This window comes from Dendropsophus ebraccatus, chromosome 8 (genome assembly GCF_027789765.1).
Source record: "Dendropsophus ebraccatus isolate aDenEbr1 chromosome 8, aDenEbr1.pat, whole genome shotgun sequence".
Taxonomy (NCBI): domain Eukaryota; kingdom Metazoa; phylum Chordata; class Amphibia; order Anura; family Hylidae; genus Dendropsophus; species Dendropsophus ebraccatus.
This window is the reverse complement of record NC_091461.1, coordinates 78,813,058-78,957,236: the sequence shown is the minus strand read 5'-3', so window position 1 is coordinate 78,957,236 and position 144,179 is coordinate 78,813,058. Positions and strand designations below refer to the sequence as shown.

Here is a 144,179-nt window from a genome sequence, read left to right as displayed (position 1 = left end):
TATAGCTCCCCTGTGCTCCCCCATAGTATATAGCCCCCTGTCCTCCCCCATAGTATATAGCCCCCTGTGCTCCCCCATAGTATATAGCTCCCCTGTGCTCCCCCATAGTATATAGCCCCCTGTCCTCCCCCATAGTATATAGCCCCCTGTCCTCCCCCATAGTATATAGCTCCCTGTGCTCCCCCATAGTATATAGCCCCCTGTCCTCCCCCATAGTATATAGCCCCCTGTGCTCCCCCATAGTATATAGCTTCCCTGTGCTCCCCATAGTATATAGACCCCTGTGCTCCCCAGTAGTATATAGCCCCCTGTGCTACCCAGTAGTATATAGCTCCCCTGTGCTCCCCAGTAGTATATAGCTCCCTTGTGCTCCCCCATAGTATATAGCTTCCCTGTGCTCCCCCATAGTATATAGCCCCCTTGTGCTCCCCCATAGTATATAGCCCCCTGTGCTCCCCAATAGTATATAGCTCCCCTGTGCTCCCCCATAGTATATAGCTTCCCTGTGCTCCCCAGTAGTATATAGCCCCCTGTGCTCCCCAGTACTATATAGCCCCCTGTGCTCCCCCATAGTATATAGCTTCCCTGTGCTCCCCATAGTATATAGACCCCTGTGCTCCCCAGTAGTATATAGTCCCCTATGCTCCCCCATAGTATATAGCCCCCTGTGCTCCCCAATAGTATATAGCTCCTCCTCCCATATAACATTGAAAAAAACAAACACTGTTACTCACCTGGGTCCACGCGTTCCTCTTCTCTTCCCTCTTGTGGCCACACTTCCTGCGGTCACAAGAGGCTGCACTCCCCTTACCCTCGCGCCGACGCTCCAGTGACGTCGGCCGCTAGAGGGAGAGTGCGGCCTCTTGTGACCGGAGGAAGTGCGGCCACAAGAGTGACTGACAGGGAGGGAGCCAATGGCTCTCTCTCTGTCAGTGTCGCTGCTGCTGCAGCGCTGACGCGCCGCAGCAGCAGCGGGCGGGCGGGGGCAGCGGCGGACGGGGGGGCCCTGCAGGGGGCGCCATGGAGGGGTAAGTAGATTACCCATCCATGGCGCTCCCCCCTGACAGGCTGGTGGCCGGAGCCCTGTGCGACCGCATTGGTCGCACATAGCAACGGCCGGCCTGCTCGGGGGGGGCCCCTTTAACCAGTGGGCCCGGTGCACGTGCACCATGTGCCCTCTGGTTAAAGCGGCCCTGGGCGCACCACAGAGCTGTGATAATCCGGCCCTGGCAGGAGCTATGGGGGAGAGAGCGGCCTCTTGTGGCCGGAGTCAGAATGACGCCTTCGGCCACAAGTGTCTTTGCAGAGCAGGAAGCCGATGTCTCCTGCTCTGCCAGTGTAAGTGAGGTGCGCGGGGCGGCAGGACACATGGGGCTGTACCGGGACGGAGGGACATGACCCCAAAATCGGGACTGTCCCTCCAGATCCGGGACAGTTGGGAGGTATGATCTATCTATCTATCTATCTATCTATCTATCTATCTATCTATCTATCTATCTATCTATCTCCTATTTATCTATCTATCTATCTATCTATCTCCTATCTATCTATCTTCTATCTATCTATCTCCTATCTATCTATCTATCTATCTATCTATCTATCTATCTATCTATCTCCTATCTATCTATCTACCTATCTATCTCCTATCTATCTATCTATCTATCTATCTGATAAGTACTGGAAGACTTAAGATTTTTAAACAGAGGTAATTAACAAATCTATATAAGTTTCTGAAACCAGTTAATTTAAAAAAATAAAAATTGCTGGAGTACCCCTTTAACTTACTTTAGCATAAGGTGTATAGATACCTGCATTTGCAACTACATGATGGTGCAGGTACAGCAAGGGGGTCAAATGTGTTGGGGGCGCTTGTGAAAATGTGGTAAGGGATAAGCAGTAGAGGGAGGGAGAGCGTTCACCATGGTAAGAGCTCTATAAAGGGACACAAGTTAGCATGGCCTCTGAGAGAGAGTGGCTGCTACATGAGGAGGAAGGCTAGGGATCAGAGTGGATGTGGGGGGCCTTTGGCCCCTGGACCTTACTCAGTTCAGCACTGGGGAAGGAAGGGGGCTTTCATCAAGATTGGGGTTACTTGGAAAAAGCAGTGTGTGAATTACGGCATAGAGCGGTGTTCTACCAAATACAAAAACATCATTCAGTCACTCATAGAAGGCGGCTTCTCTGCATGAATTGCGACTTTTTTTTTTTTTTTATATTCAAGGTTGTTCACTTTTCCTTTGGTCTCCATCTGGCCCCGGCCATCATGAAGACTTTTCCGACCATAACTTGTCTCCACAGGATCTGTTAGAGAGACATTTTAGGCTCCTCGCTCCAGCATTATCCTCATCTCTATACAAACTCCCCTGTAGTGTAGCCCCCTCTATGCAGCCTCTGTGTAGTATAGGCCTCTCTGTGGTATTGCCCCCCTCTCTGGGGTGTAGGCTTCTCTATAGTATTGCCCCCCTGTGTGTAGTACACTCCTCTCCTCCTCTGTTTAGTACAGACTAGGGATGGTCCGAACCGACTTCGGACGGGGTTCGTACGAACCCGAACCATCCGCAATGATTACCGCTGTCTGCCCGCTCCGTGCAGCGGGCGGATCCAGCGGGAGGAACGCCTGGAAAACTGGGATGCAGCCATAGCCATAGGCTGTATCCCAGTTTTCCAGGTGGTCCTCCCGCTGTATCCGCCTGCTGCACGGAGCGGGCAGACAGCGGGAATCCGATGCCGAGCGTTCGGGTTCAGCCGAACCCGAACCTCGGCGGGTTCGGACCATCCCTAGTACAGACCCATGTGCAGTCTCCATCATACTGAGTACTATTGCTGGAAAAGCTGGGTGACCTCCATCATACTGACTACAGGATACTGGGAAAGCTGTGTGACTTCCATTGTACAATGATGGGAAAGCTGGGTGACCTCCATTATACTGAATAGAAGATTCTGGAAAGCTGGGTGACCTCCATCATACTGAGAACAAGATGCTGGAAAGCTGGGTGACCTTCATTACACACTGACATACAGGATGCTGGGAAAGCTGGGTGGCCTCCATGACACTGACGACAGGATACTGGGAAAGCTGGGTGACCTCCATTATGCTGACTACAGGACACTGGGAAAGCTGGGTGACCTCCATTACACACTGACTACAGCAAGGTTGTCACACTCAGTCCCTCCAGCTGTTGCAAGTCAGAGCTGTATATATATATATATATATGTATATATATATATATATATATATACACACAGTATATCTCCTCCTGATCATTTGGTCAGTGGTGTGGGTGGGTGGTTGTATCTGTCTGTCTGTGTGTGTGTTGTCACTCCTCTCACAGTCCACACTCAGTACCTGACATCTTCCAGTACTCAGCAGCCTCACTCCCTGTCAGAGCTGCTGCTGGACGTCTTCAGTCTCTCCCTGGCAGCCATAGACGGTGAGGATCCCTCCAGCTGCTGGTCCCTCCCCTCCCCCTCATACCAGCTCTGTAGGACAGTGAGGGGGAGGGGCCAGCAGCAGCGTGTGAGGAAGAAGCAGGAAGATGCAGGGAGAAGATCCAGCCCTGGCCAGGCTCTGCATCCGACAGCTGAGCGGGCCTCTCAGGAGCAGGGGGCCCGCTATTGTCAGGTGCTGTTGGCTTCTTAGGGGCCCCGGTCACTACAGACATGTGTTATGGCTGTCTGCAAAAGCAATAGCTTTTGCAGACAGCATTAACAGTCTGAGACCTCAGTGGGCCCCTGCATGAGTGGACCCGGGAGCGACCGCCCCCTTTGCCCCCACCAAATTTCGCCACTGCTGCACGGACATCACTAATGATATATATATACTCACAGCCCTTGCTGCACGATTATCGAGCCGTTTATGGGCTCTAGCAGATCGGAACTCACTTACATTAGTGATCAGGCCGTGTAATACTGCCGTTGCAGTGCAACTGATTATAGGAGAGGGGCTCCATTATAGTCTATGGAGCCCATTTCCTGTGATCAGTTGGACTGTGCACTGGGCTGGGGAGTGAACCATACTACTGTGCACATTACTATAGGTAACGATTGGAGGGGGTTTAGACCCTGACCAGTCTTAACTTCATACATGTCAAACTGCACACATGTCAAAAGTTAAAGGGGTACTCCAGCTATTATTTATATATAACTATTGCATTGCCCCACAAAAGTTATTTAACATCTAAATATGACTTCTACTGCTTCTGGTGGCATAGTGCTATGTTATCTGTATTCATTATCTGCAATCTTGAACTTGATAAAAAAAAAATTATTTTGTCTCATCTCCCTGTCTAGGATCGGGCGCCATCTTGGGTCCGTGATGTGTTTACTTGGTTGTCATGGTCCTAGCGCTGTGGCTATAAGAGGCTAGGAGATCCCTTTTTCCCCCGCTCCACTTCCCATTTCTTGCAAGACTTGGTAACATCAGATCAGGGCCGTCTTTCCCATTGGGCAGGGTAGGCAGCTGCCCGGGGGCCTATGACTCATGGGGGGCCCCAGTGGCAGTCGCCTACCCTGCAGAAAGGGAAAGACCAGGGGCGGTCTGGGCCGGGGGGCATGTGCCCCCCGGGCCGGTCTTCCTCACCATTGAGTGGTGCAGTAGTTGAGACTAAAAGAATAGCGTGGCCCCCCGCCGCGCTATTCCTTCAGTCTCTTCCGGGCCTCAGTGATCCTCCATGAGGAGCCGCAGACGTGCTGCGTGCAGGAACGCCTGCAGGCACCTACATCAGGTCCCCAGCGGTGACGTCACTTCCCTGACGCGCCGCTGAGGACCTGAGAGTGGAGAGAGCAGCCGCCGTGCTGCAGCAGCAGGGAGAAGCTGCTGCAGACTGAAGATCCGGCCCGAGGAAAGGTGAGTTGTATTTTTTTTTTTTTTTAAAACCTCTTCACATGTGGCCACACGGGGGGGGGGCTATTCTATCTATTCTTTATGGGAGGATGCACGGGGGGGGGGCTATTCTTTATGGGAGGATGCAGAGGGGGGGCTATTCTATATAAGGGGGGATGCACAGGGGGGCTATTCTATATGAGGGGGGGATGCACAGGGGGGGCTATTCTATATGAGGGGGGATGCACAGAGAGGGCTATTCTACATAGGGGGATGCACAGGGGGGCTATTCTATAAGGGGAGATATACAGGGGGCTATTCTACATAGGGGGTGCATGGGGGGGCTATTCTATATAGGGGGATGCACAGGGGGCTATTCTATATGGGGGGATGCACAGGGGGGGCTATTCGATATGGGGGGATGCACAGGGGGGCTATTCTATATGGGGGGATGCACAGGGGGGCTATTCTATATGGGGGGATTCACAGGGGGGCTATTCTATATGGGGGGATGCACAGGGGGGGCTATTCTATATAGGGGGATGCATGGGGCTATTCTATATGGGGTGATGCAGGGGGGGGCTATTCTATATGGGGGGGATGCAGGGGGGGCTATTCTATATGGGGGGATGCAGGGGGGTATTCTATATGGGGGGATTCAGGGGGCTATTCTATATGAGGGTACGCAGGGGGGGGGCTATTCTATATGGGGGATGCAGAGGGGGCTATTCTATATGGGGGATACAGGGGGGCTATTTTATATGGGGGGGATGCAGGGGGGTATTCTATTTCTTTTTCCCCACACGGGGCTGCACAGCACAAGGTTAGGTGGGAGGGGGATGCGGGGACTTGATCTTGTGTGGGGGGGGGCCCAGTCCACAGCTGTGCCCAGGGGCCCATAGTTTTGTTAAGATGCCCCTGCATCAGATACAGAGACAGGGGCCGTCACTATCTGCTCAGTTACAAAGTCTTGCAAAAGACGAGAAGTGGGGCGGGGAAAAGGCGACCTCCTAGCCTATCCCCGATCCTAGCTAGAGAGATGAGACAAAAGCTCAAGTTCAAGACTTCCGGTCGCGGTAAGTGCAAATAATATAGCACTATGCGTCCAGAAGCGGTAGATACATTGGGGGAGATTTGTCAAACATGGTGTAAAGTGACACTGGTTCAGTTGCCCCTAGCAACCAATCAGATTCCACCTTTCATTTTCCAATGAATGAAAGGTGGAATCTGATTGGTTGCTAGGGGCAACTGAACCAGTGTCACTTTACACCATGTTTGATAAATCTCCCCCAGTATATTGAAATGTTATATAACATTTGTGGGGCAATGCAATTGTTAAATATGAATTTTGGCTGGAGTACCCTTCAATTCAAATGACAGTAATTCTTAAAGGGTGCTTGCCACAAAGTTAATGTCTCTGGAGTGGCATGCAGACGTAGCTGCTGCTGGGAGATCGAGCAACATGTTTTTATTTTAATTATTAGGGCTTATGCATGGAAAAAGGACGTATCCAAAGCACCTGTGTCTGCATGCCACTCCAAAGATATCAGTTAAGGATACATCGCATATTTTTGAGATTGGTTCTGCTAATAGAGGGCCCTGATACTTTGGCTGATACTTTCCTGATGGCGGCCCTGGTCGTATGTAGCAGAGCGACTGGGAAGGACGTTGGTATGGTCAGCAAGGTACTCCCTCACCATCTTTCTGAAGGCCTCCCCCCTACTCTGTCTAGACTGGGGACGGTTGACATAGTCTTGCTGGGGTGCCATGAAACTGTCAAACTGCCTTTACACTCTGCAAGCGGTAGTGAACTTAAATATGGCTTGAGTAAGAAATACAGAAATCTGGAAATATACTAGTGGTCCCAATAGTTTTTGGGGGGCTGTGAGATACAATCTAGTGGTGGCTGCACCAATACACTCTGTGACACCCCCTTTACACTGTGCAAGCCAAGCAGTAGTGAACCTAGATATGCCTTGTGTAAGAAATACAGAAATCAGAAAATATAGTAGAGGGCCCACTAGTTTTTAGGGGGCTGTGAAATACAATCTGGTGGTGGCTGCATCAATACACTCTGTAACACCCACTTTACACTCTGCAAGCAGTAGTGAACTTATATATGGCTTGAGTAAGAAAGACAGAAATGTGGAAATATACTAGTGGTACCAATAGTTTTTGGGGGCTGTGAGATACAATCTAGTGGTGGCTGCACCTATACACTCTGTGCCCCCCCCCCCTTACACTCTGCGAGCAGTAGTGAACTTAAATATGGCTTGAGTAAGAAATACAGAAATCTGGAGATATACTAGTGGTCCCAATAGTTTTTGGGGAGCTGTGAGATACAATCTGTTGGTGGCTGCACCTATATACACTCTGTGACACCCCCTTTACACTGTGGAAGCAGTAGTAAACTTAGATATGCCTTGTTTAAGAAATACAGAAATCAGAAAATATAGTAGAGGTCCCAATAAAATAGTACTGAGCACTTCTTAGGGGTATGTGTGCAACAACTAATGTCCCCTTTCTGCCAGCAGCCGATCACCACAGTGTGCTGCTAAAATCGTGGTAGCTGCACTGCAAGTCCCAGCCAGCAGTCTGTAATAATACAATTTTAAAACAATTTAAAGCCCTTACAAGGGCTGTTTGGTTGTTTTGCTAATATTCCGTGCCTACTGGAACGCTAAATCCTACACTGACGCTCTCCCTGACCAGCAGCAGCTCTGTCCCTGATCTCTTCCAGCACACGTCTGAAGTGAGCACTACCGGCCGAGATTTTTATATGGCAGGGTCATCTGATCTGGCCAACCAATCGCTGCTATCAACATGTATGGGTCCCACGTGATTGCAGGATGTAACAAAGATTCTCCTGCATGTTTATTGGCTGAGAAACTGCGCACAAACTTACAGGAAATGGATGATGAGATTTTCTTGAGTATCGCAAGATGCTCGTCTGAGTAACGAGTACCATCGAGTACCCTAATACATACTTGAACGAGTACCAAGCTCGGACGAGCATGTTCGCTCATCACTACTCTTTAACCCTTTTTTGTACTGCAGCATGTAAGTGAAGTTTGTATTACTTCCACACTGCTGTACATAAGGGGTTAAGCAGAAGCTGTCTTCCCAACTTCCAGGCACATTGGCAGTACTTAAAAGAAGAGGAGAAGCGAGGGACTGAGCAGAAGCCAGGTAAGTATGTACAGTATGTATATTTATTTATTCATTTTTTTTTTACAAAGAGGGCACAGCTTACAGGTGTGTGTGTGGGGGGGCTGCTTAAGAGGAGAAATTGCCTACTGGGGTGGATGTTTATTGCTGGGGGGGGGGTCACTACAAAGAGGATTAAGTAAAATTAGAAATCTTACTACAAGGGCATGACCTGCATGAAGAAAACATAGGGGACTACTTGGGGGGCTACCGACCTGGTATAGGGGCTACCTGCATAAATTCATACAGGGGCCTAACGACTATATGGATGCCCAAAAGACCTCTTATACTATACTATACTATACTATACTACTTGAGGATACATAGGGCAGAACTGCTTATACAGGGCACAGGGGAAGGGGGGAGAACACCATGTAAAGCGTTTTGTGCGCACTGGAGGGGGTCTCCATACATTTTTTTGCTATGAATCCTAGCTATACCTCTGCATGTAGCAAAGATATTTTGAAACACATATACATGAAATCACAAATTTATACTTTTTCTAATTATTTTAATAAAAAGGAATAAAAGATATATTTTATGCCACTGGAGTATTTTCTGTGGTTAATTCCTCATATGGTGACTGAATTATTGTGAATACTTCCCAGCAAAGGCCAGGGTCTATTGCTGTAAGAATTACACGTAATGCACAGCACACACTACTTCTCCCTCCTACCATCCCTGCTTTTATATGCTTCTTCCTACATCTTCCTGCTCCCCTGCGCATCCCCCTTCCATTATTGCAAAATTCTGCAATCTTAGCACATTGCACCAAGTAAGCGCAGTCATCATGGCATAGATGATGCTTTTCCAGGCCCAAAAGCTACTGACAACACAAACATCACACATGGAGAAAACATGGATAGCAGCAAGAAGGGGGAAGGAGTTTAAAATCCCTTACAAACACATGGTTGCCGGATCGGGCTTCTCATGGTTTGGTTACATGGTTTGGTTACCCAGAGAAGAGCAGCATAGATTGTAAAACAATAGAAAGACAGGAAAATGCTTATTTGCAAAGAAAACATGAAAGTTTTGCAAGAAGCTGTCAAGCTAATCTGTTTTGTAATCTCTTAAGTAAACTCTTATTTCTGAACAGTCACTTAGAGGAAATATAGATGAGGAAATGACTGACATAATGTTTAGTTATCAGGTCAACAATATGTTCTCAAACAAAATGTAAAGTAATGTTGAGCTATTGAGTGCTGCTTCCCATAAAACATTAAAAGGTCAGGGTGTCAGAGACCTCACCATTCAGGAGTGTCCAGGCATCTGAATGTATTTTCTAAAGTTTGCACGGACAGGGCACCAAAAAAAATTACAAAAACACATATAAGGGGTATATGGATATAGGATCACACTTGAGAATAGCTTTCTGCTTGTTGTATATAATGCAAAACAAGCCCTCTGACATGGCATTGTATACCAGAGTGTACAGCTGCATGATCCACTTCCTTCAGTGTGTCTATGATAGCATTAAAGTGACTGTTAGAGCCAGGGGCGTAGCTAAAGGATGATGGGTCATGGTGCAAAATGTTAGCTTGGGGCCCCCCATCTCACCCGATCAGGCAAAGTCATATCTAGCGTTATATCCAATTACTCTAATGTGCCACCATGTTCTAATGCACTGCCACTGCCTCCACCTCATGTACTGCACTACTGCCCCCTATAATTAATGGACTGTACTGTGTCATTGTCTAATCATTGTATTCCAATCTTTGACCCTCCAGCTGAAAAACTACAACTCTCATCATGAACTTCCAGTTGGAAACGATGGGGGTTGTAGTGCTGCAACCTGAAGAGCCACATGCTGCAAAACTACAACTCCCATAATAAACTGTCAGCAGGGCACAATGAAGTTTGAACTTCTGCAACCTGGAGAAGTCACCTGATATCACCTGCAGTCCTATGTAACACCACATAACACAGTGGTATCTCTGAGTACAGATAATGTAGTAGATTTCACCTGCAGTCCTATGTAACAGCACAGATAACACAGTGGTATCTCTGAGTACAGATCATGTAGTAGATGTCACCCGCAGTCGTATGTAACACCACAGATAACACAGTGATATCCCTCTGAGTACAGATAATGTAGTAGTCACCTGCAGTCCTATGTAACAGCACAGATAACACAGTCATATCTCTGAGTAGAGATAATGTAGATGTCACCTGCAGTCCTATGTAACACCACAGATAACACAGTGATATCCCTCTGAGTACAGATAATGTAGTAGTCACCTGCAGTCCTATGTAACAGCACAGATAACACAGTGATATCTCTGAGTACAGATAATGTAGATGTCACCTGCAGTCCTATGTAACACCACAGATAACACAGTGATATCTCTGAGTACAGATAATGTAGTAGCTGTCACCTCGGGGACCCCTACTAAATGATGTTCTACAAAATAAGAAAAGTGTCATACAGGGACACACAGGTGACGTCTTCTTTGATCTGAGGCGTCACTTTCCCTTTTCCTCTCCATCCGGCCCAGACCTCCATGATGATTTCTTCCAGATATGCTTCATCTTTTCAGAACCTGTGAGACAAACAATTTAGGCTCCGCACATTTCTAGCAACTTCCTTTCCTTTCTCCCTCCTGTAGGCTCCCAAAGTAACTGCGCTGTTTGGTGTTATGTGCAGTAAAGCGAGTAGGAATGTGGGATGCCCCCTGTATGTAGGATTCCCTGCTGTGCCCCCATGAGCTAATAATGCCCCCAGAGGTGCCCCCATGAGCTAATAATGCCCCCAGAGATTCTCCCATGAGCTAATAATGCCCCCAGAGGTGCCCCCATGAGCTAATAATGCCCCCAGAGGTGCCCCCATGAACTAATGGTGCCCCCATGAGTTAATAATGCCCCCAGAGGTGCCCCCATATACTAATAATGCCCCCATATACTAATAATGCCCCCAGAGGTGGCCCTCATGAACTAATAATGCCCCCAGAGGTGCCCCCATATACTAATTAAGCCCCCATAGGTGCCCCCATATACTAATAATGCCCCCAGAGGTGTCCCTCATGAACTAATAATGCCCCCAGAGGTGCCCCCAATGAACTAAAAATGCCCCCAGAGGTGCCCCCATGAACTAATAATGCCCCCAGAGGTGCCCCCATGAGTTAATAATGCCCCTAGAGGTGCCCCCATATACTAATAATGCCCCCAGAGGTGCCTCCATATACTAATAATGCCCCCAGAGGTGGCCCTCATGAACTAATAATGCCCCCAGAGGTGCCCCCATATACTAATTATGCCCCCATAGGTGCCCCCATATACTAATAATGCCCCCAGAGGTGGCCCTCATGAACTAATAATGCCCCCAGAGGTGCCCCCAGTGAACTAAACATGCCCCCAGAGATGCCCCCATGAGCTAATATTGCCCCCAGAGGTGCCCCCATATAATAATAATACCCCCAGAGGTGCCCCCATGAGCTAATAATGCCCCCAGAGGTGCCCCCATATACTAATAATGCCCCCAGAGGTGCCTCCATGAACTAATAATGCCCCCAGAGGTGCCCCCATATACTAATAATGCCCCCAGAGGTGCCCCCATATACTAATAATGCCCCCAGAGGTGCCCCCATATACTAATAATGCCCCCAGAGGTGCCCCCATATACTAATAATGCCCCCAGAGGTGCCCCTAAAAAAACAAACATCCTACTCACCTAATCCACGCTGTGCAGGCAGCAGCTCTTCCTCCTCTTCGGGCTCCATCTTGCGAGCCGCAGGGACAGGACTTCCGGCAGGCGTGATGACGTCACATGATCACGCCTGCCGGAGAGGTCACGTCCCGGCCTCCCATAGGCTGCTGGTATGAAGTGCCGTCAGCCTATGGGAGGGAATACAGGAGGAGGACGCTGACAGGTCCTGCTGCTGTATTCTGATCGCTTTAATGTTCCGCCCGTTCACTGTGCGGGCGGAACATCAAAGCGATTTCTGCATCCCGCGAAGCTGCGCGGCCGCAGCTTCTTGGGATGCTCAGAGACAAGTGGCAAGTGGGCCCGCGCGGGCCCCCCTAGCGTAGGAGCCCGGTCGCCATGGCGACCGCTGCGACCCCTATAGCTACGCCACTGGTTAGAGCTTAGTATTAAGAGAGTAAAAATCTTGAATTACTCATGTTGAGCATTTTTCAATGCTCAAGTTTAATCAAATCCCGGGAAATGATGGAATGGCCGAGCCCTTCCATCATTTCCGTGAAGAAAGTCAGTGATTTGATCAAGTCACTGACCCCTTTCAGGGAAGTGATGTAATGAACCAGTCAGGAGTCGCCCCAGCTCTATACATTTATTTATTACGTAACACGACAATAGTCATTTGAAACGAAAAATGTATTTATTCAAAACTAATTAACAAAGGAAACAGAAAGCTGACACAGGTAGCTAAACTTAAAACAAATGCAATTTATAAATCATCCAGTTCATTCATCTTTTTATTCATTTTAATCATTTTATTAAAACACATTGTTGATTTGTGGCATCTCGAGTTGCAGAGTACCTTCCTTTTTTTTTGTTTAGAGGCACATTTTTTTTGTTTTACATTGCACATTGGACTGTTGCCAGGAACACTTCTGAAATCCTTGCCCTCCAAATAAGGAGAAATTTTCAGCAATTTCACGCAGACATAGGTCGGTCTGTGGAGCTGTTTTGGCCAGGTTTACTTCGGTTGGTCTGGGGAGCTGTTTCAGTCAGGCAGACTTAAGTGGGTCTGGGGAACTGTTTCAGTCAGGCAGACTTAGGTCGGTCTGGGGAGCTGTTTCGGTCAGGCAGACTTAGTTCAGTCTGGGGAGCTGTTTCGGTCAGGCAGACTTAGTTCGGTCTGGGGAGCTGTTTCAGTCAGGCAGACTTAGGTCGGTCTGGGGAGTTGTTTCAGTCAGACAGACTTAGGTCGGTCTGGGGAGTTGTTTCGGTCAGGCAGACTTAGGTCGGTCTAAGGAGCTGTTTCGGTCAGGCAGACTAAGGGCGGTCTGGGGAACTGTTTCGGCACAGTATTTTTTACAAATGTGACATGAATAGGCTCCGGTAGATTCCATTCCACAAACAATGTACAAATATATGAATGGACAGTACAGAGATCTTTGTAGTGGTCTTTTTACTCCTAGGTCTGTAACCATGACAAGGGGGCATCCTCTACCTCTAGAGGAAAGGAGATTCTATCATCAGCATCGATGCGGGTTCTTTACTGTACGAGCGGTAAGGCTGTGGAACTCTCTGCCACATGATGTTGCCATGGCCGATTCATTAAATAAGTTCAAGGGAGGCCTGGATGCTTTTCTTGAACAATATAATATTACAAGTTATGGGCATTAGATTTCCGGTGATAAGTTGATCCAGGGATTATTCTGGTTGCCATTGGAGCCGGGAGTGAGTTTTCTCCCTGTGGTGGGGTGGTTGTCGTCTGCCTCGTGGGGGTTTTTGCCTTCCCTGGATCAACACAGTAGGCTTTCCCTAGGTTGAACCTGATGGACTCTTGTCTTCTTTCAACCTTATTTACTATGTTACTATGTAACGCAACATGCTTTACTGTCGCTGCTTCCCCTTTCCGATTTTTAAAAAATGATCAGCTTAGCTACCTGTGTCGGCTACCGGTTTCCTTTGTTAATTAGTTTTGAATAAATACATTTTTAGTTTCAAATGACTATTTTCGTGTTACTTAATAAATATTGTAGGGATCTTCCCGGGGGATGGTGTGTTTGAACACAGTTCACAGCAGACTTGGCTTTGTAAAATAACAGCTTGGCGTTTATTTGCAGCATAAACAGTCCAGAAAACATAAATACAGCAACACCGTGCTTTTAAGAACAAAACAAAAAGGTCTTGCCCGTCTTGGCGCTTACTAACCAACAGGTCACCTATCTGACACTTCGATCATCAGTATCGCACGGTATGAATAAGCCCCAGCAGCGGCAGTACTCTTTGCTCCCAGCAAACACAGCATGCAGGCTGTTCACTCCTGGCTGAGAGCAAACACTGGATCCTCTGCAGGGCTTTTACCTTGTCAGGCTGATTATGGCCAGAGACACCTGACCCCAAAACCTGACCTGGATCGGGGGAAGGGAATGGCAAGTCCCACTACCAAAACCTACCTGTCATTCCATGTAAGTCCAGGCCCGGCAATAATAAATAATAGCTCAGCAGCATAACACTGCTGAGCACAGATCCCTCCTGGACTTACCATCTCACGCTCCGTATTAACCTGGGTGAGATGTACATCCCCTCGAGCACTTTTCCAGTGACATGTCTACAATATATAGAACTGGGGCGACTCCTGACTGGTTCATTCCATCATTTCCCTGAAAGGGGTCAGTGATTTGATCAAATCACTGACTTTCTTCAAGGAAATGATGGAAGGACTCTAGTGATTTGATCAAATCCCTGATTCTATCATTTCACTGCAACCTGTATATTTCATATCTTGAGGGGATGTTTAGACGAAATATACAAAAATTTGAATAAAAAAAAAACTAAATGCTTTTTGCAAAACAGATTAGTTAACCTCCCCTGAAGGAATTAAATATTTAAAAATTACAACAAAACATGAAATAGGTTTTAACTGTCTGGCTGTCAGTTGCCCAAGCAGCATCTGAGCATGCTCCCTCAACAAAGTGACTGTGACTGCAACAAAATGACTGTGTTTGGACATTTATGTGTACATTAAGAGGGACATTTACAAAGAACAGTGTACTCATATGACGGTGTCAAATCAGTCTTGCTGAAACACTTATCAATGAACTACTGTAACTTATTTATTCATTTAAGAGAGTTTGACTCACGTTTTGTTGCTTCCAATATTTGTTTGTTGCTTCCAATATTTGTTTATTCTGTTCACATGATTCTTTTACATTGGACTGCTCGGGCTAGTGTTGGGTGTGCATACCACGGAGTTGGCATTCCTTTTTGGTGCGACATTTCGGGATCAGCCTTACTCATGAGTTTAACCCTGCAGTGCACTGGGGGAGCCAGCCCAGGGGGCAGAGATGAGCGGTGGCAGTGTTGTTATTATAAAGAGGGCAATCTCACTGTTCGCCTTGAAGCCCTCATTATAATCAGCCCATGGCTGCCGGTAAAAAAAATAAACAGCAAATGCTTACCTGCCCACACTCATTCGTCTCACCTATGCATCAGTCTCCAGGTCCCTGCTTACTGATGGCCCACTAAGCGGAGTGTTAAATATAGCTTTCAATACAATACAATACAGTAGAATAGAATAGAAATCCACTACGAGAATGCAAGGCCACACAATGTAATGTTACAGAGTATTGCAGTGAATTTGCAGTGAAACTCACAACGTGAAGTCCGCTGTGAGCTCCCTATGTGTGAACCCACCCAAAGGGGTTAAAAAAAATCAAATGGTGGGTACAATAACTGAAGGTGTTTGAAGTGGACATGCAGATGCTGCAATTTTTTTTGTTGATTTAAAAAGCTAAATTTCAGTCAAAGTCAGAAGTGGTGTTTTGTCATCTGCATCTAATCATATTTTACTGTCAAAAGACAAAATATATATAAACATTAGGCAGGTGTATATGCAGGCACAAACATGAGGCAGGTGTTATTACAGATGCAAACATTGGGCAGGTGTTAATAAAGGGATAAACATTGGCCAGGTATAAAAAGTTTTGTAATACACCTGCAGTAAACCTTTTAATAGTGATGCTGTTGAGTATGTGTACTAACAGAGATTTATTTTATCCTAACTCCTTTTAAAGGGGTACTATGTAGACTAAATATATTTCTAATACATTGCTTTAATAAAGTTATATTACTTAACCCCTTCCTGCATCATTCAGTACATTTACATCCTGATTCGTTAAGGGGGGTTCAGAGAGGAGTCGTGCGGGCTATGTGTAGCCTGGGACCACAGCTATTAGCGGGTGTGGTCCAGTCAGCTGAATTTAAATGTATTATTTCCCCCTTTCCCTGGTGTCTAGTGGGGGGATCTCCCCGATGCGATCGCGGAGGAGAAATCCTTTCTCTTACCGAGCCGGTACCAAGCGCCTCACTGACACTGATCCCGGCTCGGCAATCGATGTATCTAGTCTGCTGCAGACTAGAGTAATACAGCAATAATCTAATCGATCATTACTGTATAAAGTATACTGCAGTGGTCTCTATGGAAAATCACTGCAGTTATACTGAAAGTCCCCCAGGGGGACTAAAAGTTATTGTATACTATTAAAAAAAAAGTATTTTTATTAATAAAAAATCCCCTCCCCTAATAAAAGTTCCATCCGGATGATCTTTAGTGCCATAGATTTCTGATGCGGGCACATCCATGCGCGTCCACATCACAACTCCTCACTGCACACAATGGAGCGCCACTCGCTCCACTATGTGCACTGAAAGGGTTTTCTGTGGTCGCTATTCAGTGTCAGTTTACTATGGTGCCACTAGAGATCCCGGCCGGACCGTATATTATGTGTATACTCTCCAGCCAGGATTCCATAGATGGCAAGGTAATGTATATTTTCGCATTAATCACGGCCGTTGTTGCAATCGGCAACAACAGCCGTACTTTTACGAAAATATACGTTGTGTGGACATGGCCTGGACATGGCATGGAACCCAGTCAGTCTGCAACCATGCTTGCAGATAAAAGTGGTGCACAGTAGAACCAGTGATCCGAGCAAGTTCCCATGATTTCTGGTGGTAGTGTGGTGTCCTAGCACAGGTTGCTGGTTTTTGGCTCCTGAGTAAGTAATTCCATCAGGTTCACACGAGTAGGAGTTGGTGCCACTGTACTATTGTGTTTTCCCCATTAGTTGTCACTACTGGTATTTACTATTTATATTGTATGTGTAAAGAGCCATCTGAAGGTACAAGGGTTAACTATGTTATGTATGTCTTATGTTTCGACCACTTACAAGTGCGGGTACTTCCTTTATCCTATCCTGTCTTCTCTTTCTCATACACACTCAGCCCCACCATTCACAGGAGGCTTAAGATAGCCCCTGTAGGAGCAGTTAGTTTCTGGTGGGAGGAAGTGAGTTAGTTAGTGGCTGAAGGTCCAAGTGAGTGGATGTGTGAGGATAAGCTCGGCCACAAAGTTCTTCTTGTGAACCCTACAACAACTATGCAGTGCTAAGCTCTACAAATGGGAGAAAAGCTAAACATGGAACACCTTGCCCATGCCAGTAATGTGCAGGGTAGTTACCTGAAGCAATGGGAACTGATCCCAGTGTGACAAAGTTACAGTATGTCAACATATCCCACTGTGCAGTGCAGGACGACTGGGAAATCCTGGAAGTCTGCTTAACCCAGATAACTGACGACTGGGACTCATATTACCCACCTAGGATGGGTAGCCCGCAACTAGGGGGCTTAAGGCGGTCAGAGACAGCAAGTCATCCTTGAGTATGAGTATTCTCTTACATCTCTTTTACTACTTCACCTGTTCTGGCAGAGTACACTTACTACATTGGGCAGGGCCCCTCTGACAACTTCTCTCCTCTCTCTACTCCAAAACAACTACTACTACAAGTACCATTTCTATCTCATCTGTCCGCACCTAAGTTTTCTGTAAAGATTAGTACTAGTCATGAGCGAACATGCTCGTCCGAGCTTGGTACTCGTTCGAGTATTAGGGTACGCGATGGTACTCGTTATTCAGACGAGCATCTTGCGATACTTGAGAAAATCTCATTATCTGTGTTCTGTAAGTTTGGGTGCTATTTCTCAGTCAATAAACATGCAGGAAACTCTTTCGTACATCCTGCGATCACGTGGGACCCGTACATGTCGAAAGCAGCGATTGGTTGGCCAGATCAGATGACCCTGCCATACAAAAACCGCGGCCGCCGTGGCTCGACTCACATGCACGCTGGAAGAGATTAGGGACAGAGCTGCTGCTGGTCAGGAAGAGCGTTAGGGAGGGAATTAGCGTTCCAGTAGGCAGGGAATACTAGCGAAACAACCAAAAAGCCCTTGTAAGGGCTTCAAATAATTTTTAAATTGTATTACTACAGACTGCTGGCTGGGACTTGCAGTGCAGCTACCACAATTTTAGCAGCACACTGTGGTGATCGGCTGCTGGCAGAAAGGGGACATTAGATGTTGCACACACACCCCTAAGAAGTGCTCAGCACTCTTTTATGATTTTGTGGCTGGTGGTACTGCTGTAGTACATTGTATTGCTGTGATTTGTAGTACACTTGCATAGAACTTCACTGCTCATTGTAAGGAAGTGTCACACAGTGTATAAGTGCAGCCACCAACAGATTGTATCCCACAGCCCCCCAAAAACTAGTGGGACCACGATTATATTTCCAGATTTCTGTCTTTCTTACTCAAGCCATATCTAAGTTCACTACTGCTTGCACAGTGTAAAGGGGGTGTCACAGAGTGTATAGGTGCAGCCACCAACAGATTGTTTCCCACAGCCCCCAAAAAACTAGTGGGACCACTGGTATATTTCCAGATTTCTATCTTTCTTACTCAAGCCAAATCTAAGTTCACTACTACTTGCACAGTGTAAAGGGGGTGTCACAGAGTGTAGAGATGCAGCCACCAACAGATTGTATCCCACAGCCCCAAAAAACTAATGGGACCACTAGTATATTTCCAGATTTCTGTCTTTCTTACTCGAGCCATATCTAAGTTCACTATGGCTTGCACAGTGTAAAGGGGGTGTCACAGAGTGTACAGGTGCAGCCACCAACAGATTGCATACCACAGCCGTCCAAAAACTAGTGGAACCTGACCACCAGTAAATTTTCTTATTTCTGTATTGTGGGCATATCCACGCTCACAGCTAATTGCCCTGTGTAAGTGCTGCTATACACCATATAGCAGCACTTACACACAGACTCTATACGACTACCTCCAAAAGTAGTCTGAGTAATACATTTTCTTGGCTTGCTGTGATCTGTAGTGCAGCTATCTCAGTTTTGACTGTGCAATGTCCATAAAATGGTTGAGCCCAAGCGATGGTGGTTCCAAGAGATGCAGTGGGCAGAGGCCGTGATTCTGGGCAGGGTGACACAGCAGCACCCGTTGAGGAGGGAGCAGTGGCACACCGCAGACATTCTCAGGGTACACCACTATTGAAACCGCAGCAGCGTGAATAGGTGCTGACTTGGATAGCAGATAATGTGTCCAGAAACGTATCCACCACCCAGTCTTCCACGCAGTCCACCCACGCTAGCCAAGGCAGTGGAACCCTTGCTCCAGAAGCTTAGCCTCCTTCCCCACAGTCTGATCCCTCCAGGGAAAGGAGGGATTCAGAATTGGAGGAAGGGCTGGTGGATGAGGACAAGGTGACTGACCCTAGCTGGGTGGATAAGCCTAGTGACAGTGCTTCCAAGGGGGAGTCAAGTTCAGCCAAAGGACAGGTTGGAAGAGGAAGATGGGTGGTAAGGGCGGATTAAATTTACAATAGGCCCCGGGCTGTTCACCAAGCCTGGGCCCCCCCACCCCACTGTAACTATGGCGGACTAGCCTGGCGTTCATAGTACAGTATAGATAATGTCATGAAGTCCTGATTTGTGCAAAATTGCCATAAAAAAACTGATTTTTTGAAAATCATGGCGGAAGTGTAGCCAGGAGACAGTACACCACTGAAAGTATAAATCTTTTTGGGTGGTCATGGGCCCCCCAGGAGCTCAGGGCCCCGGGCTGCCTCCCGGAACGCCCCTATTATAATCCACTACTGGGTGGGCAGAGGGAGAAGCAGGGCCAGAGCGAGTAGATCAGCAACTCTTTCACAGAGTTAAACTCCCGTGGGCAGGCCTAGATGTTCGCAAGTCTGGGGGTTCTTTAAAGAAACTGCGGATGACCAACAGACTGTAGTGTGCGACCTGTGCCAGGCCAGGATCAGCAGGGGAGCCACCACTACCAGGCTAACCACTACCAGCATGCGTAGGCATATGAGTGCTAAACACCCCACTCAGTGGAACCAAGGCCGTTCACTTAGTTAGTGCTCCTTCCCCTGTGTCACATGCTGGCTCTGTCAGTCCCCTCGCCCAGGCCCCAGGCACGAGCACCTCCACTATGCTCAAAGTCAGACTCCAGACTGCTGGCTGGGACATGCAGTGCAGCTACCAAGATTGTAGCAGCACACTGTGGTGATCGCCTGCTGGCAGAAAGGGGACAGCATACAGACCCCTAAGAAGTGCTTAGTACTATTATATTATTATTACTATTATATAGTATATACCACCATCTTTTTAACAGTTCAATTAGCAGTGAGTTGTGATGTGACTGCAGTCATAAATGAAGAAATAAGAAAATATACAGGTCACACTAGTTTCTGGAGGTTGCCGTATACAATCTGTGGGTAACTGCAGCTATATAGTATATAGTATATGCAACGACCATCTTTCACAGGGCAATTAGCAGTGAACTTTGATGTGACTCACCATTTCTCCCCAATGCTGATTAGATTTTGAGTTTGAGTTTGACCTGGAGGTGCTGGGCTGCCCTGCCCCTAGCTTGTTGTCAGAACGGGTCGTCAGTGCAGCTGATGGCGTCATCTGTCACTAAAAAGCACACCCGCCTGTCAACTGACAGCACTGACAGGCTGACGTTTATAATTTTTTATTTATTTATTTATGTCTTATTGAAGCCATATCCAAGCTCACCGCTAATTACACAGGGTAATTAGCAGTGAGCTAGGTTGCGTATGACAAGGGGCAGAACCTGGTGGCGGCTCTGCAACTCGGCAGCCTCACACATGTACCATGCCTGGCCCACGTCTTCAACCTAGTGTTGCTGCCGTTCCTTAAAACCTACCCCAATTTGGCTGACTTTCTCACCAAGGTGCACCGCATCTGTGCGCATTTCCGCAAGTCAACCAGGGAAAGTTACCACAACTGCTACAGTAAAATTCAAAGTCAAATTCAAACTCAAAACAGCAGTGGGGGGAGAAGTGGGGAGGCACATGATGCCGGGAATGTTACCCCAACTGCTACAGTCAAATTCATAGTGAAATTCAATTTAGCATCCTTGTCTTGTCCATTTTGTGGATGTCATCTTACGGGTGTCCTCTGCCGTCCTTTCACCAGTACCTTCTACCTTTTTTCGATGTTGTAGCCTTTTTGAAGGCAGGATTGACCAGGCCTTTCAACAGTAGCATCTATCCTTCCTTGGATGTTGTTGTATCTTTTTTAAAGGCAGGATTGACCAGGCCTTTCAACAGTACCTTCTACCTTCCTTGCATGTTTTAGCCGTTTTGAAGGCAGGATTGACCAGGCCTTTCACCAGTAGCTTCTATCCTTGCTTGACTGTTTTAGCGGTTTTGAAGGCAGGATTGACCAGGCCTTTCACTGTAGCTTCTATCCTTCCTTGGATGTTGTTGTAGCCTTTTTGAAGGCAGGATTGACCAAGCCTTTCAACAGTAGCTTCTATCCTTCCTTGATGTTGTATCTGCCTTTTTGAAGGCAGCATTGACCAGGTCTTTTTAACTTGCTCTCTCTTAGATACTCTTTAAAGGATTGAAAGTGTATTCATTTGAGCAAATCAAATTCCGGGGATTCTAAAGAAGACTGTATTGTTATTCTTTGTCCCTACCTCCAAAGATATGCCTCTCAAGCACAACTGCATGAGGTCGTGAGGCTAAATCTAGCCATAATCCGGCTATTTTAGTTTTAGGTGCAGCAGCAGTGCCGTAGGTAAGCGCCAACAGGCGGTGCTCAAACTGCTGAACAGCACCTTCTACCTTCCTTGGATGTTTTAGCAGTTTTGAAGGCAGGATTGACCAGGCCATTCACCAGTAGCTTCTATCCTTCCTTGGATGTTGTTGTAGCCTTTTTGAAGGCAGGATTGACCAGGCCTTTCAACAGTAGCTTCTATCCTTCCTTGGATGTTGTATTAGCCTTTTTGAAGGCAGGATTGACAAGGCCTTTCACCAGTAGCTTCTATCCTTCATTGGATGCTGTTGTAGCCTTTTTGAAGGCAGGATTGACAAGGTCTTTCACTGGGTCTGTGGTATCTGGCTAAGTTTTTAGGTGGTTCTTATGCTTCCTGTGTTTGAATGGTTTCCTGTGTCCTCACGGCCATGCTGTGTCAGGCTAAATTTTGGGGTGGTTCATATTCTACCTCTGTTTTTAATAGTTCTCTGTGTCCTCACCGCCATGCTGTGTCAGGTAAAGTTTTTGGGTGGGTCATCATATGCTACCTCTGTTTTAATGGTTCCCTGTGTTCTCACTGCCATGCTGTGTCAGGCTGAGTTTTTGGGTGGTTCATATGCCTACCTCTGTTTTAACCAGGCTGTTGTCTAGAATTTAGCATAATGGTTCGATTAGGCAGCCTATGAGGCATCCGTACATGCTGCCCCTGCTGTTTCCTGTTCATTTCCGTTGCGTTTCCATCATTTTGTGAGGTTGACAGGTTTTCACACGACCTTCCCTCTACCGAACTTGGGTCCCCTGCAAAAATGCTTGAGTTTCCCATTGACTTCAATGGGGTTCGTTACTCCAAACGAGCACTCAAGTATCAGGAGATATTCGTCTCGAGTAATGAGCACCTGAGCATTTTAGTACTCGCTCATCACTAATTAGTACTGTTCCACTGTACTGCCATCATGTGTACAGTTTGCACCAAGTTACTCTCCAGTAATGTATTCTATTTTTGTCAAACGCACTGGACTCTGGTATACTCTTTGAGCACCTGCACCTACACATCTTTGTATATTTGGGCTATCCTCTCTTTCTGTGCTGTGGCGGTACCAACAGTCTAGGGTGGGTCTAACACCACTCCAGACACCGGCTACCGGCCCACCACACTAGTAATTGCCAACAATTGCCCCATCCCCCTCCAGGACGGTCGTTTACACAATGGTCTATCTAGCATAGATATCATATTCGGGGCATTTTATATACCATATTTCTATTCATTCACTTGATTTTATATTGCATGTATTATATGTATAATGTATGTATTATATTTGTAACAGTTCTCCTTTAAGACATAAAGGCTTGGATATCATTTCAGCCTGTAACTCTCCCTTTGTTATGTCATTATTTTGGGGATTATATTATATAATACTTATGCCAAAGAAAGTATAAAGGTGACATTGTTATCTTCTTTTCTACAGGTTCTTGGCTAATTTAAAAAACTATGACGTCTACGATCTTGGAACCATGGGTTATTGTTTTACTTATTCTGCTCACTGTGTTAGTAATGTATTTCTTGGTATTACTACCTTCAGGAATTCTCATTTTATGGAGGAGGAAACACCTGCCAGTTTTATCATTAAATGGGACTGTGTAGCAAATTCAACTGAAATACAACACTGAGTTGGTACATAAGAAATTACATAATTATGAGGTCAAAGCACAAACAAGCCTATGGAAATTAAAGATGCCCAATGTGTAGTCTGTGATGGCTTGGGAGATACATTATTGAAAGATCATTGGCATATGATGGAAGCTGCTCAATATCAATTTCACCTGGCTATCTGTGCTAAATGTATGTTTTACTGTGTTAACTTATTGTTCTGCCATGTAAAATCTTCAAAGTATGTTTTTTTTAAGTTGGTTGTCCTGTTCATGGGTGGTACATATGCAACTGAATCTGTGCTGTCCACACTATAGGGAGTATTACAGTGCACTAGCACTGTTCCCCTGATGACCAATGGGTAGAAGAAAGGTTTATATATGCATGTAGTCCACAGATAGAGAGATCCTCATTAGAGCCTGGTTCTGGAGTTCATATACATTGAGAAAGGGTTCTCTTCTTTGCCATCAATGTGAAAGATTGCTGTGCAATTGCTAGTAATATAGTAACATAGTTAATAAGGTTGAAAGAAGAAAAGAGTCCATCAGGTTCAACCTAGAGAAACCCTACTGTGTTGATCCAGAGAAAGGCAAAAAACCCTATGAGGTAGATGACAATTGCTCCATCACAGGGAGAAAATTCCTTCCTGATTTCGATGGCAATCAGAATATCCCTGAATCAACTTATCACCAGAGATCTATTGCCCATAACTTGTAATATATTTTTCAAGATAAGCATCCAGGCCTTCCTTGAACTTATTTAATGAATTAGCCATGACAACATCATGTGGCAAAGAGTTCCATAGTCTCACTGCTCTTACAGTAAAGAATCTGCATCTGTGCTGATGGTAAAACCTTCTTTCCATAGAGGATGCCACTTTGTTATGCTTACAGACCTAGGAGTAAAAAGATTACTACAAAGATCTTTCCATTGATATATTTGTACATTGTGATTAGATCACCCCTAAGATGTCTTTTTTTTAGACTAAATAACCCCAAGCTTAATAAGCTGTCTTGGTAATGTAACCCACCCATTCCCTGAATTTGCCCTCCTCTGCACCTACTCAGGTTCAGCTGTGTCCTTCTTATATATCGGTGCCCAAAACTGTACACAGTATTTCTTTTGTGGTCTGGCCAGTGATTTATAAAGAAGCAAAACTATGTTCTCATCCTTAGCATCTATGCCTCTTTTGCTGCACACCATTATTTTATTAGCCTTGGCAGCTGCTGCCTGGCACTGATCACTAAAGTTGAGTTTACTGTCCACCAATAACCCCAGGTCCTTTTCAGAAGCAGTTTTACCAAGTGTTTTATTATTTAGAACATAACTGTACTTATTATTTCAATGGCCCAAATGCATAACCTTACATTTATCCACATTAAACTTATTTGCTGTTTATCTGCCCAAGGCTCCGGCTTCTCAAAATGCCTCTGTAATATGATATTATCCTCCTCTGAGGTGATTACTTTACGCAGTTTAGTATCACCTGCAAAAATGGAGACTGTACTCTGTAGCCCCTCTACAAGGTCATTAATAAACATATTAAAAAGAAGTGGACCCAACACTGACCCCTGCGGTACCCCACTAGTAACTGTTACCCAATCACAGTATGTTCCATCTATGACCACCCTCTGTTTTTTATCACTCAACCAGTTACTTACCCATTTGCAAAGGGGCGTAGCTAATGTATTCTGGGCCCTGGTGCGAGAGGTCAACTTGGGCCCCCCCTTTTCACGACCAAGTGATGCTACTGCTATATATATACTCCAAGACAGATATTTCCAATAACACCAGTATATAGGAAGAGAAAATAATATCACCATACATATTACCATCATACTGTTACTGACCAAATCCTGTATACTGAGACCAATATTACCAATAATACCAGTAAACAAGGGGGAAATAATACTGCCACACCACTACCATCACCACCATATTGTTACTGACCAAGTCCAGTATACTAAGACCAATAAAACACAGTACCAGATAAAAGTAACAAATATTACCACCACATACTGACTAATACCACCACATACTGACTAACACTAACACTGCTACTGAATAACATCCACTGTACACAGATCACTATCACCTCACCCACTCATATAGAGGTGGAAGCAGCTCTACACAGGCTCTGTACCACATTTACATTACAGTGCAGTTATATCCAGTGACTCACAGGGGATGTCTTCTCCGATTGGAGTTCTTCCCTTTTAATTTTCTTCTTCTTCTGCTTTGGGCCATTATGAGAACTTCTCCGTCACAAATCCACAGAATCTGCCAGACAGACTTATTAGGCTCCTCACTCTGGCACCATCCTCATCTCTATACTAACTGCACATCTGTACTGGCCCCTTTAAACCCTCATTTAGTGGGTAGACTGACTCTATGTGACCCCTTTATAGTATTTGCCCCCCCATGTGTAGTCCCCCTATAGTAGATTACACCCTGTGCACATCCCCTATAGTATATAGCCCTCCTCTCTGTGGGCCCTCCTTATAGATGGCCCCACTGTATAGTCCACTATAGTAGATGCCCTTTTCCATGCATGCCCTATTATATACGCCCCCCGTGCAGTCCCCCTTATAGATGGCGCCCCTATGTTGTCCCCCTAACACATGCCCATCTATAGATGGTCCTTTTATGTTGTCCTCCTTATAGATGTCTCCCCCTGTGTTGTTCCCCCTATAGAAGGCCCCCTATGTTGTCCCCCTCGTAGATGGCTCCCCCTGTGTTGTCCCCCTTATAGATGGCCCCCTATGTTGTTCCCCTTATAGAAAGCCCCCCATGTAGTTCCCCTTATAGAAGGCCCCCATGTTGTCACCCTTATAGATGCCCCTCCATGTTATCCTCTTATAGATGCCCCCCCCATGTTGTCCCCTTATAGATGGCCTCCTCTCCCCATATGTTGCCCCCCTTATAGATGGCCCCCTCTTCCCCTATGTTGCCCCTCATTATAGATGACCCCCCCTCCCCTATGTTGCCTCTACTTATAGTTCCCCCCTCTCTTATAAATGGCCCCTTCTCCTCCCTTTATAGATGCCCCTTCTCCCCCGCCACTTATAGATAGCCCCCTCTCCCCCCCTTATAGATGGCCCCCACTGCATGTTGCTCTCCTTATAGATGGTCCCTTCACCCTCCATATAGATTGCCCCCTATCCTTCCCTTATAGATGGCCCCCTCTTCCCCCCCTTATAGATGGCCCCCTCCTCCCCATCTTATAGATGGCCCCCACTGCATGTTGCCCCTCCTTCTTATAGATGGACCCTTCTTCCCTCTTTGCAAAGCAGATTTAAGAAAATTAAACAAAAACACAACTCACTTGACAACCCGCACCCCCGTTGAGCCCCTCTTTTTCTGATCTGTCCCCAGCTAATGCACGGCTGTCAGGGGTTTCCCGTCCTATTCCCGGCAGCGCGCGCATCAGTGAACTCCCTGTGCGCCAGGGCTGGGGCTTCCAGCACAGGGAGCTTCTCTAACGTGTGCTTCCTGTGCCTTAAATGAGGAGCCCAAGCGCACAGGGAGTTCACTGATGCACGTGCTGCCGGGCATAGGACAGGACACCCCCGGAAGCCGAGCCCGCTCTTGTGACTGCAAGCAAAACTAAGCTTGTGGTCATAAGAGTGATTAACAGGGGAAGGGGGCGCAGTGCGGTGGAACTATATGGAACCCAGGCACATACATCCATAGGGACTCATACAGTCACATATACACACGTCAGGCACACATATACACATACAGAGACAGACACACATATGCTGTACACATAAGCACATACAGTCAGTGACATACACACATACTGTAAGGCACATACATACATAGAGACCCATACAGTCACATACACACATACAGACAAGAACATATATACTATATACAAACGCATGCTGTAAATAAAGGTACTTACATACATTCCCATAAGGACATGAAAATGCATAGAGAGACACATATACAATTACATATACACAGGCACATATAGTCAAGCACATATATACCCATACAGAGACACACACATACCTGCTGTACACACAGGCACATACATACATGTACACATACAGTTTTATATATATATATATATATATATATATATATATATATATATACATACAGGGACATGTATATGCCCCCTGTATGCTGTTTCCTCCTCTCCCCACTGATCCTCCTGGGACTGGCAGCCACAGTAAGGCCATGTGCAGCAGATCTCCTCCAGTATGTTCCTCCTCCTCCTCCTCCAGCATGTAATGGGGTCGGGCCAACAGCAATCGCTGCTGCACACAGTCAATACATTATTTTGCCATCTGAGACAGCAGTGGCTTTCAGTCTGGCTGAGGCCCCCAGCATCTTCTTAGGAAGCATGGGGGCATGGAAGGAAGAGTGTCCGCTGCGCTGCCTGAAAAAAGTAGTAGTAGTGGTGGGAGGGAGAAAGGGGTCGGCGGGCCCCCCCCCCCCCAGCTAGGGGCCCAGTCGCCATGGCGACTGCTACGACCCCCCATAGCTACGCCACTGGCCTATAGTTTCCAGGATCGCACTTTGACCCCTTCTTGAATATTGGTACCACAGCCAGTCATGTGGAACAATCCCTGTCATTATAGAATCTTTAAACATTAGGAATAAGGGTCTGTCTAACACAGTACTTAATTCCTGCAAGACTCTGGGATAGATGCCTTCTGGGCCCGGTGACTTATGGATTTAAATGTTTTTAAGGCATCGCCCCACTTCTTGTTGTGTTAGGCAGGGGAGATTTATGGGAGGATTTACATTATCCCTAGTCATGTCATCTGTTATGGGATTCTCCTCTGTGAATACAGTAGAGAAGAAAGTATTTAGTAGATTGGCTTTTTCCTCTCCCCCCTCCACCATTACACACAGATTATTTTTGAGGGGACCAACATTTTCAGTTTTAAGTCTCTTATTATTTATAAAGGTGAAAAACATTTTTGGATTCTTTTTACTTTCTGTGGCAATCCTTCTTTCTGTTGCAATTTTTGCTTTTTTTATTTGTTTATACAATTTATTCTTCTGCCTATAATTGCTCAATGCTTCCCTACCACCTTCTTGTTTTAGAAGTAACACATGTGACAGACTCAGTACTAAATGTTTAATCTTTTGACGCAGATTCACGTGCATGTAATCCCAGGGTTGCTGCACATCTCGTCAGGTAAACTATCAGAGTAGAGTTTCATTTAAATCTGAGTGACATCTGTGGGTGGTGTTGGCAATCGGCCAGGGACCTATCACCATTTGCCTCGGCCAGAGATTGCTGAAAATTGTCCATCATTACAGGTGAACCAATCACAGTGAGACAGGCTTCTGCCAGTTCTTCTGGCACTCATTGTCTCTGTCGATGTGTGTGGGAGGAGTTCAATTCCAGTAGAGAATTGCAGCACTGGCACAGTGCAGTAAGCACAAACACTTAAATTCTCCCCTTCCTACCTTCATTGTTGCCCCTGACCCCTGTTGCTTCACCTAATAGTAGTCCTTTTCCTCTGTTGCTATAACAAATAGTCATCCCTGTCCCCTGCTGCTGTAACTAATAATCATCCCTGTCCCATGTTGCTGTAATTACTAGTCATTCATGTCCTCTGTTGCTGTACCTGCTAGTACCTGCCTGTACCTCATATAGTCATCTGTTACTGTACCTGATAGTCCTCCCTATCTCCTGTTGTTGTACCTAATAGTCACCCCTGTCCCCTGTAAGTAACAGTCTTGCCTATCCCCACTATAGTCACAGCTATTACTGTACCTGATAGTTGTCCCTATCCCCTGTTGCCGTACCTGATTTTCCCTCCTGTTATGTACCTAATTGTCTCCTGTATCTTTACCTGATTGTCGCTGCTGTTAATGGGAAAAAAATTGCTGCTAAACTTCTAAGCTCTATAACATCCTAAAAAGTAAAGGGGCCTTTACTAAATAATTTTAGCTACAGTAGACATATTGTAAATGTGAATTGTTATCTCATTTGTGTCATGTGACTATCTTTGTTATAAACAGATAATTTCAAACCTAGAAAAATATTATGTCTATATGCAATATCATTGCAAGACAATAACTTTATTAGTACTTTAGTGTTGTTTTTCTCTGAATCCAGTAAGTTGAAATAAAAAGAAAAATCTTTCAACAAAATACTAAATCAGCAGCATTCTTGAAAACCTCTTTTCTTCTTCAAGGTCAATTGCACTTATTTCACATGGAGAGCACACAGATTGTGAAATATAAGGCCCTATATTACCAATGACTAAGAATTCTTTAGAAGAACATCATGTGATTTCCACTTGCTGAGTGGAGAAATAACTCTCAGCATTTGCTGTATTGCAGTAATGACTATGTCAACCTTTAAAGCTTTTACAAACAAAACAATTGTGTCAGGACATTCTATTCCCAATAAACTCTTAAAGGTGAATATACCAAGCTACAGGCAGACAAATACCTACATTCTAATTAATATGCACCAAGTTTTTTTCTTTAGAAGGTTCTTCATAACAAGTCAACTTTTTGATCACTTACAATCCTATAATCTAGTAAAACGGTGAGTAGTCATCTCCACTGGCAGCTGTTGAAGCAAGCCGAATTACTTAGAACTGTATGGACTGCTACGGGCTATTCTGTATTATTACAGTAAGTATGCATGTAGAGTGTGCCCCCTCCACAATCACCTCCCTCTTGTATAATACCCCCTGGGGTGGTTGTGTTATAGGGAGCACAATCTGAAAACACATTGGCTGCAAAAAATCTTAAACAATGACCTGCCAGATTATAGGACCCTCAGAATAGACCTCACCAGGCTCGGTCCACCACTACAGCAAAAGCAACAGTGGCTTTTCCACCAAAGCCCCAGTGACAATTGTATGAAAAATAACTTCTTTTAATTAATGCACATCAAAATAATGAGGACTAGAAAGGTAGAATGCGACTCCATCAGGTTGTGTAGTAAAACTAAAGTTCATAGATCTCCCAGCATTTTAACCTGTCAAAGAACCATCAAAACTGCACAGAGATTCACAGTCTTATGGAATTATCCCTACTATCACCAAATAAACCTTATGTCACAAGAACCACATAATCAATTATGGAGCAAGAGCAGCAAACCAATAAATTTACATCATGATCCTGAAAAACATCAGTAAATATGAGAAAAGGTTGTCTGTTTAAAAGTAATATACAGAATGATTCAAAAGGGATTAGAAACCACTGTATGTCATAGGAAAAGTTTGGGCCATCTAGAGACCATGTGAAGTGAGATTGAACAATGTTCAAGCCATTTATAAGCAATGACCTAGAAAGTCAACCAGGCTAACTAATATGGAACTACTGGTGCCACAGTATGACGTATCTTACAAAAAGTTTGCACTGTAAGCCATACAGATTACATGTTCTTCAGGAGCTGAGACCAGATGTCAAATCAAAACTTGCAGGGTCAATTGGAAAAGAATAAATTTGATGGCAGGCTGGTGTTCAGACAGGTAAAAACACAATGTATTGGAGATAATTTATTGCTATTAGATAAGTTTTTTTTTCTTGTTATTAATTTTATGAAATAGTTAACCATTTAATACCAAAGGTGATTGGCATTGTTCACAAGCTGGTGATGAGACTCAAGAAATCAACCCCAAAGTGCATTCACAGAGAACAGGGGGGGGGGTCACATAACAAATACAAATAGGCCAACATCAAATTCAAACAAGTCCACATATAAATAATATTTTTAGCAAATAACAATCTAAACACTAGCAGGACGATTTATCAAAGGGTGTAAAATATAGACTGGTGTAAACTACATACAGCAACCAATCACAGCTCAGCTTTCAGCTCTGGTAACATGAAAGCTGAGCAGTGATTGGCTGCTGTTTATACCAGTGTACAGTATATTTTACACTCTGGGCCTAGGTCTATATGTTAGTATAATTAGTAGCAAAACATTTATTTGATTAAACTTTGCTATATATATATATATATATATATATATATATATATATATATATATAAAATATTTCTTTTTGGTACTTTTCCCTTAATATTATCCACATACAAACATATTCAGGTCTTTCTTGCGATTTTTTGTTATACCATTTTCATACAGCTCTTTTATAAACTCATCTATATATTTATCTTCTTTCCCCAAGCTGAGGACTTCTTGGCACTTTTTATTCTTGAAATAAGCGGAGGAGGTTCCGCTTATGGCGATATCGGATGCTGAAATTGAAGAACAATAGTTGATATACAGTATCATTGAACTAGATAATCAATGCATCACATCTGATGTGTTATAACATTTAAGGGTTCCGAAAGAAAGGGCTGATCCTATGACTGTCAACCTGCCAAAGCCATATACACTGCTCAAAAAATAAGGTTACATTTCAAACAATACAATGTCTACACTGACTGTGAATCAATGTCTTCTGCTTATGTGCAAATGGCACAGACAAAAGGTAGAAATGATGGGCAATAAGACAACTCCTATAAAGGAGTGGTTCTGCACGTGGTGACGACAGGCCATTCCTCTGTTTTCATCCTTTTTGCTTGTGTTGGTCACTTTTGCATTTTGTCATTGCTCTCACCCCTATATTTAGCAAGAGGCAGTGTCTACAACCCACAGAAGGTGCTCAGGTAGTGCAGCTCATCCAGTAAGGTGCATCAATGCGAGCCGTGGCGAGAGATTAGCTGTGTCTGTCAGCGTAGTGTCCAGAGCATGGAGCAGATACCAGGAAACAGGCCAGTACACCAGGAGACATGGGGAAGGAGCAGGACCGCTACATTCTCCTTTGTGCAAGGAGGAACAGGAGGAGCACTGCCAGAGCCCTGCAAAATGACCCCCAGCAGACACCCAATATCCATGTGTCTGCTCAAACTGTCATAAACAAACTCCATGAGGGTGGTATGAGGCTCCAACGTCCACAAGTAAGCATTGGAAAAACAGAAGTTGGTCCATCTAGTCTGCCCTTTTAGTAATTCATCTTATTATCTTTGGGCCTTGGAGTTAAAAAACTACTAACCCCACCATGGGAGTGGTGTGGGGGGGATCTGTAAGGTACGGTACCAGTAAACATGCCTAGGGTCAACAATGCATGGACACCTGCTGTTCTCTAAGATGGAATAGAACCCTATAATTATCTCAGTTAAGTTAAGTAGAAGCATCTGGATGCTATTATATATTTTATTATACATAAAATATATCTATGAAAGGTTGTAATACCCCTGCTACAACATAATAATAATAAAGGGACACAGTATAATTTCTATAGTTACCTATACATTCAGCCAGTCTGTTTCCACCAGGATACTGAGATGTCCAAGTAAACCCTGTTTGATGTCCACATGTTTCATACAACCTACTTTTTCTTAAAAATGAAAAATCATAGCCCTAAGAACAAAGGCAAGAAGTATTTATCAAAATTTGTAGATATAACCATATAGTGCTATATAAAAGGTAGCATATCTATGTGTCTATTTTCCTTGAAATTTAAAAAATCTTTTGTTTGACTAGATTCATACTAGTCTCCAGTATTACATTTGTCCTGCAGCCTAAAAGGTACCTCTCATTTGGATTGCACATCATAATACCCCCTTTAAACCCCCAGCAGGTTTGTAGTCCACTCCTAAAGTGAGCAGTCTGTGCCGTAAGCCCCATAGACTTGCATTGTAATACACTCAGACCAGGTTTACACTATGTAAAAACAATGGACGTATTTTGTTACAATGGCCATAGTTGTGCAAACTACGGCCGTTATTTTTAGGTAGTGTGAACCCGACCTGAGTGTATTACAATGCAAGTCTATGGGCTTTGGCAGTAAGGTACACCGCTCGCTTTAGAAGTAGACTACAGACCTGCTGGGAATTTGAAAGGGAATTATGCAGCACGATCCGCATGACAGGTAATTTTTTGATGTTCGATTAAATGTGGAATGCAAATAGTCATATTAAAAAGCAAAGGCAAAGCTATGGAATACAGACCAATTAGGCACTCTTTTGTTTTTTGGGGGGTTATGGATAGTCTACAGGAGTATTTTTTCCATATGCAATGTTCATCTTAGACAGATCCTAGCCTTAGCTATTGATTGCTGACATTTATATAAGATGTGTAACATTGTGTAACATGTAAAAATAATGCATACCTGATCACACATGGGTTTGCAGTAGTAAACGCTATCAAAATAGGCACAGACCAAACCACCATTTGTGGGCACCAGCGGCATCGTGCAGTTGGTTGACATTACAGTTTTGTAGTGAACTTTAGACCAAGAAAGTAAAAAATACTTTTAGTCATCAACTCCATATACAGAAAAATAGCTTTTTATGCAATGTATATGCAAGTACGTACCTTTCAATTGATATCCCTGAAGACTGTTCAGGGCCTGCTGTGTCCACCATATGAGTGAGCTAATTTGTGACAGAGTCAGGTTGGTGAGATCTTTATCAAGATCAATGAATTGCTGAAAGTATTAAAAAAGTAATCCTTACTATATAAGAATAAGAATAATATATAAGTATAAGAATTTAAAAAGTAGTCCTCACTATATAATTAAAGCTAGATTGTATGTCATCCATCAGAATTCGTTTTTTATTGACTTACATTATTTTAAAAAAGAAAAAAAAGGTTCGAAGCGGATCAGTTTTATTTTTTTTATTGTACACAAAAACAGGGGTTGACCATGTTTTTTTGTACAATAAAATAAAACGTAAAAAAATGTATACACTGAAATGGATGCAAAACTGCAGTGTAAATCTAGCCAAACACAATAGATTCCTATAAAAAGACCAAATGAGGTACTTTGTAGAATCAGTAAGGCATATACTGTATTCAGAAGCAATAGCTTTCTGCCAGAGAGAACTTTAACAGAACCAAAGACATTGGGCAACTCTTATCTAACCTAACACTAATCAGAAGCACATGTAATTAAATAGTTAAATGCAGCATTGTGTTTCAGAGGGTCAGGAGCTATTGGCTCCTGGTACTGTCAATTGCAAGAGGGCACGACCCCCTAGTGATATCACTCATGTGCGTGCACGGCAGGAAGAGAGTGGAAGGAGCCGAAGGGGGGCACCACTGCTACCTGCCGCGGGTGAGTAAGGCTTTTTTGTACATCAGTTTTTAAGTTCAGGAAATAGTCTAATTTGGAAAGCAGTCAGGCTGAAGTCTATGGATCTGACTACCTAGCTGTACCTAGTGGTCAGTGGCATCCAAAGAGTAGATGACTGGAACAAACCTCCAATGCTAAGATAATAAAAAAGGAATTACTAAAAGGCCAGACTAGCTGGACCAGGTGTTTTTTTTTCTGCTGACAGTCTTCTATGTCTCTATGTTTCCAAGTGGTGGCATCTCTAGCAATAAGACATGTATTTTTGAATGGATAAATACCCATTTTGACACAAACCATTGATCAAAATGGATAAATACCCCTTTTGACACAAACCATTGATCAAAACCATCCTCATTTTTAATGAACCGTGTCTACACCAACATCTATGTATATGTAACTTTTTAGAAATCAGAGGATAACAGATTTGGTTTTAAAACATTATTATATAACATAAAACGGTATGCCTCTATGTATACCAGATGCTGAGTTGGATATCCATACAAACTGGAGGCTTTACAGAGGCATAATACAGCCATAATGCACAAGCTATGAAAGTAATCAATCTAAAGAAAAGTAATGTCACTTATACCTTTAATTTCTTTTGCAAAGATTTGTAAGACAAATCTTTGGTATTGTCTTTGGCTACGTCTGAAAAAAAAGAGAAAAGAAGACTTAGGCTGGGTTTACACTGCGTTCATGCTGTCTGTTTAACGGATCAGTTTATTGTAAAAAAAAGGATGAAAAAACTAATGTATTTGCGTGCATCTTTTTTGATTCGTTCTTCCATAATAAAAAAAAAGGTTCAAAACAGATGTACGCAAATACATCCGTTTTTTTTCTAATAAATGGATGTGTTAAACGGACAGCAAAAACACAGCGTGAACCCAGCCTTACATGTATATTATAAACAGATTTACACAGTATAATGTTTTTTTATTCATGTTTTTAGCTAAAGTAAGAATTAGCTGCAAAAAAGGAGGAGACACATACTTTTTAATATATAAATAAATAAGCCCATATATTGTTCCTCATTTTAAGATTAAGCCTGGGTTTGCATCACATTTTAACACTATACGTAGCATTCACATCAAGAAAGTTCCTAAAATTTATGTTAAAAGAGAAGTCAAGGGTCAGACATTTTTTTCAAAAGAGTCGGGGAGGAGGTGGCTGAACATAACAACATGCAACTCCCTCCCCTGCGCCAATGCAGGAGTCTGCTTTCCCCATTCCCCCCAGCCACTGACTGGCTGAGCGGGGCTGACATGTCAAGACCTGCCTCAGATCGCTTTGAAACAAGCTAGGGAAGCATAACTGTATTACGGGCGTATGTTCGCGATTCGTATGCATCCGGCCGCATGTCTATTTTTCCCACGCCCGTAGTTTCAGCCACACATGTACGGCGGCGTAAGAAATGCGGCTGGACTCATACGTGTGTGAACATAGCCTAAATATGTGAATGCCCACCATTAAGGCATGAAAATAAAGATATAACATAATCTGCTGTGGATTTGATGTTGCATATTTATGTATTTCAGCAGCATCAAATCCGCAATAGATTAGATATGTACATGCCCTTAAAGGGAATCTGTGAGTGGCAGGACCTTTAGTCCAGTGTAAACTTTTATAATCCTCCTTTTCATTACCAGCGGAAGTGTCACCTCCTGCCCCGCCCTTTCCTGCTCTGAGTGGCATACATAAGGATAGTTGATCCTTACCTAATGGGAGGTAATAGTACAAGGTTTGGGATATTGTTGCCTAGGCAACGATTACCAATTTTCCCATAGGGATAAAACGTAGCTTTTATTTCAATGCTTTTAATAATAGGACAGTATAGTGCTTGTGATATTTATATACAGTGCTAATTATAAAAATACTCGTGTCTCCCCGTGCCTTTACTAGACCTAACTAGTTTCACCAGTACCACTGGCTTTGATAAAGCCAGTGGTACTGGTGAAACTAGTTAGGTCTAGTAAAGGCACGGTATTTTAACATAGCCAGTGTTTGAGGATCTGACAGACAAATCCAATATGTGATATCAGCTTCGTAGTAGCGATTACCTAATAGAGTGTAGACAAATTAGAGTGACTAAGGCACACACCGTGGCCACGGGATTTATCCCGCAGGTCCCCATACGGTAGTGCACGCCACTCAAAATATCGAGCAGAACAGCACATTCCGGGTCATCAGGCAAGCTCCCTGCTGCCAAACCCCGAAGTGCATGTCTGCCTAATTGAGTAAACGACATTGAGTAAAAGTACATTACAGTAAACGAGCATTCCTCTTTTGTTGCCAGACTGGCCGGCGGTCTGAACAACAATGTATCCACACTGAAGTCTCATGAACTTTTCCAACATTGTTACATTGTCAAACCCATAAGTGCTATTATACATATTTGCAGTAGAGTGTAACCAAGGCAATTGAAAGAGTAGTGAACCTACCCCTAACTGTCTTTCCCACTGTACTATACATGTACTGGGTACACACCGATCTGCATATATATAGCACAATACCTGCACTACACCAAATTTATGCTGTTACTGCGGTATCCCAAACACAACTATTTTTATAATTAGCACTGTATATAAATACCACGAGCACTATACTGTCCTATTATTAAAAGCATTGAAATAAAAGCTACGTTTTATCCCTATGGGAAAATTGGTAATCATTGCCTAGGCAACAATATCCCAAACTGAGTGACATACATGGCGGTGCTGCGACTGTCACTGTGAAACTTCAGCTGGTAATGAAAAGAATAAATGTAAATGGAGTGCTTATGGTGCAATTACAGCCACTTACTCACAGGAGGCGTCTTCTCTTCTTCTCTTCATGAATTGCAACTGACTTTTTTGCATCATAAAGACTTCTCCAGCAATGAATCCTCTCTGCAGGATCTACCGTACAAACATTTTAGACTCCTTGCTCCAACATCATCCACATCTATATACAAACTCCCCAAAAGTATTGCTTCACTCAGTAACGTTGCGCCCACTGTGCCCCCATGCATGTAGTTAGGCCCAGTTTGTGCCTCCACATAGTAGTCCCCCCCCCCTTTTTAACATCATCATAAAGTATAGGCCTCTTTGTAACATCCCTGTACAAAGGGTCCTTCTTTGTAACATCCCTTTATAAAAAAAAAAAGTCCCCCACCCACTTTGTAAGATCTTTATATATAATAGCCCTCCTTTTGTAACATCCCAAAATAGAATAGTCCCCTTCTTTGTAATATGCCCATATAAAATAGTCCCCCTCTTTGTAATATGCCCATATAGACTAGCCCCCCCCCCCCTTCCCCGTTTGTAAGCTTGAGGGATGCCCATATAGAATAGTTCCCCCCATTTGTAAGATGCTCATATAGAATAGTACCCTACACTTTGCAATATGCCCATTTAGAATAGTTTTTTTTCTTTTTAATATTCTCATATATAATATCCCCCCCACACACTTATGCCCATATAGAATAGTCCTCCCCCTTTGTAATATGCCCATATAGAATAGCCCACCTCTTTGTTATTGGTCCATATAGAATAGCCCCCCTCTTTGTTATATGCCCATATAGAATAGTCCCCTCTTTGTTATATGCCCATATAGAATAATCCCCCCTTTGTTATGTCCAAATAGTATAGCCCCCCGTTTTATATGCCCATATAGAATAGCCCCCTTATTGTTATATGCCCATATAGAATAGTCCCCCCATTGTTATATGTCCATATAGAATAGCCCCCTTTGTAATATGCCCATAAAGAATAGTCCCCCCTTTGTTATATGCTCATATAAAATACCCCCCTTATTGTTATATGCCCATATAGAATAGTCCTCCCCATTGTTATATGCCCATATAAAATAGCCCCCTTTGTAATATGCCCATATAGAATAGTCCCCCCTTTGTTATATGCCCATATAGAATAGCCCCCCGTTTTTTATATGCCCATATAGAATAGTCCCCCCATTGTTATATGCCCATATAGAATAGCCCCCTTTGTAATATGCTCATATAGAATAGTCCCCCCTTTGTTATATGCCCATATAGAATAGCCCCCTTTGTAATATGCCCATATAGAATAGTCCCCTTTGTTATATGCCCATATAGAATAGCCCCCCGTTTTTATATGCCCATATAGAATAGCCCTCCCTTTCTTATATGCCCATATAGAATAGCCCCCCCTTTCTTATATGCCCATATAGAATAGCCCCCTTTTGTTATATGCCCATATAGAATAGTCCCCCCTTTGTTATATGCCCATATAGAATAGCCCCCCATTTTTATATGCCTATATAGAATAGCCCCCCCCTTTCTTATATGCTTATATAGCATAGCCCCCCCGTTGTTATATGCCCATATAGAATAGCCCTCCATTGTTATATGCCCATAAAGAATAGCCACCCCCATCCATTGTAACACCCTTGTAATACCCTTTTATACAATGTGCAGCCACAGCTGTGCAGCACCAGTGTGAAAAAAAAGATAACATATTCACCTGTCACATCGATCCCCGCAGCAGCGTCTCCTTTCTTTTCCTACTCGGCGGCGTCTTCTGCTCTGCCATCCTAGATCCTCTGCTGCGCATCCCGGAAGTGATGTCAGAACTGCCCCTTAGTGTTGGCAGAGCAGCCGTGTGAATAGCTGTTCACGACGACTGCAGAGGGCTGCTGGTGCAAGTTTGCAGCGGAACCAGCAGCCCACGGATTGGCAATCTTTGCGGACCAGCAGGCATTAGCCCGGTCCACCAGATTACCAATCCGGGCCTGCCGCTCAAACTAGAAAGCCGCCTGGGGGGCTGGGAACTGGAACAGGAGACCCCTGAACTGGAGCCGGGGAGTTAAGTGCATGTTATGTACAGCCACCTCCTCCCCGACTCTTTTGAAAAAAATGTCCGACCCCGAACTTCTCCTTTAATGTCTCCATATGGTTCCATTTTCATATCTAATCAAAGAGTGTCCTTATGGCCTTCATCTGGCTTGTATGTCACCAAAAACAGTATAAAATAGCATAGTAAGCTGGACTTCAATAGAATACTGTACAAAATATATAAATAAATGAACTACAGAAGAGATGAGATAAAATTGAAACACTGAATTGAAAATACAGTAAAACAAAAAAAAAAAACATTATAGGCAGAGCTATAAGTTATTAATCTTTGTAAGTTTACCTGGAGTTTGTGTGTTAGACACCTCCGGGAGCTCATTTTCTAAAAGAGAAACATAAATAACTTACCAAACCATGCAGAGCACAAAGGGCTTGTCTATAAAAACTTCAATTTTTTACAGCAAGAAAAATCCTGCGTTGACCTGTCACCGACTACCAACACTGTTGTTCTCATGGTGCCTGGTCCTCGCTGCTCAGCACATCCTGGTCTCATCTTGACACAAGGGAGTGTCTGCTTAGCCAATCACTGGCTTCAGTGTTGACCCATCTCAGCCTGTGATTGGCTCAGTGGGCACTTACCAAGAGAAGCAAGTGCTACTGAGCAGGGATGGGGCATCAACTCAACAGCAAAATTGGGAATCAGCTGTAGGTAATGAGAGGTTTATTTACTATTTATGCCAGCCTAACCACTGTAAAAAAAATAAATAGTAATAAAATGTATCAAGCTATTATAGCACATATTGCACACACTCCACTTCCCACCTCCTTTCTCCCACTTCTTCATACTATTACTCCTCTAGGCTGAAAAAACTGTTGTGCTGGTTCTTTTCAGTCACTGCTGTCTGCTGTGTGACATCTGGTGGGGAACATAGCTGTAGGATCAATGACCAGAGAGACCAGTGTACATACTCTCCACTATAGGTTCTGAAGACACCTAGCACACTTGCTGCACAAATTTGTGCAACTAAAAACAAGTTCCATACTTCTACATAGAGATGTTCCTCAGCTTGGGCATAGAAGTATACAGATAAATGGGATAATAGACCTACAGAGGAGACTTTGTAGGTTTGTAGGCTAGTTAAAGGGGTACACCAGAGCTCGGGGAAAAAAGGTAATACATTGCTTTAGTTAAATTACTTTGTAATATAATTTCATTAAAATAAATGTCAGGTTGTCAGGATGGTAAAACAGGGACAGTACGAGACAGTGGTCCCTAAAGCTTGACCCCACCAATGTCCCTGCCTTCTTGCCACGGACGGCCCTAAACGGCTGCGGACAACCACGGAGTCGGTCCCTACACTGAGTAAGTGCTACACAAAACAGAGAGGGACAAACACAATAGATCACAGTCAGCTAGCCAAGTCAAACCAAACGGGAAATGCAGTACCAAAATCAGGAAGAGAGCAGATAGTGAGAGGTCAAGCAGGAGGTCAGGAAACAGGCAGAACAATAGCAAGGGAACAAGAACAGGAAACGCTGGGAAAGGAGAAGGAAAGCTGGCACTAGTTTACACTAATAGCCAGCAATTAGTGCTGGCAACATCTACACTTTATACTAGATCAGGAGCCCGGACCAGCTCACTACTGGTGCGGCCTCCTGAATCCAGCCACACAGCAGCTAAAACACTGCAGGACAATTGGCAGAGCGATCTGCCCCTCAGCCTGAGTGTGATGCAGTTCAGCTGCACAGACTGGGCAGCTGCGAGCAGTGACACAGAGCTGCAGCGTCCCTGGTTTCCGTCGAGTCTCCGTGAGATCACTTGACTCCGGCAGGAGAGGCCCAGCATTGTCCGCCGGAGCAGAGCCCGAGGAGGACGCCGCTGGAGCCATGGCAGGTGAGTTACTGACAATAGTTTTGTTTATCTTATTTATATAGATAATAACGTTAAAAAAAGACTAGAGTCCATCAAGTTTAACCTACAGAAACACTAATGTGCTGAAGGCAAAAACAGAGGCAGATGCCAATTCCCCCATCACAGGGAGAAAAATTCCTTCCTCATTCCAATGGCAGTCAGAATAATCCTTGGCTAAGCGTCCTATCACAGGAAATCTATTTCCCTTGAATGTATTTAATGAATCAGCCATAACAACATCATGTGAGTGTTCCATAGTCTCACTGCTCTTACAGTAAAGAATCCCCATCTGTGCTGGTGGTGAAATTTTAACAATGGGAGTGAATGGTTTGATTGTACAGTAACTACGCAAATACAGACATATACATTATTTAAATTAATATACTGTATAAACCACTACCAGCTTGTCCTAGGCTGAAAAGACAAGCCACTCATATACAATGGACACAATGTCAATCAAAATAATTATGGGTGTGCACACGTCCACACTACAGCTATCAGTACCATCACTTTAATTCATCCCGTTGTGGGTTAGAACTTGGTTTACAGGGCACTGTGCAATCTATGTGACCTATGTAGTGCGACACTGGGGGGATTGATGCAAATGTATGAATTGTTTACAGACTTCTGTGCTATTGATGTAATTACTATTGCTGCGTTATATACCTTACATTATTTATCCTGTGTGTTGGTCACTCCTGTGTGCATGGTCGCAGATTTTAAACTCCTGATTATGTATTTTTTATGTGATTAAATAATAATGATTATGGTTTTGATTGACATTTTGTCCATTGTATAGGAGTTGATTATTCAAATTAAGTTCACATCCATCTAACTAGTAACTGAACTGTCAAATCTTGTAAACAGAAGGAAACTATAAAAGTTGTATAATCAGAACACTCAACTCTTTTGTGATTGTAACACTAAATGTATTCCTTATTTAGATTTCACCATTATTATTTTTTCTGGTAATTTGCACTAACACACTTACCCAATCCATGGATAGCCAGTTTGTAATATGTAATAACAAAAAGTAAAATGATAGACTTCTGCATGGCTTCTCTCTAGGCAAAGTCCAGCCCGATATGTAGTGGGTCATAGAATGTGATGTTTACTGCTTATATTTAAGCTGATTGCCCAATTGCTGATATTGCAGAACAGTGACAGCTTCTGGAAAATGACAAAAAAATACTGATAAAAAGACAGGTAAAAACATCAAGTTACAAGGTCACAATGAGAATTTACAGGGGATACATCTGCTACTGAATTAATAATATTCTGATGAAGTAATTTATTGGGCTTATTACTTGCTTTAAATGCATAGCTGTTTATTTTTCAATTTTAGAAAACTAGATAAATATTAGCAGGGCAGTTTCTAGGTAAGTGATATGTGGAGGGGGGTGCGGGTGTTACTAGGGGGAAGCAGTGTGTGTATCATGGCATAGAGCAGTGTTATTCAACCCTTTTCTACGTGGGGCAAAAAAAAGTCATTCAGTGACTCACAGGTGACGTCTTCTTTGTTCCCTTTTCCTCCCCTTCTGGCCCAGACCACCATGATGATCTTTTGTGAACCTGACGGACAAACATTTTTAGGCTCCGCACTTTTATAATTTCCACTTTTTTGTGTCATGTGCAGTAAAGTGAGTAGGTATGTGGGTTGCCCCCTGTATGTAGCATCCCCTGCTGTGCCCCCATATAGTAATAATGCCACCTGTGCTGTCCCCATAGTAATAAATCGCCGTGCTGCATCCAAATTAGTAATAATCCCCCCCCCGTGCTGTCCCCATAGTAATAATCCCCCAATGCTGTCCTGATATTAATAATCCCCCAATGCTGCCCTGATATTAATAATCTGCCCCAATGCTGTCCTGATATTAATAATCCCCCCCAATGCTGTCCTCATATTAATAATCCCCCCCAATGCTGTCCTCATATTAATAATCCCCCCCAATGCTATCCTTATATTAATAATCCCCCTGTGCTGTCCTCATATTAATAATCCCCCCCAATGCTGTCCTCATATTAATAATCCCCCTGTGCTGTCCTCATATTAATAATCCCCCCAATGCTGTCCTCATATTATTAATCCCCCCAATGCTGTCCTGATATTAATAATCCCCCCAATGCTGTCCTCAAATTAATAATCCCCCCAATGCTGTCCTGATATTAATAATCCCCCAATGCTGTCCTCATATTAATAATCCCCCCCAATGCTGTCCTCATATTAATAATCCCCCTGTGCTGTCCTCATATTAATAATCCCCCCAATGCTGTCCTCATATTAATAATCCCCCTGTGCTGTCCTCATATTAATAATCCCCCCCAATGCTGTCCTCATATTAATAATCCCCCCCAATGCTGTCCTCATATTAATAATCCCCCCCATGCTGTCCTGATATTAATAATCCCCCCCATGCTGTCCTGATATTAATAATCCCCCCAATGCTGTCCTCATATTAATAATCCCCCTGTGCTGTCCTCATATTAATAATCCCCCCCAATGCTGTCCTCATATTAATAATCCCCCCAATGCTGTCCTCATATTAATAATCCCCCCCATGCTGTCCTCATATTAACAATCCCCCCCAATGCTGTCCTCATATTAATAATCCCCCCCATGCTGTCCTGATATTAATAATCCCCCCCAATGCTGTCCTCATATTAATAATCCCCCAATGCTGTCCTGATATTAATAATCCCCCCAATGCTGTCCTCATATTAATAAACCCCCCCAATGCTGTCCTCATATTAATAATCCCCCTGTTCTGTCCTCATATTAATAATCCCCCCCCAATGCTGTCCTGATATTAATAATCCCCCTGTGCTGTCCTCATATTAATAATCCCCCCAATGCTGTCCTCATATTAATAATCCCCCTGTGCTGTCCTCATATTAATCCCCCCCAATGCTGTCCTCATATTAATAATCCCCCCAATGCTGTCCTCATATTAATAATCCCCCCCATGCTGTCCTCATATTAATAATCCCCCCCATGCTGTCCTGATATTAATAATCCCCCCAATGCTGTCCTCATATTAATAATCCCCCTGTGCTGTCCTCATATTAATAATCCCCCCCTATGCTGTCCTCATATTAATAATCCCCCCAATGCTGTCCTCATATTAATAATCCCCCCCATGCTGTCCTCATATTAATAATCCCCCCCATGCTGTCCTGATATTAATAATCCCCCCAATGCTGTCCTCATATTAATAATCCCCCAATGCTGTCCTGATATTAATAATCCCCCCAATGCTGTCCTCATATTAATAATCCCCCCAATGCTGTCCTCATATTAATAATCCCCCTGTGCTGTCCTCATATTAATAATCCCCCCCAATGCTGTCCTGATATTAATAATCCCCCCAATGCTGTCCTCATATTAATAATCCCCCTGTACTGTCCTCATATTAATAATCCCCCAATGCTGTCTTCATATTAATAATCCCCCCCCCCAATGCTGTCCTCATATTAATAATCCCCCCAATGCTGTCCTGATATTAATAATCCCCCAATGCTGTCCTCATATTAATAATCCCCCCCAATGCTGTCCTGATATTAATAATCCCCCTGTGCTGTCCTGATATTAATAATCCCCCCCAATGCTGTCTTCATATTAATAATCTCCCCCAATGCTGTCCTGATATTAATAATCCCCCCCATGCTGTCCTGATATTAATAATCCCCCCAATGCTGTCCTCATATTAATAATCCCCCCATGCTGTCCTGATATTAATAATCCCCCCCATGCTGTCCTCATATTAATAATCCCCCAATGCTGTCCTGATATTAATAATCCCCCCATGCTGTCCTGATATTAATAATCCCCCAATGCTGTCCTCATATTAATAATCCCCCCATGCTGTCCTGATATTAATAATCCCCCCAATGCTGTCCTGATATTAATAATCCCCCCAATGCTGTCCTCATAGTAATAATCCCCCCATGCTGTCCTCATATTAATAATCCCCCTGTGCTGTCCTCATATTAATAATCCCCCCCAATGCTGTCTTCATATTAATAATCCCCCCCAATGCTGTCCTCATATTAATAATCCCCCCAATGCTGTCCTGATATTAATAATCCCCCCCATGCTGTCCTGATATTAATAATCCCCCCAATGCTGTCCTCATATTAATAATCCCCCCATGCTGTCCTGATATTAATAATCCCCCCAATGCTGTCCTGATATTAATAATCCCCCCATGCTGTCCTGATATTAATAATCCCCCCAATGCTGTCCTCATATTAATAATCCCCCCAATGCTGTCCTGATATTAATAATCCCCCTGTGCTGTCCTCATATTAATAATCCCCCCCAATGCTGTCTTCATATTAATAATCTCCCCCAATGCTGTCCTGATATTAATAATCCCCCCCCCCCCAATGCTGTCCTGATATTAATAATCCCCCCAATGCTGTCCTGATATTAATAATCCCCCTGTGCTGTCCTGATATTAATAATCCCCCCCAATGCTGTCTTCATATTAATAATCTCCCCCAATGCTGTCCTGATATTAATAATCCCCCCCATGCTGTCCTGATATTAATAATCCCCCCAATGCTGTCCTCATATTAATAATCCCCCCATGCTGTCCTGATATTAATAATCCCCCCCATGCTGTCCTCATATTAATAATCCCCCAATGCTGTCCTGATATTAATAATCCCCCCATGCTGTCCTGATATTAATAATCCCCCAATGCTGTCCTCATATTAATAATCCCCCCATGCTGTCCTGATATTAATAATCCCCCCAATGCTGTCCTGATATTAATAATCCCCCCAATGCTGTCCTCATATTAATAATCCCCCCATGCTGTCCTCATATTAATAATCCCCCTGTGCTGTCCTCATATTAATAATCCCCCCCCAATGCTGTCCTCATATTAATAATCCCCCCAATGCTGTCCTGATATTAATAATCCCCCCCATGCTGTCCTGATATTAATAATCCCCCCAATGCTGTCCTCATATTAATAATCCCCCCATGCTGTCCTGATATTAATAATCCCCCCAATGCTGTCCTGATATTAATAATCCCCCCATGCTGTCCTGATATTAATAATCCCCCCAATGCTGTCCTCATATTAATAATCCCCCCAATGCTGTCCTGATATTAATAATCCCCCTGTGCTGTCCTCATATTAATAATCCCCCCCAATGCTGTCTTCATATTAATAATCTCCCCCAATGCTGTCCTGATATTAATAATCCCCCCCATGCTGTCCTGATATTAATAATCCCCCCAATGCTGTCCTCATATTAATAATCCCCTCATGCTGTCCTGATATTAATAATCCCCCCATGCTGTCCTCATATTAATAATCCCCCCCATGCTGTCCTGATATTAATAATCCACTCCATGCTGTCCTCATATTAATAATCCCCCCAATGCTGTCCTGATATTAATAATCCCCCCCATGCTGTCCTGATATTAATAATCCCCCCCCCTGTGCTCTGCCCCCCATAGTAAAAAATCCCCCCATGCTGTCCTCATATAAATAACCTCCCCCTGTGCTCTGCACCTCACCCCCCAAAACACACACACACACACACACACAAAAAAAACAACATTATACTCACCTCAGTAGATAGAGCGGGTCCCTTTCTGTTTTTCTCCTCCGGCCTGCGAGGAGCAAGCAGACCGCCGCCGCCCCTGCACACATCTTCTCCCTTCAGCACAGTCAGATGACGTCATATGCTGGAGGGAGACGATGTGTGAGGGGGCGGCAGCAGCCAGCCGGGTAATGAGCGCTCGGCTCGGTCAAGTGCCGTCCGGGGGGCGGAGCTGCGGTCCGGCGGACGGTACAGGGGTCTGAGCAGGTGATGGGGAGGTCAGGCCAGGACCCAGAGGAGGGGGCGGCAGCAGCCAGCTGGGTGATGAGCGTTCGGCTCATCGCTGTTCGGGGGGGGCGGAGCTTTAGTCCAGCGGGCGGTACAGGGGTCGGAGCAGGTGATGGGGCGGGCGGGCTGACGGCCGGGAGTACACGCCTCTAAGTGAGGTCCTGGGGGTGCCACCAGCGCCCCCAACCTCTCGGCGCCCCGTGCGGTCGCCCGGCCCGCCCGCCCCTAGAAACGGCCATGAATATTAGACACACATGCATCTTTTCTGGATTGTCTACAGAGTGCAGCATGGTGTGTGCTTTATGGCAGCTGAAAGGCTAACTGCCTGTGCTAAAAAATCCTTTCATCAACGCCTTTATGCATCACCTTTTTAACCAGTGCTAGCACTGCTGGTGTGTTACTGTGATATGTCACACAGACATGTGAAAAGTTTTGATTGGTTGGGGTATCACTGCTGAGACCCTCACTAATTGTTAGATGTAGCCAGGAGAACCATGTAGCAGTGCGCTTCCTTGCTGCTTAATCCAACTCGTAGACTTAAAGGGGTTATCCAGCGATACAAAAACATGGACACTTTTTCCCCTCTCTTGTCTCCAAATTGGGTGGGTTTTTGAACTCAGTTCTATTAAAGTAAATGGAGCTTAATTGCAAACCACACCTGAACTGGAGACAAGAGAGGGGGAAAAGTGGCCATGTTTTTGTAGCGCTGGATAACACCTTTAAATGGACCTTGTCCCCTGCTACGAGTTGTATTGAGGATCAAGCTGTGGAGTAAAGAACACAGCCACATGCTTCTCCTTACTATATCAAGTGATCTTTAGGGACCTCAGCACTGGTACCCCAACCGATCAAAACTTCAAAACACCTTAAGGGTAGCTTCACACGTACCGTATCGCAGCTGATTTTCTGCTGCGGATCTGCAGCAGATCCACAGCAGATTTGACTAAATGAATGAACACAGCATCAAATCTGCACCATCAAATCTGCTGCTGCTGCTGCTGATCCGCAGCAGATTTTCAAGTGCGTTTTTAATGATGTGTTCATTTATTTAGTCAAATCTGCTGCGGATCCGAAGCAGAAAATCAGCTGCAATACGGTATGTCTGAAGCTACCCTAAAATGAGAAGCAAAGCAGTTATTTGCATAAAAGACAAGGCTTATATTTATTGTAGAGCTGGTGTATTTTTCTGCCTTAAAATACACTGTGTGAACATAACCTTATAGTGATTGTTTTGGCCATATGACCTGTCTATGCTGGGTCATCAACCAATGTGAAGAAAGGGACTAGGGGTTAGTGAACCAGGACTGCGCACAGTACACATGGTGAACCCATGACTATATTGACACATTTAACAGCTACGTGTACAGGGACTAGGATACATTGTACAGAAACGAACAGCTAGTGATGCTGAATACACAGCTGGTGCTGGAAGTAAATAATGCTACAAACCATACTCCATAGGTTAATCGGACTCGTGAGATTTCCACTTTACATACCAAGATATTACATTTATAATTCTCTTTTACACTCAAAACTACTTGAGTTTCTATTTTCCCGCAGCAAGTTTCTGACAACAAGTACAAGCTTATGAAGTCTTAGGATTTTGCAATGATATACTGTATAAGAATACACAAAAAGGGGCTTAATGTACCTCAGTCCAGCTTAGTGGATGTAAATTGCTCCACATAACTCATCCACATAATGATGTAAAGCTTTTGGAACAAAGTGAAATTGTATTTAAATATCTTGTGAATTCTGATTTATGGACGTATTACCCATCTATTTATGTGTATATATGTGTATATATGTATAAATGTATATAGATTTTTGACTCACTATTTGGAACACTAAAGGCCCTATTACACCAACAGATCTGACGACAGATTATCTGCCAAAGATTTGAAGCCAAACCCAGGAGTGGATTTGAAAAGAGGAGAAATCCAGTCTTTCCTTTATGACCTGTTCTCTTTGTATAGTCTGTTCCTGGGTTTGGCTTCAAATCTTTGGCAGATAATCTGTCGTCAGATCTGTTGGTGGAACAGGGCCTTTATTTGTTTGTCTGTTTATTATTTTTTCCTGGGCACTTTATTAAGAGTAGGAACCGTCACCGTGGTTGGGGCCACCCTATTAAGGAGGTGGGTTCCCCAAAAGGTAGGGAAAGATTATATCAACCTTAGAGCAGGGCACACATTCCCTGTGTCTCTACCTTCTTGTATAGCCCTCCCATCTATATTTGGGCCATACTCTCCCTACTCTACTTTTGTATAGCACTGTGTGTTTTTTTGTTAGCATTCACAGGCGTGGATTATTAGTAGCATATACATTTTTAATTAAATTATCTTAATAAAAGTTATGTTTTAGTGACATCTGACCAACAGTGGTCGACTTGCTACGGTGATTATAATTGTTTTTGAAACCACTGGGTCGTACCCACCTAGTACATTTTCTTCCGCTTTCTTTGTAATTACTCAGCACACTCACTGATCAGCTGATCAGCCATCACTACATAGTAAATGGAGACAAGTAGTGCAGACACTGAACATTGGTTTGGTAAAGGTGCCGGATGTCAACATCTGGCAGATCAGTCTAATTTGGCCAGAAAAAAACCCTTCAGGCTGGTTTTGATGGACAGCTGTCATGTCATGGCAAATAACAGCCATGATCTTTACCTAGTGGGAACATAGTTTCAAAGTGCATGGTCTGAAAACAAACAATACACAAGAGATATAATGGATAAATGCCCATTGATGCCCATACCTTTCAGTTCTTTCCTGACAGCCTATAAGGGGAGTAACCCTAGAATTTCCCATCTTAAGTAAAATTGTGTGTGTTCCCTACTCAAGTGTTATCCTGTTCTTATACAACATTGTATTGTGCATGTACAGCTTGGCCAGACCTAGCCAGTGTCATAGTTTGCTGCCCAGCAGGCATACAGGGAGGGCTAATAGACCGATCCCGCTGTGTAGGGCGCTAATGAGACAGCTAGAATACTCTGTCCAGTTGTGAAGACCTCACCTACATAAAGGTATTGGTAAAATAGAATGGGTCCAAAGACGAGTTATATTCTTAGCTGAGACTGGTTACAAGTGGTGTGCTACAAGGGTCTGTTCTGGGTCCTGTTCTTTTTAATATGTTTGTAAGTGACATACGAGAAGGTTTGTCTGTTTGCTGATGACACAAAAGTGTGCAACAGGGTTAATATTCCTGGAGGTGACAGTAATATGGAAAACAGCAGTTCAATGTGTCCAAATGTAAAATAATGTACTTTGGGAGGAGAAATCCTCTGTCTGAGTATCATATTGGCAGTACTGTGTGGGAAAAGACTTCAGAAGAGAAGGATTTAAGGGTATTAATGTTTGACAGCCTTTAAATGAGTCACCAGTGCAACCAGGTGGTAGGGAAAGCAAACCAGTAGGAAGAAGGAGATTGTGATCCTGCTGTATAGAGCTCTGGTGAGACCACATCTGGAATACTGTGTTTAATATCCAAAAAGGATATTGATAAAATAGAAATCGGCCATAGAGGGTTTCAGGAATAAAACACATCAGGAAAGACTTGAGGATTTAAATCTGTATAGACCGGAGGAAAAAAGGGAAAGAAACCTTTAAATATGACATGATTTTTGCTGGATAACCCCTTTAACTCGAAGCACTTTTTAGGAGAGCTTATGCTTAAATGCATGGGGGGGAGGGGCTTGCCAGCAGGGCCGGCCTTTGGGGTGTGCGACCTGTGCGCTTGCACAGGGCGCCTTACTCCTGGCCAGCTTGGGGAGCGCTCCGGGACTGTAAATGAATCCATCTGACACTGTCAGCAGATCTGTCAGTGGCCACTGACAGTGTGAGATGGCTTCAGAGGCGCTCTGTCCCTTTCACAGCCAGCCTCACACACAGCTTCCTTCCCCCGAAGCTCCTTTCTCCAGCCCTGCGGTGTCTGCACTGTCTTCTCTCCTGTTATCATCCACACGCTGCTGCTGACGTCACATGTCAGGGACAGGCAGGAGAAAAGACAGTGCAGGCGCCGCGGGAATGGAGATAGGAGCTTCGGGGGAAGGGAGCTGTCTGTGAGGCTGGCTGGGAGATTCCTGTTTGTGGAAATAGCCACAACTGGGACCAGAGCCTCAGGAGGAGAAAGCTGCTGCTGAGGAGAGAGGTGAGTATCCTCTTGTTGTTTTTTTTGTTTTTTTTTCTGCTACACAGGGGAACTGGGGATGGTATTTGTGTTGGGGGATGGGGTTGGTAGTTGTGTTGGGGATGGGGGTGGTAGTTGTGTAGGGGGCTGTAGTTGTTTTGGGGGCCGGGGGTGGTAGTTGTGTGGGGAGCTGGAATTGGTAGTTGTGTTGGTGATGGTAGTTGTGTGGGGGGCTGTAGTTGTTTTAGGGGCTGGGGTTGGTAGTTGTGTGGGAAGCTGTAGTCGGGTGGGAGCTGTTGTGTGGGGGGATGGGGGTGGTAGTTGTGTGGGGAGCTGGCGTTGGTAGTTGTGTGGGGGGCTGGGGGTGGTAGTTGTGTGAATGGCTTGGGGGGTAGTTGTGTGTATGGTGGGGGGTAGTTGTGTGTATGGCAGGGGGTCGGGTGATGGGTGTTGTCTGGAGGGGTGGGAGGCTGAAGGAGCTTTATGTTACCTTAAGGGGTGGGGGGGCGCCGCAAAAAAAGGTTTTGCACAGGGCGCCATTTACCCTAAGGCCGCCCCTGCCTGCCAGGACACACCCAGGACATTATCTAACTGTGGGTTATTGGCAACTATGGATCACAGTGTCAGGCACACAGTTGCTCACTTCTCCCTTCTTGTTCTAATGATTAAACACCCAAACCTTAACTAATCAAAACCTTTCCCATGAAGATTCTCAAAAGTTCTGTTACATAACAGGGACACGTTAACCTCTTAATGACCGATGTAAAAAGGCGTATCAGTGGTCATAAAGAGGTTAATGTGTCCCTATCATGTAACAGGACTTTTGACATGTCACAGGGACATGTCAAAGGTCTCGATCAGTTAAAGCGGCTCTGTACCCACAACCTGCCCCCCGCAAACAACTTGTACCTTCGGATAGCTGCTTTTAATCCAAGATCTGTCCTGGGGTCCGTTCGGCAGGTGATGCAGTTATTGTCCTAAAAAAACACCTTTTAAACTTGCGGCCCTGTGTCAAACGGCCGTGGCCTACAGTATCTGTGCCCTAACTTTGCACCACCCCTCCATCCCTCCTCCTCATCATTAGGAATGGCACTGGCAGGATATTTCCTATTCCTCTGCAGTGAAAACTACAAAGGTGCCTTATCGATCCAGCCCATGTGCCGTGCTTACACAGGTGATGAATAGGAGACAATCTGCAATCGGGTGTCAGCAGGAATCCCTCAGCATTCCACTCCTCCCAGGTAATAAGGCCTGGGGCCTGTGTCACCCATTAGGAAGGTTCAGCCGAGTCTAGTGGGCATAAAGTGGTGTGAAGACTGAAGTCAAAGGTCAATACACGGGCACAGGTGTTCTTCTTATTCTTCTTTATATTCTTCTTACAAGTATTCTACCTCATCCTACAACATCCCGGCAGAGCACATTATTACCTGGGTTGAGACTCTTACGGCATCCTCCTCTCTTCTACTCTACTTCTTGTCTTACTCAGCACAAGTCAACCAACACGACTACATCCTACACAGCACTTCTACTTCAGATCTGGTCGTTCTCTTATCAAGTGTTTATTGGAACTTTGTCGAGTGTGTTTCAGAGACTTTAACTCAAGGAACTTTATACTGTTGCTTCTGGTTTTCCTGCTGCACATTTACGTAAGTGGTAAAACAACTCAACTTTATTTCAAGAGTCTGTGATTATTCGTCACCACCAACACAGCACACACCGCAACCTTGGGACATTCTGCCCTTTCTGTGGGTGGGGGGTCCTACTATCTGGAGGGTTATACCACTCTGGCTATCCGTGACTACATCATCCCATGGGACCGGGTAGCATCCCGGCAGGACATTGACCACAGGGGAAAAGGGTGCAGGCGACCTGATAAAAAATAAAAGCAGGCGTGCCAGGCACTGGAGTCATGTGACAACATTCCAGAGTCCAGCTGTTTCTTGGTCATCCACCACAGTAGTGGCGTCACACTTCACCATCTAGCAAGTGACCGGCCGCTCCTTCGATGGTTTAATGGTTTTTAACTGCTTAAAACATACAGTACAAATTTCTACACTGAATCACTGATTATTGTCTGCATATTGTCTGAAGGAATTTTCACCACAGGATTGGTAGGTAATAGCTCAAGGCGTCACATATAACACCACCACACTAGACCTGACCAATACCGCCATACTGAGACTAGATAACTCCACCATACCAGACCTTAACAATACCACCATACCCCCCCTCCCCCCACCCTCAAAAAGACATCAGGTTTACTAGCAAGTCTGAAGGGGAGGTGGGAGACTAAAAAAATTAAAACAAACCAAAATAGTTTGCCCTAGGCACTGGACCACTGGTGCCTAGTGGTAAATACGGCTCTGCAGATTATAAGAAGCTAGAAAGGGGGCAAATGCTTATTGTCAGACCATTCATAATACACCCAACACAATGTACCCAACACAATTGTGGGAAATGTCAGCTAACAAAGCTTTTCCAAGTGTGTTGCTATAGCTTGTTTACAGTCCAAAAGTGTTTACTGTCCAAAAGTATTTTCTTACAATCCTGTAAAATTGTTTTATTTATAACAACTTTGCTTACATACATGTGCAATGCCTACTTTGCTTGAAAATGTTCCTGTCATTTATTTTCAGAAATAGATGTAATCCAATGAATTGTGTCTCCCTCCAGTGGACATACTAAGTAATTACTCATAGGATAACACCTTTTTAAATTGATGGTGTATGCTCAGGATAGGCCATTAATATCAGAATGCACTCGCACTGCTTCAATTTCTGCAAGTCTTTTCCGGCAACAATCGTGTTATGGCAGAGATGGCTTGTCCCCACCTCAGTAGCGAAATTTGGTGGGGGGCAAGGGGGGCGGTCGCCCCCGGGCCCACTCAGACAGGGGCCCACTGAGGTCTTAGACAGTTAATGCTGTCTGCAAAAGCTATTGCTTTTGCAGACAGCATTAACACGTCAGTAGTGGCCGGAACTGTATGCGCTCGCACTCCTAATGAGCGCATACAGTTCCGACTGGGCCAGGATGTGATTGACACAGCATCAGGAGCCATTGGCTCCTGGCTGTGTCAATCATTCTTGTGGCCGGAGGTAGCGTTATGCCTCCAGCCACAAGAGGCTGCGCTCCGCATCCGCACACGCCCCCCGAACCGCCGAGCCCACCCCCTCCTTTATGCCTCTCTTGCGACCGCAAGCACGGCCTTGCTTGCGGCCGCAAGAGGCAGTCTTGCCCCTGTCTGATGCGTCGCTCCCTGGGGGATTCCCAGGGAGCGCACGTATCAGGAACCTTAGTGCGCGTCGCTGGGACTTCCTGTACCGGAAGTCCCGGCCTGGGCGCACACTCAGCTTCCGGATGTGTGCGCTGCCCGGGAATCCCCCAGGGAGGGACGCATCAGCTGGGGGCAGAAGAGAGGACAGCAGCGACGGGGGAGCGCTTGTTAGGTGAGTTGTGTGTTTGTTTTTTTTAATCTGCTGTGCAGGGGGCAAACTATAAGGGGGGATACAGGGGGGGGGAGCCATCTACAAGGGGGGAATACAGGGGAGGGAAGCCATCTATAAGGGGGGATACAGGGGGGGAGCCATCTATAAGGGAGGGATACAGGGGAGGGGAGCCATCTATAAGGGGGGGGGATACAGGGGAGGAGCCATGTATAAGGGGGGGGATACAGGGGGGGAGCCATCTATAAGGGGGAATACAGGGGAGGGAAGCCATCTATAAGGGGGGATACAGGGGAGGGGAGCCATCTATAAGGGGGGGGGGGATACAGGGGTAGCCATCTATAAGGGGGTAATACAGGGGGGGCATCTATAAGGGGGCAATACAGGGGGGAGCCATCTATAAGAGTCAGCCTACCCACTAAACAAGGGTGTAAAGGGGACAGTACAGATGTGCAGTGTGTAGAGAGATGAGGATGGTGCCAGAGTGTGGAGCCTAATATGTATGTCTGGCAGATTCTGTGGATTCGTGGCTCGGAGAAGTTCTCATAACGGCCCAGGGCAGATGGAGAAGAAGATGAAAAGGGAAGAACTCTGATCAGAGAAGACGTCACCTGTGAGTCACTAAATATATCTGCACTGTAATGTATATGGTGTGTAGAGCCTGTGTAGAGCTGGGGCTACTGCTAAATGACTTGAAGAGGTGATATTGCTCTGTGTACAGTGGATTATTCAGTTGCAGCAGTGGTGTTAGTCAGTATGTGCTGGTATTAGTCGGTATGTGGTGGTATTAGTCGGTATGTGCTGGTATTAGTCGGTATGTGCTGGTATTAGTCGGTATGTGCTGGTATTTGTCGGTATGTGCTGGTATTAGTCAGTAAGTAGTGGTGTTATTTGTTACTTGTAATCTGGTACTGTGTTTTATTGGATTTAGTATAGAGGATTTAGTCAGTAACAATATGGTGGTGATGGTAGTGGTTGTGGCGATATTTCCCCCTTGTATACTGGTATTATTGGTAATACCATATATATATATACCAGTAGCATGCACTTGGTCGAGGAAGGGGGGCTCCAGGTTGACAGTCTGCAGCCCTCAGGGTATGCTGGGAGTTGTAGTACAGTAGTACAATCCTCCGATACCTGCCGCTGTAGACAGATGTATTGCTGGAACTTCAGGGCTGATGGTTGTCACCCACAGGTTGCAGCCACCAGGAGAATCAAACTGAGGACAAGAGTGGTGCTGTCTGTGGAAGAAGGCAGCTATATTTTTCTAATGTTAAGCCCTTTTACTTTTTTTGTGGTTCTATATTCCAGATGTAGAAGCCTCTTACACGGCTCTGTATCCTTATTCACTATAAGAAATGTAGAAGAATATTCCCTTTATTATTCAAAAAAATCCTTGTCACCTGCTGGGGTTCCCTATGGGTAACGTTGGTTGGGGGCCCACTCAGCCTCACTCGCCCCCCCCTAGGCTGAACCCCTAGCTACGCCCCTGCCCCACCTATTCTGACCTCACATCAGTACAGGTGAAATACTGTGCAGGGATAATGTCAATTCAGATAAGGAACACCGTCTTCAAGAGACAACGCGTTATTTTAAATGATAAATATAGCATCAGAATAAATACATTAAATTTGATTTACATAACTTAACATTTCTATCATTTAAGCCTAAGGCTTTCATTCATGCCATTTAGTTCCAGATCTACTTTTGCTTGTTGCTAAAGTAAGCGTTTGTGCCTGTTGTCACCAGATTGCATGTTAACCCTTTGAAGCCCAAAAAAGAACATTCATTATGCATTCAATGCATTCATTATGTACTGTTCAATTAGATGGGGTGAGCCTATTCCTGTTCTCACTAATCTGATATATTCACAGAATCTCACAAATAAACTCCTTGTCGTTTATGTTCGGGCAATGTTCACAAGTAGTATGACACCGGCCGTTCTATGACCAGGCCATGTCATAGAAGGGCAAGTGTCAGTGAAGATCATCCCAGCCGGTACTGCAGTACTAGCTGGATGATCTTCATTTGTGGTGAATTGGGATGCAGGCGCAGGCGCCTGCAGGCGCCTGCATCCCAATTCACCATTGAAACAATGAGAGTTGCACTCTAAATTGTGTGAAGTGTCAGGCTTATGGGGGACATTTATTAAGTCCGACGTTTTCTACGCATCTCCGGCGCTACGGAGATTTCTGTAGAGGTGGACTGCCTCTAGATAAATCCCGTGCACGTCGGTGCGCACAGCCGAAAACCTACGCCACCTGAAAGGTGGAGTAGGTTTTCGGCCTATCTTTCAGTTTTAAAAATGATGAATCACGCAGACTATGAGTCCGCGCCCCCTGCCCCGCCCCCTTCACACCCCCCGGCGTACGCGGTGCAAAGTGGCAATGTACTGTAAGTTGCGCGTTAATCATGGCCATTGTTGCACATCGGCCGTGATTAATACACAACTTATGTTGTGTGAACATTACCTCACTCAACATCTGAAAAATACAGCAGTATTGATTTTTTAAAAATTTTTTAATTAATATACAGTACTTAGCAAAGTAACAAACATACAAAGCTAAGAAAGGTACCCAAACCAATTCAGATAAATTCTAAACCACTACAACAAAACACTGAGTCCTGTATATATTGTGACATGGTACACAAATATACATGTTAGTCCTGTAGGGGAGAGGGGTAGGTGTGCAGTTCCTATGAAGTCAACTTCAGTCCCAAAGATCGCCTCGAAGTCGACTCAAATCTTCAATTATATGACCCTGAAACCTTGCAATTTCTCCCATTTAAAGTTGAACACCCCTTTTTTAATTTCAATCTCTTCAACCTCTCAACAGCTGTAATGCTCTTTGTTCTCTATGTGTAAGGTTTTGTCTCGCTTTAGGATATAAAATAGCCTTTAAGTAATTTGTAATGAGTAGGAAATACCTCAAAGCTGCTGCCTGCTGGAATAGGGATTAAATACAGGTTTTTTTACCTTCTTTAAATGTATCTACCTCTAATACACTTAAATATTTACATTTTACGACTCTATATTTCTCCAAAAGTTTAAATGACAGATGCAATAATTTTGGAATTAGAACTGAATAAATGTGTGAATTATGCTAGACGTGCTACTTATACAGCCTGGACTATGACTGTTTGACTGAAGAATTGAGTCAATTGGGTAGCAATTAGAGATGAGCGAACCTCGAGCATGCTCAAGTTCATCCGAACCTGAGTGTTCGGCATTTGATTAGCGGTGGCTGCTGAAGTTGTATAAAGCCCTAAGGCTATGTGGAAAAATGAATATAGTCATTGGCTGTATCCATGTTTTCTAGACAACCTTAGAGCTTTATCCAACTTCAGCAGCCCCCGCTAATCAAATGCCGATCAATCGGGTTTGGATGAACTCGAGCATGCTCGAGGTTCGCTCATCTCTAGTAGCAATGCAACGCCCTGGCCCCTGGGGGCCACTTCCGCAATACAGATGTTGGATGGGTGCAGGAATCGGGGCAGCTGTAGGATGTAGTAGTCACGGTTTAGGCACGAGGGTGCTACAGCTGGAAGCCGGGCTCCTGACCATGCGGGAATACTGGGCATGCGATTCTTCGTTGTCCTTAGTCAGGGTACCAATGATCACACCAATGCCAAGGTTCAGAAACAACGGTAGTTGTGTATTTATTGTAACGGTGGTAACTAGTAGTAACAGTCTCTCCGGATGCAACCGGGAATAAGGCAATCTTGAATAAAGCAGAATAATGGGTGATGCGGCAATAGGCTGTGAGATTAGCGTGCTGAATAATGGGAGTAGTAGTGATACTGAAGCAGAGATGCTGGGTGGAATGAGACTTGAATGAAATACTTGCTGTTGATGATTTGAGAAGATGATGATGAGAGGAGCTGAAGAATGACTGAAGAATCGACACCCAGATGAGAATCTTGAGACTTGAGACAGGAACACAGCCAGTGGACTGGAGCAGCAGAGCACAACGCAGGCCTCTCTCTTTGGCAGGGAGAGAGAGGACTAACAGACAACCTATCCCCTTGATGGTAGGGAATAGACTGAGGTAGCACAGGAAGTCACATGGTAACCCCAGCCAAAAGCTCAATGACCATTGGTGTTACCATGGAAGCAGGGCACAGTCACGTGACATCCAGCCATTGCATTATCACACCATTAGGCATAATATACATGAGAAGTACCATCCTTGAACACTAGGAGGCGACATAATACCTTTAGACACTGATACCTGAATACACATGCATTAAATGACTGAAATGGCAGACCTAAATACTGAGAAGGGGGACACAATACACGCAGTTTGCAGTGGACCATAGCTTTCCAGAACAGAACTGTTTATAATGAAAGTGTGAGCATAATAAGGGCTGTTCTGGGACACTGCATACCTCCCTACTAGAAATGAGCCGACCTCGGCGAACCACAAGCTGAGGTAGATGTGGCCGAAAGAACATACAGGACCAGGACAACAAGACAAGAGGAAGGAATGTTAGTGTGAGTGAATATGTTTCCCACGCTCAAGGCACAGGTGACAAGAGAAATATGAAGAGAAAGAAAAACCCTAGTGGCAGGACTTCACCTAGGGGTGCCTAATGTACTCTGGTTACAGGTAGTTAGTGCGTGGACCATCTGACATGGAAGTCAGGACAACTTAACTGCTGGCGGGCGACCCTCCATATTCCAGTCAGTTTGACAGTAGGTTTCCTGTATAAAGTGTTACCCTACTGGAGGAGAACTGTGAAGACCTGTGTATTCCCTTGGCGTGTTTGTGAAATGTCTTGGATACCTGGAAGAGAATAGAACAAAATAATAAAAGCAAGCATACATCTGGGCGCCCATGCATACGGGTCAATCATACAACACAATTACTCAATAGGCCAAACACACGAAAGGGTATCCAAGGTGCAATATGTATGGACAAGTGTAAATGTTAAGTAAGACTATGTGTAGCAACTACTGTGTTGGGACAAGACAGAGGTGAACAAACACTGGAGACAAAAGGAAGGGAAATACAAAAGACAACAAATACTGCGAGGTCGTGAGGAGAACTGGCTCACATAACTCTGAAGGAAACCTGAGAGAAATCTGAATGAAAATCTGAGGAAAATCTGCATACAAACTGGCTCAACTAAATCTTTCCAGCTGTAGATATAATAATAATACACAATAAGATTATGCATGGAGAAAATAGAAGACTCTTCTGAAAAATACACTTCTTAGAAAATACACTTTTCTGAGGCTATAGATATGAATATGTAGACTGACTTCTTTACTCAGAGGAGGAGGAAACTGTCTGACTCTGACATGAGAACATACACTGTGAGAAGAAATACTTTTTCAAAGGACACACTTTACTCTGAGACTATCTAAATGACTTGTCTGCTCACTCAGAGGTAGGAAAATACATACATAAGACTCTGACATGAAAATAGACTTTTGACTACTGAAGTGCAATACTGAAGTGCAATGCTGAAGTGCAATACTGAAATACAATAATAAACCTCTGACAATCACATAATCTGGAAAATGCTTTAGGAAGGAATGAATAAGTGTCTCTGTGTGGTAGAGTCTCTTTAGGCAACATAGAACATCGTCCATGTAAAGGCTCTGGGACAGGCACTGAAGAACAGTTTGAGTCAAGGAGTGTCCATCAGCACATAGCTGGTTAGTACAGGGACTTGGTCAGGAGGACCAGGCACGAACCTTGAACGTTGCAAACTTTTTAATCACACAGGAAACAACAACAAAACAGGAACAGTTAAGGACTTTGGTCTCTGTAGTGGATTATTGTGAAGAGGCGGGAGGAACCTCATTAGGCCCCTTCTCCTTCCTCTGCTTTTTCTTCTCCCACGGATAATAGAAGCGTGGAGGACACGAAGCAGAAGCATCGCTGGATGCAGTGGTGACCACAACGCTAGGGGTCACTGTGGTGATGGGGGAAATGATGGGAGCCACGTGGTATGTCACCGAGGTGGTCGAGCAGGCGGCTTTAGCCACAGCAGCAGGAGCAGTGAAGTGAACAGTGGTGGTCGCTGAACCTGGGGCCTTGGAAGCAGCAGTGATAGAGCCCAGAGGTTTGAAATCCTGCCAATCTTCTTTCCAGTTCTCTGATGGAGTTGGTAGGAAAGGGCGTTGTATTGGATTTTTAGGCCTGGTAACTGCTGCAGCCCATGGACCTTTTGGGGACCCTATCAGGGTGTACTCAATGACCTCTCCAGGAGTAAGGTTGTTAAGGTAGGCTGGCTGGTAATCTCGCATCACTGCCCGTCTGTTGACCAGCACCAGCAGTCCGGTGTATGAGTCCATCACCAGACCATAGCCCCGCTGCTTGTCAAATTTTGTGACAGTCCCCCTTCTCCTCTCCAGAGGAGCTGCACCTGGCCTGGGTCTTTCCAATTTTCGGATGAAGAGCCGCTCGTATGCGGCATTAGACTCCAGGTAGGGGGTATATGGATGACCCCAGAGTGGGGCATAATCAGGATAGGGCACTGATGGTGGTGGTTCCGGCACTAGGCCAGCTTTGGCAGAGAAAGCATCGCTGGCAGTAGTAGCTGCTGCAGACTGACAGGCAATAGTGGAGGCTGCAGGCGCAGTAGTAGCCATAGCGGGTGCAGCTTTAGTGGCGGGTGGAGAGAGAGAGAGAGCCCGCTGTATATCCTCCACTAGCTGCATTACTTTGGGCTCCCGGCCGAATACCCATTGTGGTAGGGGCGGAGAATCACGCCCTGGAGGCCGCCATAGGCCCGGATATATTGGGCCCTTAAGGAAAGTCTTACCCCCGGGATCAGGATCTGGAGGCACCGGTGAAGACTCGTCCAGAATCCGGTCGTCCTCAGAGGAGAGCGATGGTCCAGTAGAGAACGTATAGCGGAATGCTCGGGGCTGGAGGCACCGCTGAGTCCAGAAGAAGTCTCCTCACCTCTGTCAGGGGAGCTTGGAGTGGAAGCCCGGCTTTGATCCCCGTCTTCGGACCGGACGGATCCCCAGCTGCTGTCACTATCCGAGGGCAGCGGAGCCAGCAGGCATGCCGGATCGAACGCTGGCGAAGAGACGGGAGGCTCCGGTAGCATGAGTACAGCAATAGCAAGGGTGCACTCCCTGCAGGACGCCATCTTGCTGCGCACTGGCATGGTCTTGAGGACCTGGGAGGAGGCGGAGCGCAGAGGCTGAAGTTCCGGCCCAGCAGTCTGCCCGGCAACAGTGACGTCATCTGGCGCAGGCAGCCAATCAGGAGCAGTCAATGCAAAGTCTATGGCGCCGGGCGATTCCCGCGCTTGGGCAGCATGGCAATTAACCCCCTCCTCTCCGGGGTATGGCGCAGTTAGAAATTGGAGAAGACAGCGGCCATCTTGTGTACAGTCTAGGGCCCTGAGCGCCTCGATTACCCCCATGGTGATATGGCAAAGTCTCTTTGGGATTTCGGCATAGTCTTGGGGCACACAATGTAAACGTAATCCTGTTCGTGACGCCAAATGCAACGCCCTGGCCCCTGGGGGCCACTTCCGCAATACAGATGTTGGATGGGTGCAGGAATCGGGGCAGCTGTAGGATGTAGTGGTCACGGTTTAGGCACGAGGGTGCTACAGCTGGAAGCCGGGCTCCTGACCATGCGGGAATACTGGGCATGCGATTCTTCGTTGTCCTTAGTCAGGGCACCAATGATCACACCAATGCCAAGGTTCAGAAACAACGGTAGTTGTGTATTTATTGTAACGGTGGTAACTAGTAGTAACAGTCTCTCCGGATGCAACCGGGAATAAGGCAATCTTGAATAAAGCAGAATAATGGGTGATGCGGCAATAGGCTGTGAGATTAGCGTGCTGAATAATGGGAGTAGTAGTGATACTGAAGCAGAGATGCTGGGTGGAATGAGACTTGAATGAAATACTTGCTGTTGATGATTTGAGAAGATGATGATGAGAGGAGCTGAAGAATGACTGAAGAATCGACACCCAGATGAGAATCTTGAGACTTGAGACAGGAACACAGCCAGTGGACTGGAGCAGCAGAGCACAACGCAGGCCTCTCTCTTTGGCAGGGAGAGAGAGGACTAACAGACAACCTATCCCCTTGATGGTAGGGAATAGACTGAGGTAGCACAGGAAGTCACATGGTAACCCCAGCCAAAAGCTCGATGACCATTGGTGTTACCATGGAAGCAGGGCACAGTCACGTGACATCCAGCCATTGCATCATCACACCATTAGGCATAATATACATGAGAAGTACCATCCTTGAACACTAGGAGGCGACATAATACCTTTAGACACTGATACCTGAATACACATGCATTAAATGACTGAAATGGCAGACCTAAATACTGAGAAGGGGGACACAATACACGCAGTTTGCAGTGGACCATAGCTTTCCAGAACAGAACTGTTTATAATGAAAGTGTGAGCATAAGAAGGGCTGTTCTGGGACACTGCAGCAATATATAGCTTAGTTGCTATGGGTTATGGATTTACTTAAAGGTAACTCAGTCCAATTAGACAACTATCCTTATAAGAATCCTCACAGTTTGGCTGGCTGTTAATAAGAGAACAATTGTACTCCTAGAAGAGCTCTGCATATGTGCCATACAAGATGCACTCAGGAGAATAATTACTGATGTGGAAGCCAATCAGCACTATCTCTGACCAGAGGCCTAAGAGTATGTGCACACCAGTAGCGATATTTGATAGGGGGCAGGGTGGGCGGCCGCCCCCGGGCCCACTCTGGCAGGGGCCCACTGTGATCTCCAGAGATTATGCCATGTAATCACTCCTGTGGCCGGAGGCAGAGCAATTCCGCCTCCAGCCACAAGAGGCCGCTACCTTCCCCCTGCACTTGAGTCACACACACAGAGCAGAGACTCAGGGAGTGAGCTGACTCCTGAGGCTGACTGTGACAGTACTGCGTTGCAGGTAATTATGGCGTCCTTTCTTTTTCTGGGGGGAGAGGAGGTGTGGGGTGTGATGTACTGGTCTGGCCAAATGACGGGGACCTAATTTGGAGTTACAGGCTACTGGGGGGATGCAGCTTGGGGTGTGTATACCTGCTGTATTAGTGGAAAAAATGGCGGGCTGGTGGTAAGAAGAGGGTCTGCCATGTGTCCACTTGGTAACTGCAGCTTCTGCCATGAGATAGAATGAGCTTTCTGCCTCAGGCAGCAGACTCTTTGCCTCACTAGGGGACGGCGGCACAGCACAATCCCTTACTTTCACTTTCACTTATGCAGAGAGCCGACACACATTAGAGCTGACTGGAAGGTGTGTGCCCTGTCCCCTCCACTACTAAACCCCCCATATCTACCTATACTACTACACCCCTTATCCACTATACCTCACTACTACACCCCTCATCCACTACACCTCCACTACTACACCCCTCATCCACTACACCTCCACTACTACACCCCTCATCCACTACACCTCCACTACTACACCCCTTATCCACTATACCTCACTACTACACCCCTCATCCACTACACCTCACTACTACACCCCTCATCCACTATACCTCACTACTACACCCCTTATCCACTATACCTCACTACTACACCCCTTATCCACTATACCTTACTACTACACCCCTTATCCACTATACCTCACTACTACACCCCTCATCCACTACACCTCCACTACTACACCCCTCATCCACTACACCTCCACTACTACACCCCTCATCCACTACACCTCCACTACTACACCCCTTATCCACTACTACACCCCTTATCCACTATACCTCACTACTACACCCCTTATCCACTATACCTCACTACTACACCCCTTATCCACTATACCTCCACTACTACACCCCTCATCCACTACTACACCCCTTATCCACTATACCTTCACTACTACACCCCTCATCCACTATACCTCCACTACACCTCCACTACTACACCCCTCATATCTACCTATACTACTACTACTACACCCCTTATCCACTATACCTCACTACTACACCCCTTATCCACTATACCTCCACTACTACACCCCTCATCCACTACTACACCCCTTATCCACTATACCTCACTACTACACCCCTTATCCACTATACCTCACTACTACACCCCTTATCCACTATACCTCCACTACTACACCCCTCATCCACTACTACACCCCTTATCCACTATACCTTCACTACTACACCCCTCATCCACTATACCTCACTACTACACCCCTCATCCACTATACCTCCACTACTACACCCCTCATCCACTACTACACCCCTCATATCTACCTATACTACTACTACACCCCTTATCCACTATACCTCACTACTACACCCCTTATCCACTATACCTCACTACTACACCCCTTATCCACTATACCTCACTACTACACCCCTTATCCACTATACCTCACTACTACACCCCTTATCCACTATACCTCACTACTACACCCCTTATGATGTTGGTCATTTCCAGCATCTTGTACTCAGTATAATGGGGTCACCCAGCTTTCCCAGCATCTAATACTCAGTATGATGGAGGTCACCCTGCTTTCCCAGCATCTAATACTCAGTATGATGTAGGTCACCCAACAAAGCAGCTATGGTTCTTTTATCTTGCATAACCCCTTTAAATTTTACATGGCCATATATGTGAAAAGTAGAAAGCCTTTTACACTGCTCTCAGTCCCTGTTCTCTGAGTAATGTAGTTAAATATTTCCTTTATTATTTGGAAAGCAGTGTCTTCTGCTGAGGTTCCCTATGGGTAACTTAGTCGGTTGGGGGCCCACTCAGACTTGCTCGCCCCCCCTAGACTGAACCCCTAGCTACGCCCCTGGTGCACACTGAGGAATAAGTGAGGAATAGGCGTGGAATTGAAGAGGAATCCCCTCTTAATTTCCACTTGAAATTCCTCCCGTAAAATATGAACAGAGCAATGTCCCATTATGTTCAATGTTGTTCAAATTGCAGAATTTCCAAGCAGAATTTTCTGCCTCAGATCTGCTTCCCGCCCAAAGAAGTATGGGTATGTGCACATTTCGGAAATTTGACGGAAAATCCCTAGCAGAATCCGCTGCTCTTGTCCGCTCGCATCTCCGCCCATGTCATAGACTCCATTCTGTTCCGTCATCCGTCCAAAGAATGAGCGGTGGATTCCATGACAGATTTTCTGTCAAATTTCCGAAGTGTGCTCATACCCTAACGTGTCACTTGTTTGGGCGGATTCTGCTAGAGGAATCCTATAGAAGTCAATGGGGATTGAATTCTGCTTAAATTTTTTCTTGCATTCTGCTTGCATTCCGCTCAAATTCAGCCACTACCCCTAATTCCTTCTCTTCCGAAATCTTTGCTCTGTGTATTAGTTTACATTTGGAAACATTGAACTGCAATTTCCGTTGTTTTGAAAACGTATCTAGTAATGCTAAATCATTTTCCATATTACTGACACCTCCAGGAATATCAACCCTATTGCACACTTTTGTGTCATCAGCAGATAAACCTTCCTTAACAAACCTTACCCTATGTGACATACAAACATATTAAAAAGAAATTGATATGTTCTTATCTTCTGGATTCCTTTTTTTCTGGATCCCTCCTGTAACTTACCTGGATTGTCGACCCAGAACCAGTGAATCTGTCTCAAACCTCTTGCCTGTTTTTGACTCTTCCTCTGCCTGACCTTTTTGACATACAGACACTCCTGTGCTTGATCTGCACTGCTAATAACTCATTCTTGCCTGAACCCTCGTCCCACATGCTACCTGGTATGTAGCGCCAGCTGCTTCCCACATCAGGGCCATGTTTGGCAAGCGACCAGGTACCCTCTAGTAGCAGAAGTCTGAAATCCTGGAGCTTAGACCAACGTCAAACTGGGTTTAGACCAAAGCCAAACTGTTTAGGTAGCACAGCAGGTCCATACCCATCTCCCAAAAAAACAGTTAGTCCCTTATCAGTTACTTTTATTGAGCTAATCTTTTCTTTTAACCTTTTTATTGAGCTCACACAGTGACACGTTAAACATTTTAGTCCAAAGTTTCCAAGTACCATTGGTTTATTTTTTCAGCTACAGTATGTCATTTACCAACTACAGTACAAAGAAAAAACAGAAATGTTAAAAACACTATTTATTGAAGAAAATTACAGATTTTCAAAACATGAATTACAAAATTCCCAGTTGCTTTAAATTGCATTTTAGTAGACTACTAACACTAGCAGCATTTGTCTTGAGTTATATCAAAATTATCCCACAAAGAGGGTATACTAGAGGCATTGGCAGTACCCACTGATAATAATGATGTGACATACGGTATTGTGATATACACTAGTGCAGATATCTCCTGGTTCTCAATTCTCCCTAGAAAAAAATCCATATGCGCATGTCATACAAAAAAAGAAAATTTAGGAATGGCACTCAGTTTACTAAATTATAAGGAGATCACATGGACAAGGACACAAAAACTTGTTTGTACCCTTGCATGATATTCATGTGATCACTTCAATAGATTTATGACTTTACAGATATGGTGAGTGCTAATCCTGTATTTTTTCTCTTTGTATAACATCGATAAAAATACAGTCCAATGATCATTTGTGACTCTTTTAAGGAGATGAATCTAACCTGCTGATATGTCCCTATTGAGCAGGAGACACTAAGGAGGAAAATATGTCTCTTACCTTCTTCCTTAAAGCCATTCAAATGCAGTTCGTCATGATCCCCATGGTCCCGTAAGAATGCTAGGAGCACTGCCCATTGGGCCGATGCACCCCTGACTGGCCCGCACCATTCTAATGATAATGAATGATGCAGGCTGGCCAGATCAGTGCTATGGGGGCGGGTAGTGCTCCTAACAGCCCCTCCAGTGCTCCTAACCGCCTCACTGGACCGTGGAGAACACGACTAACTGCACCGGAACGGCGTTGAGGAGGAAGCGCAGCGAATTCGCAGTGAGAAACCCGCTGAAGATCCATTACATGTGAATGCAATCTTAAGGCTTATGTTGCTATTGATATTTGTAGATGGAGGCTTTTTCCACTTTTAAGCAGTTATCATAAGAACAAATTGTTAACTTTTTGCTGCCACAATCGGAAGACTATGATTTTTAGAAATTATAGCACCTCTCGTTGCTTCTTTTCACAGCTTTTGTTGAGATTTTTAGGGTTTTTCGGAGTTTAACCCTAAAGGCCTGTTATATTATAGAGAGGGTAAAAAAGTCAGTGAGGGTAAAAAAAATTCTTGCCATAGTCCAAAGGGGATGATCACATGCCAGGCACTTCTGGCAGCATTATCTCTCAGGGAATTTTATACATCAACATCCGACCTCCTTATCCTTACTTGTCCCAACAGATGTGAGTACATAGGCGTGCTACCCTCATATACATTTTGCATTTTGTTCACATCGGCAGATTTATTAACCAATAATTCATGTTTATGTCCAGGGTAAGTTCACTAGCAAAGGCAGAACAGGTTTTGCAATGTTCTGGGAGTCTCCAGCTGTCTATTCTGACCTTGGAGCAAATAATTATTAACAAACATTTAGCACTATTGTGTAAAAAAACATTTCCAACGTGACACCATACCTTATCACTAGGGTTCTATCACTAAGTCTTTTTGCTTTTTAACACATTGAGCCTCAAAACAAAGCTTATAATGTCCAACATAAAGCTCCATTGTACCTCCATATACTTTACTTCTAGGTTTATGTGAAGGAATTTTCACTGTTAGGTTCCATATCATTAAAATAGAAAAATTAATGTCATGTTCCATTAGAACCAGTATTACACAGGTATATCCTCCTAGAAGCTTTCAGAATATGTCTGTAGTACAGTATAGGATGTAGCGTCATACGGCCCATGTTAGTTCCCAATTAGATTATAAAATAACTTCCAAAAGTTCCATGAAGTTCTCCCTTGCTTAAACAAGGCTGAAAAAGGTATAAAATAGCAAAAATGTGATGCCCCAATATGGCTCTGTTTGGTTCCTTGCTGCAAGACTCCATGGGTTCCCACAGCACAGTGTTTAGATCCTGGTGCAATGACATGTCATCTCGAATGGTGAATGGACAATCATTTTAAAAGTAAGTATGTTATAAACTTCATTGTTCTACAGTTTGTGGGAGCTGTAGGGGGTCTTTTTATTGTTCCTATTGTGATATTCTATAAGCTTCTTGTTGTGCAAGCGCATGAGGGGTGTCACTCGTGTGCATCATCATTGGGGGTTGAAAGCAGCCTCTTATGACTGGAGGCATAATGCTACTTCTGACCACGAGAGAGATTTGCAGGGTGGGTTGGATGTAAATAGGACAGAATCTGTAATTCCATGACCTATTTTCCGGAACGGACACCCATCAGGAAATATACTGAAGGGTGTTTATGTGTAACAAAAGTCTAAGGGTCCAGAAATGTATCCGGATAAGAAATCTGGATAAGTTTACCGGATAGGTGCATAAGGCCTAAACTTTATAACCACATGCAACTTGTAAGCATTACACAGTGGATGAAACTTGTAGCAATAGTGTGCCTTGATGCCATTGACCATACAATAAAACTGCACACATTTCACATGCAAATGTTGGTGTTGCAGGTAAAAGATTTTTTTTTTTATTTATGTTTCATGTGTTAAAATAATTTAGCAAGAGATACATTGCAAAATTGTAGCAATTCATGTTAAACGTGTGGTTTTTCCATTCAGTAATTAGACATAAAGCACCTTAGCTTTATGTGATCGTGTCACTAATCCCAATCATTCTGACAAATAGATGTAATCAGGTGTCAGAGTGTATTAAGAATAAAGAGCAAGCATACTCACCAGCCCTGATGCCTTGCCATTGACAACTGTGACAACACCCAGTCTGCTGCTCTCCACTGCTTTTTGCTTCCTTTGAAGTATAATCCTGGTAAAAAAATGCCCAGCCAGGATGTCACAGTCAATTTCAGGTTACCACCGTGGCCAGTGATTGGCTCAGTGGGTATTTCCTGTGGGGAAGATGAGCATGCTTGCATTTTCATTATTAAAGGGGTTCTCCAGACAAAACAGACTGATCAATGGGGTGGCTACACCCAGCACCTATGCTGATCTGCTGTTCAGCACCTCACCTATAGGTGACTAATAAGCTATCCTGTGGATAGCTCAATAGTCCATTTTGACTGAAAAAAACCCTTTTAATGCTTGCTTAAAAAGTTTTGAGTGCTGGAATACCCATTTAATGATATGTACAACTGCTGACAGATGCTTACTTACAGTAAAACCCTAAGAAGAAGAAGAATGAGACTGAAATTCAGTTGCAATATTTTCTGCAATTATTTTCCACAGGTAAATATACCCTTAACGGGGTGGTGTCAAGAAGCAAAGAAGGTCAAATCAGATGTGGTGTACTGTGATGCACCTCTCAAAAAGCTCCTTCCTTCAGGTTAAGTGGTGATGAGGAGTACTTTACAGTTTTGCCACTAGATGTCAGTATTTTGTACAGTGGTCCCTCAACATACAATATCAATTGGTTCTAGGACGACCATTGTATGTTGAAACCATTGTATGTTGAGACCAAAACTCGATAGAAAACTAGTAATTGGTTCTAAATCCCCCAAAATGAGAAAAAAAGTAAAGGAAAATAAGCAGCAAACTAATATGGATACAGAAAGTCCTTGCATGCAACAATAAGAAAGAGCTACAAGAGATTCTAAATTTCTTTCTATGTAGAGGACTGCAGCATTTTCAGGTCCTATACAGATGACGCAGGGTTCCAGAAAAATAAAATAAAGCTGCCCTCACCTGGTGCCCAAAGACGCAGCTCATCATGGCACAGGTAAAGAGCAGTACAGGACATGTAGTATCACACTGTACTGTAAAGAGGAGATACCAGACAGCCAACCAGTGCATGCACTTCACTAATACTGGGATTTTACCAGTAAAATGGCCACTTTCATTGGTTCAGCTAGTTTTTTTTTTACTTGTTCCGCAGATGGTCTGTAGCATTGTATGTTGAGTCTGGTCTTAAGTTACAATGGTCCAAAAAGTAAAATTGTATGTTGAAAATATTGTATCTTGAGGCCATTGTAAGTTGAGGGATCACTCTATTCTTATGTATTGCACAGCTTAGGAGGTTCATGGGTTAATGTTTTTTTATATGCCATGTGTTATTCTTGACCAATAGGAGGTGCTTTTTACTTTTGACCTATCTCTATCCTTTTCTCTTGTGCACACACTCATCCCCACCACTCACAGCGAGGCATACAGAAGCCACTGTAGGAAGTTAGTTACTTGGTGGAGGAAGTACAAAGGCAGTCTTATCCAGATCCTCGTGGGAGAAAGACACAGAGACCAAATGTCCCTGCTGTAGCCAAGCCAGGGCCTGGCTTATGCCTTGACAAAGGGCAGTCTAGGCTAAAAGACAAGTGTATTCAGATGCAGCTAGAGACAACTATTTCTTCTACTACTACTTCTACTATATCTATTATGCAGTGCTAAGCACTTTAAGGGAGAAGATTCCAGAAACACCCTAACCACGCTGAGAACTAGTCTAAAAAGTGAAGGGCAGTATCCTGAAACACAAGAGGAACTAGCCTGGATAGGACAAAGCTACCAAGGAAGGTCTACGTATCCTATCTCGCAGTGCAGGTCTCTGGGATACCCCCGGGTTTTAGCTTTGCCCAGATAACCATGACTGGGGCTTCTATCATCCTATGAGGACGGGTCACTCGACACTGTAGGGCTGAAGGTGGTCAGACATAGTCTAAACACAGGCACAAGTAAACATCTCACTAAAAAGTCTTCTCAAAAGTTCCGTCAGAGTACATAGCTACACTGGGTCAGGACACCTTCGATCAACTCTTCTCCTCTACTGTACTCTCCAAGTACTGCTACAACTACCTCTCTTCTATTCTCCTTCTCTAAGCACCTCCTCAAGCACAAGTCTTAGCACAAAAGTCTATGTGAAGATATATTTATTCTGAGAAAGTGTATTGTGCTACTGAAGAGTTCTACAGTTAAGCTGTTGTATATTTTATAATACTGGGACTCTGTCATCTTTCGGACGCACCAGCATCCATACACACCAACCGTACACCTGTGGTTATTTTAACCCTTTATGTGGGTGTTGTTACCGATAGTCTGGGTGAGTCAGTTGCCACTCAGGACTACCGTGTACCGTGTACCGTGCACTGTAATTGAATGCAAATTGTTATGAAAATCTGCACCGAAATCAAAATTTATGTGGTTTTTATTGTGCATATGTGATGCAGATTTTAAGCCCATTCCACTCCGTAAGTTTGACAATATGTGTGTATGGCAGTTGCTACATGAAAAGCTACTGGAGAACAAGGGGCCCATATACTGTTCTTGCATAAACCCCATGTTGTTAGTGTCCACCCTTGATGTGCATAGACCTCATTCTACACCTGTATAACCGACCACATGACCAGAACACTTTCACTACGAAAGTTCTAGTTAAATGAGAGCAAAACAAGATATTGAACTCCACAATTAATTGAAAAAGAATAAAGAAAGTATATTGGAATTTTGTTGATTAAAAACATATTTTTCCCTAGGTTTGTTGCCAAATTAATGATAGGGCCACCTATATGTAAGCTGAGTCATGAAAGAGATGTTGTACGGCCTGGTGAAGTCAACAGCAAAAGAGAGGTCAAGGCTTAATAGTGACTTCAGAATGAATGATGTTGGATTGTGTAAGTTTAGTTCATAAAGTCCAGCAATGTATATCATTTATACCATGATAATTATCCAAATATATAGTATGCTCAAAAAACAAACATACAGCCATGTTTGGATCATAACAGCTGTAAATAATGATCATGCTCTTTATTTACGCCCATAATGATCAAAATACGGCTGTATTTTAACACAAAAAAATGCTGCATGAACATAACCTTAAAGGAGATGTCTGGCAAAAATTTTTATTAAAATATTGTATTGCCCTCCAAAAGTTATATAAATTACCAATATAAACTTATTACAGGAAATGCTTATAAAGTGCTTTTTTCCCTGCACTTACTACTGCATCAAGGCTTCACTTCCTGGATAACATGGTGATGTCACGACCCGACTCCCAGAGCTGTGCGGGCTGTGGCTGCTGGAGAAGACACTAAGGGACACAGGGCACTGGAGGGACACTGAGCATCCCTCTGACATGATCCTCTCCAGCAGCCACAGCCCGCACAGCTCTGGGTCGTGACATCACCATTTTATCCAGGAAGTGAAGCCTTGATGCAGTAGTAAGTGCAGGGAGAAAAGCACTTTATAAGCATTTCCAAGTGTATATTGGTAATTTGTATAATTTTTTGGGGGGGCAATACAATACTTTAATAAAAATTTTTGCCGGACTTCTCCTTTAAGCTTATATGTGTTATATAAGTATGAACAAACATGAAGAATATCTGCTTGACTTTTGCTGGATATTTTAACTTTAGATGATCCATTTTTTGCCATTGCCTCAAGATATTTTCATCAATGCCATCATAAATGTTAAGTAATGGTAAGAAGAATGTTGGCCTATTTCCTACTCAATAGTATCAGTTCTTTTATCTCTGGTTAAAACACCAATTCCTTTGGTTTTTCCCATGGAAATTCATTTCTACCGAAATGCCCATAACATGCAGTCTTCTGGTATATAGGCTTCTTTAAATCAAGGTCCCTGTGGAAAGATAAACAATCGATAAAAATACTGCATACATATTTATGTGCGTGTGTCTGTATACAGTGGCCCCTCAAGTTACAATATTAATTGTTTCCAAGACAACCCGTGTATGTTGAAAATATAGTATTTTGAGGTCAAAACTATATGAAAAACTTATAATTGCTTCTGATGCCCCCCAAATAAGAAAAATAAGCAGATAACTAATATAGATAAAGCAGGGGCAGTTTTGGGTCATTGGGACCCAAAACTGTATGGGACCCCCACCCCTCAAAATACTCACCTAGCCCGTGACTCTTACGCCAGGGAGCTGGGAGGACGGATGAACGCTGCGCCAGGCAAGATTTGTATGTGAGGGGAGCCACCGTCTCCCCTTCGTGTACCGTGCCACCATCTCCCCATCACCCCTTTATATACCATGTCACCATCACCCCTTCGTATACCATGTCACCATCACCGCTTCGTGTACCATGCCACCGTCGTCTCCCCTTCGTGTACCATGCCACCGTCTCCCCTTCGTGTACCATACCACTTACACTACCGTTCAAAAGTTTGGGGTCACATTGAAATGTCCTTATTTTTGAAGGAAAAGCACTGTACTTTTCAATGAAGATAACTTTAAACTAGTCCTAACTTTAAACAAATACACTCTATACATTGCTAATGTGGTAAATGACTATTCTAGCTTCAAATGTCTGGTTTTTGGTGCAATATCTACATAGGTGTATAGAGGCTCATTTCCAGCAACTATCACTCCAGTGTTCTAATGGTACAATGTGTTTGCTCATTGGCTCAGAAGGCTAATTGATGATTAAAAAACCCTTGTGCAATCATGTTCACACATCTGAAAACAGTCTAGCTTGTTACAGAAGCTACAAAACTGACCTTCCTTTGAGCAGATTGTGTTTCTGGAGCATCACATTTGTGGGGTCAATTAAACGCTCAAAATGGCCAGAAAAAGAGAACTTTTATCTGAAACTCGACAGTCTATTCTTTTTCTTAGAAATGAAGGCTATTCCATGCGAGAAATTGCTAAGAAATTGAAGATTTCCTACAACAGTGTGTACTACTCCCTTCAGAGGACAGCACAAACAGGCTCTAACCAGAGTAGAAAAAGAAGTGGGAGGCCGCGTTGCACAACTAAGCAAGAAAATAAGCACATTAAAGTCTTTAGTTTGAGAAACAGACGCCTCACAGGTCCCCAACTGGCATCTTCATTAAATAGTACCCGCAAAACACCAGTGTCAACATCTACAGTGAAGAGGCGGCTTCCGGATTTTGAGCTTCAGGGCAGAGTGGCAAAGAAAAAGCCATATCTAAGACTGGCCAATAAAAGAAAAAGATTAAGATGGGCAAAAGAACACAGACATTGGACAGAGGAAGACTGGAAAAAAGTGTTGTGGACAGATGAATCCAAGTTTGAGGTGTTTGGATCACAAAGAAGAACGTTTGTAAGATGCAGAACAAATGAAAAGATGCTGGAAGAATGCCTGACGCCATCTGTTAAGCATGGTGGAGGTAATGTGGTGGTCTGGGGTTGCTTTGGTTCTAGTAAGGTGGGAGATTTGTACAGGGTAAGGCTGGGGTCACACTACATATATTTGAGGCTGTATTTTTGAGGCTGTATAGCAACTAAAACCAGGAGTGGATTGAAAACACAGAAAGGCTATGTTCACATAATGTTGTAATTGAGTGGATGGCCATCATATAATGGCAAATATTTGCTGTTATTTTAAAACAACGGCTGTTATATTGAAATAATAGCAGTTATTTACCGTTATATGACGGCCATCCACTCAATTTAATAGAATTAGAATTGTGTGAACAGAGCCTTTCTGTGTTTTCAATCCACTCCTGGCTTGGTTGCTATGAGGATCTGACTTGCGGACCAAATACTGCCTGAAATGTACGTAGTGTGAACATAGCCTAAAAAGGATTCTGAATAAGGAAGGCTATCACTCAATTTTGCAACGCCATGCCATACCCAGTGGACAGCACTTGATTGGAGCCAATTTCATCCTACAACAGGACAATGACCCTAAACACACCTCCAAATTGTGCAAGAACTATTTACAGCAGAAGCAGGCAGCTGGTATTCTATCGGTAATGGAGTGGCCAGCACAGTCACCAGATCTGAACCCCATTGAGCTGTTGTGGGAGCAGCTTGACCGTATGGTACGCCAGAAGTGCCCATCCAACCAATCCAACTTGTGGGAGCTGCTTCTAGAAGCGTGGGGTGCAATTTCTCCAGCTTACCTCAACAGATTAATAGCTAGAATGCCAAAGGTGTGCAATGCTGTAATTGCTGCAAACGGTGGATTCTTTGACAAAAGCAAAGTTTGATGTAAAAACAATGTTATTTCAAATACAAATCATTATTTCTAACCTTGTCAATGTCTTGACTCTATTTTCTATTCATTTCACAACGTATGGTGGTGAAGAAGTGTGACTTTTCATGGAAAACACAAAATTGTTTGGGTGACCCCAAACTTTTGAACGGTAGTGTATCTGTTGTATGACTGCATATTATTAGTCCTGCATATTATCCCACACAACATGCTGGGAGATGTATTTCTACAGCTTACCCTATACAGTATACTGGGAGATTTAGTTCTACAGCCTACCCTATACACCATGCTGAGGGATGTAGTCCTGCATATTACCACATCTACTATGCCACAGCTTCCCCATCCTATACTGTCATCCTCTAATCTGTTGCAAAATTAAAACTCCCATTATGAACTCTTAATAGGGCATGATGGGGGTTGTAATTCTACAACCTGAATTTCCACAGGCTACAAAACTACAACTTCCACCATGAACTGTTAGCAGGATATGGTCGGGGTTGCAGTTCTCTGGGGGTAATCTCACCTGCCCTGGTTCCTGCTCTGCCCTCCTCTGGTCCTGTGTGGCTGCTGTGCCTACCTTCCTCTGCTCTTCTCAGATTCTTCTCAGGTTTGGGGGGGGGGGGGGGGGAGTGATGGTTATGAGGGTGATGCAGGCATCACCACTGAGATTTGGGGGTGCAATTAACGCCACTGAGGTAGGAGACAGGGGGACACAGGTCATGAGGAGGGATTCATACAGGCTGCCCAGGTGGCTCTGGGGACACTGTTGGGGGGGGGGGCTCAGCACTAGGACACTGTGGGGATGGGCGGCTCTGCGATACTTTGGGGGACAGGTGGCTCTGGGGCACCGTGCAGGGGGCGGCAGCCCTGGGAACACTCTGCGGGGGCGGGCGGTTCTAGGGACACTGTGGGGGGGGGGGGAGAATAACATTGTACTAGACAACAATCACTGTATGCACTTCAGTAATACTGGGGTTTTACTGGTAAAATGACTACTTTCACTTGTCGTCCATCTTGCTTTTTACATGTGCCGTAGATCCTGACTGTCTGTAGCACTGTTTGTTGAGTCTGGTCTTGACTTATGACGGTTCAGAAAGAACCATTCTATATTAAAAAAACAAGTGGGGGGAAATGTGCAGAAATGTGCGAAAATGTGCAATTATTTCCATCATCTCCATCCAGGCAGTCCTATAGACTTAAAATGGAACAGCAGGAAAGAGATCGGTAAGAACCTGGCAGGTAAATTCACTTCTTACCCCAGTACAGTCTCCTGGTCTTCACGACATATCACAATTTTTATTGACAGTGCCCATTTAATCATTAAGGGGTTGTCAAAATTTTAATTAAGTGGGGCAGCTTTATTCTAGACAGTGCCACTATTGTTTATGGGTTATGCTAGGTATTGCAGCCCAGCTCCTGGACAACATAAGAACAACCGGTATTGCTAGCTCTCCTTAGGCCTTAGGCTATGTTTTATATAGGACCCTAAGAAAAGTGCACAAGGCCGCTTGTGTATCTGCTGATACCCATTATCTAATACTTAACATTATAACAGCCTTTTTCTATCAAATTAAAAAGGAAAAAAACTATGGTGTGCTCTATTGCAAGTTTCAGTATAGAACTACAATTTTATGGTGGTTGGGATTTTCTGGGCACAGGGATTTTTTGGGCAAAGGGTAACCATTGGTGTTCATGCCATGTAATCCAGTGCTATTTCATAACTGGGTCTATTATTTACAGTATTGAGAAGAAAAATATTTCTTAATCTAGACATGCTTTGCTAAACTTACCTGACAATAACTCCTGGTCTCAGATCAAAGTTTTTATTGACAATGTCCAACAACTCCTTCTCATTTCTCTCAGAGGTCCCATAGGTGAATAGGGAAACTGATAATGGGTAGGCCACACCAATTGCATAGGACACCTTATAACCCAATATAAAGAAAATTCCATCATTTTTAAAGATTAGTCAGGAAATGTAATAATAGTACTCCAGGAAAAACAAAGAATAGCATCCATACCTGAACCAAGACGCGATGGCAGAGCTTAGCATGTACCAAAGATTTGGCAACCCAGCGGGCGGCATAGGCAGCAGAACGATCTACTTTTGTGTAGTCTTTTCCTGAAAAAGCTCCTCCACCGTGTGCACCCCATCCTCCATATGTATCTACAATAATCTTACGGCCTGTGACACCAGCATCACCCTATAGTATGAAAAAAAAAACATTTTATTACAAAGAACAGATAACACAGCAAAACTAGAAAGTGGGATAAATGACTATACAGTATTTTCTATATAGAACCTATACTGTAAATATTTAGAAGATTTAATCACCTGAGGACCACCAATAACAAAACGACCACTTGGCTGTAAATGGTATATAGTCTTATCATCCAGGTACTTGGCAGGAACTACAGCCTTTATAACTTTATCCTTTAAGGCATCCTGCATGTCACTCAAAGAGATGGTCTCATCATGCTGCACCGATATAACAATAGTATGAACCCGTACTGGGATAACAGCACCATTCTTCTGAATGTACTTCACGGTAACCTGAAAAACAAAAAACTGTGTTAGTATCGATCTACTTTATCTGCCCATTAATGTTGTACTACAGAGAAAAGAAAGCTGTGGGTTCCATCACTCTAAAGGTCCTTGATCTGGATCCAAAAAATTTCAATGCAGTCAGCTTAAGCACTTCAAAAATGGTGGTGGTTTAGAAAAGTTGTGTGTGTATGTTACAGCTTAAAGTGTCACTGTCGTTATAACTTTCAAAATCTAAATCAATAGTAGATGTGATAAAAAGCAAGTTTGCAATATACACTTATTATTTATTTTTTAGTTATCATGGAAAACTCTGCACTTTCTGTTTTCTGACACTTTTTTTCTCAAAAAACCGGAAACTGTCAGAAAACAGGAAATCCTGTGTATCCCAGGCCATCTGGAGCTCACAGAGAAGGCAGTCATGTGATTGATGGACACATTAAGCCGTGACTCTCTGTACTGGCCGGAATTCCTGTGTTTAGTCTCTTATTTCAACCAGCACAAGTCAGAAAATCTGCCTTCAGGAGACTGGAGCTGGATTTCTGATAAGTTCAGCTTTGTTTTACAGCAGGATAACTACAGCAAAAAATAATCAAGGTATATTGCAAACTTGTTTTATTTCACATCTACTGTTGATTTAGATTTTGAAAGTTATAATGACATAGACACTCGAAACCACAGCTTCTGCTCCTGCCCTTCTTTACATCCTCTATAGGAATGGAACAGTGGGGACAGGGATCCTTCAGTACGGCAGGGGATCAGGACAAGTGAGTATGCCTTCTTTTTTATTTCTAAAGCACCCTGACCTCCATTAAAAACACATTCCCTTTTAACTTACTAGAGCCATGTTTAAACTAGTTGACTGTAATCATCAGTATAATTTCAGAGTAAATAAGCGATGGGCCAAGAAGGCATAACAAATAGGCTGGTGTGCATAGGGCTGTGCTGATATGTAAATACTTGCCAATACATAAGGCTGTGTGTTTGGAGCAGCTGGATGCTTTATGTTTCCTATTCAAGGACTGAAATCTGAAGCAACAGGTGCTTAGTACACACATAGCATAGTTGGGGAAGTATTACACTACAGAATAAGAGGAAAATATAGCTTATTGCAAACAAACTGACATAGACAACTGGTGGTCATAAACTGTATGATGTCAAGATCTCAGCTGAAGCTGGAGAATATAGTTTTCAGGCAAGGGCTGTCTATCACTATTTCTGGTTATAGCTTTAGTCAACTGAGGCTAATACTTTAAGGCTATGTTCACACAACATAAAAAAACACGGCTGTATTTCATAACAACGGCCGTATTTGCACAAACAACGGTTGTGTTTTTTACGTTGTGTGAACCCGACCTAATAGTAAAAAAATGCATAACTGGTTCATTAACTGATGTGTCCACATAATGTAAAGTAAAAGAAAATGGAACATAAGATAATCTACATAATTATGCCCCTGTAGATATCCCTGGGACCAACTTCATCAAGTGTTACTGGTGGTTACGTTGTAGTTTGTGATACACTCACTACCAATATTCTGACACAAATCCATTCTCATACATACAATGAACATGAGAGGAGAATAGAGAGGAGAGTAACAAAAATATTATATTATAAGGACAAAATCAAGCAAATACAAATTCCCAATTTTAACTACCTGAGTTTTGGAATCTGGTCTCAACCATGGAAGATCACCACTGCGTCTTAATTCTGCTAGTTTTGCATTTAGTCTATGTGCAAGTACAATGGTAAGAGGCATGCACTCTTCTGTCTCATCGGTGGCATAGCCAAACATCAATCCCTGTAAAAGAAATAAAAAGCAGAACTAGCATTGCAAATAAAGTATTGGGCTATGTTCACACACCGTATCTTTTCATAAAAGTTTTTACAAGTAGATACGTATCCTGTTTCTTTATGGGATCCCGGCCGGAGCTTATACACATAGTATACCAAGATACCTCGCGGCACCGCAAAGAACTGACATGTCAGTTTTCTGCGTCCGCTATTCAGTGAATAGCGGCCGTAGAAAGCCATGTCAGTGCACACTATAAAGCGAGCGGCCGGTCGATTTTTAGTAAATCTTTTTGCATCGAGACCTATAACCATGACAATGTCTATGGGAAAGGTTGGGGAAAGGGGACCCTAAACATGGAGAGAACTGTGCTTTGTGTTTTTTAATTAAATTATTGGAGTATGGAAAAGTTTCATCATCATAGACAGCAATTCTTGACTGCAAGAACAGTGACACTTTGGAACTCAGCAACTAACATAATGATCTGCTTATCATATTCAATCTGAGAGGAAGTAAGGGGTGTCGTGCGGTAGTCATAATGGCACAGCAGATTAGACACCAGAAGTGTAAAAAAAAAAAGCCATTATGACACTGTGAAGGAGTAAAAACATTTTTTTATTTTTTTTTTGCAGTTTTACCTGCGATTTCCAGCTATTTCCCTTTAAAACCTGTTGCATGAAAGGTGACTTATCCTTTAGGCTATGTTCACACTACGTAAATCTATGGCCGTAGTTCTCGCCGCAGAACTACAGCCGTAGATTTGCGGGGTGGAACATAGCATTACACACATTACACACATCGTATACGCTCCGGCCGGTTCCCATACGGCGCCGCAAACAACTGGCAGGTCCATTATTTGCGGTCGGAATTCAATGAATTCCACCCGCAGAAGGACCTGTCAGTTTACACAGTGAAGCGACCGGCTCCAGCCGCTTGCTTCACTCTGTGCTATGGGAAGCTCTGATGCGGGCGCGCGCTGATGCGCCCGCATCAGAGCTCCACAGAGGAAAGATCATCCGGCCGGTACTTAAGTACCAGCCATGATGATCCGGGCTGAGACCAGCCGTTCTTTGACCCGGCCGGAGTCACGGAACGGCCGGTCTCATACGTAGTGTATACATAGCCTTAGAGTGTATGTTTTGCACTATATAACATCTGTCACTACATGAATGGCTGGAAACTAGGAGGCTGGATAGCCATTAGGGTGTAAACATCAGTGATTCACTGCATGCAGGGTTAACAGTAGAGTGGGACAGACACCTCATCTGGAGAAGTACAGTAGCGAGAAATTGGAATGACTGTCAGACCAGTATTAAGATGCTATTCAGGCAGGAAATACATTTTGGAATTCAAATAATCTTTGCTCTGGAGGCAAACCATCAAACAGAGTGCAGCTGAATTTGTTTGCTATCATCAGTGGAATTAAACACAGACACCAGGGTATCCAGGATGATGATAATTGGCCCGGTCGTACGATTAACGTTGTCGGAGTAGCGATTTTTTTTCAAACGATCAGCGTTTAGCGGCCCCGATCGCCACCCCCCCCGCCACCGCTTCGATCGCCAGACCACCGCCGCTCCAATAGCTATAACCCCCCCCCCCGCTGCTGCTGCTCCAATCGCCCCCACTCCGATCGCCTCCGCCGGCCCGTCCGCGAGCATACATTACCTGCTCCGCGTAGCAGGTCTTCGACATCCCCGGCTACGCTCTTCAGTGCACTGATTGGCTGAAGAGCTGAGTCCGGGAATTTCAAACGGCTCCTCTTCAGCCAATCAGTGCTCCTCTTCAGCACTGATTGGCTGAAGAGGAGCCGTTTGAAATTCCCGGCTCCCTTCTTCAGCCAATCAATGCAAGGCAGCACTGATTGGCTGAAGAGGAGCCGTTTGAAATTCCCGGCTCCACTCTTCAGCCAATCAATGCAAGGCAGCACTGATTGGCTGAAGAGGGGAGGCAGGAAATTCAAACGGCTCCTCTTCAGCCAATCGGTGCTGCCTTGCATTGATTGGCTGAAGAAGGGCGCCGGGAATTTCAAACGGCTCCTCTTCAGCCAATCAGTGCTGCCGTGCATTGATTGGCTGAAGAGGTGAGCCGGGAATTTCAAACGGCTCCTCTTCAGCCAATCAGTGCACTGAAGAGGGAAGCCAGGGATGTCGAAGACCTGCTACGCGGAGCAGGTAACATATGCTCACGGCAGGGGCGATCGGAGCGGGGGGCCACCGAAGCGGCGGCGGGGCGATCGGAGCGGTGGCTGGGGGGTGGGGCGATCGTAGCGGCGGCGAGGGCGCGATCGTAGCGTCGGGGGTGGCGATCAGAGCGGCGGCGGGGGTGGTGATCAAGCCGGCACAGGGGGCTGCGGATGAGCGGGGGCTGGGCTGCGAGCGGGGGGGCGGCGGGCGGGGCTGCGGGCGGCCGTACTATTGCGCGACGACTGTTTACACGGAACGATCGGCAATTTTTTTGCGAACGACGAACGACGATTTGATAACATGTTGAAAGATCAAAATGAACGCTTTCTTGTTCGTCGTTTGATCGTTCGCTGCGTTTACACATACGATTATTGTTCAAATTCGTTCGTTATCGTGCAAATTCGCACGATAATCGTGTAAACGCAGCATAAGTTAAGTTTTTATTTAAAGGGTTCTCCAGCCACATTTTTATATGTGTCCAGGTAGCTGGGAAACATTAAAATAAACTATACCTCACTGTACCTGCTGATTGACTGAGTGAGCAAAGTCTTGTGCCTAACCCAATGTACTGTGTCTCGGAATCCGGGCTCTGTGACTGTGGTGATGGAGGGAAGAGAGTAAGGGCCCTATTACACGGGCCAATTATCGTGCGAAAAATTGTTAAATCGTTCGTATTTAAACGATAATCGCTCTGTGTAATTGCAGGCAACAATCGAAAAATCGTTTGTATGTCGTTGATCGTTAATATAGATCTGAACCTAAAATTATCATTAACCGTTCGCTGTAATTCCATGTTCGTTCGCTCAAGTTCCGCATTTTTTCACTAATCATTCAGTGTAATGCTGCGTTTACACGGAACGATTATCGTGCGAATTCGCACGATATCGATCAAATTTGAACGATAATCGTACGTGTAAACGCTGCGAACGATCAAACGACGAATGAGAAATTGTTCACTTTGATCTTACAACATGTTCTAAAATCGGCGTTGGCAAAAAATTCGCAGATCGTTCCGTGTAAACAGTCGTTCGCCGATTTAACGATCGTATCTAACATCCTTCATTCTGTGTAATATGGTGAACGATTTCTGGTTATCTCGTTTGCGATCGTTTATTGTTAGTCGTTAATCGTTAAAAATCGCTCACTAATAAAGCTGAGGAATTAGAACTCATAATGGTTGAAGAGAAATATGATATAGTGGGGATAAGCGAGACCTGGCTGGATGAGAGTTATGACTGGGCTGTTAATATCCAGGGTTATAGTCTATTCAGAAATTATCGTAAAAATAAGAAAGGGGGAGGGGTCTGTGTATATGTTAAATCATGCCTTAAGCCCATTCTGCGGGAGGATATAAGTGATGATAATGTGGAATCTCTTTGGGTAGAAATAAGGGGAGGGACGAAGAATAATAAAATTCTTATAGGAGTGAGTTATAAACCTCCAAGTATAGTGGAAGAGTCAGAAAATCTTCTTATAAGACAAATAGATGCGGCAGCGAAGCAGGGGGAAGTCATTATTATGGGGGACTTTAACTACCCAAATATAAACTGGAAAGCAGAAACCTGCAGCTCCAGGAAGGGAAGCAGGTTTTTGGAAATAGTAAAAGATAAGTACCTTTCCCAACTAGTACAGGAACCAACAAGAGGGGGGGGGGGGGACTCCTGGACCTAATCTTAACCAATAGGCCAGACAGAATATCAAAAATAGAGGTGGAGGGTCACCTAGGTAATAGTGACCATAACATAGTAAGTTTTCAATTATCCTTCAATAAAATAATTAGTAGAGGGGCTACGAAAACATTACATTTCGGGAAGGCTAATTTCCAAAAACTAAGAGAGGACCTTGGGAACATAGACTGGGACAATGCCTTCAGAAATAAAAGTACACAAGAGAAATGGGACATATTTAAGAGCATCCTGGGTAAATCGTGTGAACGGCACATACAATATGGGAATAAAAGTAGTAGAAATAAGAGAAATCCAATGTGGTTAACCCCTAGACGACCCTGGACGTAGGGTTACGTCATGAAAGTCTGTCCCCAGACGACCCATGACGTAACCTTACGTCCTGGGTGTTTCTCCCGCTATGAAGCGTGCTCCGGAGCGGAGCGCGCTTCATAGCAGGTGGGGGCCGGCTGCAAACAGCAGCCGGGACCTCACCGGTAATGACACGCTGCAGCGATCGCGCTGCCGCGTGTCATTAACCCCTTAAACGCCGCGACCGCGGCGTTTAAGTGTAAGTGACCGGGGGAGTCCCCTGTCACTTACCGATCGGGACCCCCGCAGTGTGACTGCGGGGGTCCCGATCGTTGAAACGGACTGCCGGAGGTCTCTTACCTGCCTCCGCGCGGTCCGATCGGCGATCTGCTGCACTGAGACTGCACAGGCAGGCTCAATGAGCAGATCGCCGATAACACTGATCAATGCTATGCCTATGGCATAGCAATGATCAGTGTATAAATCAAAGTAGTGAATGTAGAAGTCCCCCAAAGGGACTTCAAAAGTGTAAAAAAAAAAAAGTTCAAAACACTATTACACTACCCCAAAGCCCCTCCCCCAATAAAAGTCTAAATCACCCCCCTTTCCCATTATATAAATAAAACATATAAAAATAAATAAATAGATATACATATAATATACCGTAGCGTGCGTAATTGTCCGATCTATTAAAATATAACAAGCGTCATTGTGATCGGTTAGCGGCGTACACGAAAAGAGGGGAAAAAGTGCGCAGATTACCGATTTTATGTTACATTATATATTAAAAAAATCAATAAAAAGTGATCAAAACGTCCGATCTTCACAAATATGGTATTAATAAAAACTAGAGATCATGGTGGAAAAAATGACACCCCATACAGCCCCGTAGGTGAAAAAATAAAACCGTTATAAGCGTCACAATAGGCCCATTTTATTATTTTTAATTGCCAAAAAAAAGGATTTAATTAAAAAATACATATATAACATTAGAGAATCTGTGTAACCTGCATATGGTTGTGTTCGGGCTGACCTATAGAATAATAGTGTCTTGTCGCTGTTACCATATAGTGCATTACGTAGACACAGGAACCCCCCAAACGTTACCATATTGCATTCTTATTTACGATTTCACCTATTTATATCTTCATAAATAATATATTTGGAATTCCATCATACATGTAATGGTAAAATGAATGACGCCATTACACAGTACAACTATTCCTGTAAAAAACAAGCACTTACATGGCTTGTAGATAGGAAACTGAGAGTGCTAGAGCTCTTAGAAGGGGAGGAGGGGAAAACGAAAACACTAAGATCAAAATTTGCGCGGTCCACTGGGTCATTTTGGGCCTGGTCCTCAAAGGGTTAACTTCAGCTGTAAGGGGTGCAATAAATGATAAGAAACAAGCATTCAGAATACTTAAACAAGAAGGTAGTGGGGAAGCATTGAGCAACTATAGACAAAAGAATAGAATGTGTAAAAAGCAAATAAAAGAAGCAAAAATAGCAACAGAAAGGATTGCCACAGAAAGTAAAACGAATCCCAAAATGTTCTTCACCTATATGAACAACAAAAGACTTAAAACCGAAAATGTTGGTCCCCTCAAAAATAATCTGGGTGTAATGGTGGAGGGGGAAGAGGAAAAGGCCAATCTATTAAATACATTTTCTCTACTGTATTCACAGAGGAGAATCCCATAACAGACGACATGTTTAGGGATAATTTAAATCCTCCCATAAATCTCACCTGCCTAACACAACAAGAAGTGGGGAGACGCCTTAAAAACATTAAAATCCATAAGTCACCGGGCCCAGAAGGTATCCATCCTAGAGTTTTGCAAGAATTAAATACTGTGTTAGACAGACTGTTATTCCTAATATTTAAAGATTCTATTACGACAGGGATTGTTCCACAGGACTGGCGCATAGCTAATGTGGTACCAATATTCAAGAAGGGGTCAAAGAGTGATCCTGGAAACTACAGGCCCGTAAGTCTAACATCTATAGTAGGTAAAGTATTTGAGGGGATGCTATACTGGTGTATCTTAATGAAAATAATCTTATGACGCAGCACCAGCATGGATTTATGAGGGATCGGTCCTGTCAGACTAATCTGATCGGCTTCTATGAAGAGGTAAGTTATAGATTGGACCTGGGGGAGGCTGTGGATGTTGTATATCTGGACTTTTCAAAGGCATTTGATACTGTGCTGCATGAAAGGTTGGTCTACAAAATGAGGATGCTTGGACTTGGGGAAAACGTATGCAAATGGGTAAGTAACTGGTTGTGTGATAGAAAACAGAGGGTGGTCATTGATGGAACATATTCAGATTGAGTTTTAGTTACTAGTGGGGTACCACAGGGGTCCGTGTTGGGTCCACTTCTTTTTAATATTTTTATTAATGATCTTGTTGAGGGGCTACAGAGTAGAATCTTCATTTTTGCAGATGATACTAAACTGGGTAAAGTAATCAGTACAGAGGAGGATGATATCATATTACAGAGGGATTTGGAGAAGCTAGAGGCTTGGGCGGTGAAATGGCAAATGAAGTTTAAAGGAGAAGTCCGGCCAAAATTAATTTTTGATATGTTGTTACTTATGAAAAGTTATACAAATTTCTAATGTACATTAATTATGGGAAATGCACATATACTGCTATTTCCCTTAATTTAGTAGATCAGGAAGTGTTAGAATTCTCTCTGAAGAAGTGACGTCACGACCCAGGGTGTAATTCCTATGGAGTGTCCAGCAGGGGGCCCTCTCTATATAGAAGTCTATTGGACTTTATTGTTTCTATGGGTTTCTATGTAATGTAATGTAATGTTATGTACAGTGTGCTTTATTGAATGAATACATCTATGGAATACTTTGGGGAGCAAGTGTCCTTGCTCCCCAAAGTATTGCATAAGGGTGCGTTCACACCTACAGGATCTGCAGCTGATTTTCTGCAGCAGATTTCAGTTAAATAACTGAACACAGCATCAAATCTGATGCTGTGTTCAGTTATTTAACTGAAATCTGCTGCAGAAAATCAGCTGCAGATCCTGTAGGTGTGAACGCACCATAAATGTATTAATTCAATACATTCGGATATCACAGTAAGCCCGCCGATCCGCCGCATTTCCGCCTCATTTCCGCCGATCCGCCTCATTTCCGCCGCACGCCGATCCGCCGCATTCCTGCCGATCCGGACCATATACATTGAACTACAGCTCCCATCATCTGCTTATAGTATGAACAGGTGATGGGAGCTGTAGCTGGGTAATGGATATGACATGCCGCCGGGCGCAGGGGGGAGCCGCTCAGTACACAGCAGCTCTCCCCCCTCCTCCTCCTCCTTCCGGGATAACTTCCGCCTATAGCACTGCTGAGTCCCTGCCTGGCCGCCGCTCTCCGCTCTCATATACCGGCTCCCGGCATCAGCGCGGACACCAGGATGCATCGGGAGCCGGTATGTATGGGGGGAGAGTGGAGAGCGGCGGCCAGGCAGGGACTCAGCATTGGTATAGGCGGAAGTTATCCCGGAAGGAGGAGGAGGAGGGGGGAGAGCTGCTGTGTACTGAGCAGCTCCCCCCTGCGCCCGGCGGCATGTCATATCCATTACCCAGCTACAGCTCCCATCACCTGTTCATACTATAAGCAGATGATGGGAGCTGTAGTTCAATGTATATGGTCCGGATCGGCGGGAATGCAGCGGATCGGCATGCGGCGGATCGGCGGAAATGCGGCGGATCGGCGGGCTTACTGTGATATCCGAATGTATTGAATTAATACATTTATGCAATACTTTGGGGAGCAGGGACACTTGCTCCCCAAAGTATTCCATAGATGTATTCATTCAATAAAGCACACTGTACATAACATTACATTACATTACATAGAAACCCATATAAACAATAAAGTCCCATAGACTTCTATATAGAGAGCGCCCCCTGCTGGACACTCCATAGGAATTACACCCTGGGTCGTGACGTCACTTCTTCAGAGAGAATTCTAACACTTCCTGATCTACTAAATTAAGGGAAATAGCAGTATATGTGCATTTCCCATAATTAATGTACATTAGAAATTTGTATAACTTTTCATAAGTAATAACATATAAAAAAATAATTTTGGCCGGACTTCTCCTTTAACCTCTTAAGGACATAGGACGTACCGGTACGTCCTATGTCCTCACTTGCACTTCAAAGCGGGGCCGCGCGGCGGCCCCGCTTTGAAGTGCCGCGATCCCGGGTGCCGCGTGTAGCCCGGGACCGCCGCTATTAGCGGGCACGGTCTGATCGCCGTGCCCGCTAATTAGCTAATCGGAGGCAGCTGTCAAAGTTGACAGCTGCCTCCGATTACCGGAGGCAACGTTTCCCTGGTGTCTAGTGGGGGAGATCGCTCCTCCGGGACCTTGTCCCGGAGGAGCGATCTCCGTTACTGATGCCGGCCGGGGACGCGTCCAAGATGGCGCCGTCCTCGGCTCGGCACTCGTTTGTTTCCGGCTGCAGCAGCCGAAAGCAAACGAGTGCCGATCTCATGGATCTCTGCAGCATATCTATGCTGCAGAGATCTCAATGAGAGATCCAAGTGTATATACTAGAAGTCCCCCAGGGGGGCTTCTAGTATATGTGTAAAAAAAAAAAAAAAAATGTTGTTTATAGTAAAAAGCCCCCTCCCCTAATAAAAGTCTGAATCACCCCCCTTTTCCCAGGTTTTAAATAAAAGTAAACAAATAAATAAATAAATAAACATGTTTGCTATCGCCGCGTGCGTAATCGCCCGAACTATTAATTAATCACATTCCTGATCTCGTACGGTAAACGGCGTCAGCGCAAAAAAATCCCAAAGTGCAAAATTGCGCATTTTTGGTCGCATCAAATCCAGAAAAAATTTAATAAAAAGCGATCAAAAAGACGTATATGGGCAATCAAGGTACCGATAGAAAGATCACATCATGGCGCAAAAAATGACACCTCGCACAGCCCCATAGACCAAAGGATAAAAACGCTATAAGCCTGGGAATAACGACTTGAGGAACATGCATAACAAGTCAGTTTTACCCCAGGGTGAATGGCGTAAAAACACATTTCCCCCAAATAAAAGAAATGCGTTTTTTTTTTCAATTTCACCACACTTTGAATTTTTTTCTGGTTTCGCAGTGTACTTTATGCAAAAATTCAGACTGTAATTGCAAAGTACAATTAGTGACGCAAAAAATAAGGGGTCATGTGGGTTTCTAGGTGGAAAAATGCAAGTGCTATGACCTTTTAAACACAAGGAGGAAAAACCGAAAACGTAAAAACGAAAATGGGCCATGTCCTTAAAGGGTTAATGTGGATAAATGTAAGGTTATGCACTTGGGCCATAGAAATAACAAGTACAGTTATGTGCTAAATAATAAAACACTGGGTAAAACTACTTCTGAAAAGGACCTGGGGGTATTGGTGGACAGTAAACTCAACTTTAGTGATCAGTGCCAGGCAGCAGCTGCCAAGGCTAATAAAATAATGGGGTGCATCAAAAGAGGTATAGATGCTAAAGATGAGAATATAGTTTTGCCTCTTTATAAATCACTGGTCAGACCACATATGGAATACTGTGTACAGTTTTGGGCACCGGTATATAAGAAGGACACAGCTGAACTGGAGCGGGTGCAGAGGAGGGCAACAAAGGTCATTAAGGGAATGGGTTGGTTACAGTACCAGGACAGGTTATCAAGCTTGGGGTTATTTACGCTAGAAAAAAGACGTCTTAGGGGCAATCTGATCACAATGTACAAATATATGAATGGACAGTACAGAGATCTTTGTAGTGATCTTTTTACTCCTAGGTCTGTAACCATGACTAGGGGGCATCCTCTACGTCTAGAGGAAAGAATATTTTATCATCAGCATCGACGCAGGTTCTTTACTGTACGAGCGGTAAGACTGTGGAACTCTCTGCCACATGATGTTGTCATGGCCGATTCATTAAATAAGTTCAAGGGAGGCCTGAATGCTTTTCTTGAACAATATAATATTACAAGTTATAGGCATTAGATTTCCGGTGATACGTTGATCCAGGGATAATTCTGGTTGCCATTGGAGTCGGGAGTGAGTTTTCTCCCTGTGGTGGGGCAATTGTCGTCTGCCTCATAGGGGTTTTTGCCTTCCCTGGATCAACGCAGTAGGGTTTCCCTAGGTTGAACCTGATGGACTCTTGTCTTCTTTCAACCTTATTTACTATGTTACTATGGTACTATGCAATAGGACCCTACGGTAAGTATAGTTTTTTATGCTTCTCGGCTGCCTGAGCAAATAAAAAAAAAATCTCAACAACCCATTTAATTCTGGATACCATTTTCATTTTAGGAACATGAGCAAAACCATTCCAATATTTTCTTTCTTCTGATTGATCTCTGTTGTTGCTGCCCTAGGGCTACCAAATATGTAAGGCTTTATTAGGGTATTAAAGCGAATGTACCATCAGGTACATCGCTTTAAGCTTTTTACATCCAGCACTGGCATGGGGATGCAGATGCTTCTGTCCTTTTTTTTAAACTGGGACCCGTTTCCCATGCCAGCCCACCCCCAGTGTGACGTGGCTGATGTACCTGATGATACATTCGCTTTAAGGTTATCCTAAATAATTAATAATTTAAAAAATTGTGTATTTTGTATTATCATGTAAATGTGTGTTCGTGGCAGTGCTTATTGACACTAAATTTTATTGGCTGCAAATCATAGTCAGGACATAGGGCCAAATTATGTAAATGCTCTGTAAACGAGTGCCCAACACAAAGACCAGTGTTTGTTAGCCTCCTCCTGTTAGCCCATGTAAAAAGGCCATTAATCATCCTGCAGGTATTTTATTTCCTGTATTTGTACTACAGCCCATCCTTCTGCATATATATGCACAGTAACATTGCCACTGTGGTGATCTTCATGTAATAGTGCAAAAAAAAGCACTTGATTTACTTTCATATCAATGTGCAGAATGGGCTTATTTGAAAAAAATAAAATCTTTCTGTTAGATTTTCTATCTTGTAAAAACTTACCTGATCACCAGCTCCAACATCTTCTTCTTTTCGGTCTAAGTGGACACCTTGTGCAATATCAGGAGATTGCTGTTCTAGAGCTACAAGTACATTGCAGGTTTTAAAGTCAAAACCTACATCAAAAACAAAAAGAGAAAATTGAAAATCCAATTTATAACAAACTACAATGAGTTTTCCAATAATAGTTATAGTATAGCTTGGGTTACTAATTCAATAATATGTTGCATAACATTTAAAAAAAAAGTCAACTAACCTTTTCCAGAATCATCATAACCAATGTACTTAATGGTGTCACGAACCACTTTCTGATAATCCACAACAGCTCTAGATGTTATTTCTCCACAAAGCAGAACCATGCCAGTTTTGCATACAGTTTCTGCGAGAAAAATACTTGAAGACTTTAATTTAATTGTGCATAGTGTACTGTTTTGAAGAAAATATAACTAACACATTTAGGCTAGGTGCACATTTACTTTGGAGAATCAATCATACATTCAATTTAAAGGGGTACTCTGGCCCGGGGGTATTTTTCAGTTATGGCCGGGGATGGGGTGGTTATGGACGGCGGAGGTCACTTACCTACCCCGTTCCAGCACCGGGTCCCGGATCGCGCCGCCCGGTACACCCGTCCCACGGCCGCTTTCTGGTGTGAGCTGCCGCATGAGACGTGACGTCTCAAGGCAGCTGAGCCATTCTGCGGCCGTAGCGAAGTCCAGCCACAACCGCTGAATGGCTGAGCTGCCTTGAGACATCACGTCTCATGCGGCAGCTCACACCAGGAAGCGGCCGTGGGACGGGTGTAACGGGCGACGCAATCCTGGACCCGGCACTGGAACGGGGTAGGTTAGTGACCTCCGCCGTCCATAACCACCCTATCCCCGGCCATAACTGAAAAATACCCCTGTGCCGGAGTACCCATTTAAAGTATTCAGTTTTTATTTATTTATGAAAATCTCTCAAAATAATGGACACAAGTGGGAAATCCTACATGCCTTATTAAAGTTAGTGCAGTCCCCTGATGTTCATTCTCCTAGCTGGGAGAGTGAAGGAACAACAGGTGAGTATGGGGGTGGGGCCTATACAGGATTCTCAGGGCCCAAATCGTTTTTTTGCTATGGGGCCCCATGAATCCTAGCTAAGCCCCTGAGGAGAAATATATCTATTTGTAGTAAAATTGGAGTAAATTATGCACAATAATGTGTTAAATTATTGGTTGCATATGTAATAATATCATATCAGAAAGAGTATAACGCTAGCACTGGAACAGGCGGAACGGCTCCAGACAGCTTATTAACACACATCACAAAGTTATATAACTTTATATAATGTGTGTTAATTAAGGAGGGGGGGCGCCAGAGTTGTCCTTTAATTGATTGTCACGGCCGCCGCGGCGTCCCGTGCCCCGGGCCGCCGCCGCGACCTCTCTCTTCCCCATGCAGCCGCGGGGGTCCATGTGCAGGGACCCGGCACTGCTGCCTGTTCGGCCCCGCTCCTGTCTCCGTCTGTGCCGGCCGGCGCGCGCGTCCCCGCCTCCTAGGGCGCGCGCGCGCCGGCTGTCTCAGGTTTAAAGGGCCAGTCCGCCCCTAATTGGATGCACACAATCACTTCCTATAAATCACAGCATGCCCTGTCCCTCGTGTTGGAGCCTCTACATGCTTCCCATAGCGTTTGGCCCAGCTCCCTGTTGTTCCTGACCTCAGTCCCTGTTCCTAGTCCCTGTCCGCTGCTTACCCATTGTTCCTGAGTACTGTCTGCCACCTGCGGTTAAGCCTACAGACCTCTGCCTGCACCATCTTCTGCCTACTGTTCCTGCCACGCCTCGCCTGTCACTAGCAACCAAACCAGGGGTAGCGACCTGGGTGTCGCCTACCAGAGCAAGTCCATCCCGCCGCGGGCTCTGGTGAAAACCAGCAGCCCCTTAGACTCCGCTCCCTGGTGCGGTTAATACCATCGCTAGTGATGGTCCAGTGGATTCTTGACTCCAGGCGTTACAGTAGGCTCCAACCATGGATCCCGGCGAGGTGCCTGATGTCTGTGACGTAGCCAGGGTGGTCGCCCACCAGGCTCAACAAATCCAGCAACAGTCGCAGCAGATCCAGCAACTAACGGCCGCCTTACAGCAGCATACTACAGCACTGCGCTCATCACCTCCTGCAGCCTCTTCGAGACTTCTACTGGCTCTCCCGAGTAAATACGGAGGCTATCCCAAGTTGTGCAGAGGATTCCTGACTCAATGCACCATGCACATTGAACTTTTAAGTAGTCAGTTTCCCACCAAGCGCTCTAAAAAGGCTTTCATCATTAGCCTATTGGAGGGTAGAGCTCTGGCTTGGGCCACGCCGCTGTGGGACCGAGATGATCCTGTTGCTGCCAATCTCAGAACCTTCCTGGCTGAGTTTCGCTCCGTCTTTGAGGAACCTGCCCGTGCATCTTCGGCTGAGACTGCGCTTCTCAATCTCTCTCAAGGGAGTTCCTCTGTTGGCGACTACGCCATCCAGTTCCGCACCCTGGCTGCAGAATTAGACTGGAATGAGGCCGCTCTGATAGCCACCTTCAAGAAGGGCCTGTCCAGTCGGGTGAAAGACGTGTTCTCTGCCCGAGATCATCCTACCTCCTTGAACGATCTCATTCTACTGGCTACCAGAGTCGACAACCGGTTTTCCGAGAGAGAGGAGGAGGTCCGGCAAGAACGGCGACTAAGTTTGCCCCATCGCCATCACCGGCTGGCACCGGTTTTTCAGAATCCAGTCACGCCAGTACACCAGTTAACTCCTGAAGTTCCGATGCAGGTAGAACGAGCTCGCCTGACCTCTGATGAGAGAGCTCGCCGACTGGAGTTGAATCTCTGTCTCTATTGCGGTGGATCTGATCACTTCCGGCAGAGATGTCCCCAACGTCCTCAGCGTCCGGGAAACGCTCGCACCTAGGTCCGGTGGGAGAGGCCTCCATAGGTGTGAATGCCACCTCTCCAAGGTTGTCTATGCCAGTTTCCATCCAGACGCCTTCGGGACGAACTTACCAGACTACTGCCTTCATTGACTCTGGGTCTGCAGGCAGTTTCATTGCAGCCACATTGGTCCAAAGATGGCGGCTACCTGTGACCCAGCTAGCCCGATTCCTGTCTATCTCCTCGGTCACGGGCGAGACTCTCACCGAAGCTGTACACTACCAGACTGCACCTCTAGTCCTCCAGGTGGGCGCTTTACATCAGGAGAAGATCTCCTTCTACGTCTTGCGCCAGTTCTCTTCCCACATCCTCCTGGGCCTTCCTTGGCTGCAATTACATGCCCCTAAGCTAGACTGGAGAACCGGGGAGATTCTCAGTTGGGGTCTGGACTGTCCAAACCGGTGTTTGAAGCCTCCTCAGCCCAAGTGCTCTATGACATCACCTGACTTCGTCAACCCTCTACCCTGCCTACCGGCAGAATACCATGATTTGGCCGATGTCTTCTCTGCCAAGTAGGCGGACTCTCTACCCCCTCACCGGACGTACGATTGTCCCATAGACCTCCTTCCTGGAACTTCTCCTCCACAAGGTCGGGTGTACCCTCTCTCCGTACCCGAGACTGAGGCCATGTCCTCCTACATCCGGGAAAACTTACAGAAGGGTTTCATCCGTAAATGCACGTCCCCTGCTGGCGCAGGATTCTTCTTTGTGCAGAAGAAGGACGGTTCTCTCCGCCCATGCATAGACTACCAGAGCTTAAATAAGGTGACTGTCAAGAACCGTTATCCTCTTCTGCTTATCCCCGAACTATTCGACTGTCTTCGTGGAGCCAGGATGTTCTCCAAGCTGGATCTCAGGGGAGCGTACAATTTGATCCGTATTCGTGAAGGAGACGAATGGAAGACCGCTTTCAACACCAGAGATGGGCACTACGAATACCTGGTCATGCCATTCGGCCTATGCAATGCCCCAGCAGTCTTCCAGGAATTCCTCAACGACATATTCCGTGACCTCCTCTATGTCTGCGTCATCGTCTATCTAGTTGACATTCTGGTCTTCTCCCCTGACCAGCAGACTCACGTGACCCAAGTACGTCAGGTCCTACGAAGACTACGGGCCAATCATTTGTACGCCAAGCTGGAGAAGTGCGTTTTCCATCAGCGCAGCCTTCCGTTTCTTGGCTTTATTGTCTCCGATCGGGGTCTACAGATGGATCCAGCCAAACTTTCAGCTGTTCTCCAGTGGCCACGTCCTGTGGGACTCAGAGCTATCCAACGCCTCCTAGGATTTGCCAACTACTATCGGCAGTTCATCCCACATTTCTCTACCCTGGTCGCACCCATCGTGGCTCTCACTAAGAAGAAGGCGGATCCCAGGCATTGGCCACCTGAGGCCGAGCAAGCCTTCACTAGCCTAAAGTCTGCCTTTGCCTCTGCTCCTGCTCTAGTCCGCCCGGATGCCACCAAGCTGTTTTCACTTGAAGTCGATGCATCTTCTGTGGGCGCTGGAACCGTCCTCTCGCAAAAGGACACATCAGGCAAGACCAGAACCTGTGGATTCTTCTCTAAGACTTTCTCCCATGCCGAGAGGAACTATACCATTGGTGACCGAGAACTCTTGGCGATTAAGTTGGCACTGGAGGAGTGGCGTTATCTCCTAGAGGGGGCTAGGCATCCGGTCAACAACTACACGGACCACAAGAACCTTCTCTACCTCCAATCGGCCCAATGCCTCAATCCCCGGCAGGCCAGGTGGTCGCTCTTCTTCTCTTGTTTCAATTTCATCATTCATTTCCGTCCAGCTGAGAAGAACGTGAAAGCTGATGCGCTTTCCCGAGCATCTGATGTTATGGGACAAGAGGAATCCCCTCGCCACATTATACCTCCCGATCGCCTAGTGCCAGTCGCCACCTCTACTCTTCAGAGAGTGCCTCCCGGAAAGACCTACGTGCGCCCTGCACTTCGAAGACGTATTTTAAAGTGGGGTCATTCCTCTGTGGTGGCCGGGCATCCGGGAGTTCAAAAGACCGGGCAACTGATCTCCCGCCACTACTGGTGGCCCAGCCTACTCCAAGATGTCAAGGACTTTATGGCTTCCTGTACCATCTGTGCCAGGAACAAGTCCTCCCGTCTAAGACCTGCCGGCCTACTTCAGCCCTTGCCAGTTCCAGACCGTCCCTGCTGCCATATAGGCATGGACTTTGTCACAGACTTGCCTCCATCCGCGGGTAACACTGTCATCTGGGTTGTTACAGACCGCTTCTCCAAAATGTCCCACTTTGTGGCTCTTCCTGGACTACCATCCGCTCCTCGTCTGGCCCAGTTGTTCTTTCAGCATATCTTCCGCCTACATGGTCTTCCTCTTCATATTGTGTCCGACAGAGGATCACAATTCATCTCCAGATTCTGGCGTTCTCTCTGTTCTCAACTCCAAGTGAAGCTGGACTTCTCGTCAGCCTATCATCCCCAGACCAACGGGCAAGTGGAAAGGGTCAATCAAATCCTTGGCAATTATCTACTACACTTCGTCTCTGCTCGCCAAGACAACTGGTCCAGTCTGCTTCCATAGGCAGAGGTCTCCTACAACCATCTGGACTCGAGCTCCACAGGCAAGTCACCCTTCTATGTGGTCTATGGGCGTCACCCTCGTCCTCCTTTGCCTCTCTCTCCATCCTCCGAGGTTCCAGCCGTGGAGAAATTGTTGTCTGACCTGCAGTCGATCTGGGAACAGACTCGACAATCATTGCTCAAGGCATCTGACCGCATGAAGGACCAGGCAGATAAGAGAAGAAGACCTGCCATAAATTTTCTCCCAGGTGACAAAGTCTGGCTCTCGGCCAAATATGTCCGACTCAAGATTCCCAGCTACAAGTTGGGTCCGCGATTCCTCGGTCCTTTCTCGGTGCTAGAACGCATCAACCCAGTCACCTACAAACTCCGTCTACCCCCCACTATGCGGATTCCGAACGCCTTCCATGTTTCCCTCTTAAAGCCAGTGGTCCTCAACCGATTCTCCAATAAGTCTTCGCTCACTGCTCCACAAGCCGTCTGGGACGACGTCTACATTGTTAAAGACATTCTGGCCATGAAAACTGTCAGAGGAAGACTGGACTGGAGAGGATTTGGTCCTGAGGAGAGGTCCTGGGAACCCGAGACTAACATCCTGGACCAAGATCTCATCAAGAGGTTCCTGCAGGCAAGAAAGAGGGGGAGGCCAAAAGGAGGGGGTACTGTCACGGCCGCGACGGCGTCCCGTGCTCCGGGCCGCCGCCGCGACCTCTCTCTTCCCCATGCAGCTGCCGGGGTCCATGTGCAGGGACCCGGCGCTGCTGCCTGTTCGGCCCCGGGGGGCGCCTTACCTCGCCCCGCTCCTGTCTCCGTCTGTGCCGGCCGGCGTGCGCGTCCCCGCCTCCTAGGGCGCGCACGCGCCGGCTGTCTCAGATTTAAAGGGCCAGTCCGCCCCTAATTGGTGGATGCACACAATCACTTCCTATAAATCCCAGCATGCCCTGTCCCTCGTGTTGGAGCCTCTACATGCTTCCCATAGCGTTTGGCCCAGCTCCCTGTTGTTCCTGACCTCAGTCCCTGTTCCTAGTCCCTGTCCCGGTGCCTAGTCCCTGTCCGCTGCTTACCCATCGTTCCTGAGTACTGTCTGCTACCTGCGGTTAAGCCTACAGACCTCTGCCTGCACTATCTTCTGCCTACTGCTCCTGCCACGCCTCGTCTCGCCTGCTGTCACTAGCAACCAAGCCAGGGGTAGCGACCTGGGGGTCGCCTGCCGCAGCAAGTCCATCCCGCCTTGCGGCGGGCCCTGGTGAAAATCAGCGGCCCCTTACACTCCGCTCCCTGGTGAGGTTAATACCATTGCTAGTGATGGTCCAGTGGATCCACGACTCCAGGCGTTACATTGATCACAACACAGGGACATTTTAAAGTGTCACTGTCTTTATAGCTTTAAAATCTAAATTAACAAGAGATGTGATATAACTTAATGTTTTAAAAATATGAAGATATAGGGGGACATTTACGAAATGTCCGACCGAGGCATATGCCAGGGAGAAGGTGCAGATTTGCCCCTTTTCCCTAGCATATGTGGTGTAGATTTAGTACGCCGGCCGGATTCGCTGAGAGGCGTATGGAGGGGGCGGAACGGGGGGCGCGGACTCAGAGTCCGCACGATTTATCATTTTTAACACTAAAAGATACGCCGAAAACCTACTCCACCTTTCAGGTGGCGTAGGTTTTCGGCTGTGCAGTCTGCCTCTATATAAATCTCCGTAGCGCCGGAGATGCGGGGACATTTATAAGTCCGGCGTAAAAAACGCCGGACTTAATAAATGTCCCCCCTTGTATGCACAGTGCAAAAGCAACATTAGGAGGTAGGGTTCAATGCTGGGAGCTGTGCCCTGAATGTCAGCCAGGAAGCGATAAGGATAAGTAGGGGAGTGAAGAGCCCTCAGTACTTTAGGATCTGGGAATGACACTTTTCACTAGAGAATAAAAACATTTTTCATTTTTCTGACAGATTCCCTTTAAGGGTGCCTTCACATGTACCGGATCCGCAGCGGACTTCGCGCTGCAGGTTTGCAGTGAAATCTGCTGCGTATCCTGGTTTAGTGAAGTTCTATGGGGTCACATACCTGCAGCAGAATTTTGCTCTGCTGTGGATATGTGACGCGGCCCCTCTAACCCCCACCGCCCTGGCCCGGAGCATACATTACCTGCTCGGCGCCGCGGCTGTGTGAGGCTCCCGGCTCCCCTCGCTCCTCATTAGCCAATTAGTGCACGGAGCTTCACAGCCGCGGCGCTGAGCAGGTAATGTATGCTCCGGGCCGGAGGCAGCCCTGGAGCATACATCACTTGCTCCAGGTTCCTGCTTACTTTGGAGCCTCCCGGCATCTTCCGGCGGTCAGCCAATCAACGCACTGACCGCCGGTAGATGCTGGGAGGCCCCGAAGCAAGCAGGAGCCCAGAGAAGGTGATGTATGCTCTGGACCGGGCAGGGGCGGTCAGAGACTGAGACTGCAAAGGGCCCCTGTGCAAAAATGTGTTTGGGCCCCCATAACCTACTTGTTTCTCCACCTTTCTGCCTTAAAGGCGCACAGAAATGTACGCCCGGGTATCCGGTACATGTGTCCTGGTTTTTTGGGAGGGCCCTACAGCGCAGCACAGATGCCAGGGCCCACTAAAGGACTGTACTGTAGTCTGTGCAGGCCCCAGTGTGGGACTGGGGTACCTGTGGACCACCAATAGAACTGATCATGGGGGAAACCCAAATAAAGAACCCATCAGAAGCGACATGCTGACCTGGTCCCATCCTGCACTGATGTATCTGTGACCACAACTCCCGGAATAACAGTAACTACAACTCGCAAAATGCCTTACACTTATGAAGCTCTCAAAGAATGCTGGGAGTTGTACTTGTCTGCTCATTTGTACTTCAAATCCCAGCATATCCTAAGGGCTGCAAACTCAGTAAATGCTGGGAGTTGTAGTGTTTGCAGCTGTTGTACTTGGAGGGTCCAGGGTGCATTGTACACTGGATGCTGTGGGGGGGATCACAATATATACAGCTCAGAGTGTGACCCCAGAACTGCACTAATAGGGAATAGAACACATGGGCCCTTAATCACTGTTGGGGCACAGGTGGGATACATGTACTGTATGTGGCTGCACAGGTGGGATACATGTACTGTATGTGGCTGCTTAGGGGGAAGATGAAAGAGAAAAACAACCATGCTGCAGGGGGGAGGGGCACAGTTATTGGAAAAAAAGGCATAAACTTACCATCAAACATCAGCATCAGAGGGTGGGGGGCTCTGTGCTTTCTCTTACACAGTCCACCCTCTATCCTACAACTTCCAGCAGCCTGACAGACACACTGACAATAATCACTCACTGTCAGGGCTGCTGCTGTTGCTCCTCTTCACAGCCCTGTCCCTGGCAGCCATAACCCTGCAGGATCCCTCCAGCCCCTGTCACACGCATGCTCTCTGTACTCTCCTTCTCACACAAGGTATGTAGGACAGTGAAGTACAGGAGGGGCTGTCAGCAGCAGAAGCGTGCAGGAGGAGAGGTGGAGAGAGGAGAACCAGCCCCAGCCGGGCACAGCATCCAGTCACTAAGTAAGCCCCACAGGAGCAGGGGGCCCATACTTCCCGGGTACTGATACCGCCTGGGGGCCCACTACAGACATGTGCCATGCTGAGCTGACACTTTAGAGTCTGAGCCTGGTGGGCCCCTGTGCAGCTGAACAGGCTGCGCAAGTGATAAGTCCGCCTCTGGGGCCGGGGCTGTGGGCAGCGGGGGTTAAAGGGGCCGGGTTACATATCTGCAGAGGAATGAAATTTCCTCTGCGTATATGTAACCCCATAGACCTTCACAGTACCAGGATCCTCAGCAGATTTCACTGCAAACCGATCCGGTACGTATGAAGGCACCCTTAAGGCAGCTTCACAAGTACCATATGGCAGCGGATTTTCTGCTGCGGATCCGCAGCAGATTTAACTAAATAAATGAACACAGGATTAAATCCGCACTGATTAGATGGTCCGCACTGATCCGCAGCAGATTTGATGATGCAGATTTGACGCTGTTTTCATTTATTTAGCCAGATCTGCTGCAGATCCGCTGCAATATGGTACGCGTGAAGCTACCCTTACATAGGATAAATGTGCAGTAAACAAATATGTGGCAATTTTATGATAATATTATGGATCAATGAACAGAGAGATGTTTTACCAAATTGGTAGGATATTTGCTCTGTATAAATGTTATACCAAATTAACAAGTAGCTTTGGAGAGTGGGGTTTCCATCAGGATGAAATGTTCATAACTGACCTGGTATCCTACAGCTAAGTTTTTTTTTATCAGTGCTCCTTACCACATGCGACCTTGGCATCCGGATCTTGTTTTAAATGGGCATCTAGGACAGCATCACTTATCTGATCACAGATCTTGTCTGCCAAAAAAGAAAGGAAAAAATTCTTAAACTGGGTTTTTAAAAATTTGTCAAAGTGGTCATGCCTGCAAACACACTATTATAATTTTATTAAGAACGGCCCTTCTTTTCACTAAAAAGATCGTCTGTTGTTAATTAAATCAATACATTTTCATTGATACTAATGCAACAACGGCCATAGTATACACTATGGCCCTTGTTGAACTGGGGCCGCAGAAAATAATGTGCTCGTCTATTTTATATGGCCGCAGTTCAGCGAACAGAAGCCGCAGAAAATAGTTGTACATACAATGTAAAGTACTGTGGCGGACATACTTTACATTGTATTTAATGTTTTAGTGGATTGCAGGCACATCCAAAGGTACCTGCAATGCAAAAAAAAAATAAAAAAGAATATGTTCCTGTGGCCAATATGGCAATATCGGCCACAGCAACATATAAAACAGTGACTGTTGTTTGACACTGTCAACACCGGCTGTGCCAAATAACGGCCGTTGTTTTACATCATGTGAACATCACCTAAACTTGTAGAAATGAAAATAGATAGACTATGATATAAAAGAATTTTGGGGCCATGGTCACACACAGTATTTGGCTCAGTATTTTTTCAATTAAAACCAGGAGTGGATTGAAAACACAGGAAGGCTATAGTATTTCCACCAGTCTTTTGGTCAGTCTTGTTTTAAAGAAAAAACAGAAGTGGATTGAAAACAGAAACTGCAAATCTTTCCATTATAAGTTTACCCAGTCAGTTTCACTCCTGGTTTTAGTTGAAAAAAAGACTGACCAAAACACTGATGGAAACAGTACATGTGAACATAGCCAAACTGTTAAAATCTTTTCATTATAATTTCCACTTATAGAAAATCCAGGCAAAATACTCTGTGTAAACAAAGCCTAAGGCACTGTTAACACGGAGTAAAACTGGCGTAATTCCACGGCTTAGAATGGCGCCAGTCTCCGTGCCATAATGACAGTCTATGGGAGGCTTGTGCACCCCCTCTATCAGCGCTGAAGAATGGACATGTCCATTCTTTAGCGCAGAGAGACGCAAAGAGAGGAGGCGCTTGAGCCTTCCATAGACTGTAATTATGACACAGGCTGAAGGGATTCTGCGGTGGAGAGATTTGCTCCGTATTAAGGAGCTTTAATGTTTTGCCAAAATTTTAAGGTCTGAATTAGCACGCTATAGAAAGCAATTGTATTTTAATAGGTGGTATAGGACTGAAAAACATGGCTACTATCTTCAAGCCCTATTCCCTTGCAATACCAGACATCGCTAGTGGGATAAAAATAATATTTCACATTATAAAATTGATCATTAAAATAATAATAAATCTAAGGCTGGGTTCACGCTGTGTTTTTGCAGTCTGTATAAACATACAGTTTATGGGGAAAAACAGATGCAAAAATAGAGGTGATAGAGCACAATCTGTTTGGATCCATTTTTCTATTGACCTCCATTATGCTTTTTTTTTCGTGGTTGACCATGTTTTTGTGTACATTAAAAGTAACCATTTAAAAACTGATACATTAAGCGAATTGCAAAAACGCAGTGTGAACCAAGCCTAAGAATGAGAATAAATGCTAAGGCATGCATGCTATAAAAAAAAAGCATTTTGCTTTAGTCCCCGTTCCCACTGAGCAAAAGTAGCGGAATTCCGCGACGGAATTGTCCGCCGCGGAATGCAGTTAGCCTCCCGCTCATAATGGGAGTCTATGGGAGGCGCACGCTCCTGCTCTGGACGCGCTGAAGAATGAACATGTTCATTCTTCAGCGCGTACACAGCAGGAGTGCTCGCCTCCCATAGACTCCCATTATGAGCGGGAGGCTAACGGCATTCCGCGGCGGACAATTCCGTCGCGGAATTCCACTACTTTTGCTCAGTGGGAATGGGGCCTTACTCCTCCTTACCACTAATATATTCTTGTCTCTTGTGATAACATGATAGATTAGTAAAGCAAAAGTTGATTCAGGTGTCCTTTTTCCCTAGAGTACTAGGAACTACTGCCAGAACTTAAAACATGGAATGTTTTTATGAAAGAGATGAAGAACTATATCTATTTATAAACCCATCTCTTTTTACATAACCTCTAGTGCCAATTACTCACATAGGTCACACTACATGCTAACACAGTGACCTAAGGTATTACAGGCTCCAGTGAAACATGATCACAATTTTTATGTATTAAACAGATTTACTTGTTCATTTATGATATGGAATTGTCAGGTAAAGAACCAGGGAGATGGCAATCATTACCTCCACAATCAATGTACTAGAACAAGTTCTTGTCTATAAGCCGCCGTTTTTATAAATCCCGAACGATGTAATGAGCACAGCTCATAGCTAAGGGTCCTTGTACACTAAGGAAATCATGCAGCTAACGCAGATTCTGATGCTTGTTCCGTAGGTCCCATAGGCTCCATTCTATGGTCAGGCGGATTCCGTCGTCCACCAAAAGAATTGACATGTCAATTCTTTGGGCAAATGGCTGAATCTGCCCCAGGGCCGGGACAAAGAGTTTTGGTGCCCTAGGCAGAGAAGGCAAATGGTGCCTCCACACAAATCCCAGCATGAACTGAATGCCTGTGACAACACTACAAATCCCAGCATGTACTGACAGCTAGCCTGTGACAACACTACAACTCCCAGTATGTACTGACAGCCTGTGACAACACTACAAATCCCAGCATGTACTGGCAGCTAGCCTATGACAACCCTACAACTCCCAGCATGTACTGGCAGCTAGCCTGTGACAACACTACAACTCCCAGTATGTACTGACAGCCCGTGACAACACTACAAATCCCAGCATGTACTGACAGCTAGCCTGTGACAACACTACAACTCCCAGTATGTACTGACAGCCTGTGACAACACTACAAATCCCAGCATGTACTGGTAGCTAGCCTATGACAACCCTACAACTCCCAGCATGTACTGGCAGCTAGCCTGTGACAACACTACAACTCCCAGTATGTTCTGACAGCCTGTGACAACACTACAACTCCCAGCATGTACTGACAGCCTGTGACAACACTACAACTCCCAGTATGTACTGACAGCCCGTGACAACACTACAAATCCCAGCATGTTCTGACAGCTAGCCTGTGACAACACTACAACTCCCAGTATGTACTGACAGCCTGTGACAACACTACAAATCCCAGCATGTACTGACAGACAGCCTATGGCATAGCAGTGATCAGTGTGTACAATCACACTATTGTATGTAAAAGTCCCCCAAAGGGACTTCTAATGTGTAAAAAAAAAAAGTTAAAAACACCAATACACTACCCCAAAGCCACTCCCCCAATAAAAGTTGAAATCACCCCCCTTATCCCATTATATAAATAAAACATATAAAAATAAATAAATAAATAAACATATAATATACCGTAGCGTGCGTAATTGTCCAATCTATTAAAATATAACAAGCGTCATGGCGAACGGCGTAGACGAAAAGAGGGAAAAAAGTGCGCGGATTACCGATTTGATGTTACATTATATATAAAAATAAATTAATAAAAAGTGATCAAAACGTCCGATCTTCACAAATATGGTATTAATAAAAACTAGAGATCATGGCGGAAAAAATGACACCCCATACAGCCCCGTAGGTGAAAAAAATAAAACAGTTATAAGCGTCACAATAGGCCCATTTTATTAATAATGAATTGGCAAAAAAAAGGATTTCATAAAAAAAAAAAATGTATAACATTAGAGAATCTGTGTAACCTGCATGTGGTTGTGTTCGGACTGACCTATAGAATAATGGTACCATGTCGATTTTACCATATAGTGCATTACATAGACACAGGAACCCCCCAAAAGTTACCATATTGCATTCTTTTTTACGATTTCACCTATTTATATCTTCATAAATAATAATTTTGGAATTCCATCATACATGTTATGGTAAAATGAAAGATGCCATTACAAAGTACAACTATTCCTGTAAAAAACAAGCACTTACATGGGTTGTAGATAGAAAACTGAAAGTGCTAGAGCTCTTAGAAGGGGAGGAGGGAAAAATGAAAGCGCAAAGATCAAAATTTGCGTGGTCCACTGGGTCATTTTGGGCCGGGTCCTCGAAGGGTTAAGGAAGCTGCATACATCTTTTCAGCACCTGCAGATCCTCTGTCCTCCTCCTTCTCACCATCACCACGCTCTCCCCCTCCTCCTCTGCAGGGACAGCAGACTGAAAGCCATGAGGTGACGGGAGAGGCGGTGAGACCTCCACACAGCACAGGGGAGGGAGCAGGACCCCCAGACTGCAGCCTACTGAGAAGAACAGGTCTGTAAAAGTCTGTTCTTCTCACGAAGCATTGCAGTGTACAGGCAGCAGTACGGGGCCCCTTTCTGTGAGTCACCTGGCCCGGGCCCCTTACAGCACCACTCCCAGCAATACTACCTGCCCTGATGGCGGCCCTGACTACAGTGCAAGGCGGGCGGGTGAGCGGGGGGGCAGGATGGATTGGTAAGTAAATTAATTACTTACCCATCCAGACTGCGCCCCCTGTCGGTTTGCGCCCTAGGCCACCGCCTACCCCTGCCCACTCTTTGTCCCGGCCCTGATCTGCCCGAGCCTAGAATGGAGTCTTTTGGATGGGCGGAGAGTCAAGTGGAAGCGCACACAGAATTTTCGGTATGTTAAACCGTGTGATTTCCGTAGTGTGCAAGGGCCCTTAAAATGAGGAGATTTGCACACAGCATGTGTCACTGTGAAATAGCTGCCTTCAATTTAGACCATCAATTCTGTTTACTCTAATAGTGTGTTTACACAGAGAGATTTATCTGACAGATCTTTGAAGCCAAAGCCAGGAACTGACTTTAAACAGGGGGCAAAGGTAATAAAGGAAAGACTAAGATTTTTCCTCTTTTCAAATCTATTCTTGGCTTTAGCTTCAAAGATCTGTCAGATAAATATCTCTGTGTAAACACACCATTAGAAGTGGATGGTTTTTAATTATGTCCCCCAATGGCTCAAATTTACTTTTGCACCTAACACAATTCTGGTGCATATTATACCATAAAAACAGTTTTATATGACTTTATTTATGTCATATATATGACTTCCACATTGATGGGGCGTTCACACGTACAGGATTCGCAGAAGATCTGCAGGTATCAGAAAAGATTATCCAGGCAGGTACTGCAGTAATGGCCAGATGATCTTTAGCGCCACTGAGTTCTGATGTGGGCGCATTTGTGTGCGCCCGCATCAAAACTCCCTACTGCACCACTGTGTGCACTGACAGGGTTTTCTGCGTCTGCTATTCAATGAATAGTGGCCACAGAAAACCAACAAGTCAGTTTTGTATGGCGCCACTAGAGATCCCAGCCGAGGCGTATACTATGTGTATACGCTCTGGCTGGGATTCCATAGACGGCAAGGTAACGTATATTTTCGTATTAATCATGGCTGTTGTTGCAATCAGCAACAACAGACGCTCTTTTACAAAATACACTTTGTGTGAACATGGAAGTTGCAGATTCAAAATAAATCTGCTGCGAATCTGCAGTATTTGCATATGCATTTAGACACTTTTTAACCCCTTAAGGACAGAGCCTGAAATGGCCTTAATGACAGAGACAAATTTTATGAATATGACCAGTGTCACTTTATTCATTAATAACTTCGGGATGCTTTTACCTATCCGGCTGATTCTGAGAATGTTTTCTCGTGACATATTGTACTTTACATTTCTGGTAGATTGGAGTCGATACTCAGAACGAATCTTTATGAAAAAACCCCAAATAATGTGAAAAAAATTGAAAAAATGCATTTTTCCAACTTTTTTTTCCAAATTTTTTTGCTTATACCGAAAGTGGTTATACCACATAAATTATATATTAAATAGCATTAGCAACATGTCTAATTTATGTTGGCAGCATTTATTAAACGATCTTTCATTTTTTTTAGACAATAGGAAGCTTAAAACATTAGCAGCAAATTTCCAAATTTTCAGTAAAATTTCAAAATCAGATATTTTTAGGGACCTGTTCAGGTTAAAAGTGTATTTGAGGGGCCTGTATGTTAGAAAGCCCCACAAAGCACCCCATTTCAGAAACTGCACCCCCCACACTCTGCAAATGCATATCCAGAAAGTGTTTTAACCCTTTAGGGGAGTCACAGAAATAAAAGCCAAGTGTGTAAGAAATTAGAAAATTTTTATTTTCTGTGCAGAGATTTTATTGTAATCCAATATTTTTCATAATTATAAACCTATTACCAGAGAAATGCACCCCAATAATTATTGCCCCGTTTCTGCAGTTTATAGAAATACCCCATATGTGGCCCTATTGCACTATTTGACGCAACCACAAGCCTCAGATATAAAGGAGCGCCTAGTGAATTTCAATGCCTCCGTTATATTTGGTCATTTTTGACTGTACCACTTCAGGTTGGCAGAGGCTCTGGGGTGCCAAAACCTAAAAAACACCCCTAAAGGGACACCATTTAGAAAACTGCACCCCTCAAGGAATGTAACAAGGGGTGCGGTGAGCATTTGGACCCCACAGGTGCTTCACAGATTTTCCGAACAATATGGCGTGAAAAAAGAAAAAAAAAATTTTTACACTAAAACGTTGTTCTAGCCTTCAATTTTTCATTTTCTTAAAGGGATAAGAGGAAAAAAAAGACACAAAATGTGTAGCGCAGTTTCTCCCGAGTACGGAAACACCCCACATGTGACGATAAAGTGCCAAGGGGGCGCAGGACGAGCCTCCAAAGGGAAGGAGCGCCAATTGGCTTTTGGAAGCTGAATTTCACTCGAAAGGATTTCAAGGGCCATGTCGCATTTACAAAGCGATCGTTCTGCCAAAACACTGGAAACCCCCCACAAGTGACCCCATTCTGGAAACTACACCCCTCAAGGAATCTAACAAGGGGTGCAGTGAGCATATGGACCCCACTGGTGATGGGCACAAATGTGGAACAATGTGACGTGAAAGGGAAAATTTTCATTCTTTCACTTTCATGGCACAAATGTGCCCGTCATCATGGGGTCCATATCCTCACTGCACCCCTTGTTAGATTCCCTGAGGGATGCAGTTTCCAGAATGGGGTCACTTGTGGGGGTTTCCAGTGTTTTGGCAGCACAAGGGCTCTGTAAATGCGACATGGCGTTCATCATCCATTCTAGCCAATTCCAACCTCCAAAATCCAAATGGCGCTCCTTCCCTTCGGAGTGTTTTTTACATGTTTTTTTTTTACAGTAAGTATAAAAAAACCTACGCCAACAAAGGCGTTGCTGATAAATGCCGCACTTATGTGCGGCACTTATCAGCAGACCGTGGCAGTAGGATATAGAAAAAAAACACCCTACGCCAAAAAGGAGGAGTTGATGATTAGCAGCGCACTTTTGTGCGATGCTGATCAACACTCAGCGGCGATGGGGTGCGGAAAATAGAAAAAAAAAATTTGGAAAAAAAAAAAAAAACTTTTTCTACATTCTGAACATCCCTGTAGCTGCTGATAAGTGTATTACACATATCAGGCGCTAGAGGGCAGCAGAGCGCAAAATCCAGAGAAAGACGAGGCTGGAGCCGAAAAAAGCCGATGGGGACCGCCGGAAAGAGCCGAAGACCAAATGAGAAGACGGAGGACGCCGCAAACCCGGAAGACGCCGATCAGGACCCCGGGACAGGTGAGTAATGTACAAATACCTGCTCTGGACCCCTCAGCTACCTAGCTGAGGGGTCCAGAGCAGGTATTTACTATTTTGGGGGACTCTGATCGCCGCGCCACCGGCCCGATCGCCGTGAACGGCCGGCCGGTGGCACCGTGACCACCATTACTTTTTACAGTAATGGGGTCGGTGCCGTCCTCGGACAGCACCGACCGCCATTTTTTTCCGGCTCATCGGGTCACCGATGACCCGGAAAGGTTCCGATCGCCGCTATTGGCTGATCTGAATTGATCAGCCAATAGCGGCGATCGTAAGCACGGGGGGTGTTAACCACCCCCCGTGCCGAGAAGCTAAGATGGCCTGTTATGATTTATAGCAGGCCATCTTCCCCGATCGCTGTGTGCGAACACGCAGCGATCGGGGAAACATCGGGCGTAAATTTACGCCCTGATGCGCTAGTACCAGGGCGCGAGGGCGTAAGTTTACGCCCGATGTCGTTAAGGGGTTAAACACTTGTGTATTCTAGTCTAGTTTATTCAAAATTTTGATAACTTAAAGAGGTGTTCCAAGATTTTTATGTTTTTTTCAAAAATCATCTAACATTATTGCCTAAGTCAAGAAAAACCTCCCCACATCCATTTTTCTTCTCTATCAGCTTCTCCAGAGAGGAAAAAGCTCTTTTTATATCTTGTATTGTTTGTTTACAAGCTGCTGTGTCTATTTACTTACACAGCACACCTAGTGGCCAGAGTTGGAATTGCAGTGTATAACGAGCTAATCAAATACCTCATGTGCTGCAGCCTCAGGCTTTCTAAGGGTACTATTACACGGAACGATAATCGGCCGAATTGGCCCGATTCGGTCGATTATCGCTCCGTGTAATAAATGCAACGATCAGCCGATGACAACGATCATCGGCTGATCGTTGATATAGGTTAGACCCTATTTTCGTCGGGCGCCGACCGCACACCGCTGCGTGTAATAGCGGTGCGTGGCCGGCGACTAACGGTATACATTACCCATCCACGTTCCAGGGCTGCTCCTGCCGTCTGCTTCTCCCGGGGTCCCGCGCGCGCTCTAGCTTTACAGAGGCCTGTCAGCTGATAGGCCGCTCAGCCAATCACAGGCCGCGGCGGTCCCGGCCTGTGATTGGCTAAACAGCCTACCAGCTGACAGGCCGCTGTGAAGCTAGAGTGCGCACGGGACCCCGGGAGAAGCGGACGGCAGGAGCAGCCCTAGAACGTGGATGGGTAATGTATGCCAGTTTAGCAAGGGCTGCAAGGACATCGGTAACGATGTCTTTGCAGCTCTTGTCAAACGATTATCGGGCCGTGTAATAGGCCCAGTAAACGAACAACGATCTAGCAGATCGCTGCTCGTTTACAGTTATTATCGGGCCCTGCTAGGCTAGGTTCACACTATGTATCTGTGCAGCTGTATTGCGGGCTGTAAATCATCGGCCGTATTTTTCTGGTTCATGCGTACGCTGGAAAGTATACGATATACGGCTGCACAGTGCACACTATGTATGAGCCTACAGTCCGATCGTAAACGGACCCGTAAAAAATGAACAAGACCATTGTTTGCGGCTGAAACTGTGCAAATTCACGTCCGTGGATTGACAGGCGGTCCGTACGGAGTACTTCAAAAATAGCCGGCAATAATGTTGAATGCCGATGCCTCTAATAGTTAATATATTAAATTAATAAAACACATTTTCTTTGTAATAAAGTCCCTTTCGTTGTTCAATAATTTAATTCTAACGAATCCATCATTGTGCAATTGTATATACTGTTAAAATAAATAGATATATAAATAAATGTATATTTATATATATATTTATTTTTTGACAGTATATTTAATTGCACAATGATGGATTTGTTAGAATTAAATTATTGAACAGTAATAAAATCACAACAAAAATGTGTTTTATTAATTAAATATTAATTAGTACAGAAAGCTCCATTAAGCCGTTAATTCATATTCCCGGTAAATAGAGCATTCTGTACTAATCAACACTTAACTTTAATTAAAACATCAAATGTTTCTTCTAATTATGTTATCACAATAGCATTATTAGAAGAAACATTTAGAATTATATGTGCGCTCAGCTGATTGGCTCAGCACACATATAATTAGCGGGTCCGCAGCACAGTGACTTTATTGTGCTGCGGACCAGCGAAGAGGACACATTGGGGTGAGTATAAAGTTCTCCCCACCCCCTCCCCAGCACTGCACCCATCCCAGTAAGGAAGGGGGGTCACTTAACCCCTTTCTTGCTGGGATGGGTGCAGTCTGACATCAGTCTGGCCCCCAAGGGGTTAAGTAGGATGCAATACATCCTCCCTTAACCCCTTGGGGGCCAGACTGTAAGCAGCGATCTGTAAAGATGCTGCATACTGTAAGGAGCACAACACCGCTCACAATGATGGGTGTTGTGCTCCTGTTTGTGTGTTTTTTGTGTGTTTCTCCCTTTTTGTTTTTCAAATATCGGTATCCTGTGGATTACGTTGGATTCGGTAGACTACGTCGATGACCAGCGGTTGTTTGGTGTTTTTTTTTAATAAAATGGTCAATGAAGGGTGTGGGGGTGTTTTTATTTGAATAAAAAAAAATTTTCACTTGTGTCTTGTCTTTATTTCTTTACTTTATAGACTTAGTAGTGGAAGCCGTCTAATAGACGGAATCCATTACTAAGTCGGGGCCTAGTGTTAGCCGGTATAAAATGGCTAACACTAACCCCCCATTATTACCCCAGTACCCAATGCCACCAGGGGTACTGGGAAGAGCTGGGTGCCAGTGGTCCCGGAGCGTCAAAATTGGCGCTCCTGGACTGGAGCGGCAGCAGGCTGGATTTAGGCTGGGGAGGGCCTAAACCAATGGCTCTTCCCACCCTGGTGTTACCAGGCTGCTGTCGCTTGGTTTTTAACCCGGCTGGTTATAAAAATAGGGGGGAACCTATGCGTTTTTTTTATTATTTATTTATTTAAAAAAAAAAGGTGTCCCCCCCTATTTTTATAACCAGCCGGGTTAAAAACCAAGCTACAGCAGTCTGGTAACACCAGGGTGGGAAGAGCCATTGGTTTAGGCCCTCCCCAGCCTAAATCTTACCAGCCTGTTGCCGCCATAGTCCAGGAGCGCCAATTTTGATGCTCCGGGACCACTGGCACCCGGCTCTTCCCAGTACCTCTGGTGGCATTGGGTACTGGGGTAATAATGGGGGGTTAGTGTTAGCCATTTTATACCGGCTAACACTAGGCCCCGACTTAGTAATGGATTCCGTCTATTAGACGGCTTCCACTACTAAGTCTATAAAGTAAAGAAATAAAGACAAGACACAAGTGGAAAAAAATTTTTTATTCAAATAAAAACACCCCCACACCCCTCATTGACCATTTTATTTAAAAAAAAACACCAAACAATCACTGGTCATCGACGTAGTCCAGCGAATCCGATGTAATCCACAGGATACCGATATTTGAAAAACAAAAAGGGAGAAACACACAAAAAACACACAAACAGGAGCACAACACCCATCATTGTGAGCGGTGTTGTGCACCTTACAGTATGCAGCATCTTTACAGATCGCTGCTTACAGTCGGGCCCCCAAGGGGTTAAGGGAGGATGTATTGCATCCCCCTTAACCCCTTGGGGGCCAGACTGATGTAAGACTGCACCCATCCCAGCAAGAAAGGGGTTAAGTGACCCCCCTTCCTTACTGGGATGGGTGCAGTGCTGGGGAGGGGGTGGGGAGAACTTTATACTCACCCCGATGTGTCCTCTTCGCTGGTCCGCAGCACAATGAAGTGACTGTACTGCGGACCGGCTCTTTATATGTGCGCTGAGCCGATCAGCCAATCAGCTGAGCGCACATATAATTCTAAATGTTTCTTCCAATAATGCTATTGTGATAACATAATTAGAAGAAACATTTGATGTTTTAATTAAAGTAAAGTGTTGATTAGTACAGAATGCTCTATTTACCAGCAATATGAATTAACAGCTTAATGGAGCTTCCTGTACTAATTAATATTTAATTAATAAAACACATTTTTGTTGTAATAAAATCAGTTTTGTTGTTCAATAATTTAATTTAAACGAATCCATACTTGTGCAATTAAATATACTGTAAAAAAATAAATATATATATAAATATACATTTATTTATATATATATTTATTTTAACAGTATATTTAATAGCAAAATGATGGATTCGTTTAAATTTAATTATTGAACAACGAAAGGGACTTTATTATAACGAAAATATGTTTTATTAATTAAATATATTAACCATGAGAGGCATCGGCATTACTGCAGAGGATGGCAAACCCCGGTAATAGCGATTCCTGTAAACTGTGTTCCCTGCTTTCCCAGATGCATCCAGAGGTGTTTGCATCACTTTCTAAATATTTTATTTGTTATTTTTAGTTGAACCAGATTTCCAAGTAAATGACCGTATGTTTTCAGCCGCATGTCTATTTTTCCCACGGCCATAGTTTCAGCCGCACATTTCCAGCCACATAAAAAATACAGCCGCACAGATACATAGTGTGAACATAGCCTAATGGTGCGTTTACACAGAGAGATTTATCTGACAGATTTTTGAAGCCAAAGCCAGGAACAGACTATAAACAGGGTGCAGGTCATAAAGGAAAGACTGAGATTCCCTGTCTTTTTAAGTCCATTCCTGACTTTGGCTTCCAAAATTAGTCAGATAAATCTGCTTGTGTAAATGCAGCATTATGGTCCTTTTACACGAAACGATTGATCGTTCATTTTTGCACGATAACGATCGAATTCGAACGATAATCATACGTGTAAACACAGCGAACGATCAAACGACGAGTGAGAAATCGTTCATTTTGATCTTTCAACATGTTCTCAAATTATCGTTGGTCGTTCGCAAAAAATTCGCAGATCGTTCCGTGTAAACATTCTTTCAACGATTTCACCTATGCGTGAGATGCTTAAACAATCGCAAAACAATCGCATAACGATTTTTCCTTACGATGTATCGTTCCGTCAAAACGCTGATCGTTATAAAAAAAATATTGTTCATTCAAAATCGTTAATCGTGCAATCGGGCGAATTATCGCTCCGTGTAAAAGTACCATTACTTAACCAAAATAAAATCATATCGAATTCTAACATTATAATGAACTGACTTATGCTGCGTTTACACGGAGCAATAATTCGCCCGATCGTACGATTAACGATATCAAAAGAATGATTTTTTTTAGAACAATCAGCATTTAGATGGAACGATATATCGTACAGAAAAATTGTTTTGCGATCGCTTAAGCCTATCTCGCACATAGGTAAAATTGGTGAACGACTGTTTACACGGAACGATCTCCGAGTTTTTTGGGAACGACGATTTTAGAACATGTTGGATCGTTATCGTGCAAATTCACACGATAATCGTTCCGTTAAAATGCAGCATTAAATATATATATATATATATATATCTTTTCTATTTTTCTATTTTATTTATTTATTAAGAATTAGATCTATTTTGTGGACTATTTTCATTCTGCTTCACCAACCTCTGCCTATGGCACAGTGCAGTGGCGTAGCCACCGCTGTCGCAGCGGTCGCTGCCGCTACTAAGGGGGGGCCCGCGAGGCCCCCCTTTGCCACCGCACTGCCCCCTCCCATTCCCTTTTTGTGACCGCAAGATCACAACAGGGAGGCAGGGACGAGCCCCCGGCTGACGCGCGGCTCCCAGGCTCCCGGATCTGTCCGGTCCCGTCCCCAGCAGCAAACACTAGTGACCTCTGTGTGCGCCAGGGAAGTACTTCTGGCACAGCGAGCGTCTATATCAAGTGCGCACTGTGCTGGAAGTAACATCCCTGGCGCACACTGAGCTCATTGTTGTGTGCTGCCAGGGACAGGACACAGCCGGGAGCCGTACGTCAGCCATTAGCCAGACCGGAGGACAGGAGGAGAGAAACACGGCGGGGGAGCGAGTTGTCAGGTGAGTTTTTTTGTTTTTGTTTTTTTGCACAGACTGGGGGCATCTGCATCTATAAGGGGGGATACATGGGGGCATCTATAAGGGGGATACATGGGGGGCATCTATTAGGGGGATACATGGGGTCATCTATAAGGGGGATACATGGGGGACTATCTATAAGGGGGATACATTGGGGCTATCTATAAGGGGGATACATGGTGGCCATTTATAAGGGGGGATACATGGTGGCCATCTATAAGGGGGGATACATGGGGGTCATCTATAAGGGGCAGATACATGGGGGCTATCTATAAGGGGGATACATGAGGGCCATCTATAAGGGGGAAACATTGGGGATAACATGGGGGCCATCTATAAGGGGGATAACATGGGGGCCATCTATAAGGGAGATAACATGGGGGCCATCTATAGGGGGGATAACATGGGGGCCATCTATAAGGGGGATAAAATGGGGCCATCTATAGGGGGGATAACATGGGGGCCATCTATAAGGGGGATAACATGGGGGCCATCTATAAGGGGGATAACATGGGAGCCATCTATAGGGGGATAACATGGGGGCCATCTATAAGGGGGATAACATAGGGGCCATCTTTTAGGGGGATAACATGGGGGCCATCTATAAGAGGGATAACATGGGGTCCATCTATAAGGGGGATAACATGGGGGCCATCTATAAGGGGGATAACATGGGGGCCATCTATAAGGGGGATAACATGGGGCCATCTATAAGGGGGATAACACGGGGGGCCATCTATAAGGAGGATAACATGCAGGGGGGCATCTATAAAGGGGACTACACGGGGGGTGTATGCAATAGGGCATGTATTATAGTGGACCACACAGAGGGGGGGCATATACTTCAAGGGGATCACATAGTGTCAGTCTACTCACTAAATGAGGGTGTAAAGGGACCAGTACAGATGTGCAGTTAGTAGAGAGATGAGGATGGTGCCAGAGTGAGGAGCCTAATATGTCTGGCAGATTCTGTGGATTTGTGGCTCGGAGAAGTTTTCATAATGGCCCAGGGCAGATGGAGAAGAAAATGAAAAGGGAAGATCCTCGATCAGAGAAGACATCGCCTGTGAGTTACCTGATATAACTGCACTGTAATGTATATAGTGTACAGAGCCTGTGTAGAGCTGGGTAGCTCTATATGACTGTATCAGATGATAGTAATATGTGTACAGTGGGTTATTCAGTAGAAGCGGTGGTGTTAGTCAGTATATGGCGGTATTAGGGTAGCTTCACACGTATGGACTCGAAGCGTTAATAATGCTCCGAGTCGGCTAGGTCCTGGCAAATCACTTTCACTACATACACACAGCGGTCTGAACGCCCGCTGCGTGTATGTAATTCTGCCGTCCGCTTAACCCCTTCAGCTGCCGCCCGGCTCCCGCTCTGTATACATTACCTGTCCTCGCTGCACAGAGTCCCAGCATACTGCTCTCCCGCCCGGCTGCGGGCTGGCAACACACTGATTGGCCGGGCGGGAGAGCAGTACGCCGGGACCCCGTGCGGCGAGGACAAGTAATGTATACAGAGCGGGAGCGGAGCGGGAGCCGGGCGGCTGCTGAAGGGGTTTAGCGGCCGGCAGAATTACATACACGCAGCGGTCATTCAGACCGCTATGTGTATGTAGTGAAAGTGATCTGCCAGGACCTAGCCGACTCACAGCGTTATTAACGCTGCGAGTCGGTACGTGTGAAGCTACCCTTAGTCAGTATGTGGTGACAGTCAGTATGTGGCAGTGTTAGTTAGTATGTGGCGGTGTTAGTCAGTATGTGGCGGTGTTAGTCAGTATGTGGCGGTAATATTTGTTACTTGTAATCTGGTACTGTGTTTTATTGGATTTAGTATACTGGATTCGGTCGGTAACAATATGGTGGTGATGGTAGTGGTTGTGGTGGTAATATTTCCTACTTGTGTACTGGTATTATTGGTCTCAGTATACAGGATCTGGTTAGTGACAGTATGGCAGTAATATGTATGGTGATAATATTTCCTATATACTGGTATTATTGGTAATATATATATATATATTTTTTATTTATTTATTTTTTTTTTTACTGTGGCAAATAGATATGATTTTATTTTGGTTAGGTAAGAAATGTATACAAATATCCATGGCAGTTGTAGGTATAGAGTCAATAGGAATTGTCAAAAGAGCATTATTTTCTTTGAAAATGTATCTGAATCAGGAGGACAATAGTCCAGAAAAGTGTTCTGCCACACATAAATCATCTCCCATAATGAATATCAATGCTGCTTGGCTGGCTAGCACTGTTCTAGCCTAAAAGCATTGAGCTTTTTTATGGGGATGGAGGGACACTGTGGCTGCATGTGTAGAAGCCAGGAGAGTGCCCTTTGATAAAGCAGATGCAGCTAGCATGAGTCGTGTGTGTGTGTGTGTAGGGGGTAAGGGGTGGGTTAGGACGGGGGAGGAGATGATTTCTATGTGAAAAAAACACTGTTGTGACAGAATGAAAAGATGCACAAGCTATCAGAACTAGGGATGGTCCGAACCCGCCGAGGTTCGGGTTCGGCTGAACCTGAACGCTCGGCATCAGATTCCCGCTGTCTGCCCGCTCCGTGCAGCGGGCAAATACAGCGGGAGGACCGCCTGGAAAACTGGGATACAGCCTATGGCTATGGCTGTATCCCAGTTTTCCAGGCGTTCCTCCCGCTGGATCCGCCCGCTGCACAGAGCGGGCAGACAGCGGTAATCATTGCGGAGGGTTCGAGTTCGTACGAACCCCGTCCGAACCAGGTTCGGACCATCCCTAATCAGAACGGCAACACCACAGACACACACAGCATTCCCCCTCTCAGAATGAATCTCAATGCTGATAGTCTAGAAGGGATTCGGCCTGCCAAGCAGCATTGATATTCCCTCTGGGGACAGTGTGGCTGTCTGTGCTGCTGCCAAGAGTATGACACTACTGTGACCTGACTGACTAAAATCAAGCCCCTCCATCTTCACATGTCAACCTCACCCTGGAGCTGCACAGCCTAGTGTGTAGCCAATCAGGCTTAAGTGCTTTGCAGCCAAGGGAGAGGCTGACGCAAGTGCAGGAAAACTCAGTGCAGCTGACATCACAGGACCGGAAGCAGAGAGGATCCGGAACGTCACAGGAAGACAGAAGATGGGGAGCAGTCAAATCAGGTGACCGGCCCAGTGATCTTATCTAATGATAGGTAAGTATATTAGAAAAGGGTTAACCTTGGTTATTTACTAATACAAAAAAAATCACTTTTCCCCGGAAAACCCCTTTAATATACAAAAAGGATTTCAAGCTTTGCAGGGTTATGCATGTGGACGAATAATGCATTTTGGCATGAGGCTGGGTTTACACACTGTATATTTCAGTCAGTATTTGGTCAGTATTTTGCAACCTCAACCCGGAGTGGATTGAAAACACAGAAAGGATCTGTTCACACAATGGTGAAATTGAGTGGATGGCCGCCATATAACAGTAAATAACTGCCATTATTTCAATACATGCCGTTGTTTTCAAATAACAGCAAATATTTGTCATTAAATGCCGGCCATCCACTCAATTTTAACTTTGTGTGAACAGAGCCTTTCTGTGTTTTCAATCCACTTCTGGTTTTGGTTGCAATATGAGGACCACAATACTGACTGAAATATACGTAGTGTGAACCCAGCCTTAGGCTATGTTCACACAACGTATTTTTTCATATTTCTACTGCCGTTGTTGCCAATTGCAACAACGGCCGTGGTTAATACGAAAAAATATGTTGGCTTGCTGTCTATAGGATCCCTGCCGGAGCATATACACATAATATACGCTCCGGCCGGGATCCCTCGCAGCACCCCAAAGAATTGACATGTCAGTTTTCTGTGACGGCTATTCAGTAAATAGCGGCCCCAGAAGACCCTGTCAGTTCAAACAATAGAGCAAACGGCTCCGGCTGTACGCTCTATTGTGTGCTGTGGGGAGTTTTGATGCGCCCAGTACTGCAGTGCCGGCCTGGATGATCGTTTCATAGACCGGCCGGGTCACGGAACGGCCGGTCTAATATGAGGTCTGAACATATACACCAAATAAACTACCAGATCATAGTCAAAATTCATATATTTTATTGAACCAAACATTATTAAAAATACATAAAAAAGGAAACAACACTCCAGTACTTGATCGTATAACTTGCGTGGTGGGTATATGTATATTAAATATATAGCATCAATCAGATTTCATTCAATGAGAGAGCATACTACAGTATTAAATAAATAAATAATGGGGGGGGGGCATGTATTACAATCTATTAGGAAATGCAGATATCACAAAAAGTAACAACAAATAGTATAATACCGATGTCCTTAATGCATACTCCTGCCAGCCCCCAACTCCCAATTATTCGTACATCACATACACTTATGCTCCTATTGCACCTTACCCATCATGTAAACGCAGAGGTCTGAACATAGCCTGATACTGTATACTGTGGCTAATTTGGTTAACTAAAACTGGATTCAATAAATAATAAAACGAAAGCTCTCAGACTACTGGAACAAAATAGTAGGAAAGCATTAATAAGCAGAAGAATAGAGAAAAGCAAAAATTACAACAGAGAGAATGGTTGCCAGTTTGCCACTGCAAGTAAAAATAACCCAGGAATATTCTTTACTTAAAATATGTAAATAATAAGTATGGTTTTGTCCCCTCAAAAACAATCTGGTTGTAATAGTGAAGGGGGATGAGTAAAATGCCAATCTACTAAATATTTACATAGGCAATTCTATAACTGATGACATAAACAGGGATAATGTAAATTCTCTATTAACTCTAACCTGCTTCACCCAGGAAAGAGTGTGGTGCTGCTATAAAAATATTTAAAAACTCAAAGTTAGGGTTCATCATGTAGTTTCACATTAATTAAAGGAGAAGTCCGGCAAAATTTTTTATTAAAGTTTTGTATTGACCCCCAAAAGTTATACAAATCACCAATATACACTTACTACGGGAAATGCTTATAAAGTGTTTTTTTCCCTGCCCTTACTACTGCATCAAGGCTTCACTTCATGGATAAAATGGTAATGTCACGACCCGACTCCCAGAGCTGTCCGGGCTGTGGCTGCTGGAGAGAATGATGGCAGGGGGATACTGAGGGACACAGGGCATTAGGATACTGAGGGACACTGAGTATCCCTCAGCCATCATCCTCTCCAGCAGCTATAGCCTGCACAGCTCTGGGAGTCGGGTCGTGACATCACCATTTTATACAGAAAGTGAAGCCTTGATGCAGTAATAAATGCAGGGAAAAAAGCACTTTATATGCATTTTCCGTAATAAGTGTATATTGGTGATTTTTATAACTTTTGGGGGGGGCAATACAATGCATTAATCAAATTTTTTGCTGGACTTCTCCTTTAAATGTTGAGTGTTCGGATTCAGAAACGTTGCTGAACCAAAGGTTTTTGTGAAGTTAGCTTAACACTACTGAAGATCTGAAAGTGTAATAGGGCCCTTAACCATGCCCTAAAGTATTGTTTGACAAAATGCTGTCTAAGGCTATGTTAAACTACGTAAAACAATGGCCGTTGTTTTCAACGGCCGGAATTTTGCAGTCAAAACAACGGCCGTAGAATTACGAGCATACGGGCTGGTCGTGAAACAACGATCGGTTTAATTTTGCTTCCTAGCATGCTTTTAAGTGGTATGAAACAGGTCATCTACTTTAAATACTGCACCCAGCCCGAGAAACCACTCAGAACATTTTTTACATCAAAATCAAGTTTAATTCGGCAGATATAAGTTTAATTCGGCAGAAATAATTGACATGTTCATTTTTCACGGGGACGTATATACAACAGCCGTTCTCTGATACGTAGTGTGCATTCAACGGCCGTAGTTACATTACATTGCAGTTATAAAAGGGAACCTCAAAACAACGGCCGTAGTTTTACGGCACGGACTACGGCCGTTGTTTTACGTAGTGTGAATATAGCCTGAAAATTAGCAACCTTTCTCAACCTGATAAGAGCAGATATAGGAGCACAGTTTTGATGAATCTACAGATTTTGGACTAGCTTTGGTATTATGTAACCCAGTGTCCTTGCTGAATAGGCAGTGCAGGACAGCAAACAAACACCACAAAACGTGTGTGTCCTTGAGTATATCATTTTAGTGTTCCTCACCAACGTAATTACAAATATACTAAGCATTTCACAACAGGTTACGTTACAAAATCCCTAATAGATAGCAGCAAAGATTTGTCTTTCAATTGCAATCATGCAGTTGTATTTATGAGGCTCCTCTAATGAGGCATCACATAAACATATATATATATATATATACATAAGGAACACTAAAATACTGCATGGTATAGTTCTCAAAGTAAAAGTAAGATGTCATTGGTAGCCCCTACCAAAAATAAATTAAGATCTAAAATGAATCTTTTTAAATGTAGTTGTATTAGTTATCGAAGAACTGAGATGGTCTGGAAATTCACCTCCTGTTTTATCAGTGTCAGATTACCATGTCTCCCTGCTGCCTGTTTACATTAGCTAATTTTTTTAAGTAGAAGATCAACAGGACTGCATAGAGAATTATTATTAGGTTATAAATGACAAACAATTCTATCTCCAATATAATAAAGAAGATGATAAAATATTGAGAATATTGAATCTTGACTACTTGAGAAAGGCCTCCCTTTAATTAGAGGCTGAAACGCGTTGCGCCAGTTATTTTCTTTCTTATGATCATGTTACTCAGTGGGTTGTGACTATGGTGTTCTGTGCTCTGGTATACCGGCTGTCTTTTCGAGCACAACATCCACCTTCTTCCCTACATCTGTGCTGACCCTCCAAGAGGAGTGTGTTTCCCTATAATCCATAGAGGGATATTGTTCCAACAATACTAGGTTGTGGGATGAATATGGTGCTTCATATTATCCCTTTCAACAGCTAGGACAGCAGAGGTTGTATCATGTTGCCTTTAAAAAACTATATTCTGTCAACTGCAATACAAAACAATTGAACAAGGTACAGTGTCCCTCAACACTGCAACATAGCTTTCATTTATTAGTCACCTCAACTCTTTCCCAGTCAACTTATCCATTAATTCTTCCTTTTAATAATATATGTTATATACATGGTTATGCCATATAGTATATTTTTAAGGGGTACCCAATAAAGACACTGTATGTTGTTGGCCTTTGTAAAAGGATACAATATGACTTTGATTTCCCACTCCAAACCTTAGTTCTTACTTTTATCTTCCAGATGACTGTGTGATGAAGCTCATGAATAGCTATGTCTCTGCACTCTTTGAATGTATCAGGGCCATGAGTGAATGGCTCCTAGGAATTCCACATGCCATTCACGGCAGTTTGAAGAAGACATAACTGGGCAGTAAGCCAACGCCTAAAGTGTCATAGTTAATCACGGCTCTGAAAATGCACATGTTACGGATATAATAGGTATTGCTCCATACATGTGTAGTCATCACACACGTGTAGGAACGCAGGTGAAGTTATGTAAACAGATTTTAGACAAGTCAACAATCATAGGAGAGATAGACCATAAGACATTATTTTAGATCACAGCATTATTAGCTAAGCTAGGAAATGATCACTTTACCACTATCTAATCCATACAACACCTCATATCACAGCGTTTGGTGTTTAATTTACATATGTTAAATATTTTGGAATTTTATTTTTTTACCTCTACATCTTGCTGACCTATTACTTATTGCTGTCCCTGTTACTTCTGGACCCCATGTATTGTACTTACCAGGATGTCCTTCTCCCACAGACTCTGAAGTGAACATAAAAGCTCCAACATCTTCCACATGGTGGTCACCTAAACCATCTACTGGTCCATTCATGGTCTGGCTTTAATGTAAGACGCCTGAAGAGGATTAAAAAAAAAATACTCAGTTTGCAGAGGACTTGTGAAGACCTGACAGCTGATGGGCTTTTTTATAACTCAGCAAGGCTGCAAGATCTAGTTACTGCTAGTAGCTCAGTAACTTGACTGTGTGTGTGTTTAAGAATGAACCCGCCTATTCCCGTGTCACAGTTCAGTTTAGCTGTCAGATAGCAAGTTCTCCTATATATGGGAAGTCAAAGTTTTTCAATGACCATGTGAATAAACTGGAAGAAACATTTCACAAGAAATCACAGTGTGTGCCTGCTAGCTTATACATCAGCACAAGATCAGGTGTAGGAGGGATCCAAGAAATATTCCAGCAAATACATTTCTGCACAATATTATACACACTATTATGTACTTATATTTAGTATTATCTATCAATATACTACTCGGTAATTATTACAGCAGGAGAGGTATTTTTTTATTAGCACAATGATAATTAAGTAAAATATAGAACATATTGCAAATATATTGCTAAATATTTTTTTCCTATCTAGAGTTAATGGAAATCTACCACTTGAATCACAATGTATATGTATGGGTATATATTACAAAGTAAACTGGGATTTGCACAGGAAAAGGCCAGCATTTATCGGGAAAAGACAGCCTTCTATTGATGATGATGACTGCAAATCATGATCATGATCATTGTTTGCATCCATCATTATTAATAGATGGCCGCCTTTTCACGGGTAAAATTCCTCACACCTCTTTAATTATTTTGGAAGTTTGCTTTTTATTTTATTTATTTTTAAAGGGAATGAAAGAGGTTAAAAGCATCTTATTGATATGTCCCTATAGAGCACAGATTGCTGAGGGTGAAGGTAATTTTCTTACCTGAATACACATTGCTGGTTTTGGGAACTTTGCGGTTTATTATGCATGCAAATGAGGCGGTTTGGTGCACTGGGGGTGGGAGTACCGGGGCTCATCATTGCAGAGTGCCGGATAAATATTTATTAGGAGGGCGGGTCAGCTGGGGTAGATTGGTGCATTGAGGGTGGTAGTCCTTGCCAAACAGTGCATCAAACCTCAAAACAAACATATCTATAAAGTTCCTAAAAACGGTAATGAGGATCAAGGTAAGAAAATTACCTTCATCCTTAGTGCCTGATGCGCCGCTCTGGTGGGGCAGGAGCAGGCATATACAAGCAGGCATATACAGCATCTTTCGGTGTCTGTGACGGCTGCCAGACACAGGAGGATGTTGTGAGTGCAGCCCCCTTCCCCACCAGAGCGGCACACGTGTTCCTTCTCCTGCAGGCCGCGCGCGATTACATCATTTCATTGCGCGCCGCCTGCAGGAGAAGATGGGAAAAGGCTAGAGGGGAGAGAAGACCTGGGCAGCATGGGAGCGGAGGAAAGGTGAGTGGGATGTTTATTTTTTTATTTGAGAAAGACACTGGGGGTTAACTAGAGCCACCAGGGGCATCACTGGGGGGTTAGCTAGAGCCACCAGGGGCATCACTGGGAGGGGTTAACTAGAGCCACCAGGGGCATGACTGGGGGGTTAACTAGAGCCATCAGGGGCATGACTGGGGGGGTTAACTAGAGCTACCAGGGGCATGACTGGGGGGGTTAACTAGAGCCACCAGGGGCATAACTGGGGGGGGGGGGGGTAACTAGAGCTGCCAGGTGCATGACTGGGGGGGTTAACTAGAGCTACCAGGGGCATGACTGGGGGTTAGCTAGAGCTACCAAGGGCATCAATAAGGGGTTAACTAGAGCTACCAGGAGCGCACAGTATGGGGCCCTTGAATGATTTTATTAATGCCCGACTGGCCCTCGACAGGGAAAAGGTTCCCTACCCCTGTTCTATTTGTTTGGCAATCATTTTGTCCAGCTGTATATTTTCATAAAGAAATCTAAAGAGGAATAGAAAAAAAACTAGACTGGTTCTTTTTGTCTTACTGGCCTGGAAACTTTACTAGTTAGGCAAATAATGGACTGGACTGTATACTATAGGTCTCCATGTGGTGCATATGGCAGCAGACAGCATCAAATTCCCTGTTGAACCCCCCAACTATATCCTACGGAAATTTAGGAATGAAGATGAAACAACATTTCTGGTGCTGTAATTTTCTTGCTGTTTCTCTTGCAATGTACATGTACCAATAGGCTGCATCCATGTTTTCCAGGACTTCCCAGGGCTACATCCAAGTTCAGCAGCCACTGCTAATCAACTGCGGTACGCTTGAGTTCAGATGAACCTGATCGTACAAAAAATTTGCTCACCTCTAGCCACCCACATTCGGCGTCAATATAGTTTGCAGGGCATGGAGAGATGAATGTGTCACTCATATACAGTGGTACCTCGGTTCTCGAACATACTTGGTTCTGGAAGGCTGTTCCAGAACCGAGCAGTTCCAGAACCGAGCTGTAAATTCCCATAAGGAACAATGTTAAACTGATTATATGGTTCTTACACTCCTTTGGTCAGGTGCAGAGCACCCGGCCCACAGAGCATAAAAACGCTCCATGTTCCCCGCAATAGTGAGAGGCAGGAGCGGGCGGCTATTTAAACTTGTCGCCGTGCTCCTGCTCCACTCAGCTGCGGGGGACACCCTGTAAAGAAGTGGAGATTCTCCTCATTATGATGGGATTCCCCACTTCTTTACAGGGTGTCCCCCGTAGCTGAGAGGAGCAGGAGCATGGCGGCAAGTTTAAATAGCCGCCCGCTCCTACCTCTCACTGGGGGGATGCCCTGTAAAGAAGCCAGCCGCACTGCTCCCTGTTTACTGACCTGTCACTGGCCCCTTTAAAATATTTAAACTTACTATGTTGTATACAATTGTTTTTTAGCACAGCCTTTTTAAGACAGGTCTGGGTTGTCTAAACCTCATGAAGAAAAACATTGTTAAAAGAATAAGTAGCTTTCATTTAAATATATTAAAATGAATGAATACAAAAGTGTTATTATTGTCTCAAGAATACAATAAGGAGCTCAGTGTAAACCTGGAACCACAAATGGAACTTCTCCAAATGGGGGCTCTAAAGAACAACACAGAAAGAAGATTTTATACATTTAAACATGTTTAGAATTTTATATCACTAAGTAACCTGACACACATTGTCCATTCTTGCACCTGATTATTGTTTTGAGAAAGCAATAAGCTGTGACGTATCATATTATTTCTAAATTATATTCCAAGTTATCCTGCTAATGATTAGATGGAGGAGTCAGAGAATTCAGATATGTATGGCCAAAGGGAATATGGCGGGTGGGCTCACTCATACTTCTGTATACTCCTCTGTATACTCTATAAGTGAATTCTGGGTCGAGGGAGGCCTAACATGCTAATACAGGGTTTCTATAATAAAGTAGCTATTTCAAGTCAACTGTTTCTTTTTCAATAGAATGTAAAATCAAACTTGTGGTGCCAATAGCTTGCTTAATTTGAGTTTATTATAGTGCAATCTATATGGATATATTACCTTTAGGTCCTTCTTTGGTTATTTGGATTGCTGAATGATCAACATGGTCAAAGGTGATGAAAAGGTATAAGTAAAACCTGCCTAAGAAAACAAATAATCAATGTGTACATTGTTAATGTAAATATCTTGTACTTGCAACAACCAGAGAGATGAATCACAATAGGTCAGGTCAAGTTTAACTATAGCAGTGCACACACAAACAGGAAAGCAGCACGGTGGTTCAGTGGTTAGCTCTGCAACACCAGCATAACATTTATACTTTCTACCTAGTGTCTGCATGGGTTTCATCTTGGGACTCTGGTTTTCTACTACATTTCAAAAAAATACTGGCAGGTAACTTTGAAATTTAGGTTGTAAGTCCTACTGGGTACAGGGACCAATGTGAAAAATTATAAGCTCTATATAGAGCTAAAGAATATGATGGAAACTGACAGAATGGCTAGTAAGCATTCATTTGTGGTATTTTTTTGTCTAAATGGAGGTATATTCTGTGCATGAGCCGCCAAGCATCTCTTCCTTCCAGCTACAGGACCACCATTAGGAACAGGAGGGTGCAATACTGGAGCCTGGACAGGTGAAGAAGAGTTATGAACATCTCTAAAATAAAGACCACCATACACCATCTACGAGTGCAAGAGGATTTTTAGGCAACATAGTCATTAGAAAACATGTGTGTGCCAAGTATGTGCAGTAACCTAGGCAAAGTTCTAAGGTTCTCCAGGAATACTATGAGGCTAGCTAGTATGGAAGGTTGCTTAGCTAATCTACCTTACTGAATGCACATTAGTTAAAAAGAAGGGGCGGATGGGAGGAAGTGAGACATCAATTCACATTACACATGGTTTTTTACATGTATTTTCATAGTAAAAAAAAAAAATGTGGATTGTGGTTATGTTTTTTTATATTCCATGGGGCAACGTGAGAAATTAAATTTGAAGCTGTCAGGATTGTGCAGTAACCTGGTGTGAACTGGGCCGGTTTTTACTTACGTGCCACACCCGCTTGCTTCTCAGCTTCCTGGCAATGCAGGAGTTAAAACTGATCACTGGGGACCTTGATTTATGCAGCTGAGTAGGTCTTTAGACTGACTGGTTTCTCTGCCTATCTGGAACCTGGAAGATCAGAGCGCCGGTCCAATGGGGATCCGCACCAGGCTGTTGGTCAGCATAAAAGAAAGCTGAGGCAGTCTCCCAGTGCTGGCTATTAGGTTTCATACCCTGGTCCCAGCTTCCCCTGTCTATTTCTGCGATCCCCGTCCTAACTTTCTCTGCTTGCTCGACTTTTTTACCTGACCTCTGGCTTGACTTTTTGACTATTCAATTGTAACTCGATTTTGTACTACGCTGCCCATTTAGCTCAGACCTTGCTTGTTTGACTATTCATACACATTGGAGTTTTATGAAGAACGGCTAGACAACAATTAAATGAATAATTACTAAAATGAAGTGATGCATTGTGATTTATCTGACAGATTTTTTAAGCCAAAGCCAGAAATGGATTTGCAAAGAGGAGAAATCTCAGTCTTTCCTTTATTACCTGTTCTGTTTATAGTCTGTTCCTGGATTTGGCTGCAATGAAATGGCACACCACTGCAATGAAATGATTAATTACTGCAATTAAATGATGCATTCACACTACCCTTTGATTGCGTTGTGTGAACACAGCCTCACCTAGCAGTGGTCTACAACAGGGATGTCAAACTCAGGCCACCAAGCTGCTGCAAAACTACAAATACCATCATGCCTGGGCAGCCAAAGCTTTAGCTTTGGCTGGCCAGGCATAATGGGAATTGTAGTTTTGTTTGATCTAGAAGATAGGCGCTCATTTACAGCACAGTTTGGCCCACCTAATATGGCCTTTTGCATAGGTTTGTTCTGTTCTCGGTTAAAAAAACAAACAAACAGAAAGCGAAAAAATCCTGAGCGTCATGTTCTAAAGTCCATCACTTAAGCAAATCAACACTTACGCAATTTTGTCAATAAAAAGTTATTGATGGGGAGATGGTAAAAAAATTCAGTTATTTTGTGATTCTCTGGTCATCAGTGATGTTTTTTTGAAAGAAAAAAACATACTGTATAAAACTTTTTTTAAATCATGTTGTTTTTCTCATGTTCCATGCAAATGTCCACATCTTTCAGTTTCATACTGTTACTACTAATTTTGCACCTTTCTTCCTTACTATGGCTACAATGAACAATAGAGAAATGACACGAAAATTGGCCGATGTCTTTTAATTTTGCCTAAAGGATACATTAGCATGGTATGATAAAAGCGCAGGAAAGTGCCCCACTATAATGTAGTAAAACTCTTAAGCAACTATTGCATGGGGCAATCTCTTGGAGCTTGCTTGCTCCTTGTTCACCGCCCGCAGCTGGCGCTATTACACGAGTCGACAGCAAGCGGGTAAGTGCCGGAGGGCTCACGGAAAGCTGCAGGGGGGTCCCCGGACAGTCTTTAGATCGTCCGGGGAGCCCATAAGAGATAGCAGTGGTCTGCTGATGCCACTTCTGTTTCACAGAGTGACGGCAGCAGATTATTGCTATCTTAGTCGTTTGTCTTTAACCCCTTAAGGACAGAGCCTGAAATGGCCTTAAGGACAGAGACAAATTTTATGAATATGACCAGTGTCACTTTATTCATTAATAACTTCGGGATGTTTTTACCTATCTGGCTGATTCTGAGATTGTTTTCTCGTGACATATGGTACTTCACATTTCTGGTAAAATGGAGTCGATACTCATAACGAATCTTTATGAAAAACCCCAAAATAACGTGAAAAATTTTGAAAAAATGCATTTTTCAAACTTTGAAACATTTCTGCTTATACAGAAAATGGTTATGCCACATAAATTATATATTAAATAGCATTAGCAACATGTCTACTTTATGTTGGCAGCATTTATTAAACTATATTTCATTTTTTTTAAGACAATAGGAAGCTTAAAACATTAGCAGCAATTTTCCAAATTTTCTGTAAAATTTCAAAATCAGATATTTTTAGGGACCTGTTCAGGTTCAAAGTGTATTTGAGGGGACTGTATGTTAGAAATCCCCACAAAGCACCCCATTTCAGAAACTGCACCCCCCCAAACTCTGCAAAAGCACATCCAGAAAGTTTTTTAACCCTTTAGGGGAGTCACAGAAATAAAAGCGAAGTGTGTAAGAAATTTGAAAATTTTTATTTTCTGTGCAGAGATTTTATTGTAATCCAATATCTTTCATAATGATAAACCTATTAGCAGAGAAATGCACCCCAATATTGATTGCCCCGTTTCTGCAGTTTATAGAAATACCCCATATGTGGCCCTATTGCGCTATTTGACGCAACCACAAGCCTCAGATATAAGGGAGCGCCTAGTGAATTTCAACGCCTCCGTTATATTTGGTCATTTTTGACTGTACCACTTCAGGTTGGCAGAGGCTCTGGGGTGCCAAAACCTAAAAAACATCCCTAAAGGGACACCATTTAGAAAACTGCACCCCTCAAGGAATGTAACAAGGGGTGCGGTGAGCATTTGGACCCCACAGGTGCTCCGCAGATTTTCAGAACAATGTGGTGTAAAAAAGGAAAAATTCTATTTTTTACACTAAAATGTTGTTCTAGCATTCATTTTTCATTTTTACAAGGGGATAAAAGAAAAAAAAAACACCAAACATGTAGCGCAGTTTCTCCCCAGTACGGAAATACCCCACATGTGGACATAAAGTGCCAAGCGGGCGCAGCACGAGCCTCCAAAGGGAAGGAGCGCCAATTGGCCTTTGCAAGCTGGATTTTACTGGAATGGATTTCAAGGGCCACGTCGCATTCACAGAGCCCTCATGCTGCCAAAACACTGGAAACCCCCCACAAGTGACCCCATTCTGGAAACTACACCCCTCATGGAATCTAACAAGGGGTTCAGTGAGCATATGGACCCCACTGGTGACGGGCACAAATGTGGAACAATGTGACGTGAAAGGGAAAAATTTAATTTTTTCACTTTCACGGCACAAATGTGGCCGTCATCAAGGGATCCATATCCTCATTTCACCCCTTGTTAGATTCCTTGAGATGTGTCGTTTCCAGAATGGGGTCACCTGTGGGGGGTTTTCACTGTATTGGCAGCACGAGGGCTCTGTAAATGCGACATGGCATTCATCATCCATTCTGGCCAAATCCAGCCTTCAAAATCCAAATGGCGCTCCTTCCCTTCGGAGGCTTGCCCTGCGCCCACATGGCGCTTTATGTCCACATGTGGGGTATTTACAGACTCAGGGGGAATTTCTCTACACATTTTGTGTTTTTTTTCTCTTTTAACCCCTTGTGAAAATGAAAAATTTAAGGCTAAACCAACATTATAGTATAAAAAATCTAATATTTCATTTTCACGCCATATTGTTCCACATTTGTGCCCGTCACCAGTGGGGTCCATATGCTCAATACACCCCTTGTTACATTCCCTAAGGGGTGTAGTTTCCATAATGGGGTCACTTGTGGGGGGGTTCAACTGTCTTGGCAACACAGAGGCCTTTTAAATGCAACATGGCCCCTCGAAATCCATTCCAGCCAAATCCAGCCTCAAAAAGCCAAATGTCGCTCCTTCCCTTCGGAGGCTTACCCTGCACCCGCATAGGGCTTTATGTCCACATATGGGGTATTTCCATACTCAGGAGAAATTGCTCTACACATTTAGTGTTTTTTTTTATCTTTTAATCCCTTGTGAAAATGAAAAAATCAAGACAAGATCAATGATTTAGTGTAAAAATTAAACATTTTTTACACTAAATGTTGGTCTAGCCTTGATTTTTTCCTTTTCCACAAGGGGTTAAAAAAGAAAGTGAACACAAAACGTGTAGGGTAATTTCCCCTGAGTACAAAAATACCCCACATGTGGATATAATGTGCCATATGGTCACAGGGCAAGTCACCAAAGGGACAGAGCGCCATTTAGAGACTGGAATGGAGGATGGAGGCCATGTCGCAATTACAAAGCTCCTGTGCTGCCAGGACAGTAGAAACCCCCCACAAGTGACCCCATTCTGGAAACTACACCCCATAAGGAATCCAACAAGGGGTAGAGTGAGCATATGGACCCCACTGGTGACGGGCACATAAGTGGAACATGTGCCATGAAAATAAAAAATACAATTTTTTCATTTTCACGGCCCAAATGTGCCCGTCACCAGGCGACCATATCCCCACTGCCCCCCTCGTTAGATTCCTTATGGGGTGTAGTTTCCAGAATGGGGTCACTTGTGGGGGGTTTCTACTGCCCTGGCATCACAGAGGGTTTATAATGGCATCATGGCATCCTCTAATGGGAATGGCGGCCATACCTATTTAGCTGGGGAAAAGGGACAATTCTAATTTATTTGGGGGTATTAGGCCAATTATTAGTTTATAAGGTTGAAAATGACAGGTGTCCATCAAATTCAACCTGTGTTGATCTAGAGGAAGGCAAAAAAAAACCCTCGTAAGGCAGACGACAGTAGCCTCATCACAGGGGAAAAATTCCTTCCCGACTCCATAATGGCGATCAGAATAAAATCCCTGGATCAACGTGACCCCTGAAATAGGAATAAGGGACAGAATTTAGATAATGTAGAACTCCGATGACGTGTGGTACACCTTGAAGCGATCCAGTATGCAGAGGCCGGGGCGATCAGAACAGGTGTCACACTGGAAAATGGTGTCCTTCCTGATCCCCCTGTTACGCCACACTCTGCACTTCTTCTGGGGTCTCTCTTTCTCCAGTGTGGGGGACGTCACCTGGAGAATGTTGTCCTGGTGCGATACGGGGTCCTTCATATCCAGAAGCGCTGGGTCCGCTCCATGGCTGCTAAATATTAGGGCTTTATTACTACTTCTGATATTTACGGATCGTGCCGCAAGCTACAGTAGCTCAGGCAGCGAGGGACCGAAAGAGGGGGCGCTGGTATAAAAGTTATCCCCGTACAGGTGGTGACCTTTATCTAGCAGTGGGAAGATCAGTTCCCGAACAATCTCCCCACTAACTCGGAGGATGGGGGGGGGGGGCATCTAGGGGCTTGATTTGGGTGTCCCTTCCTTCATACACTTTAAGGGTACGTGCACACTGCGGAATGGTGAAGGATAACCCTTTGTGCATTCCGCAGCTGGCACCCGCCGGCAGACGTCTCCGCACGTGTCACACTCCATTATATGCACGGGCGGATTCTGCCCTCTGTCCAATGTGTTCATTCTTTGGACGGACGACGGAATCTGCCCGTGCATAGAATGGAGTCTATGACACGGGTGGAGAAGCTCGCCTCCATCAGTCCGCCGGCGGGTGCCAGCTGCGGAATGCACAAAGGGTTATCCTTCACCATTCCGCAGTGTGCACGTACCCTAAATCTGTAAGAGTACCCTGAGGTACTCTCACAGAGTGTGCAGAATTTCACGCCATACCGTGATCTCTTATTGGGACGGGACTGGCGGAAAAGACGTGTCTGGGGGGCAGCGTACGCTACGCTACCCCCAGACACCTCACTGGATGATGAGGATGATGAGGATGAATGGAGGAAAGAAGGATCCCCCCATTCATCCTCACTAGCTGTTTCGGTGTCGGAGGCAATAATAGCGTATGCGTCCGACACCGAAAACACCTTGGGGGCCATCTTTATACGGGGATTGGTATATGGGGTATGTAAATGTGTAGTGGTGTAGTGTAAAACTTTATTTCATGTAGTGTAGTGTAGTGTTTTTTACGTGTTTTTTTGACAGTAAGAAAAAATATCCCTTTGCCAAGAAAGGAGCTGCTGCTAAATGCCGCACTTATGTGCGGCACTTATCAGCAGCCAGTGGCGGTAGGATATAGGGGGGAAAAACGCCCCTACGCCAAAAAGGAGGAGTTGCTGATCAGCGGCGCTATTACGGGCGATGCTGATCAGCACTCAGCGGCGTTAGGGCGCAAAAAAAGAAAAAAAAAATGGAAAAAAAAAATAATCTTTTTAACCCAAAGCAACTGATCAGTGAATGATATTCACTGATCAGCCGCTAGGGGGCGGTAGAGCGACGCTGCCGGAGATTACCGAGGCCCGCCGAACACGAGGACCCGAGCGATTACGAAGATTTCCGACGCTGGACGACCGAACCCGAAGTGAAGCGAAGAAGACGCGAGGACGGCGCGGACCGCAGATCGTCGCTCTGGACGCCCAAATCAGGTGAGTATGGTACACCTGCACCACACACACCTTTTCTGCACCCCTCAGCTACCTAGCTGAGGGGTGCAGAACGCAACAAAACTGTTTTTTTACAGTTTGATCGCCATGATGGGCCGGCATATGGTACGGTACTGGACGGCCTATCACGACGATCGTGGGGGTGACATCGGCGCCATCTTTGGTGGGGACACTAATGGCGATTGGTGCTGTCTCGGACAGCACCGATCACCATTGCTTTCCGGGTCACCGGGTCAACGATATAGATCAGCATATAGCAGCGATCGTCGCCACGGGAGGGGTTAATCACCCCCCCGTGCCGACGAGCAGAGATGGCCTGCTATACATTATAGCAGGCCATCTTTCCCGACCGCTGTGTGTGAACACACAGCGATCGGGGAAACATCGGGCGTAAGTATACGCCCGTTTGCGTTAAAGCCCACCCTGCGGGGGCGTATACTTACGCCCGATGTCGTTAAGGGGTTAAACATGTTGAAAGACAACGACAGGCAATGATCAGCCAACATCATTCGGCTGATCTTTCCTTCTACTACACAAAACAATTATCGACCGTAATGGCCAATAATCGGCACAATACGGCTGATAATTGCTTTGTGTAATAGGGCCTTAAGCAGTTGTCATAATTAAATGACAAGCTGTGATGCCTTGAATAAATGTACCCTTAATACAACAGGACTTAACCCCTTGCCTCTAAAGCCTCTTTTGGCCTTAATGACCAGGCTCATTTTTCAAAATCTGACCTGTCACACTTTATGCGCTTATAGCTCAGTGATGCTTTAACGTATGCTAGCGATTCTGAGATTGTTTTTTCGTCACATATGGCACTTTATATTAGTGGCAAAATTTAGTCACTACTTTGTGTGTTTTTTGTGAAAAACATCAAAATATCATGAAAAATTTGCATTTTATGAACTTCTGAAATTCTCTGTTTTTAAACAAGGAAGTCATAGCACATAAATTAGTTACTTACTCACATAACCAATATGTCTTCTTTATTCTGGCATAATTTGGTAAACATATTTTACTTTTTTAGGGTGTTATGGGGCATAGAAACGTATCAGCAAATTATCACATTTTCATGACATTTCCAAAACGGATTTTTTTAAGGGACCAGTTCTTTGTTTAAATGGATTTAAAAGGCTTGTATACTGGAAACCCTCATAAATGACCCCATTTTGGAAACTAGACACCTTAAAGAATTAATCTAGGGGTATAATGAGTATTTTAACCCTACAGGGGCTGGAGGAAAGTATTCACAATTAGGCCGCAAAAAAATCGAAAATTTAAATTTTCCAATAATATATATGTTTAGATTAAAGTTTCTCCTTTTCAAAAGGAACATGAGAAAAAAAGTATGCCAAAATTTGTAACGCAGGTTCTCCTGAGTACAACGGTACCCCATATGTGGGCATAAACCACTGCATGGGCACACAGCAGGGCTCAGAAGGAAGGGAGCGACAATTGGCTTTTTTAATGCAGATTTTGCTGAAGAAGTTTCTGAGCGTCAGGTGCGTTTGCAGAGCCCCTGTAGTGTCAGCAGAATAGAATCCCCCCAAAAGTCACCACATTTTGGAAAGTACACCCCTCAAAAAATTCATCTTTGGGTAGGATGAGCATTTTGACCACACAGGTATTAGAGGAAAGTATTCAAAAGAAGACAGTAAAAATGAAAAACCAAAATTTTTCAAATAATATGTTCGTTTAGTTTGAAATCTCTCAATTTCACGAGGAACAGGAGAAAAAAAAGTACCACAAAATTTGTAACGCAGGTTCTCCTGAATACAACAGTTCCCCATATGTGGGCATAAACCACTGTATGGGCACACAGCAGGGCTCAGAAGGGAAGGAGCGCCAATTAGCATTTTTAATGCAGATTTTGCTGGAGAAGTTTCTGAGTGCCAGGTGCATTTGCAATGCCCCTGTAGTGTCCGCAGAAGAGAACCCCCCCAAAAGTCACCCCATTTTGGAAAGTACACCCCTCAAAGAATTCATCTTGGTGTAAGGTGACCATTTTGACCCCACATGTATTAGAGGAAAGTATTTAAAATTAGACAGTAAAAATGAAAAACTTGAATTTTTCCAATAATATGTTCGTTTAGTTTAAAATTTCTCAATTTCATGGAGGAACATGAGAGAATCCGCACCCCAAAATTTGTAACGCAGGTTCTCCTGAGTAGAATGGTACCCCATATGTGGGCATAAACCCCTGTATGGGCACACAGCAGGGCTCAGAAGGAAGGGAGTGCCAATTAGCATTTTCAGTGCAGATTTTTCTGAAGAAGTTCCTGAGCACCAGGTGCGTTTGCAGAGCCCCTGTAGTGCCAGCAGAAGAGAACCCCCCCAAAAGTCACCCCATTTTGGAAAGTACACCCCTCAAAGAATTGATTTAGAGGTACATTGGGCATTTTGACCCCAAAGGTGTTTGAGGAGAATATTCCCCATTAGGCCGTACGAATAAAAAATCACATTTTTTTCAAATAATATGTTTGTTTAGTTCAAAGTTTCTCCTTTTCAAAAGGTACTTAAGGAAAAATGAACTCCAACATTTGTAACACAAGTTCTCCCGAGTACAAGGGTACCCCATATGTTGGCATAAACCATTCTTTTGGCACATGGCAGGGCTTAGAAGGAAAGGAGCGCATTTTTGCATTTTCAGTGCAGATTTTGATTGAAAAGTTTCTGGGTGACATGTGCGCTTGCAGTGCTCCTGTAGTACCAGCACAGTGGACCCCAACCACAAGTGACCCCATTTTGGAAACTACACCCCTCAAAGAATTGATTTGGAGGTACAGTGGGCATTTTGACCCCAAAGGGGTTTGAGGAGAATATTCCCCATTAGGCCATACGAATAAAAAATCAAATTTTTTCAAATAATATGTTTGTTTAGTTCAAAGTTTCTCCTTTTCAAAAGGTACTCAAGGAAAAATGCACCCCAACATTTGTAACACAAGTTCTCCCGAGTACAAGGGTACCCCATATGTTGGCATAAACCGTTCTTTCGGCACATGGCAGGGCTCAGAAGGAAAGGAGCGCATTTTTGCATTTTCAGTGCAGATTTTGATTTAAAAGTTTCTGGGTGACATGTGCGCTTGCAGTGCTCCTGTAGTACCAGCACAGTGGACCCCAACCACAAGTGACCCCATTTTGGAAACTACACCCCTCAAATAATTGAGTTGGAGGTACAGTGGGCATTTTGACCCCAAAGGGATTTGAGGAGAATATTCCCCATTAGGCCGTACGAATAAAAAAATCACATTTTTTCAAATAATATGTTCGTTTAGTTCAAAGTTTTTCCTTTTTAAAAGGTACTTAAGGAAAAATGCACCCCAACATTTATAACACAAGTTCACTTGAGTACAACGGTACCCCACATGTGGGCATAAACCGTTCTTTGGGCACACAGCAGGGCTCAGAAGGGAAGGAGTGCCATTTTTCAGTGCAGAATTTTATGGAATAGTTTTCAGGTACCATGTCAAATTACATGAGTTTTGTGGTATCAATTGACTAAAAGTCCCCCATAAGTGACCCCATTTTTGAAACTGTACCCCTCAAAGAATTGATTTAAAGGTATAGTGGGCATTTTGACCCCAAAGGGGTTTTAGGAGAATATTCCCCATTAGGCCGTATGAATAAAAATCAATTTTTTTCAAATAATATGTTCGTTTAGTTCAAAGTTTCTCCTTTTCAAAAGGTACTGAAGGAAAAATGCACCCCAACATTTATAACACAAGTTCTCTTGAGTACAACGGTACCCCACATGTGGGCATAATCCGTTCTTTGGGCACACAGCAGGGTTTAGAAGGGAAGGAGTGCCATTTTTCAGTGCAGAATTTTATGGAATAGTTTTCAGGTACCATGTCAAATTACATGAGTTTTGTGGTATCAATTGACTAAAAATACGGTCCATCCAGCAAAACATAAACTGTTTCAGCCGTAGTATTCATCTAGGGGTATATTGAGAATTTTTTAATGCCAATTAGTATGTGGGCTGTATAATAATGGGGCATAAGGGGGACTAAAATAAGGTCGTGAAATTTTCAGCAGTTTTCAGAAATGTATAAAAAAAATAAAAATGGGGTTTTAGGAAAAATCTACAGATGTGTGGTAAATTTTAAAACAATCTTTGATACATAATCCTGGGTTGCCAGGGCAGGTCTCACAACAGTAAAATGTATCCTTTCGGATCCCTCGCTTAAAGCATACCCTACACCTTTTTTGAGGTCTGAGTTTTCTCTCTGTAGGGGGAATTTCTGCTGGAAAATGCTGCCCAGGGACAATGCGGCACACTGCAGTTGGTGGGCCACTGCTGCTGCCCGCCCCATCGTGTTGCACAAATAGAAGGGACTTAATGACTGCTTCCTGGAATTCGAGATATCTCCCTCCATGGCCAGCTTTTTTGTACAACACAAAAGAATTATATAGGGCAGTCTGTATCAGGTGCAGAACAATCTTTTTATACCACGCCCTCGATTTCCGGAGGGCGTTGTAAGGTTGCAGAACCTGGTCAGACAGATCCACCCCGCCCATATACTTGTTATAGTCCTGGATAGCCACAGGTTTGATGGCAGGTACTGTGGATCCACGGACTGCAACGGGGCTGGATCTGTCCGGATGTATGCTGGAAAGTACAAAGACATCCCGCTTGTCTTTGTATTTGATGAGCAACAAGTTGTTGGAGCACACTGCCCGACTCTCCCCCTTCCTTACTGGATGCTCCACAAAGGTTTTGGGCAACTGCTTTTGGTTCCGCCTGATTGTACCGCAGGCCACAGTGCCCCTGGACAATAGGCAATTAAATAATGCCACACTGGTGTAAAAATTGTCCAGGTACAAATGGTAACCTTTGTCCAGGAATGGATGGAGCAGCTCCCACACAATCTTTCCAGTGAGGGTGAGGGTAGGAGGACACTCAGGGGGGTTAATTATAGAATCTCTGCCCTCATAGATTCTAAATTTCTGTGTATAGCCTGTGCCACTATCGCACAGCTTGTACAGCTTCACCCCATACCTGGCCCTTTTGCTGGGCAAGTACTGTTTGAAATGTAATCTGCCTTTAAAATGAACCAAAGATTCATCGATGGACAATTCTTTGTCAGGTGTGAACAACTGACTGAATCTTTGGTTCAGGTGGGAGACAACAGGGCGCAGTTTGTAAAGTCGGTCGTAATCAGCACTGCCAGCAGGAGGACACAGGGAATTGTTGTTAAAATGTAAAAATTTTAACAACACTTCGAACCGTGTCCTGGACATGATGGTTGCATACATTGGGGTGGCATATAGGATGTCGCTCACCCAGTATGACCTAATTGTGGGTTTTTTGACAAGGCCCATGCTTAGTAAGATGCCCCAAAATTTTTTTAATTCACAGGGGTTGGTGGGGGTCCATATTTGGGGCCTGGCATAGTAAGAATTGGGATGGGTTTCAATAAATTGGCCAGCATATAGATTAGTCTGTTCCACCATGCTGGCCACCAATTCCTCACTAAAAAAGAGGGTAAAGAAATTAATTTCTTGGAACCCGACAGTAGGTATTTGAATGCCAGGGCTGGCCGTAAATGCTGGAATCTGGGGTTCATAGGAGCTTACAGGAATCCAGCTGGGGTCACTGGTGCTGGAGTCACTGGTGCTGGGGTCTCTGGTGCTGGGGTCACTGGCGCTGGGGTCACTGGCGCTGGGGTCACTGGCGCTGGCCACTGCAGACCTTCTAGCACGTCTACGGGGGGGCTCATATGAGGACTCACTTGAGTAGGATGAGGTTAGCTCAAATTCCTCCTCACTAGATGACTCTGTGTCTGACATCATGTAAGCAAGTGCCTCCTCAGCACTGTAACGCTGTTGTGACTGTTGTGACATTGTGTTGGTCACAAAAAATATTGTAGTAATAGTGTATGAATGCTAACTGAAAGCGGACAAGGGGTTAATTTTTTTTTTAGAGGGTAGACGATCACGGTTCACAGGATATAACGGACGATGATAATGGACAAGGGGTTAATTCTTTTTTTTCTTTTTCACAATTTTTTATCACAGGAACACAGAGGAAAGGGAAATTGGGCGACAATCACAGCTCACAGCAGACTGGGGGATGACGATCACAGTTTACAGGGGACCAGGGGCGATGATAACGGACAAGGGGTTTATTTTTTTTTTAGATTTTTTACAATTTTTTTTCACACAGGAACACAGGAAAGGGAAATTGGGCGACGATCACAGCTCACAGCAGACTGGGGGATGACAATCACAGTTTACAGGGGACCAGGGGCGATGATAACAGGTTACTTTTTTTTATATATATTTTTTTTTTAACACAGGAACACAGAAAGGTAAATTGGGCGACGATCACAGCAGATGGCAGGGGGGGGCGACAATCACAGTTCTCAGTAGACAGGGGGGACGTTCACAGCTCACAATGACAAGGGGGGGGCGACGATCACAGCTCACAGGGATAGAGGGGTGATGATGACAGCTCACAGGGAATAGGGGGGCTACGATCAAGGGATTATAATGAGTTTTTTTTGCTTTCTTCACTCCACCAAAGTTATGCACGTCTCTCTCTGTTCTCCTCAGTCACAGAACTGAGGAGAAACGAGGAAGAGAAGTGAGAAGACAAGATAGTGAGCTGTCATTGGTCCACCTCTGCAGAGATGGACCAATGATAGCATCACTGTCCAAGCTGCAAGGGGATTGGTCGCCTGGCTGTCACTAGGCGACCATGGTATCCACCAGCAGACAGATCTTTCTCTCTCAACTCCCCCATTACACAATGGAGGAGATCAGAGCAGAAGAGGCTGCAGGGGTATCGGGGGGTATGTACAGGGATCCCTGGCAGGTGACCCACAGATCGCCCCCCTGGCTGTTGGCAGGAGACCCTGAGAGGCATCCACCAGGTAATGTAAGCATCACTGTGCTTTTGCACAGTGATGCTTACACTATTACTATGGCCTCTATTCACATAGCTGTCATTGGTCCATACGGACCAATGACAGCGATCGCCGCCCAATCCGCCGCCCGATCGGTCTCCTGGCTGTTGTCAGCCATTGCCAGGAGACCCCAGGGACCCGCCAGTGGTGAACAGCAGTAAGCATCACCGCGCGATTTCGCGCGGTGGATGCTTTAACTGTTCATTCATTCTTAGCTGTCATTGGTCCATATGGACCAATGACAGCGATCGCTGTCCGGTCTGCCCCCGGATTGGTCTCCTGGTTGTTGCCAGGAGACCCCGGGACCCGCTGGCGGACAGATCCGGTGTGTGTCACTGCGCGATTGAGCGCAGTGACAGTTTACATCCATGACGTTCCCGGAACGTCATGTTGCGCTAAGTACTTGAAAGCCATGACGTTCCGGGAACGTCATTTAGCGGCAAGGGGTTAAAGGGGTTTCCTTTAAAGATAAATAGGTATAAAATGTCTGTCCCATAAGTATTGGCAGTTTGTCTCTTAAGTGTATGCAAGCAAGGGGAATTGTGGGAAAGTGTGTGCACTGTTACAGGGCAAAAGTAGGGTCACAGAGAAGAAACACAAAAATTGTGAGATGCATGGAGGAGAAGAACAGTACAGTGCTAGTTTGGTGCTTGCTGCGGTGTTGGTTTGTTGGTGTCAGCTCAGCCAAAAGACGCCAGTGCTTGTCCAGTGCTTGTTGACACCTGCTTGTATATGTGGCTGGCTGTGTTCCCCAAATGGACGGTAACCTGCCAGGTTTTAGTGGGTCCCTTAAGCTCTTGTCACGGTAGGGGTTGGGTTTTGTCCCCACAAATAGATTCAATAAATTCAACTGGGTAAAAGATTTGAATTTGTTTGTCCGCAAATTACGGTGGCATAAATATCATGTTTTAAATAATAAAAGACAGTGCCAAGAATTGGGTATCCCAGTGGATGTGATGGAGGGGACGAATATCTTGATGGACTTACTTGCTGAGGGTGAGCGTGTGGGTGGTGAAGGCCCCTTTACAGGCCTGCATAATAGGAACAAGTATGCCACCATTGGGAGATGTGTCATGTTTGGACGTCTTTCTTGATTTGGTTGTGAAGGATATTGAAAGGTTACAGCCATGGTGTGATTCAAATTTTACCGTATCTAAAATTATGGCTGTCCAAAATCTGAAAAAGGACAGGTCTTTGGTTATCAAACCTTCCGACAAATGGGGGTAACGTGGTTGTCATGGACTCAGGACAGTACAAACAAATGTGCCTTAACTTGTTAATGGATGAATCCAACTATGAGATCTTACGTAGTGACCCCACGGAACCCTCCTTGTCCAAATTGAAAATTTTGATCCAAAGGGGCCAAGAATAATTGCCTCATCTCGGATCATGAAAGTGAATTTTTGGTACCCAGATTCCCTGTAATGGCTACCTTTTATGTGCTGCCTAAGGTGCATAAAGGTACAGTGCCCTTAAAGGGGCGGCCAATTGTGTCGGGAGCAGGAAATATCTCCCAAAACATTGGCATTTATGTGGACAAGATTTTGAGATCTTTTGTGACCTCCTTACTGTCCTATGTGAGAGATACGACAGATTTGCTTAGGAGATTGGATAGCCTGGTGTTAGAAGAAAGATTTCTGCTGGCTAGCATTGACGTTGAGGCGTTGTATACGTCTATAGACCATAACCAAGGTCTGAGGGCAGTGGAGCATTTTCTGAGAATGCGAGGTACGCAATATTATGCCCACAATTACTTTGTCATTGGTTTGTTGGAGTTCATCCTTACCAATAATGTTTTACTGTTTGACAGGCGTATCTTCCACCAGCTCAGAGGAGTTGTGATTGGGAGCCCATGTGCCCCCTCTGTCGCTAATCTCTTTCTGGGCTGGTGGGAGAAGTGTCGGGTGTTTACAGAAGAGAATGCCTCTTGGACGGACCATATAGGTCTATGGCTACGTTACATTGATAACGTGTTCATCACATGGAACGGTACTAGGGAACAGTTTGTTGACTTTGTGGCGGTCCTTAATTCAAATGATGTGGGCCTCAAATTTACTTTTGAGGTGGATGACAAAAAAATTGCCTTTCTGGACACCCTAATAAGTAAAAACAGTGATGGGGGTCTGGACACTACGGTGTTCAGAAAACAAACAGCTACCAATTCCCTATTGGCATGGTCAAGTCATCATCCAAGACCCTTGAGGGCTGGCATCCCCAAGGGTCAGTATCTGAGGATGAAACGTAATTGCTCCTCGGCTGGGGAGTTTAAAAGGCAGGCGGATGATCTGATCTGATGATGTGTACTTAGGGAAGCATATAAGGCGGCAAGAGCTAGGGAAAGGAACGATCTTCTTTCCACCACAGGGACTACACAATCTGAAGACATCACACGAGTGATTACCTTCAGAAAGGACCGGAGTCTCAAAGATAGACTTGTTCAAAGCCACTATGTGGGCCCAACTGGATAGAGAGACCCATATATGGTTGTTTCAGATGTAGTGGATGTGTGGCGTGCAGACACATACAGACAGGCAAAACATTTAGGGGCTCAAATACTGGAAAAAATTACACCATAAGAGACTTTGTGAACTGCTGTACAAAGGGTGTAATTTATAAAGCTACCTGTATGTGTGGTCTGGAGTATGTCGGTAAGACCAGACGGGAGTTTAGGAGAAGAGTTGGGAAACATCTCCGTGATGTGGTTAATAAAGCTGATAAACCCATCTCCAGACATACTAACCAAATGCATAATGGTGACTATCAGAATCAAACCTTTGTCGGCATAGAAGTGGTCCGACCTCCGGTTCGGGGGGGGGGGGGGGGGTGACTGGGACAAACTTCTGTTGTGCAAAGAAACCCAGTGGATCTATCAGCTCTGTACTGTGTCTCCTAACGGGCTAAATGAGCAGCTTAATTTTACTAGCTTGTTATAATGGGGCGCCTATTTTGATTAAGGTTCCTGATGTTGGTCATTGAATTGACTTGAGTAGACCATACGAGGACCTTTTTTTTTTTTTTTGGTATATGTGAGTTGTTCAACCAAAAACGAGGAATTAGCATAATTTTGATTGGACACTGTTCACACGGTGTGTGTTTTCTTGATGCGTTTCTGTTGCGTTTTTGTGTTTATAGGAATGGGGGAGTTGCGTTTGCAATCTGTACATCATAGCTGCATGTTTTATATCATCTCCCTCTTTGTTTATGATTTATTCTTTACTTGATTTTGTTTTGACATTGATATCAACACGTACTTCGTGGATGTGTTGGTGGGTGTATGGTAAAATTCATATCTGATTGGCCGTTTGACTTATTCTTTGCTATTGATGGAATTATCGGCTTAATGACATATTAACGATGATATGTAAACCTTTGCACTGTATGGCTGCGTTCACACTACGTATATTTCAGTCAGTATATGTATATTTCAGTCAGTATATTTCAGTTAGTACTGCAACCAAAACCAGGAGTGGATTAAAAATACAGAAAGGATCTGTTCACACAATGTTGAAATTGAGTGGATGGCCGCCATTTAATGGCAAATATTTGCTGTTATTTTAAAACAACGGCTGTTATATTGAAATAATGGCCGTTATTTACTGTTATATGGCGGCCATCCACTCAATTTCACCATTGTGTGAACAGATCCTTTCTGTGTTTTTAATCCACTCCTGGTTTTGGTTGCAATACTGACTGAAATATACATAGTGTGAATGCAGCCTATATATGTAGAATTTCTATGTGGTGAAAGCCTATGGTATGCTTTTTGAATTTGATTTATGTAGCCAAATGTGAATCCTGTCGGAAGTCAGTATCCGAATCTTTTCATCAGTTACCCAGGAATCGAGCATCGGAGAGGAGCCACTGCTAAGCCTCCCAGGACTTTGCCAGTGAGAGTGGTGAGAGCCGTTCTGTACCTGATATACAGACCACTGTCTGACTCAGGCTATACCCCGTTGTTAAGAGGCATAGTAGGCCAGGTGTAATGTTTTATGTATTTTGAGTTTGAGTTGAGTTTTGAGTTTCATTGCCTGTTGATACCTCTCCCTGAGGAATCCAGTGTATGGAGGAAACGCGTCGGAGATTTTTAAGGGCATGTGTATTTTTTTCTTAAGGGACTAACAGGGATTGACCAAGGGGTAGATCGGGGTAGGGGGTCGCTCTTTTTAGGGCGAGTGCTCCATAGACCCTGAGCGAGTAGGGGTAGTACTAACACTACATACTAGGGACTGATAGGGATAATTTTTTGCCCTGTTTTTCTGTGTGTCCTTTGGTTGTAGTTAACCCATTGTCTCCCCTACTAACACCTGGAGTGAGGTCGCAT

At 44.4% G+C, this 144,179-nt stretch overlaps 2 protein-coding genes across 2 annotated transcripts; both read right to left on the bottom strand.

The window, feature by feature from the left end:
- Positions 1 to 30,711: 30,711 nt before the first annotated feature.
- Positions 30,712 to 42,140, bottom strand: LOC138799472 (uncharacterized). The gene is made up of 7 exons (XM_069980701.1): positions 42,023 to 42,140; positions 39,463 to 39,501; positions 34,902 to 34,960; positions 33,553 to 33,664; positions 33,347 to 33,462; positions 32,481 to 32,595; positions 30,712 to 31,427 (listed from the first exon to the last, which is right to left on the bottom strand). Exons 1-7 carry the CDS (start codon positions 42,084 to 42,086, stop codon positions 31,252 to 31,254), a joined length of 681 nt encoding a protein of 226 aa, XP_069836802.1. The 5' UTR covers positions 42,087 to 42,140; the 3' UTR covers positions 30,712 to 31,251.
- A 30,546-nt stretch (positions 42,141 to 72,686) lies between these two features.
- Positions 72,687 to 122,462, bottom strand: MAT1A (methionine adenosyltransferase 1A). The gene is made up of 9 exons (XM_069980700.1): positions 122,187 to 122,462; positions 100,734 to 100,811; positions 91,158 to 91,280; positions 90,905 to 91,017; positions 79,583 to 79,726; positions 77,716 to 77,934; positions 77,402 to 77,584; positions 77,171 to 77,304; positions 72,687 to 73,032 (listed from the first exon to the last, which is right to left on the bottom strand). Exons 1-9 carry the CDS (start codon positions 122,278 to 122,280, stop codon positions 72,930 to 72,932), a joined length of 1,191 nt encoding a protein of 396 aa, XP_069836801.1. The 5' UTR covers positions 122,281 to 122,462; the 3' UTR covers positions 72,687 to 72,929.
- Between the last annotated feature and the right edge of the window lie 21,717 nt (positions 122,463 to 144,179).

Coding starts and splice junctions, on each gene's coding strand:
- LOC138799472 (XM_069980701.1), bottom strand. CDS start 42,086: ATGCAGAAGTCTATCATTTTACTTTTTGTTATTACATATTACAAACTG. Junction 34,961..39,462: donor GTCTAACACACAAACTCCAG/GTAAACTTACAA, acceptor CTTTTTTTTCAG/ACGTAGCCAAAGACAATACC. Junction 33,463..33,552: donor TCAGGGATATCAATTGAAAG/GTACGTACTTGC, acceptor CTTGGTCTAAAG/TTCACTACAAAACTGTAATG.
- MAT1A (XM_069980700.1), bottom strand. CDS start 122,280: ATGAATGGACCAGTAGATGGTTTAGGTGACCACCATGTGGAAGATGTT. Junction 91,281..100,733: donor GGATGCCAAGGTCGCATGTG/GTAAGGAGCACT, acceptor TTTTTCTCGCAG/AAACTGTATGCAAAACTGGC. Junction 77,935..79,582: donor GACCAGATTCCAAAACTCAG/GTAGTTAAAATT, acceptor TTTGTTTTTCAG/GTTACCGTGAAGTACATTCA.